This window comes from Limanda limanda, chromosome 6 (assembly GCF_963576545.1).
Source record: "Limanda limanda chromosome 6, fLimLim1.1, whole genome shotgun sequence".
Classification (NCBI taxonomy): Eukaryota; Metazoa; Chordata; class Actinopteri; order Pleuronectiformes; family Pleuronectidae; genus Limanda; species Limanda limanda.
Window position 1 is genome coordinate 16873924 of NC_083641.1, and position 124159 is coordinate 16998082.

The window sequence follows — 124159 nt, forward strand, 5'->3', positions numbered from 1 at the left end:
CCCAGGGCTCCGTAATTTCTTAATAAATAAATCATTAGTGGCTGCAGCATGAGGATTAATCAGTGGCTGCCGCTGCTGCTTCTGCCTCTCTGTGGGAGTGTACAGTCACTCCCACCACATTCACATCAAGCCCCATCAGCAGCAACTAGCTGGGCTTTGTCGATTGGCAGCGCTTACGGTGGGGGATTAGAAGCGGCAGCCTGGAACCTCCACATAATGCTCATTTCAGCTACCTCTTTTTCTCCCTTTCTTTCACAGCGGGCCTCTCTCTCTGATTATTTCTGGCCTTCCAAAGGAGCGAGCGTAGCAGAACCTTGTGATATTAACAGTGTTTTCATATGTGACGACTTATCTATAATGAATATCTGGAATTATTGGACGATCTAAACTCTAAGGGAAACATGTTGATAGCCGTTTTAAAGAGCTACGTGTAATTGAGTCCCTCGGTTGAGGGGGTTGGTGGAATACGGAAGCAGAGGAGAGGACAGGTGAGAGAAGGCTGGTGAAGAATAGGTGCTCCCATGGTACCAAGTATGATAAGCCCAACTAATTGCTTACAAAACACTAAGGCCACTAAAAAAGCTGATCGTTTATTTAGGTTTTTAAGAAATAGTTTGAGCTAAATTTGTAGGATCTCATTTATATTTTTGTGATGAATCATTTGTAAGTAGATAGATGGAATAAAACATTTTATCCGTCCTACGCAGAGACAAAAACCACATTGTCTAGGGAGGTCAAAATAACAGGAATTTATCTGTACCAATACCATTCTCAATCCCAAATTCAATAACACGACACACACGCACACACAATATTTTGAAGGACCCAATTATGATATGAGCCATCAAAAAATGCAGAAAATTTAACTGATGATTCAATATCAGCACCAGTGGTTGAGTAACTATTCAAATTGTTGTAAGTGCTGCATAACATGTGTTGTTGTAAAAGAAGAAACTTGTTGTTCGTAGTTGAACGAATTATTATATTCATCATAGATTCATCTGCTGAGAAATGCCATCAAAAGTGCTCTTAGTTAAAATAGTTGGCAATTTAGTGTAGATGCACAAGAGTCACTCTGTCTACCTTTAACACATGCAAGCACACACACACACACACACTTCTGTCAGCCCCCCCGAGCTGTGAAACTTTGTGTGTGCTTCTGTATGCAGTCAGATTGAGGTCAGTGTGTGTCTGCAAGTCAGAGGCTACAGCGAGGACAGAAAAAAAATGTGTGTAGCCCGGGGGCAGGAAGTGGGAAATTATTTTGAGAGCACTGGTTATGATTACATTTAAACATTCATACGTCAGAAATTAAGGTAATAAACAGGACACACACTTTGTTTCCTCCTTTGGGCGCCGCTTAACATCCACATCTGTTGCAGACTGGATGGACAGCCATCCTCCAGGACAACCCCACATTAATATTTTAGGATATCCAAAATAATCTCAGGCTTCTGAGTTAAAGAATGTTCCTTATGGGATGGAGGTTGGTTACATCACTTCTCTATGCCATTCTTTCTGCAGCATATGTGAGTGTGGTGCTGACAAGTAAACAAAAAGAAGATGCGTGTAGGCACAAGGTGAGATTTTCTTTTTTAATACCGGTCTATTTCTGTAGGCTTGTAGCTTTTACAAGTGAACAGGAGGAACTCATTTTTGGGATATAAAAATATCCTGGCCTGTTTGACCTACACTCCTGGCATTCTAAATATAAAATTTTAAAAGACATTTGCTGGGGAAAAGAAGCTGAAGAGAGATAGTCTCTTCTGATGAAAAAAAAGAAACACACACACCAAATATTTTGCAAACAACTGCTGAATCCACGGCAGTGCCCTCATATTTATTCACAATGTTAAATATGCTGCGTCAAATGTTGTTCTGTCGACGACCCTGTTCAGACCTGGTGATAACCTCCTGATCCAATAACACAGCCGCAGTTCAAAGTAAAGGTGTCAATGTGCCATTCGATGCATCTTGAGATCCAACCACTCAAACCAATAACCTTCAATATTGGACCTTATAATAGGTCAACACCCCTAATCCTTGCCAATAGGTCCAGCATATAACTGAACCCAATGTGGTGAACTTCTACTGGCCCTGCAGTATTCTGGTTGGAAAAGAAACTCTCTTGAGATTATGACAGGGGCTGTACCCACAAACACAAGACAAATAAACACACACACACACACACACACACACACACACACACACACACACACACACACACACACACACACACACAAACACAGTCAGAATGCATAAACTGTGTTCTGATGCAAATTAATGCCAATGAGTACCTTTACTCCCGTCCTCCTGCTCCAATGTCTACTTTGGTGCAGCATGTTAACGAAGACAGGATTGATGACAAAATAGGGCATGTCACAGGAAGTGCAGCTGGAGAATGCCAGTGCAAAGAAGAAAGAGAAATATTTTGTTCTGTTAGTTTGATGTTAAAGCAGACTCCCTGCTGTTTTACAACTGAAGCCTCCAAGGAAAGACAACTAATTTTGACTGCTTTTCTGCCACAGGAGCGACTGAGTGAGAGTCATTGTGTGCAGCTGAAGTGAGAGGTTCACGTGTGTCTATATTTGGAAAGTTTGCACTGAAAAGTATTTAAAATCTACTGGTCTGAAAATGAGAAATCTCAGCAGGGTGTATTTTTTTCCCCTACGAGCTGTGAAGATATGAAAAACACTGTAATTTGTTATTTATCTTTACAAATTCAACATTATTAATGAGCTGCTAATTGACCATTCTTGATGCTGTGGAAAATGTTTGATCCCTTCTGAGTTGAAGACACTTGTTCTATCAAAGCTTATATTATCAAAGCAGGAAAAAGGCAGACAGATTTTGAATTTACTATGAGCCCCTTGAGCCATAAGCTGTGCTTTAGTTGTCTGTTTGCCAAACGTGATCCAGCAACACTTAAGGATAAGAATTATTCCAGTGTAGAAAGGCTTGAAGTTGGCGTTAAGTCTTGTTGACAAGAAAATGCACTGACAAGGACATGACATGCATCGGACTATATTTGATCATTGAATAAAGGATTTGACATGTGCATGCATATGTATGTACTCTATGTGTGTGTTTGCAGGAGATAAGCCCATAAATTGGTCTAAAAGAGGAACAGTCAATGTTTATGTGAACACAAACACATATATGTCACAACAAGGACACAATCTGCTTCTTCAGGGCTGTTAACGAATACGTACAAAGTTTGATTATAGAACAAGATTGTTTAAAAAATGAGAGATTTAACATTATTTTTCCCCAGCAGTCTGTGTCCCAAGTTTCCATCTGGGCCTTGGCCCCTGCACTGAGAGCACGCCATGACAGACACAACTCACACAACGCCAATTTCAATGATTGAAAAATGAAATGTAGGTCAACCTGAAATGAGCGAATAACTTAACAACTGTGTGGTAATGATGCAAAAGTTCACAACCCAACTCCGCCATAGAGACAGTGATTTGAATGCAAGCAATTTAAAAAAAGACCAATGTGGAAATACTTAGGATTTTGGTCAGACGGCAAAATCATATAACTTCAAAATGAAGTTTTATGAAACCCTGATTTCTAGCACTGGCAACCAGTCGAAAACACAGACCCAATTCAGCCTGGCCTGATGTCCAGAACTCCACCTTTACAACAACGTCTGGGGATATGAGATCAGGATATTTCTACTGCCTAAATGTCCTCTGTTATCCTCAGACCTGAACCATGTTCATGCTGGCCCAGGCGCTTACACTGCACCAGCTCGCAACCCTCTACGCTCTCGCCCAAGGACATCCACGATAGGAGTTTGCTGATGAAATTACCTTGTTTCAAGTCATATTTGAATCTCAGGGCTTGCTGACACTTGGGTGACACCACGGGAGCAGTATGGAGGCATCTTATCTTATTATTCTACAGTTTTTTTATTTTTGAAGAAGTGATCGCCATTTACTTCAATTGAATTGGATTTGGTTGCAACGTTGTTTACCCTTGAGACTCCAAAACAATTTTCTGGACCCAAACTCCGCCCCTCCATCAGCATAGAGGTGAGCAGATAATGAGTGAATTTAAATTTTTGGGTGAATCCTCCCCTTCATCTGTAATCTTCTCCCTTTCTACCAGTCGTTCCTTTTGTTTCTCTTCGTGCCCATGCAGATGTCAGAATGTCAAATGATAGGGGAGGAGAGGAGACAAAAACGATTGCCTCCATTTTGAGGAAAGAACAACGGTGAGAGAAAATCTAATTACTCTTACGAGCTCATGCCAGGCACCCCGTATGAATCCTAAACGCAGTTTCTCCAGCACCACTGGCACTCTGCGTCGAGACAGAAGCCAAACTAAATGGGGAATGGATAGGAGGCAAAGTGAAGAATAAAGAGAGCAACTCAGTCAGAGAGAGAAGGGGCAGCGGTCGGGGGAGCAAGTGATGGAGGAGGGGAACTAACTGATGGAGTTCTGAAGGAGTTAAAGATGAGGGGGGAAAAAGAGGAGAGGCACAAGCTTGGAGTGGGGAGAAGAGAAATTTCATTTACCATCAGCTAACACATCACTCCAAGTATGAACCAAAGTCACTGGGCTTGACTTGAATGAGAGAGCGACTCCAGCTCTCTCTGATCTTCTGATAGAGCACGTAGAGCAATCACTTGGATGTCACTCCAGTGGAGGACAGTGGCCCTGTGGTGTTTTTCTGTTGTCATCTCCGCACTTTTAAGTCACAGATAGTGTACAAATGGCTGCGTGTACAAACATGTACCAGCCACCACCTTATCTCCACCCCACCCACACCTGAACCCTGCTCGCATCAGCCGTTCCTCCCGTTTATTTTTGCACAATGGGTCTCAGTGGAACTCCGGCTAAATTGTCAATTCAATCAACGCTCCCACAAGGCCATGGCCCGGACTGATGAGCATCACCAGCCACAAAGAGGGCTCGGTGTGTCTGATACACACAGACACACACATGGGAAATGACTGAGGATATGCACTGCTTTACTTTTGCTTGAATTATTGTGCAGAACAATTTTGAAAGACTTTAACCCTTGTATTTAAATAAATACCACAAAACGCATTTGGACTCATGGATCGTTTTGAATAAGTCGCGGTAAAAACCCTGCTTAGCATCTTTTGTAGGACTCTTCAAATCTGGACCAAACAAGTGTGGTGTGGTTCAGTTCAGTGTCTTTTGTGATACTTATTGGAAACCAACTCAACATGGCGAGTCACACAGCTGTCATCTCCCACTGCAGCCATCTACCACCTGCAATAACAGCCTCATTTCTGAACGTAGCTACTTCAACATAAGCGAGTATACTTGCATTAATGTGTTAGCCTGCAGCTCTGGAACAGTTCCTAAAATGAACTTCATCAGGGAACTTTACTGACTGTCTTGCTAGTGAGGACAATATTGAATGTAAATGGCCTCTGATATTGGTTCAGGTATAAATAATTCCAACACTCTTTCATTTAAAATCACAATATAATTTCTTATCTGGAAACTGTAAAATGCTTAATGTTTTTATGAAGACAATTTCAGATCAATTACATTTTTGTAGTTCTATGTTGTTCTAGTGTGTCGAGGTAGTTTGTCTTTGTTACCTTTGAAAGTGAATGGCACAAGAGAGACAAGGTCAAAGAGCCTTCTGGACCAAATGCAGCTGGGCTGTTGTTCTTGAAGCCGGTTTAATTAAAACTTGCCCCCATCGTGGAACGGTGTAAAATTGGTAAGGTCATAATGGCTCTACATCAAAGTACTTTCATATGAAATTATTTGAAGTTTGAGCAGATTAAACAAAGAGAAAAAATGTTGGACTTTGAGGTTAACACATACAAACTGGGCATGAACAGCCGGAGCACTTCACTTTATTCTCTTCAATCAGTAATTCTTAAGGAAACCGTGAAATGCTCTTTAGTGACATGTCACAGAGCCCTGCAGCTCTTGAACTTAGACAACCTGATGTTACTCACCCACACATTAACTGGCATGATTCACTCCTCGTAGAAGTCATTAACTGTGTGTGTGTGTGTGTGTGTGTGTGTGTGTGTGTGTGTGTGTGTGTGTGTGTGTGTGTGTGTGTGTGCGTGCTTGCTTGCTTGCGTGTGCGTGTCCATGTCTATATGTGGATTTCTAGCTGGCTGGACACATTATCGTGGGCTGCTGCAGAAGAGATCCTCTCCTGCTCGGCTATTTCTTATTTCTCTTGAAAACGACCTGCATTCCCAACGTAGCCTTCACAGTGATATCTAGTGCTAGTTTTCAATTAAGAGCAGCAAGGACCTTTATTGTTCCAGAGAGACTGTTTTCATAAACTCACCTTAGAACCTTTCCTCCTGCTTCCTGCAGTGTTTGATAGCCAAGGCAGGCTGTTTTGGCAGAAACTATAGTTTGGGCTGCTGGATTAATATTTTGTTGCATATAATGAGTCTAGCTAAGTTTCAAATTTGAATATAGCAATTAGAAAACACTCCAATTCAGAAGAAGCACCGAACCTTCCATAAGTGCCGGCTGCCAGCCAGACAGCCAATGACTTGTTGAAGTCCAGCCAGCTGCTCATTTTTTTTGTAAATGTTGGATTGGTGACTCAATATGTCTGCATGTGCGGCATAAAATTATGTTTTAATAATACAATGTAATGGTACTTTTGATGATAAATATATAATCAAGTATAGGTTTTTTCACAACATACATTTTATCCATAGTTTATATTTTTGCTTATCCTGTCATTGAGTAGATATCTCCTGCCTGACATGCTATTCTCTAGTACATTTTTTCTCAAGTTCAGCTTATAATATTTTTTATGTATTCAATATAGTTTCAGCTATTGGCTATCATTTTCTTGTTCCTTGCATTACACATGACAACTGGAGGTACCAAAGTGCCTGTATGGGAGTATTTTGTTGAAAAACGCACATTGTGGAGTGTGCAATAAAGTTTTAAGTACGATATCATCACCAGCCAACACATAAAAGAACACCTAGTAGTAAAGTAAAGTCACCTTAAGCACCGCCAACCAGAGGGTAATTCTCACACCTTAAAAAATCTGGTAGTCACTTGACATATTCGTCAACGGGAAGAAGTGACATCTTCAGACAAGACAATTAAGGAGATGATCACTACAGAGAACCAACCATTCCCAGTGCTCTCAGGTATAGGTTTTCAGTGGAATAAGTGATTTGCTAAGCCCTATTACAAAATGAAGGATGAGACCTTAGACTGTATGCAGATGCTTGATGAAACTTATGAAACGGTTGTGTCTCTAATGGGACAAATTGCGTTTGCTATATAAATAACATGAGCCATGGGAAAATGACAACTGTATCTCATTGAAAATAGCAAAGACATTTGTGTTGTGTGGTCTTCTGCCGTTGCATCCTCTTACTGTTTTTAAAATATGCTGCGATGGGACGGTCCATCTTACACAGGCATCAAAACCTTGCAGAAAGCCATGGCTGACAGGTTGACAAGGCAATACTCCAATTCATCGTTGGCAACTGTCCTCGATCCCTGTTAAGAGGACAAGGCCTCCACTTCAACAGATTGAGAAAGCAAGCTGGAAAATGGCTGAAAGAAGATGCACAGGACATGGTAAAACAGTGGAAGAGACTTGTGAAGCTGAGGATCAGAGACTCAGATCGATCCCCTTAAATTCAACTATCTCTGTGGACAGACTGTATGCAAAACATCTGAGAGCAGCCGACACACAATTTGGAAACTGACCCGGACGGTTACCTGAAAGAGCCAGGGGGCTGTGAGGAGCACCCGACCTTTGGAGTGGTGGAAAGGAAATGAGGAGCGACTTCAAAGATTTGCTGCACTGGCCAGAAAATACCTGCTTCTGCCACGCTCCACTGTCCCGAGTAAGTGTGCAGCAAGGTCAGCACGCTATACGTCAAGTGGGGGAGCCATCTTTTCTTAGAGAATTCACAAGTTTAGATTGTTTACAGATACAGTGGGGCAAAAAAGTATTTAGTCAGCCACCAATTGTGCAAGTTCTCCCACTTAAAAAGATGAGAGAGGCCTGTAATTTTCATCATAGGTATACCTCAACTATGAGAGACAAAATGAGAAAAAAAATCCAGAAAATCACATTGTCTGATTTTAAAAGAATTTATTTGCAAATTATGGTGGAAAATAAGTAATTGGTCAATAACAAAAGTTCATCTCAATACTTTGTTATAAACCCTTTGTTGGCAATGACAGAGGTCAATACTTATTTTACCAAGGAATTTACCAATTAATTCATTAAAAGCCTACAATGTGATTTCCTGGATTCTTTCCCCCCATTCTGTCTCTCATAGTTGAAGTGTACCTACGATGAAAATTACAGGCATCTCTCATCTTTTTAAGTGGGAGAACTTGCACAATTGGTGGCTGACTAAATACTTTTTTGCCCCACTGTATATGTTGTGGGTGTTTATTCATTTGTGTTTGATTTGACAGTCATCCAGTTTGTATTAAAGTCAAAGGCTGTTGAGGTACAATAGCTGATAACTACTTATTAATCAGTTATTGGCTTTTTTCAGCTCCAAACTATTATTATTATACTGCAGCAGCAAACGGCCGACGCTGCTTCAGGATTGCAGCAGTCACACCCTGTGATACCTGGCCCGGTATCCTTGAACCGTCCCGTATCTGCCCCATGTCCTCCCACGTCACTCCCCCGCTGACCTGCACTCACATGTTACCAATAAACACTGACAGTTAATCAGAAGTTAGTAGGGCACAAACTGTCCTTGGAGTTTACTTTATGCTTGTTTGATTTGTTGAGTTTGAGACACGTATTTATACAGCAAAAGTCCAACATTTTGCACGCACACAGTTCACCTGCCACACACACACAACACACAGCGTGACGCACACAGCCAGGACATCAGGGTTTAAGTGCCCGGAACCATACGGATTTATGATCTGACACGATCGATTAATAACTAAATAGATGTGTTTGTGTGAACAGCGATAGAGACGAGACGCACACAGGCTGCTGAACATGAGAGAAGTGCTTCCGTATGCATCACTATTGACTATATTATGTGCATAGTTATCGATTGAGGGGGCCGCCTGCACATTATTGTACCTTTTGTTAAGCAGAATTAAAACGATGAGACACTAGAAAACATAACTCAACCCTAGAAAGGCACCTTTCCTGCAGCTAACACAGACTGTGTCTATTAGCCTGTGTTTGTCTCTCTCCTGGTTTTTCAGAAGAGGAGAGTCAGGTATCACTTCAGCAGAGACAATGTCAAAGTGTCAAACAGACAGAAATACCGAGCGTGCGTCTGTCAACAGCCAACACCAAGTGCTGGCTGTTGCCATCGTGCTGTTCAGATCTGAAGCACTGCAATCAAAATTAAAGGAGTATCCAAGACTAAAGATCTCAGAAATGAATTGAGACGTCATGTTTTTTCAAGCCAAAGGAGAAGGGGTGGAAATCTTTTTACTCCCGTTGTTAATGACAGGGCAATATGAGCAAAAACATGGTTCCATCCCCACGGAACCTGGAGCATTCATGTGAACGACCACCCTATTACAGGTGTGAAATGGGGCTAAATGGAGAAAAATGATGTCCAGTCAGGCGGACAGGACCCTGTCCCCGAGCAGTTGTTCAGCAGCTTGATCTACAGCATGGGTCACCTTGTCCTCCCACTTACAACACAGCTACAGCACGCCCAAACCCAATTCACAAAGCATCAGGGGCAGGAAAGATTAATCACCGGGTCAATATGATCAGGCGGCTTGGTCTCACCTCCGTGATGCATTCCTATAACACTTAACCTTCAACTCGGAAAAAAATGGCCTGAGAGATGCCATGGAGACACCAAGTCATGAGCCAAATGTTGTGTTCCCTCACCCTTGGGTCCTGCAACTGCATTATTCACAATTATCTTTGTATGCAAAGACTCTAGCTAATTAAAAGCATTCTTGTGTGTTTGGCTGAAAGCCTGCAGGAGTGTAAGAGAGTAAAAGAACAGCTTAAAGAAACACCACTGGGAGGAGAGCTATGAAACATAGATTGTAAAACTTGAAGCATAAGCTTTTATAGACAGTAACTTTATCAGCAGATCCATGTAGCTGGGTCAGCTACCTATGAAATGTCTCGATTTAAGTGTATGTAGGTATACGAGAGACTGTAGTAGAAACGTATCAATCAGCCTAGCCCAGATTAAGACCTATATTAGCTTATTGCATTGCTGTACATACAAGTTTGTCCCAAATCCAGTATCAGTTGGGCTATAAACATATAGCATATTATATACACTATCTTATAATAGTGTACTCTAAAAATCAACATGCTACATTTTCAGGTGCACCCACCAAGGACTCTGTCAGTGATTTTTGGCAACAAATGGGAAACTGATGCTTCAGGTGATGGCCTGCTGAACAACAAAATGGGTCAATTGAATTGATTCAGCAGCTGGCAGCTCACTACAGGGGGTTTGCAGATCAAAGTTGGCACCTTACTGGTCAATGTCGTTCACTGGCCAGGAGATGGAAAGGAATTTCCATCTTGCAGCTGGGTACTTCCTGCATGTTTGGAACCGAGGCTCTGACTGTGAAGAGGGTAGATGCTTTGGGCTAGAACTACCGGGGGTCTTCGAAAGTAGCATTGATCCTAAATGGAGGTGTGTCAACAGTCAGCTCAAACACACCAGGGGGCATTCTCCTCCATGAAGGAAATGAATATCTAGCTTCCAAGGTAGCTTATGGCACAGGACCATAAATGACCCTTCATGGATTTTAGAAATGTAGCAGTATTTTGTTTGGGGGCTTAACTGATGAGAAATGCATTTGACAACTGCTACTGTTTTTTCCGATCTTAACTGAGCTTTTGATCCTTCTTGCACTGCCAGTAAGATTAACCCCATGGTCATATCACGGCTCCTGATGAGTGCAGAAGGCAGCCAGGAGCGGCTCTTCCTTTCCATAGCCTCTAATGAGATGTCAGCAAAAGGAGGCAGAGTAAGATGCTTGGTGTACACTTGCCTAAATACCTGAAGCAAATTAAGAACTATCCAGATAAAGAGCTATACTTCATACAGACAACCTCATCCTTAATTAATTTAATTATTTTGTCAAAATGTACAGGTTTTTTATCGTATGCACTGAATAGAAATGTAAATAATTAACCAATTACATTACATTTCTCTTAGCTGATGCTTTAATCCAAAGTGACTTACAATAAGTGCATCAACCATGAGGGTACAAACCCAGAACAAAAATTGGCTGAGCCCATTGTCAGTAGTTTTTTTTTGGGGCACTTATTAATTTATTGTTGATATAATGGTGCTTCTATTCGAGAGTTCATTGTAGTGTATAAATTAACATTTGAACAGGCAGTGGTCTCGGTCTCTCTCTCTCGAATAAGCTGATCCGCTGAAGTTAAAATATTGATTTGTTTCTAACCACCGCCCTAATATCAACACTGATCACCATATAATGATCAATACTCTTAAATGAGTAAAATCTTTCTTCATAGCTGAGCACATTCACACTTTTGTTCAGCCCCTCCTGACTCCGCTTCCTCTCTTCCTCTCTCCCGCGCTGACACACAGACACACGCACTCACACACAATCACAATGTCATCGCTGTGTGTAAAAGTCCGACGGACTGTAGACAACATCATTTGGTCTTCATGAACACAAGTGACAGCCGTGTTTATTTGCTCACACAGAGCGGTGATGTGAGATACGATCATAAGTAGTCATAGCTCTTCCATAATTGCATTCGCTGGTACTGACGTGCACATGCATATGAATATATTGCCAATCTGCAGTTGATGGGCTGACATGGCCGTTTGGAAACATTTTACATACACCCCAACCCTTGTTGCCACAGTTAGACAAGAACAATCTTCAATTCTAAAAGTTTATTTTGAAATAAAAGGTTTACTGTGGGCAGAACATTTAAATTTTTTGGTATAAGGGTGTTAACAAATGCATTTGTATCTGAGTTCCAAAGGGAAAACCTAAAGGTCAATGTGTAAAGGGTCTTTGTCTCTGGGGAGCAATTGTCCAATGCACCTGACCCATAATGCACTCTTGCTTCATTAAGTGCGTTTCCTATTTTAGCCCTTCGTGGCCAGATGCCCTCTTAACAACACACTGCCTTCCCCAGAAGGCCCACAGGCAATCACACTCAAAAGTGATTAATTGTGGCATTGCTAATAAACCACTGTAGTGTGATGAAAAGCCAAGAATGGAAAATAGAGGCCTTATCCCATCAGAAGAGTTAGTAGCTGAGTCTTCAGGGTTTTCAGGCAACAGATGACAATATGTCTAATATCTAGTGATACAAAACATGATAGCTTATATTCAAATTTAATTGGATCACTGATCCAGGGACAGCTGTACAAATGACAATCTCAGATTGAAAAACGTTTTTTTTTTTAAATGTAAAATGGGGTCAGTCTCACATTACACGGACCAAACTTGGTATAAATCATTACAGATAGGCCATAGGCTCTCTGCTGATTCATTCACATCAATCAATTTTGCTTGCGAAAGCATTAATGCTTTCAGATTATGTTATAAGTCCAGGATTTGTCCACTCATTTTAAGTAACTTGCTTGATGTGGGCATAGATCATAGACTGTAAATAAAACAGACACATCTCCACTTCCTCTCACTGAATAAAATATAACCAACAAATCCCAGATGCAGCGTGTGTGAAGGTGTATTACTCTTATGATGCTTTTCATTTCTACTATTTTGGATAATTCGTTTCTAGCATGTTGTGCAAAAACCGTAGAAGGCTGGATTAATAGCAATTTCATTGCAATTGTAATGGAGAGGATAGAAAAGGTTTGTCTCCTTGTTGTCTAAGTGATGTTAGATTGCCATGAATCTGACCAATTTGTGTGACTTTACTGTCTGAGAAACACACACCCCTCTATCATGGGTACCTGGAGACAGTAATTCACAGCCGCAGCAGAGGGAAGAGGACAAGAGGAAGGACTGATGCTGACTGATGTCTGTGTTCTTCACCCTCCCTCTGCTTCACTCAGTAGTTTGATGTAGGGTATATCATTTATTGTGACAGCCAACTCGGGGGTTTTCCCTCGGACCCCAGGACACCCAGAGTTGGCTACATTTTCCTACTTGCTGGCTACTCTGTGTGAATGTGGAAAACTCTGATTGTCTATTTATAAAGGGTTTTTCAATTAGAAAAATTGCCAATGTGGAGTGTGAGTCTAGGTTGAAGCCTGGGGCGAGGCAGTGGCTGTGAGAAAGAAACTCAGTAAATGTTTGTGTCAACAACTTGCATGAAATTAGCTGCCACTTTGGTGCATGCATTGAAGTTAAAGTAAAGAGCTTTTTAATTCATTCCTGGTAATTTACAAAAACGCGTGACTGCTACCAGACATAGATAACGCCCGCATTTTCCTAGAAAAGCTATTTGGTCAAAATCTGTAGAGGTGGATGAATTGGCTCTTACACTGTCAGACAGGTTAAGAGCAATGTGGCCCACTGTCTGTATACAAGCAATAACATGGTATAGAAAGCACAACAGCAGCAGCTGCGAACATCCCGTGTGCAAAGACCATCAGTGTTTCCTAATCTCTGTCAGCAGCCTCCTTTTCTTCTTCCTCTGCTCCTCCAATCGATATCAGACTCCACAGCACATACCAGGTTCCAAGAGGCTGGTCCACTGATCCTAATCTACGCCCCTCAGCAGATAAGGCCAGTAGAGGAGGGACAGTACAATAATTGCCGGCAACAATCTCGTCAGCTTTCGACACTTTTTTCTCCAACCTCCACTCATTAGGCTAATTAAGATGGTAAAAGAGAGAAGAGAAGATCTAAGAAAGCCAGTGAAACTAGACCTAGCAGCCAGTGGAAGTCAAGTGAAACTCGACCCAGCAGCTATCCAGATAAAATTCCACTTGACACCAATTGTTCACAAGTATCTGTGACACACACCCTTCAGCATTCAATATACCACTGTGTTGTTTCTTTTATACCTCGGAAATCCTGTTGGGCCACCGCATAGACCCACATAGGTCCAGTCTGGATTTTAGGACCCATGTGTTTTGTGCCAAAGTAGCTCAGTTGGGAGAATGTGAGGCTGAAGATCCAATGATCCCTGGTTCATTAGATGATAAGCTGTCCTTACAGGATACGGTTGCAAATGTCCCTACAATGACACTACTAAATGGATTCTAGTGACGTTTTTACCCAAAATCAATTTCTAATTAGAAATGTCAGCAGTTCATACAAGACTGCTTCGTTCCTGTGTGCTCATCACAGAGCCCCAGTGGTTAGACTCAAGGTCATTGATGTTTTCTCCATTGGTATGTCTCAGGTGGGTATTATAATTGATGGTTTTACTTAACTAAATAAGTAATACCGGTGCTTTTGACTGTCATCATTCTCTTTGGGCAATCACAAATCACAGCAGACTGCACGCCTTGTAGCAGAAATACAGCATTTTCTTTTTCATGCCTGATGGTGGATGTGATTTGAGATGTACCTGTAAGCATGTTGGGTGTGTGTTCCATCCAGTACTTACTAGGTAAAGACTCCAACACTTCACCCACTCCTCCATCGGTAGAGTGGTCGGTAGAATGAGTAGAAGTCAATAATTAATTGAACTATCCCTTTAAGCCTTAGCTTTATTTTATAGCTGTAGTTATTGGTTGTTGGATTTGGTGGAAGGAAAGACTCCGGTGTATAGAGTATGACTGCACTGAAAGGAAAGGGAGGTGTGAACAAGGGGAGGTGGTGTCCCAGAGGAAAGGAGCAGGGACAGAGGACGCTCTGTCACTTTAACCCTGATGTCCTGGCTGTGTGCGCGTCTCGTGTTGTGTGCAGCAGATGAACTACGTGTTAAAATACAAGCCTCATAAACTCTAGAGCGAATCAACAAACACAAAGTAAATGTCAGCGCTGTTCAGGTCATATTAACTTCAGATTAATGTCTGTGTTAATTGTTAAGGGTAAAGCGAGCTCAGGTCAGCGGGAGAGTGGACAGAGGACACTCGGACAGGAGACTTTAACACTTACAGTAATATGTAAGCCATAATTTATAGTGCAATAATGTGTAATTTTGAAAATGTCTTTAAGTGAATTAGAGAACAATCAGCTCTTGAGTTAACAGGTATACAGTGCAGACTCCATTTCTCTATGAAACAATGATGAGTTAATGTAGGCGTTAGGGAAGAGTTTTCCATGCATTCCTGAATACCACGCTGGGAAAGGTCAGAACCGATGGCTCGGTAATGATAAAGGATCACGTGCATCAGAGGAGGAAATGTGTGTGCGTGAGTGTGTGTGCAAACTTAATGAAAAGCTTTAGGCTGCAAGACTTTTTTTCCGGTCTCCTTCCCTTGCAAGTCACAGCATTAACTTACAGGTAATTATAAGCAAGTGGCTCTGTACCTTATTATCTCTCCTCACATCTCTTCGGCTTATGAAAGTCATGCATGAAATAGAGAGCCGTACCAAACCAGAGAGTGAAGAGAGAAAGAGCAATTAGGGAAAAAATGTTTTAATAGAAGTGCATTCATAGATTCATCAATTATATATACAGTATATATATTTATGTAATACATGTATATGTTATATTTAAAAAGGTCTTGGCGACTGACTGACCACAGAGCTGTAGTTCAGTCAGTGAGCAAGCTACTTCTTCCTATGACTAAAACACTAGTCATTTCAGGGGTCTGCAACATTTCAGTCAAATGTATAATCTCAGACCTTGCTGCTATAACATAAATGATGAAACGTAGTTCATTATGCAAACGTGATATAAAAACCTGTGCTGCGTTTAGAAAAATAGATGCAGAGAAGCTCACACTTTTAAATAAATGAGCCAGTCAGCCATTGGACATCATTAAGCCCAGTGCTACTGACCGTTGCTTGATTTATTGGCTCTTCAGTCTCGTGAATCAGTGATTTCTTCAATTTAGTGTTCTGTCTCCTTAATCCTCAGCCCCTTATTCCTCCAGCAAAACAGACACTGGCCGACGACGCCACAGCAAAGCTAAACTTTGCAGCACCAGAGCTATTTTTTCTTTTCTTCTGAGACACAGCCCATTCTAATTTGTATTCTGAGCGTATGACCAGACTTTTTAATCTGATTCACAGTGGCATGAGAATGGTTGGCTGGCTTGTTTTGTTCCTCTCTTCATGTTGAGTCGAAATGCAGTCTACTATCTATTTATTTGCTGCCACAGACAGCACTCAGGATTCGTGCAGGCCTGTGGTTAGCCGACTGTCAGCGGTCGTCTCCGCAGTGTGTTTGTGTGCAACTGTTTCCAGTAGACACGAGGCGAACGGAGCCGATGCACCAGTCCAGCCCTGGTGTGTCAGAGCTCAAAAAACGAAACCCTTTGACAGGAAGTAGTTCAACTGCACCATTACAAGTTTTCTACATGTGACCAATAAGGTTGTGTACTAAGGTGAATTGTGTTCAAGCTGTGGTGGGAGAACCGACCCCAGATTCTACCTTTTTTAGCCGGGACCTTCTGCATGGCTTGACTTGAAAAATGGCTATGCTATTCTTGGGCCTTTTTGATCTCACTCTATTAAATACATTTTTTTTTACTGCAAATCTGATAGAAACTATCAGAGAGAGGCACAAAGTGACTTCTCTTCACACCTTTTTACACACGAGCACCGCATTGGCTCATATCTTTCCCATTCATATATTTGAAATGAAGTGAGCGCCGAGTGTTGAGGTCAGTCGAGCTCATCATATCTAAAATGCTATTAACACCCATACTGTCATCTGCTCTGCTCATCAGAATGGAATGAGTTCACAGATTACCCACAATCCTCGGGCCTGCGATTTGAGTTCCCTGACAGAGGGAGGCTCTCTTCTGTTGCAAATCTCTCCAGTAGCTCTGTTACCCCTGAGGAGGCTGCCATCTGAATACTGATGTATTCGTTCCCCCAGTCAGAACACAGTGAGGAGCCATAATCCCAAGGCCCCTGCACAAGGACGTCCTCCTTGAACCATAATCACCCTTACATCTCTTATCAGCCACCGGCCTGGAGAACATGATTAAAAGTGGCCAGGACATATTGCCACTGCACCTGGGATATGACTGGTCCCTGCTGCCACATGTCAATCAAGCTGAGGGGGGGCAGATGGGCACTGACTCGCGACCCCCACCAGCCAATTAGAATGACTGGAGATCCATATAGCATTAGCAGTGCATTAAAGGGTCTCAGCCCCAAAAGTGGGGTCTAACTGAACAACGAGTGCATGCTGATCAGGAGTAGAGAGAGAGAGAGAGAGAGAGGATTGAGGGATGACCACAAAAAAGACTAAATGGCAACTGGTCCCTGGCAGTCTGGGTCAAACAACAGAAAGTCAAATCTCCATAAAGAGAGACGGATTGGGAAGAAGAGAGGATTCAGGAAGAAGTGAAAGTAGCAGAAGCACACAGAGCTGTGAAGGGGCAAGGGAGTCTGCAATGGAAATGTATAAATCTAAGGCTGGGGACCTGGAATGTACTGTGTGTGTTACCCCTGAGAGACAAATGTGACTACAAGCACTGAAACAGATGCACAGTAAAAAATAAGTGGATACTAGTTGGTGGATACTTACTTTAGAAACTTAGAGAAAATAGAAAAGAGATAGTGGAGCATGGCAAAGAAAGAGCGTGCAGAAGAGCGGAAAGGAAAAGGGAAATGTGAGCTTTTACAAAAATATTTCTAAAACCGAATTGGCAAAAATATTTTGAAAAAGGTACTAAGGGAAAAGGAATGTGTCCAGTTAAGACCACCATGTTTAGCTCATACATCCTGGGAACTTCACCTCATGTCACTAAGACAAATCGCAGCACTTCTTAAAACCTACATGAGGAATGAGTGCAATTTTTTCCGCTGTGGATTACAGTCTGGGGGCTGAAGAATTCAATGTGCCACACAAGTCTCCCTCAGTCAGCATGAAGCATCCTAATCTATTGTGAACTGCTCCCAAGACAAGAATGAGAGGATGCTCCGGTCTCAGGCAACTCGGCTGCACTAACAAGCCACAATCCATAGGAATACAATGTCATCTCCACACAGATTGTCTTGCTGTGGCCCAGCGAAGGCAAGCAAAGTTCTAATTTTCATCTTCAAGCACTAGAGAGGGAATGAGAGGTGGTCTGCCAGTGAAATAGGAAAATATTGAGCAGCGGGCCCATTTCTTGCCTACAGCACGATAAAACGGCCGTGTGGATATGATTGAAAAGAGCCTATTGATGTTTGATAAAATTCACATTGACAAATCAAAGTGTAAGTGTAAGGCTGCCAGTTGAGCTGGCTGGCTTACAGGCCAGCAAGAGGGAGAACAGGGAGGTTCAGAGGCCTGCATGCTTTACAAGATGGGAGTTGTAGAAGTTATGTGCCGGGATCAATCCTAACAATGTTCACTTTCTGCATACACACATGGAAGAATAAGTCACAGTCGGATAGATTAATATGATCGTGTTTAGAGCTAAGATTGGGAGTGGATGGCTGAGTTTTAGCTGCATAAATATTCATAAGAACAGAATTTTTCCATTAGGGTAAATATATCTATAAACGCTTTCAGACATACACTGAAGTCTGAACATTCCTGAAATATTCTGTACATGAAAAACAAGCATTTTCAGGATAAAAAAGAGAACCCATGCATGTAGAAGAGGCAAACAAAGTTTAATGTTGGTTAAGGCCGACACTGGTGTTAATGTGCTGTAGGCAGAACATGTGTTTTACGCAGCAAAGTTTATACATCATGTCCTGACTCGTACACGCTCAACCCAGGCACAGCCCCTCGCCCGAATATTACAGATATTTACAGTTTTTTCTCTGAATCAGCTCATGCATAGAATCTTCTGCTGCGTTCTTCATATGTTAAGACAGATCTCTGTACCAAATTTTCCAGGCATATAACATAAATATATCCTGTAGGTGAACAGTGACTTTGTTATCGGTCCAGATAACTTTCATACATTCATTGGTGACAAATGAAAGGAAAAATCAAACATTAAACATTTGAGTAAGTCATTGGGCCATCAGCAGACTTCAGATCAGTTCCAGTTTCTCTTGGTCTAGTTTATTCAAGTGTGAGAAGCTCTACCAAAGAAATACTCTGTCATTTGCTGTTTACCTGAAGGTTGTGTGGGAGTGTTGTCTAACACTTTCATTTCAAATCTACACCAGGTGTTCAACTGGGTTGAGAGTGGATCACAAAGATCATTTGCATCATTAAACTACTCAGTGAAACCTTGTCCTGCATGGAAGCATTTGCATTTGTTATGTTTTCCTTTTTTTCCTATTAACGATCCTTTCCTCAATTTTTACATTTTGGCAACTGGAACGGAAGGATTAGTAGATTTAATAACTTCCAGGTCTCCTCCCAGAAATGTCCCCAAACTTGTTAAAAAACAGATTTATCTCGTACTTTGGCTCCACTTCTTGTTCGTGGCTGTTAAATCGGGAATAGAAATCTCTGAATGACGAGACTTGCGGCAGGTTGTTAAAAATGTGTGATTTCACAGTGGCTGACCGTACACAGCCTTTCCTGCTGCTGCTGCTCCTGAGTTTGTTTAGTTTATCTTGAAGCCACTGAAAATATAATAAGAACTTCGGCTTTCTATCGTCAACTGATTAAATTCACGGCTTCACATGTTACAGAAAATTATGCCTGAACTTGTTTGTGCGATTGCTCTTGTTTCCTCTGTCTTTCAGATATTAATTTCTTTATAAACAGTCTTTTTAAAGACTCACTCCTTCCTTAGTAATACCTTCCTGCACGTGCAGTAGGCCTATCCTATAATCTAAGGAGTAATTTGCTTTTTAGAAAGCTCGTAGCCCCAAGAGCTAGCCTTCTAGCTAGCTAACTTCTTCCAACTGCAGCTAGCCCTTTTCTCCTTAACACCTACCTTTACATCTTCAATCATCCACCGTGTTGCAACAAATAAAACACCAGCACTTGAATATTATTATGTGCTGTCCCTGTCTACATTGTGTAATGTTCCTTTTGTTAGGAACCATTGCCTAGCACAGCCTTATTTATTATTCGTGTGCAAGTCGCTCACAGCCACACATACAAACACACTCACAGGACCACGACGATGCAATTAGAACTTTATTTACTTCACACACACTGTATAGGCCTAACAATAACAATAGCCTAACCTTGACATGTCAGGCCTATCAATAACAATATGCTATTTATCTATCTCTCTATCTATAAATGGTGGTGTACTTGAGGGCGGCGGTGGCGGCCGGCGGGGGGATAGGGGGGCCCCAACTACCCCTAACCAGCTTCTGGGGGGCCCAGCTTGCAAAAGTTGAGAACCCCTGATGTAGACAAAGTGGTCATTTTTTTGTTGTAAGAGTATTTCTTCCCTTTTGCCTTATTTCTGTTCTAACCAAACAATAGGGACGGTCTGACAGCTTGAGAGGACCTAAGTGCACCGTGTTCCCATTTTGATGGAGGCATACATTAACTTGCATTTCACGGCTAAAATGACCAGAATGACAGAGAGTGGTGGGAAAGGACTGGCTGCTATAGCAACAAATGACATGCTGCAGGGATGGTGCTGGATAAAAGCAAACGTAAAGTTCTTCCCAGTGCTAACTGAATTACACTTCCATTGGACATTACAAAAAGTCGACAGAACTCAGAACAGACTGTGTTCCGTCTTGCAAGTGATATCGCACCGAATTAACCTAAAAAAACACGTCCCCTTGCATTTCAAACCGTCTGTGAAATTAGGTTCATCACGGATGATTACCTTAAAACAGTGAGCAAGCTCTGTCCCCTTGCATAACGTGTATCAGTTTACAAGTTAAATGCGTTATTGATTTGCAGTGGGGGAAATCTAACCCCCCCACCCCGTGTCGCATAATAATGAGGGTGAGGCAACAGCTGGGAGACCATTTATCTATGTCATCGCTGCCTTGCTTGTACGTTAGACTCTGGGCCATTTCAGAGTCCATTATATGGGCCATCTTTAAAATCCATTCGGATGTACAGTGACCCGAAGAGCTTTGTGAAACTGGAATGAACAGCCACCAATTGTCTAATTCAATCACCAGCTTTGGTTTATGTTTGAGGAGATCAATCGGCAAGTCCTCTAGATGAGGGGCAGGCTGAGAAGACAGTACATCAAACCAACTTGGTTTGACTTTACTTATTCACGTGTTTATTTATGATATATTGTGTCCTTGGGTGTCTGGACAGTCACTGTGAAATTAAATGTATCATTATTATAATCACTCTTATTAAAAGGGATAAGTAGGTATAATTTATGCAATGTATTATAATATATATAATTCAATATTAGTCAATTTGATTTGATTTCTAATATTTCAATTTAACTTCTATGCGGTGGTCCACATTCAAGCAAAGTTTGCAAGTTTTAAGCACAGAGCTGACACTTACTGGAATAATATATTACTTTAACAGGGCACTTATCAAAATGATACAGAGTGGTGCTTCTCTCTCGTCAAAATGATCTGTGATTGAGCATAACTAGTGCTGACACAGACGTGCTGAGAGCACATTAAGCACACGGCCAAGAATTTTCGATTTGTAGTTTGGCAAAGTCAGAGGAATTTCACATTCTTAGAAATGGTTACAACCGACTGAATCTACTGCAGACAGTTGAGTCATGAAATCAATGGTCAACAAACAAATGACACAGATTAAAATCTTGACTCTTCTTACTTGAAAAATCTTAAAAGAGGATTCAAAACTGCTTATATCACCCCAAAAATTACACAACCAGCTTTTTATGAGCCTATTATTATTATCTTCATTATACTGGGGGTCCGTGTCACCTCTTGGCAGTTCATACAGGGAACTAATGCTTGTGTCTATGTTCTGTCCATCCAGGTTTGTTTTTTCTTTCTCTTGTCCACAGGCAGGTCAGAATCCCAGCAGGTGCTTTATCTACGGCAGCCTGCCTTGCCCATATCCTCCTGCCCGTTTATCACTGTCCAAACAGTTGACATGCGGTGCAGTGAATATGGATCATCTTAGACAGTCAAATGAAGCGCTCCCAGAGGCCCACTGTACACACTGTACACACTGTACACACAAACAGGGGTACGCTCATAAGACAAAAGAGAAAAGAAACAAGCCAAGGAAGAATCACATACATATTGTAGGTCGGAGATTCTCAGCCACAGGCCACGACCTGGAGCTGATCTGTGCTGTGCTTGCTGCTGGGCCGATGTTATGTGACAACCTCAGCAAAACCTATAACGCTGTGTTCAGCTCTTATCTCCGGTGATCTATGATTTTAGAATGGGACCCCTGTAGTCCCTCGCTCTCCTTCTGTTACAATTACAAGTGCCATCTGAGAGAGGGCTTGTCTTGGCTGCACTCTCAGGTTGTCAAATCCCTCCTGAAGAACGCCAGCAACTGGGTAAATGACATGTTTCTGCCTTCATTGTCACCAGTTGCCATGTGCATGCTTCACAGGCTAAAGGATGGATGTGCAGGAGCTGGTTAACCTTCACAACTTTGGGGACTCGGGCCCCCTCCGTCCAATCCATCAATTGATCAGGAATGCAATGAGACCATGCATCTTACTTCACTTTTCTTGTCAGCAGATTGCAAATGGCCCCTCGCAGACGTGATATCATGTTTGCTCAGCCTGGCACTTACTCAACCTAGGAGCAGAGAACTCCCTTTTGGCTTTTCCACTTCTCGAACTTTTCCTCTTTTCAGTAAACTCGTAATGTTTATTTACTCTCAGGTTTGCTACTCCAGCGATCTTTTCCGTCGGATTGGTGCCGACAAACAGACCAACAGACAGACGGGCTCACTATTGATGACTCCTCACTCAATACTTTGGAATAAATGTGTGCTTAACATTGGTATTGCTCCCTGGCCAACTCTACAATCACATTGCTCTGCTACATATTTCAGCTTTCCAAAGTTTACTTCAGACATTTTTTGTTGTTAAAACTATCAGTTAGTAATAGTCTGCAGTCGAAACTGACTCCCATTGCAACCAGTCTACATACATTTTTATATACAGTCCATGGTTTTAATTCATCTTCTATCACTAGTTTCTTGCGCTATTGGCACTGCTTCTTCTTCATCCTCTCATATCGGGGAGACTGGACGCTACAATGGCTGACTGTTGTCAAAACTCTTGTTTAATCACATTGTGTTGATACATTTTGTTTATTTGTGAATGTTTTAAAACTGAAATACATATATACACAAGCTACGTATTGTGTTCGTTTTTTTGAGAATTTGTATAGAGCAGCCTTATCCAAGGACGGACAAAGAAAACAACACAATTGGGATTCTTTACGTCCAGGCACTCCTACCAGGAATAATAATAATAAAAAAAAATGATAATGGGGTCTTGGATGAGAAATCAAATTTTTGGTCAACTACCATGGTCATTTGTTTCGCAATAAAATCTCCCCAAACAGCAGGTAACCACATGTTGAGAGACACATAATTAAATCCTTCCTGCTTCTCCAGTTTGCTCGTCCGCTGCCTTCAAACAAAATACTGCAACACATGCTTGCAGAAGGTAACCCAGTATGAACTGACTTTAATCCCTGTACAGGTGCCTGCAAATTGGACTTCCCTGCAGCGTCTTTGCAGCAACATTTGTCTCTTGGCTTTCTTTTTTTGGGGGAAAAACAACACAGCTCCCGTTGTTACTGCTGCAGTGAACTTGATTTACTTCAAACCGAATGTGAATCAGTCTGACTCAACTTAAACCAATTTCAACTTCCTAGACTTAGTTTTTTTGTTAAATAAATCAATGCCGGCCCATGGGAGCCCGGTGTTAAGCTAAAATCAACTCAATCATCTCAGTCAAAATATTGCGAGCGCAAAATGCCAGAGGCAGAGGGAAATAACGTCTGTAACAATATGTTGCAGAGCGGAGAGCGGATTTGAAGGTCTGAGGTTGGTTATAAAAATAAGTTATATGGTAGGAAAGCTTGTTGTGCAGACACAGTGCCAAAGATAAAGGTTGTGGCAACGATCTTACACCACAGGTGGCCAAGCTGCAACACAGAACTATCAAAGGTAATGCTGCTCTCTTCACATAACGTTTTAAAGGCTTCTGAAATAACAAGACTTCCAGGTCAACTGTGTAACTGTACATTCTGTACCACGATTTACTAATAGAGATGTCTTCGTTCCACAGATATTTATAAAGCTTAGACACGCACAAAACAAACCAAGACTCCATAAATGGATTGCAGAGGTAATCTGAGGAAAAAGAGATCTGTTTTACATGAAATAATCTTTGCAGGATTAAGCTTCTATGGTTCCGCTCACTAGAATCACCCTGACACCTGACTGACTGATCAAACGAAACAAAATAACCATTTTGTCTCATTATCAGGCAAGATATAATACATTACAAATGATAAGGATGGATGGATGGATGGATGGATAAAGCAGCTAGGTAGAGTAAACAGTAACTGAGGGTTTTTTCCCAACCTCAGAAAACATCTGTTGAGCAACCATCAGCCAAAGCTTCACTGCAGCCCTCCAAGGACGTGGCCTCAACACTCAACCTTGAAAAACTGTCCGGGAATACACAGCACAACAGAAGAAATCACAAAGGCGAAGAGGCATACCTGAGCGTCATTAAGCCGGTGTGTTTATCACGAGAAGGGCACCGTTAGTGTAACCTTGAGCAAACAACTCCGCCGGCTGTATTAGCACAATGAGTATGCTCGACGGAAGCAAGGCAAGGATGAAACCGGCGTGCTGAACTCAGTCATGAGTGTCAGCACGCTGCAGCGACGGCTGGGCTAAATGAAGAAGGACAGATGCAGAGCGCCACAGCAGCTCCTGCTCACGGGAGAAGAGACTGTGTGTCGGGGCCCGTGTCCCTCACAGTGAGGCGGAGAGCGGCCGACGATAATTAACCTTCAACACAGTCAGCCAAGACCTCGGAAAGCAATGTCACACAAACCCTGGGAGTGGTGTCATATAGTCAGTCACGTAATTGGAGAAAATGTAATAGCGAGCTTTCATTTGGTAGTCATGTCAAATAAAATAAAAAGCAAAGATTAATTCCACTACATTTACAGGCTGCAATGAAACCAGTGGTGCTGCGGGGGAAAGGGAAACGTGCACTGGGTTGATATGGTCGGCAAACAGGTTCTGGGGTTAAGATGGTACTGACCTTGGGTTCTTAGTTTGCATACCTACCATACTGTTACCTCATTTTGTTTCATGAAGCTCATTCTGAAGCCCGCTTGGCGTGCACGCCAAATTGCCGTAATTATTTCAGTTCATCTGATCGAAATTACCTCGTTATTTTCTGCAACTGAGATATATATTTAGCTTTGTCAGGCTTGTAATGGATGTCTCAGGGAGGGCAGGAAAAACCCACTAACTGCTTTGCTTACTAAAGCAGGAGGTTTAGAGTGTCAGCTGAGGACAGCAGCAGTTTAATGGATTCAAACACTGTACATATTGACTCTGACTGACCACAGTGTGAAACGCTCGAGGGACGGAAACACACAACTTGGCAACGCACACACCACCACTTAAATTGATGCGAGAATTAAAAATCTCACATCAAATGTTATTTCTGCTTCAATTTTCTGACCTTTGGACTCGACCAATTCCTTGTGATTTCTCACAGGGCCGTTGTTCCGGATATGTGGATGTGTTTCCCTCCAATATAATGAACACTGGGATAAACAGCAGGCTCCTGTTTCAGCAAATTGAGAGTTCACGCCTCCCTTTTAACTCAACCTTAATTGTCATTGTTTTGCTAGTAATCATGGAGCATTCGACAAAGAGTAGTAGTAGACTCAAGGCCCTTGAGTTACCATTACCATAAATTAGAGATTTAAGAGCCAATCTTCTGGGACAGTATTGGCGCTGACTCAGGTCTGTGTGAGGTATAACACAAAGTAACATAGTATAACATAAAGTTATAAACTGTACAGCGTATAAAACTCTTACACTTCCAGTCATTTATTTATTCAAGAGTAGACGTTGGCAAGCAGCAGCTTGTGGCCCCGATCTGGACTGTGGCCTAGTTGTGAATGTATTTGCATCACAGACGCTACACATCTAAGCTGGATACTATATAGATTTATGAAAAACAACAAGCGAGCACACAAAAAGAATTTAGGTCTCTATCTCGGCTGTAACAGTGAAACAGCAATGGCACCGAACATGCTGTAAAACGGGCCCTTTGCTGAACCTAAGTTCCAAACACTGCTCCAGGTGCGCCAGCTGCCAGTGCCCCATTGTGCTCCGTTAAAACAGTTGAAGTGTCATAACACACCGCACTGCAAACGAGTGAACTCTGGAGTGCGCACACACTCACACACAACTCGATAGCAGCAGATGAGCAAAGTGAGCAGCATCCCTCTGCACATCTCTGAAACAAAGCCATGAAACAAAGCCATGAAACAAAGCCATGAAATTCTCAAACGGGCGCAGGACGGCACGAGAATTGAATTCGCACCGAGTGAAATTGGGTGATCCAGCAGAATTTGCACGTCCACCGAATGCGGCGCAAAAAAACAGAGCCATAAAGCTTAATTAGTGCCACTAAAAATAGACACCTGGTATTTTTATGATCATAAAAAAGTGGAATCCCCAATGGCCTGTACACCTGCCAGAGACCTAACCTGCTGTGGGCCACTCCAGTGAGCAGGGCCTCCCCCGTGCTGCTGGCTTGGAACCTGGACTACGTCTCCAGCTGAGATGAACTGATGCTCCTTCCTCTACTGCACTGAAAAGGCCAATCAGAAATTGGTGAAGGATCTGTTAAATGTAACGTCCACATGAGGCAGTTCAAGGGAAGTGAAGGCACCATCTGTCTTCAGGAGTTTATTTATAAAGCTCTTATTGAACTATAGCTAGAACTATAGTGTATCATGGTGTTATTATGTTGTAGGTCTCATCAGGGCCGTGTCTCTCTACCTCATTATTCTTTGCCTTTCGGCAGAATAGCATCACTGCAATACTAAACAAATGAATAATTCCAAGCAAACAACTGCTGGGAAATATATTACCGAGGATTTTTTTACATGTAAGAAAATGTTTGTCCCATGTAATACAAGTGAAACCGTCAATTTGATTAATAACTGATTCAATAATCTCCTTGTGCTGCTGTGGCGATTGTGAATTTCTTCTACAGAGGATCAATAAATATCCTACTTATCTTATCATAAAATAGATTCACATGTGGAGCATAAAGGTTCATTCTTGATGTTGGCAATAGCAGTTTGATAGAATTGTAGTTTTCAACCCCATTGCACAGACTTCATCAGCTGATGGAGTTCATCCAGCTGATGGAGTCCTAGTCTCAGCTGTCACCTCATGGAGCACGTTTCATGATTTAACAAACTGGCAGCACAAATCTGTAATTTATACCAATAATCACCCAAATGACTCCAAATTATTCTTAATTGTATTACCCCACAATGATTAATCCCCACTCCCTGGCTCTGTTTTGGAACAAAGCCTTTGATGGAGCTGGAATTGCAGGACAGAAAACTATTGCTGTTCACGATCGCACACATTATCACCATCCTCCAATTACTGCGCTGACAAACTTTAAGTGTTCCTTTAAGGCATCAGCTGTGGCACTTGGCATCAGAAACTGGGAGAAGTTGAACTGCCAAGCCTTAGATAAACTTATGAACACGAAATTGATTCTGTGGAGGGCATATCTGACTTATAACAAGAGGGCGCCAGCAAAGCAGTTTGTGTTTATGCATGCAGCATTTATTCGTTTTGGGATAAACACAAATGAGCTTGCAGAAATGTGAGCCTCAGCTGGCACCGGCCAGCCACTAACAGGTGGTTACTGTGCGGCTGCCAGTAAAGTTCCAAGTGACTGTAGAAAAAAAAGAGAGCGCTCATTGAGAGAGAGATCTTTTTTATCCATAAGAAAAAGCAGATTATTATCAAATCCTTTTTTGAAATGAACCACTCTTGGCCAGTGGTGCAAAGAAAACCAACCCCACATATAAAAACCAACCATTTAAATATGAATAACACTTCATTCCTCTCTTTGAGTCTCATTAGGTGACCATTTGTATTATGTGTCTTACTAGCAGGGATCCTCAGACCATGAAGCTGTGTGCAGACTCACTCTTCAATGGGCAGAAGCACTCTGTGAGTAGCTGCTGCTTTTAGCTGAAGTAGTTGTGATCGTTCAAGTATCAATTAGCTCACATTTCCATTTACCACTGAACACCACAATCATTATTTAAGATTGTAAAAAGAAAAAGGTGTTTGGACTGTTTGAATAGATTTTAAATAACAGCAAAGTCTGTGGATGCCACGACAGGTACCAAACTGAACCACAAGGGGGAACCAAAACGAGCTCATCCCCTCCCAACAGCATCACGTTCAATCATCCTTTTCTTTTTGTCCTTTTTAAGAGACAAATCAAGCAGGTGAAAGTCTGACTCTGAACTGAAGCTCTACGGGGAGTTTTAAATCAACAACTTAACCATGACAGCGATCGATCATCAACTTAATGAATGTACACTTGATCTGCATCTCCCTCTTAAAAGTGAATCCTTGATCACCGTGTGCCCTCCTGTCATCCGTCACGACCGAAGCCTCCTCGGCCTCTGCCTCGGATCAGTGCGCCCTCACGGAGACTCCGAGCCGAGCTGCTGCCACAAGGACACTTTGCCTCCAGCGCAACACAGCATGCAACAATTAGGCTGCGGCGAGAGTTTAACCCAACGCAGCTGCATGACGCATGGAGCAGGAGGGATGCATCCAGCTGATGGAGGTGCTTGGATGAAGCATCAGTCAGGTGAAAGCATCAGTTCATTACGGGTGTCTCAACTTCTGCTGCGTAAAGAAGCAACAAAACCATCAGAGGAGGTTGAGTCAAGCTGCTCGTCCTTTTTCCAATTTGGCACCTTTTACGCACGGCAACTGTTTTGCATATGCGGCTCTTCAATGCGTAATTCCACTTTAAAAACTATATTCCCTTACCTGGTTGTCCGTGCAGCCTCTTGTCCCGGGTTCAAAATAAAACCTCTGTTAGTTTGGCACTGGTTTTAGCGTGCGCGTACGTGTCCGCTGCCTGCAGGAAAACCTCGATCTTGCAAGAAAAGCGTAATTTCCTCCCCGTTTAGTTCTGTGGATCTCGTTCCGCGCCTCCCTCCTCCTCCTCCTTCTCTTCCTCCACCACCACCACGACTCTCAGGGCAGATGGATAAAAATGCGTAACAAATAAGATCAACAGCAGTCCGGTTAAATCTGATCTTCGGGTGCTCCTGTTTCAGTGGGCATTAGCGCGCACGGCAAATTAAAAAAACATCCACATCCAAAAATAGTTGGATAAAATATCCCTCCTCACTTTATCCCCCAAAGAAAAGCAGTCCCCTTCCTTCCTCGCCGGTGCAGAGTTGTGTGGTTTGTCTCTGTCCCTGTTCGTCTTCTCTCCTCAGTTCCTTTTTCAAATGTGATAGGCCTGCACTGGAAGTGTGAGCTCCATCTATTAGGCTTATTCTAACGAAGCCGGTGACGCTGCGGATCCCGCATCCCACTTACCAGCGAGGGAAGAGCGCAGTGGAGGAGACGGGGGTGGGAGGGAGGGAGAGAGAAAAGGGGAGAGAGGCAGTGAATTCGCTTTGTGCTGAGCTCCTCCAAAAAACGAGCTGGACCAGTGGAACCACGCTCCGTCCGAGTCCTGCTTGCACCCCCCCGTGCTGTGACCGGGTATAGTTCTGCTGTGTGTGGAGCAGGCGACTGGATCCACTGCGGTCCGGTGGAGAGATGCGGAGCAGACTGAGGTGCAGGAGAAGTCTGCTCCTCTTTCTCCTGCGCGCACACACAAACACACACACACACACACACACACACACACACACACACACACACACACACACACACACACACACACACACACACACACACACACACTCAACAGTCAGAGGATCTTTTTTTTTTTTTTCCTCTGGTCGCTTCTTCGCCCTGACGTGCACAGGGGAACACGCTCCGGACTCTTGATGCATTGAGAGGAAGGTTAAAAAGTCCAGAGCTGGTTTTCTTTCACAACATGTGTGCAACAGAAAAAACGCTCTTGGGATATTAAAGCAAACAGATATTTACACAAATAAAACCAATTTGTTAAATGTTGCTGCAGGGGATGAAAACAAGGAACTCACCAGAATAAAAACCCAATGTGCAAAAAAGGTTATTAACCTGTGTCTTTGCACAATTCAAAGCACATCACTTTAGTGCAACTTGTTGTGAATACATATAAACCAGTCCACATGGGACACAGACAGGGCATGCAGCAGCAGCAACAAGGTGCTCTCCCTCCTGATGGCGGTTGTGGCTGAGGGGTAGAGTGGTCGTCCTCCAACCTGAAGGTCGACAGTTCGATATCCAATCTTCCCCATCTGCATGCCGAAGTGTCATTGGGCAAGATGCTGAACCCTGAATTGCCCCCCATAGAACAACAAAGTGCTGCTTATAGATACACTCTATGAATGGGTGTGAATGGGTGAATGTAAAACTGTACTGTAAAGTGCTTTGAGTGGTCATCAAGAGTAGAAAAGCGTTATATAAATACAAAACCATTTACCATTTACCATGAGCCGGTGAAAAGTATAATGTCACCTCTGGAGACGGGTTCCCACCAAACAACAAACAGCCACTGCACTTTTACTTCTGTCCAGATGTGTACCGATTCAACGGGTGAACACTAAGGTCACACGGCAGCTCCGTCAACGCCCTTCCACCGGCTGGTTGTCGCCCATTTCCACAGCAGTTCATCACGCAGGTGGAGGAAATAGGAGCTGGAGAGCGATGTCCGGTCTGTAACACCGAGGATGAATCACAGGCTCGGCCGCGGTGGACTTCTGTTTAAACACCAAACACTCAAAGGTGAAGGTTGATGCTAAGTGCTAATGAGAGCTGTGAGGGGACAGCAGAGAATAATGTCCTGACATTTTCACAACCCCCCCGAGCCGCATCTCCCACCCTCCTGCACACCCGGCGGTCGTGCCAGATGCATGTTCATGAAGGGAACCACTTGATGGAGGAATGTGTCCGCGGGCATGTTTGGATTCAGCCTCAGGAATAACGTTGAGTGAATGAATTACCGCCGTGCTATGCACACACACGGCCGCAGATTTTCCATATCCTGAAGTGCATTATCACTAGAGAATTTGCATACCATCACGTCTGTGCCGAGTAATTTATGATCCATTATTGATAAAAAAATAAATCAGGATGCTTCGAGTGGGACCCAATGAAGTGATACCCATCATCCACATTTCATTATATGGGCCCAGAATGGAGATGTAATGGGATGTTTGTGTCTGGTAATGTAGGCCTAGAGTTGATATAAATTTTTCATAAGCCCCCTAGGACAAAACAGGAAGCTCTGCCGAATATGTATTCGGCTGTTTGCTTTTCTCTAAATCTATCGGATAGTTCACTGTTATTGTTGTGCCGAGCAGAAGTTTGGCCAACTGCAGCCGTAACAGGTTGATTGGTGGACGACAGGCTGTCACTCAAGGACAAGGAGGAGTCAGACCTTCAGACGGAACTCTGGATCTCCTGGTGACGATGTGGGAAGTTTTGGAAATGGTTAAGTCTTTACAACAACGCTGCTAGGCAACGGGATCACTGATGCTGATTCTATCATCACTCATATCAGTATATCAGTGTCCAGAAGCTACAGCTAACAATTAAGCAAGTTGACAGACATTTAACTTGATGCCGGGAAATGCAGAGGCGTATTGACAAAAGGAAAATGAGAACTTGCACATTCCACATACCACATTCACCATTTCAGAAATGTTAGTAAACAGGTCACAAACATGGACGACATGACAGCTCCCGGAAATTGAAGCCACGTCATATGGATCGCCCTCTGGTTGCATTGCTGCAGTACTGGTCATAAACCACACCTCCTCTATTTTAGTAGGTGAGACATGGACCACACTAAGAGAATAAAGTAGGCGGAAAGGTCAAACACATTTTTCTAAAAATAAAGTTGCCATCATTTTAGGTCCTTTAACCCGCCCCCCCTAAAGATTCCCAGTTGTACTGCTCCGTTTAGTCAGTTTCTTCCGTATCTGTAAGACTTTCAAAGGCACAAAATGAAATAAGAGTAAAATGCTCCTTCCATCACCTATAAGGATCTTACATTGAGAAGAAATGAGCCTTAAAGAAAGGCAGCAGGGGTAAATAAGAAGAGGTGAGATATCAGGCTCAATGGATGGTTTGAAATTTACTTGGATTATGTTTAACCACCACACATTGAAATATATTATTTCGTTGATTGGACAATCATCTTCATGCAGCAAATTGCTAATGGTTTGCTTTCCTCTGCAAAAGACGGAAGTTACTGTTTTGACCCCTGGTGCACAAACAAGTCCAATTTCTTATTGTTACTTTCACAAGAAAAGTAGAATTACACGTTTAAAGAAAACCCCCCTCAGTAAAAAAACTATAGAAAGAACTGTTCTCCTTTTATGATCCCCACTCCCCTAATGAATGTTTTTAAATAACACGTCATGATCAACAGTGTCTTTTACAGAACAAATGAAATGTTTTTGTTTTCGAATGTCAGGAATCAAATTAATGTGAAAAATGTGTGTAGACACAGCGGGAATCCAAACAATGATTTAATGTCTTAGAGAAGAAGTGTGCAGTGATATTTTTCAAGTAAAGGTTTTAATGACAGTGTTGGATTTCTTCTACCCTCAGTAATACATTAGCGACTGCTGGTTGGTTTTTACCCACACACACACACTCAGTGGTCTACCCCCCTTGAGCAGACCCCCCTCAGATCTTATGATCTTTAATAACTGATGGCTGATTTCAAAGCCGCCTATCTAATCAAAAGCTTCACGAAAAAAGAAAGTCGAAACTAACCATAACGTTTTGAGCAAAATTTCAATCAGATCATTCTCTTGCCGTCAGAAGTGATATTATTATTTTATTGATCAGTGGATCTGTCTGGTCTCATTAACATTTCATACCTCTAAACCTCAGGCTGTCATCTCCAAGGCTACATGTCCTCAGACTACACTGAGAACAGGAGGAGAACCAGGATGTGCGCAATCTCCTATCATTTTATTTTTTTTAAACTGGATTTGTTTGTCATAGTTTAAATATGTTCTATTAATTTCTGAAAACTATGCCTGACAAAAGCCTTGTAAATCAGATGTATTAGTAATAGTTAAGAGTTGTTGGTGGGTTTCAAATGCTGATGAAGTACCAGTGTAACTCGTATGCTGTTAGACTTAAATTGTACCAGCTGTTTTAGTCATTAATTCAGTAAACAGGACACAGAATGCAATAAGCATAAATGTACAAATTGATAGAAAACGCTACAATGGAGATAATGAACCCTCCTCTGATATGAATCAATGTTACCAAAAGTCTACACTTCTTTGCTTATTTTGTTGCCAAATTTCCATGTTTTTACAATCAAACCTACATTTATATAAACAATAAAAATGTTATAGTTTGATGTGAAATACTCAATTATAAACATATCAAGAAGGTCTGAATTAGTGTTGCTTGTTCAGGTAGTTTAAAGGTGACTGGGTAAAACACATGGATCCAAACAGACATAGACTGACTGAGGTCACAGAAGGTGGATGGATGGGAAACGGATCATGTTTAGTAGCATTATTAAACTAAATAAAATTAATGAAAAATTCATAAAGTTCCAACAAAGGATCTGGATGAAGATCAGGATGAAGTCTGTCTGGTACAAACTCTGCCAAATGTCAGGGGGACATTACAAACTAGTGAACGTGAAACATATACATTGACAATGAATTAGCATTAATCATCAATAATACAAATGAATGAATGACCTCAAATGACCCTAAACAGAAACAAAATTACTGGTGGCCGCATGGTCTCAAACAATTCTTCTTCTTCTTCCTCCTCTTTTTCTTCGTTATCTTCTTTGGGTTTTATTGGTGGTATGTAGTGTGGATCAAGATGTCTTATAATTGTATTCTATATATCTTTTCTATTGAGTTAAAAATAATAATAAATAAAACTTATATTCTCTCAATGATAAGGGATTTAGTTGGACACACCCTTGTATAAACCTCACCTTTAGAACTCCTCCCCTGTGCACAGACAGGTAAGCCCCTCCTCCACCATGACCTCACACACTGGGCCTCATTCTGTCTTTAGATTCTATCGCACTCTGTTTGTTCAATAACTAGATATCTTCAAAGACTTCAAATACCTGACATGTCATCACATTTTCCACTTCCCCACTCGAGCCTACGCACCCTGTGGACATTCCCTGTCACACACACACACACACACACACCTCCTATCAGCAGATATGGGACGAAACAGGACGGATCTCCTCTGCAGCGTCCAGTGCCTGGAACATGACCTAGCATATCTGATGTCCCATTTCCGACCCAGTCACACAAGTGTGCCTCTTCTGATGTGAAATAGCTTATTAATGAGGCATGGAAGGAATAAAACTTTAACTGTGGCTGAAAGCCTGACGAGTGGAAACTGGCACATTGACAGCTGCAGAGCTTTTGCTGAGGCACTGGAGAGTATATATATGTATATGTTACTGGGTTTCACTGGAAGTGTAGAACAAGCCACTGAAGCAGGATGTTAAATCCACTGCAAGAAAGTAGACGTTGCATCCAAGCAGAGAGTCTCTCCGCCATAAGTGCGAGTGAACTCTGAGCGCCTTGATTAGTGTCGGCGTGGCCACCTCTGACTGGAGACAAATCATATTTGAGCGAGAGCCATTTTGTAATTAGGCAGCCCACTGACATGGCAATAGGCTTTATTGGCAGAGTCTCCCATGTAAAATCCCTGATGAGCTCCAACGGCGTGTGGGCGGCGGGGGGGGACGTGAACGAGGCGGCCGATGCTGAAACGGCAGGACAAGGGTACAGTCACCTCGCCATGATGCTAAACAAGGCTGCGTGGTGCAGCTCACAATGGATGACACATTTTATGCTGAAGTCAGAGAGGGGGGGTGGTGCATCACCAGTGGTGTATTGATTGAAGGGAGCTGGCAAGGTACTCTAACAGGGAATACAATTCAGCCACAAATCAGAACATGGATTGTCAGCAATTTCCCTCATTACCATTCCAAGCATTATCCTATTGACAGCTGTTTTGGCATTGACTCCCACATTCTCTTGTCAACCTGAGAGGCTTCTTCTCTGACAGAGGACTGGTGTGAACTCTGCGGTGAACGTTGTAAACCAAAATCAAACATCTTTCATTACCGGGAGTAAATCTAGTTTCCTTTAAATCTGATAATCTGTGTGTGAGAGATAAAACCCTGAAATCTATTCTTTTCACGCAGCTTCTTAACATGAGCGACATCATATTCTTCTACAGATTGAACAGCTTTTCCATTTTGCTCTTCATGTGTTTAAAATTGAGGTGGAAAAGAACTGATGCTACGTGTCTGTGCACCAATCAGGATTTTGAAATCCATCCATTCACACTTTTAGCAACTCCTGCTGATCACACCAGCACGATCAAGTCATATGCCTGGTCCATAATGTCCATAAAACGAGAACATTTAAGAGAAAAGAAGAATAGAAATATCAATCCTCTTTCTGGCATACTAAATCTTCTTAAGGCAAAATTAAAAGCTTTCGAAAAAGGGCCAAAGTAGCCCAGGACTCCCAAGGGTTAAGGGTTGAGGAGAGGCCGGAGCAAATCCCAGTTTACATTGGGTGAGAGACTGGGAACAACCTCGACAGGTCGCCAGTCCATCATACGGCCAACATACAAGCAACCTTGGGAGGACATGGTTGTTGAAGACTGCCTCCTTTTGTTGGCAGCAACGAATCCTGGGATAAGTTTGGTCAGTAAGGAACCACTCGTTGGAGAATTTTTTTCTCGGGGATGGAAGGACGCATTTGTCGGTCGCACTTGTCAAAGAGCTTGAGGACAGCCGAGTCAAATGCAACCTCTGAAGGATGCAGCCCCTGAATTGAGATTCACACTCACATATGAATCAGAATGTGATGCAGTGGTTGGCTCCTGGTTTCAGGCCATAGTCATATTTTAACCAAATGTGATCAAACTGCACCTATTCAATCATGAAGAAGCAGAAGAGCAGAATTCTTTGACTGGCAAAGTAACCATGAATAACTAACAATGTTTTTCCCCCAAAAGACTTTTCAACTCTGACTGTTGCACATCTCATCATGCATATTTGATGTAGAACTCTGAAGAAAAGTCTGCTAAAGTTGTTGTTTTGTGTTGTTCATAAAGTTACTGGTGCAGATTATTCAGAAACACAATTATTCACATTGAAGGTCAAGGCAGACGTCTGGTCGTCGCTTGTGGAGGATAATGTCCCGACTGCGGGAGCGTGAAGAGGACCAGAATCAGACTGAAGCCGGTTTGACTCATCTGTCATGTTGTAATTTTAGTATATGAGCAAACGACAAGGTACCAAGCCAAACAGCATCACGCAGCCCAGATGGCCAGTGTTGATTTCACAGTCCTTGGGGATGAGCAGCTTTCAATCACACTGAGCCTTGTCAGAGTCCGCTGGGGATAAAAAAGACGGAGCGTGCGTTCCATGCCACATACATATGGACACACCCATAAATATATGTACATGAATGTAGAGCCCTCAATGTGCAACGATGCATGACCGTGTGTGTGTGGAGATTAAACCCTTCACCTTGGCAGCCCGCTTGTGTTATGAGATTGATTTACAACTTTCTGCCACCCCCCCACCGTGAGCCAGGGCATGGCCGCTTGGTAAATATTCATCAGCCATGAATCAGACCACTGGTGCACTGGCGTGTCGATGTGTCAGTTTTGCGTGGCGAGGTGTCAAGTCAGTGTGCACACACACGCTGCCTCCCTGCCTCAGCCGCATCACCTTCCATCCCCACAGGCCCCCCCCTCCAACACACACACACACACACACACACAGCATTGTGTCATTGTGCGATCCAAAAAAGAAAAAGAAAAAGAAAAAGGCTGCTGCTCATATTGCATCAGCTAACAGGATGGATCCCCATCCGCTCACAGACTGACAGCAGGCTAATGGCTCTGTCTTTCTTCCAGTGGCCAGAGAGTGATGGGAGGACATAACACGGGGAATGAGAGAAAAGGGGAGAAAGTAAGGTATAGAGTCGTTTAGAAGAGGAGAAGAACGTGAAACCCACAACTCCTTTTCCGCGTTAGAACCAAAGCCGGGGCGGACGCCAACATTATATTACATTACATTACATTACATTTCATTTAGCTGACGCTTTTATCCAAAGCGACTCACAATAAGTGCTTTCAACCCCGAGGGTACAAACCAAGAACAACAAGAATCAAGAAAGTACAATTTCTTAAGATAAAGCAAAAATACAAAATGCTATAAGTAAGTGCCATTTAAGTGCTACTAAATTGTTAGTTTCAAAAATTGTTAGTAATTTTTTAAATTTTTTTTATATTTATTCAAGGTATAGTCGGAAGATGTGTGTTTGTAGTTTGTGGCAGAAGATGTGTAAACTTTCTGTTGTCCGGATGTCGAGTGGGAGCTCATTCCACCATTTAGGAGCCAGGGAAGCAAACAGTCGTGATTTTGATGAGTGCTTAGCTCGCAGTGAAGGAGCAACGAGCCGATTGGCCGAAGCAGAGCGGAGTGAACGGGCTGGGGTGTAAAGTTTGACCATGTCCTGGATGTAGACTGGACTGGATCCTTTCACAGCACGGTATGCAAGTACCAATGTTTTGAAGCGGATGCGGGCAGCCACTGGTAACCAGTGAAGGGAGCGGAGGAGCGGAGTCGTGTGAGAGAATTTAGTTAAAAACCAGTCGAGCTGCTGCATTCTGACTGAGTTGCAAAGGTCTGATGGCACTAGAAGGTAGACCGGCCAGGAGGGAGTTACAGTGGTCTAGGCGTGAGATGACCAGGGCCTGGACCATTCAACAGTTTTGAAGGCAATCACACGATTAGATGACGTCTGGATCTGACTTGCGTGCGGATGTGAGTCTTCGAGGAGAAGCTGCTGCTGAACTCGGTGAATCCCTGATGGGAGAACCCGGGGTTACGTGCTTTGTTTGGACAATCTCTCCACTCCTGGCAAAACATTACCCAGACACAGCGAGGAGGTATATTGCACTCATCTAAGGAGAATGGGGCCGTTAAGTGTTTTTCGTATTCTCTGCAAGACAGGAGAAATGAGCGATGAGGACAGGTGTGAGCGCTTTAAGTGACTGTAATAGTTGGAGGAAGGCCTCAGATCAGCGCTCAGGAGGCGTCGGGCTGGCAGGTGGGAGGCTTTGTTTGAGATGGTTCACAAACACAGACTCGCAGGAAGTCGTTTCGTGTGCGATGGAGATCAAAATACTAATCTCCGGGAAAACAGTGCGGCTGCCGAAGCGTTGCACTATCCCGTTCACCTCCTGTCACTGAATCGAAAGCATCCATCGCCTTCGCTGGAATAAACAGTCATCAGTCGCGGAATGACTCAAGTAGATGCATCCTTTGACCCCAAATGAAGAAAGTCAGTTTGAATTGGGGAAGATTAACTCGCTGGGCGGGCCAACGCTCACAAGCACAACATCCTGCTCTTATCTTCATTTCCCTCGGCTCAGGAGTAATCTCGCTCAGGTGTCAATCACCGCTCCTGACTTTATTAGGGGTTAAACAGCCGAGGTCTCGATTTCCTCCCTCCGTCAGAAGTGCCTATAAGACGGTATAGTATATTCATCCAAGAGATCTTCTGAGCATGGTTATAAAATACAATGACAGTTTAACATCTTAGGCGTGTTGATTCTCAAATTCTCACACTCTTTGAACACTAAGACGCCTTGCATTACAAGATACTAAACTTGTCCTTATTTAGGTAAAAGGCCCGGTTTTGTGATGTCATGTTTAAGGTTGCAAAGGGGCAGAAAGTTTCCATGGGAAGTTAAGCTCGGGAATTTGGGGATATTACTGGGGAAATATATTAGCATGCTGATTGAGGATTGTTTATCTAGCCTATTTCCATTAATTTATCCATCAATTGCAAAATATTTTCACAGACGATTCCAATTGTTCAGCTAACTATTTATATCTCTGGCATTGCATTAGTGTTTTTTTACAAACTTTTTTCTCATCTTATTCTACAGAACAATGCCACCTGCATTATCTCATGTGTGGAGGCATTTCACCCCATCCAATGTAGAAGGAAAGGCTGTGTACATTTGCAAATCTGTGCAAAGACCTATGTTCAGAATGAGGCAGAAGCGTATAGTCAAGGGCCTAAAGTTTCCTCAGGGCTCAAATCAGCCTATAACAAGACAAAATGTTTATATTTATGTCTGTATATGACAAGGTGAATACAGTTTGTATAAATTATCCACAAAATGTCCAGTTTATTCCCGTTAATTCCCGTTAATTCCCGTATATTCCCGTATATTCCCGTAAATTCATGGAAGATTCCAACTTTGAATATTCCCGGAATTTTGCAACCCTAGTCATGTTATCTCTAGTGTTGGGGTCCCACCTCCCCATGGAGTGCTACCTCCACAAATAAAACTTGTTGTCTTGCAAGAGGCAAGGCAGATTTTCACTTATTCGCTGTGTGTTATCTCCGAGTTTTCTAGAAGCTCGTCCTGACCTGTAATACTCTTGTGTAATAAATATTATACTTGTAAGTACTGGGTCCACTGAGAATTCTTTCAACATCAACTTCGACAAGACTCTACTGCTGATAAGACACGATAACGGCAGCGTGTCTTTTTTTGAAATCAGGTGACGGCATCATAGCCGATGGCGCTCTGCAACGGTACATGACCTCTATACAAAGGGAGGGGACATGAAAAGACCCATTCCAGATCAGTTATTACCTGATGGAGATTCCTCTCAGGAACAGATGCTCTGACTCTGACAGAGGTTTGATTCCCGTGGGTCCAAACACCTCCAGTCCACACCCTGTAAAAGCTGTTTCAGGAGGTTAAAGCACCTTTTCATCCAGTTTGGCTAAGAAGACGATTACACAGGAGGAGTGAAGCCTCTCTGCGGGCCATCACTTAAAAGGTTGTCTTCCCTTACTGCCCCCCCGCCCCTCGGCCCTTGTGAATCAGTTTAGTGGGATTAGCGGGACCCTTGACTGGAGTCATTCTCCGCCGAACCCCACAGGTGAACTCTGGCTCCAGCAGGTCGGCGCAGACAGCTCACCTTCAGGAACTTACCGGGGGATTATTATCATGCGCTGGATTCGTGCCCTTTTAAAAAAAATAAAGGCAGCAGGAGGCTGTCAGAAGAGTCGGGGGGGGTGGGGGGGGGGACGAAGGGAGAGACGCTCCCCGATGTTTCAAATGACTAGTCCTGCCTGTGGAGACACGAGCAGCGGACGACCAAACAAAACGAGTCATTTGAAATTCCAGTCAGGCTTCGTTGTTATTCTCTCTCTCCGTCTTTCTTTTTTTTTCTCAAGTGGATTCCTTCCTGTTCCCGATGTTGACGTTAGCGTCGGAGCGTTATTGATCAGCACTCTGCCGGAGCATGTCAGGTAGATTAAATTACCTGACCCTCATCTTGGTCCCTCAGCATCCGTTCAGGACTTTGAGACTGACGAGCATTACCCCCCCCCCCTGCCAACACTGCACACCAGGCACAGCTCACATCAAACTATTATCGTCCATGGATTATTTTTGTTTAAGGAAAACGGTGTGAGTGTGTTAGAAATAAAGATTTTTATTTTATTTTGAAAAGATGCATTACATTCTGAGTGAGCGAGAGAGGGAATTGGTGGAGTTAGCAGTCAGAGATGAATCTCTCTGTGGATGCACACCATGTTTTAACAACCCCCCACCCCCCCCCTACCTGAATTAATTTACCCTCAGAGAATAGATCCCGGTTCCTGGAGCAGCTTCACTTTATACATGAAAGACACACATCTCTCCTCCTTTACCTCTCAAGATCAAATCCTCTTTTTTTCTTTTGAGATTCACTGTTTACAAATACTGTCAATGTAAAACAAACCCGTTCGGCTTCAAAGCTCATGTGAAATTCATGCTCATGCGTAAAACATAACGTGAGCGGCTCATAAGAAGACGGCGCGTCGTAATTATGGATTTGAGCTTTAAATACTGCAGGAGCCTGTTTGTACTGTACACACTCACCGAGAAGCAGCTCACAACCCGAGGAGTGTGCGTTCGCTCCACGCAGCCGAGGAGGACTCATGATTCCTGGATGACTCACACTCACTGACTCATGACTACAAGGTTGTAATAAGAGAAATTAAACAAATGGTGCAGGCCACTCGCTCCCTTTAACGTGAAACAGATTCATGCAACGATTATGTAATCCTTCATCAGGTGTTTTTCTCTTGGTGTGATCTGTTATACACCGGCAGCTCGTGTGGAGCTCTTCATGTTTCACAGGACGTGTTGCTCTTCTGTCCCTGCAGGAGAAACATCGATTCATGTGGTCTTTTTTTCATATTCACATTTATAAAGGAACACATTTCCACTTGTCAGATGAATTCAGCGTGCATTTATACAGGGGGTGTTTGGCAGATGTGGAAGGAGGCACTCAGGCAGCAGCTGATGTCTTACGCAGAGTTTAATGTCATGATGAATGGAGGAGGAGAGCAGGAGGTGAAACGATACAGCGACGGAGTATCATGAGCAGGTGTCACCCCCAAGTGTGAAGATGTCTCCCACAGCATCCCAGTATATCTCCTTCACCCTGCGTCAGCAATTCCAACAGCAAATTAATGACTGGCTAGAGCTGCTGTCACCCTGTATGTTACATGTAGGTGTTCACATCCTATTGGATCGTAAAGCCTATAGTATGTATAGCTAAATCACACTGGGTCCTTATGTGTAGCTACTGGCTGAAAGAAGGGAGCATGTGTAGAATGACACAGGCTCTGTTCTCATAGTGCTCTACAGATGTAATGTGTAAGGATGTGTACAACTCCTCAACATTACTACAGCCAGCGTTGCTGGAACAAACTACATTTACCTTGTTTATGTTAGCACATTTTTTGTTTGTATCTGTACTTCACTTGTGTAGTTTTGTTTTCCAGTACTTTTGATTTAACTCAAATCAGCAAATATATTTCTACTTCACTACATTTTTTGCAATAGACTTGGCTACATGCACATTTCAGTTTTTATATTTTAAGCTATCAATAACAGGAATGGGATGATCCACTGATCCAATCAGAGCAGGCAGAAAACACTAGACTCCGCCCCCTGACTTCTTATTGTTGACTTCTGCACACACTCATCAAGTACTTGTACCTCTAACATTTAAAGTAGAATTGACAGCAGGTACTTAATTACTTTTACTGTTTCATTTGTTATGCTGATTTGGTCACGTGAGAAACTTATTGAACCAGAATTTAGTTCGAAAAAGTTTGAAACCTTTTTAGGAGACTCTGTCTGGAAATACCTTTTTAATATAAGTCCTAGTGAAATGCTTCTCATATCATTTTTAAAGCTCTTTTCCAGCTCCATGTTTATACAAACACGTTGCTCTCCTGAATATCAAAATAAATACAGGATGAGTGATTGTAATAGCTAAAGCTGAAATGCCATTACATTTTCAAATATAAAGTTTTCACCAAAGTTACTTTGTGATGTCAATGGAACATCTGGAAAAATGGTCTTTGCTGAGTGACATGATTTATCATTATAGTCTAATTAACTTCACATCAATAATTCTTTACAGTGGTCTTGCTCGGACAAAGAACCAATGCAGTGGTTTATTGATGGGATCCAGGACACCAGATAGTGTGTTCAAATAAACACAACATGCATGGAATCATAATTTTTTGGCTAAATGTCAATTCAATTCATCGCAGAGCTACACACACACACACACACCAATGTTTGATCTTCAGGTGGAGCTGCTACATGTGAACCAGACACACACGACGCTGGGATCAATCCTCTAAATCTCAGGAGGAAAATTAATGTGTTCTCCTGTGTCGAGTTCTGCTTCGCATCACTTCTCTCTTTATGTGTCCCGACGCTGGCAGCCATACATTGAGGATGATAAATAACTAATCAATTCCTCCTTTCAACCAGGAGAAGCGAAGCAAGTCTCCGTTCATCGCTGTCACGTACTGTAACTGAGGTCCCATCACAGCGGCCCACTCCTGACAGATGTCAATAAACATCTCACTTTGTTTCTTCCAGTAATTCCTGATTTCATTTCATTTCACTCTCTGGTCTGTGTCTCTGGGCCTGGTGTTGGACTCACGGACTCGGCCCAACCAACCTGGCAGGACAGCGGCGGCAGCTGTGCACTTTGCCAGCGATGGTGAGCAGAAGCAGCAGAAGCATGTCTGCCAGCGTTGTGTCATGGATTCCTGAGGCTGAGGCTCTGAGGTGCACTGGGCCTGGATCTGCTCCCAGGTCACAGCTCAACAGCGGCGCCCCCCCTCAGCCCTTCTGGTTTCCCTTTTCACAGCAGACTGAGCTGGGGAGCCCGGTGCCAGGTGGTCCGCCGGAAGCCTCCTGCCCAGATTCTCCATCAAATTGAGGTGTGGTAATTAGACACGGGGATCGCCAAGCCACAGGTGCCTATTTATTATTGGGTGGGTGGATTCCAAAGTGTCCCACAGCCACTGATCAGGTTCAGGCATCCTCTTTCTTTGGCACTCATGACTCAACTCTTTCATTTATTTTTTTTGCATATTCCTTCCATTAGAAGCAGTCGGTCACTTTGTCTCTAGGCATCGACCTGACGCCCCACGTCCTGCACGACCTCATTGTCGTGCTCGGGACAGTGATTACTCGAGAGGCTATGGATTAATCAGACTTGGGAGCCCATTGATCTTCAGTCCAATCCATCTTCCATTGGCTTCTGCATGGATGGAGGGGGGAGAGGTGCGGCATGAAAATCAATCCCCTAAGGTCAGCGGTCCCAGTTTGGGAAACAGGTTATAATTGAGGTGGACTTTTTTACAAGGAAACGTCAAGTGTCCTTGATTGGGCTGGACGCCGTCTGATCATAACCACGCCCCTTGCAAAGCAATTTGCAAAAACGTGCCTACTCAGATTTAACCCTTTGATACACAAGCTATGCAAACCCCCTCTAAGGCACAACATGGGTCAAAAATGACCCGTATTGACTTACAATGTTATTTCATGCACGGCTGAGTGTTTCTTTACTATATTTTTGGAAATCTAATTATCTCATCATTTAATATTCGAAGTATTCATTAAACATCTTGTTTTTGATTACCACAAATCATTTTTTTCATTTTATCTTTCATAATTTATGAACTAAAATAGTTTTTGTATTTTGAAATCAAGTTTACACACATGGGTCAAAAATGACCCGATGGAGTTTAAATTGTAAATATCTTTGCTAAACATTTATTTCGTCATTCAGAATTTCAGGAATTCCTTAATAAACTTGTTTTTGATCATCACAAATTCTTATTTTCATTTGTCCTTTTCTACTTTTTCATGGGTCAAAAATGACCCGTATTCATTTCACATGTTATTTCATGCATGGCTGCGCTTCTTTTCTATATCTTTTAAAATCTATTTATTTAATCATTGAGTATTTCAAAGTATTCATTAAAATATCTTGTTTTTGATTACCAAAAATCATTACTTTCATTTTCTCTGTCTTAATTTTTGAACTAAAATAGTTTTGGTATTACTACATCACGTTTACACACATGGGTCAAAAATGACCCATGTATGCAAGTGTGAATTTGATAGGAACCTTTGATTTGTAAATGTTTGTAGTTAGGAACATGTTTACTGTGGACAACTTTTCTCATGCCACACTTGTCAAAACTACTTGTCAGAACTAAATCATGTTGACCTAGCTATCGTTAGCTAGAATTTACCTAGCTTACATAAGCTAACATTAGCTAGCTAAAAAGGGAATATGTTAACAGCTAGCTAATAATATTTGACATATTTATCTTTCCCACCAGTAGAAGAGTAATGTTCAAATGTTATGTGCAGTTATCTTTTCACAAGATACCAAATATTTTCTTAGGTAAAACAATTGTAAAATAAGACTTACATGAATCAGATGTGCAAAAGCAGCCCGTTTAGTTCTGACAAGTAGTTCTGACAAGTGTGGCATTTGAAAAGTTGTCCACAGTAAACATCTTCCTAACTACAAACATTTACAAATCAAAGGTTCCTATCAAATTCACACTTGCATACATGGGTCATTTTTGACCAATGTGTGTAAACTTGATGTAGTAATACAAAAAACATTTTAGTTCAAAAATTAAGACAGAGAAAATGAAAATAATGATTTGTGGTAATCAAAAACAAGATATTTTAATTAATACTTTGTAATATTAAATGATTAAATAAATAGATTTTAAAAGATATAGCAAAGAAGCACAGCCATGCATGAAATAACATGTGAAATGAATATGGGTCATTTTTGACCCATGTTGTGCCTTAGAGGGGTAGTGATACAAAAAATTTTATTACAAAAGTAAATAAGGACAAATAAAAATAAGAATGTGTAATGATCAAAAACAAGTTAATTGAGGAATTCCTGGAATTCTGAATGATGAAATACATTTATTGCAAAGATATTTACAATTAAAACTCCATCGGATCACTTTTGACCCATGTTGTGTATCAAAGGGTTAAGAAGGAAATGTCTTCACTGTAAAACTTTGCAATAAAAACGTGGATCCGACAAAGGGGAGCGGATATTTCTACTTTGACAAACCCTCTCCAGAGAAGAGAAACAGAGACTGTAGCCACCGCCATAAATCACCACGTGAACAGCTGATTTATGTGAATCCAACTTCCACGATTCTTTTTTTTTTTTTTTTTTTAGGGACACTTCACTTTATTCCCTCTTTTAGTTATAACCTCTGCAGTCTGAAATATAATAGTCTTTGATGAGAACCACACAACCAGACAGTGATTTATTACACGGGGAAACAAGCCCGCTGTGACTCTGCTGGCAACGCTAAGCAGACGTAAAGGCGGAATATAACCAATTATTTTATTGACTGATCTCAAGTTTCACCTCCCAACAACCTCACACGGGGCACTGGCCTTGTGCTGGGCCCTATAGTGGAGCGTTTATATATTGGGGCAGCAGCTCAGGATTCTGTGTGTGTGCTGGGCATCCTGCTGCAAACACACACAAGGATGAATATTGATGAAACGGCACACTCTGACCAAAAAAGGGATAAATGAGGCGCATTCTGTGCACGGTTCTCGGAGTGACAATCCTAAGTTTGGTTGTGGGTTGCGTGTGTGAATACGACGACAGCTGCAGCGACGGGTCCTGCAGCAACAATGCAGATTTAATCCAATTCTACTCAGAGACGCAGGACGGCTGCAGACGCACACCGGTGTATAGATTAAGACCTGGAAAGGATGCACTTGTAGGTGCATTAGCATATTGATGAGAAACTCTTTTCAGACTGAAACGTGCACGTGTGTGTGAATGGGTGAATGTGTGCGGTTCAGAGATGTGGGTGAAAACGACGAAATCTTGCATAAACATCTCTTTGTTTCTTTCCTTCCTTTGCCAAAGTTGTTTTATTTAGTCTGGGATCTTTGTCTTGGATTGCGGAAACAACCAGGATTGTTTCCGCAATGGTCGTACACACCAGCAGCAGGCAAACACATCGAATCCTCAACTTGATTTACTGGCTTCAAACGCGTCTCCAAAACAACATCTGAGAATGTGGGCGTTGTGTTTTGATTGTGTGTTTAAAGGACGACACGACTTCAAGAGCCTGGTGCTGTAGAAAACAAGAAAACAGGTCTTTGATTTTGGTTGTAGGATGAAGGATGGAGCTTCAGCCACAGCACTGTTGCATGCATACATACCTGAGGAGGAGGAGGAGGAGGAGGAGGAGGAGGAGGAGGAGGAGGAGGAGGAGGAGGAGGAGGAGGAGGAGGAGGAGGAGGAGGAGGAAGGCTGGTCTCAGCGGGGCTCGACATGTGACTGACACCTCTCTTTGTCTTTGCCACTACAATTAGCTCGGTGACGGGTGTGTGCAGGGAAACTAGACAATCAATTACGTCGCCTCTCTTCTCCCCACACGTCCCCCTCTTCATCTTCCACACGTCTTTGTTCACGCTCCTCACCTCTTCCTTTCTTTAATTTATGGTCTTTCCTCACCTTGACCATCCTCCACTGGTGTCCTCACCCCATCCTCTCTGCTCTCTGGGCTTCACCGCAGCAGTCAGGGTGACGGTGAGAGGAAAGGAGGGAACATGTCAGTGGGAACTGTGAGGCTTCCTCCTGCGTTATAGACACACACACACACACACACACACACACACACACACACACACACACACACACACACACACACACACACACACACACACACACACACACACACACACACACACACACACACACACACACACACACACACACACACACACACACACACACACACACACCTTGACCATCGTCTCATTGAGGAGGCAAAACAGACACATTGCTCGAGTCGCATATATGTGGAGAATCAGCAGGTTATTTAAAACACTGATGCCACTGCAGGTTTCAGGGTGGGTCTTCTTTCACCGCGCTGTTTAACGGTGGAAGTTTGCCACCTGCTGGAAACAATCATCACCTTCTGTGGTTGTCCTTGATCAAACCTCTCTGCTGGTTTCCCTTTTATGAAACGACTCTGCCCCTCTCTGACATTTAGCTCCGCTCAAACCTCCACAGGAAGCGTTGCTCTCCGTTAAGGTCAAAAGGGAAAATGCTTGACGCCTGACGACGAGGATCAAATTAAAATGATCCCAAAAAGTGTCTAACAAATATCCAACCTTGTTCTCAATTTTTGAAATGGCCTCAGGCGGAAGGTAAACCCCCCGGGTGCTGATCATCTCTCAGAAGCCCTGGAGCCGTGAACAACACACAGAGTCCTGCGGTACAAGAGGCGGTCGTATATTACATGCTGTCAAAGGGCCCCTGCACTATATTGGATAGCTACTGTAGTTCATTCACTTACACAGTAAAACCTCCGATTCAAAAAAAGAACACAGCCTTCTCTTTACCCTGTGTTCAATTTCAGCCTATTTCACTCAATAGAAATCAATCACTCACTCAAACGGAATCGAGAACAATGAGGTAAAGAAAATGCAGCTTCAGCACTTGTCAAGAGACTCAGATAAATCTTGTATGTGTGATACTGAGCCTCAGTACATTTACGAGCATTGACGTGTAAACGCTGGACTGATTTTGTAATTGCAGCTGAATTCTTATGAACATTAGGCATGAGACACACAACCCGTCCACTGGCTATAGCTGGGACGGAGGCAAACAAACAGTTCCATCATCCATCTCTGAAACTCTAATTAAAAAAAGGCTCAGTTTCATAATTAAATATTTGCCTGCAAAACGTCAAGGTAGCAAAAACGGGCGAGGTTTTCCTTTTTCATTGTGTCATGGCACCATTTATTTATTTATTAAAGTTATGCATAACCTTCCAACTTGATCATTGTACAGTATATGTTGAACTTCATGACATTGTTAGAATATCAGGCAGATCAGATCAGAACAGCCAATAGAAGCAGAGAGAAGCAGCATTTCTGTCAGAAGCTAATACAGAGAGAGCGTGGCCGCTCCTTGCAGAAGAGAGAGAGGGGAGGGGGGGGGGAGAGAACGGGGGCAAGATCCCCAAAGGGAAGATGAGAAAGCATGACATATAGAGTGCAGCAGGGGATAAAGAAACATGATTGCCAGGGGGCTGTGAGGAGAGAAAAAAGGAAGGATGACACCTGTAAGTGTTCAAAAGGAAGAAGAAGGAGAAGAGTCACACGCAAAGGAGGAGACAGGAGGAAAAATAGCCCTCACAGCGAGGAGGAGGAGGAGGAGGAGGAGGAGGAGGAGGAGGAGGAGGAGGAGGAGGAGGAGGAGGAGGAGGAGGAGGAGGAGGAGGAGGAGGCACAGAAATGCAACAGGACCAGATCAGAGCCTTGAGACTCTTCATTCTAGTTTAACACCACACCTAGAATTTGTCTAAAATTCTAGTCTTTTAACACAGTTCAAGAGTTTCAACACAATGGGATCTATCCATCACCCGTGCGACTCCGGCCTCTATCAGTCTGAATACACTCCCGCCACTTCACCAGGACTCCGCTCGGCCGGCGCTCGCGTGCACTCGTCACTCACACGCGGCCCGTGTGACTGGCGCGGGGAGGAGCCGTCCAAAAGGTAACACCATGGCCAAAAGCATGCAAGCAATGTGGAAACACTTTTTAAAAAAAAAAAAAAAAAAAAAAATGAAAATAAAAGAAAGAAAATAAATACATCTTGGGATAAAAAAAATCTTAATACATTATCTTAAAATTTTCCTTTTCTTGTTTTGTGTTTCATATATATATATTCTAAACACACATCTTTGTACATTTTGGTATAAGTTCTCTTTCTTGCAGGGAGTTCAGGGGGGGGAAATGGGTGTTAGATGGTCGAGGGGTGAGGTTCTGGGGCAATCCCACTTCCCTGATTGCCTTGTGCTGATGGAGGAGAAAAAGGGGGGGGTGGTGGGGGTGCGGCGTCGCTAAAGACATCCACGTTTCTGCTCACACTCTCAGTCTCTCATTCTCAGTGGCGGCCGCGGGCGGCGATGGAAAGGAAAATAGGGCGACTCAGCAGTGAGAGGACAAGCTTATAGGAGGTCCAGAAAGTCCAGGACACGAGAAGTAAGATCAGACGACGGGTCAGGACTTCCTCTTTGGGACCAGAGCCTGAAGCCGTGGGCGTGGTCTTCCACTATCTCTTATCTGAGGGTAAAGAAACGTTGAGATGAAGGATCAGACGATGGACAGACACAGGAAGTGATTCAAGAGTTGAGATGCAGTGATTCATGCTGACGATGAGATACCTTTGTTCCCGTCCATGTCTGCTGAGGACCTTTCAGGCCTTTGGCGTATTAGATTATTGTACTTGGCCTCAACGTCCTGCAGGGGGAAAAAAACAATCCACCGTAAGATCACGCAGTAAAAACGATCGCTTTGTGTTAATCACTCAGTTTGTTACATGTGATGAGGAGCTGAAAGGGGAAACATGTCAGGTACCTTCAGATAGCTCAGGTTGGACTGAAGGCTTCTGAGGTGAGACAGGACTTGTCTGCTGACAGAGGAGAGGCTGCCGGCCTGAGACGCCGAGGAAAACCTCAAGTTGATGCCGGAGTCCGTGGCGCAGCCTTGTGAGGATCTCAGCTGCTTCCCTGTGGCTGATGCCAAGATGTCGTCGTCTGTGCTGCTCTCCCCCGGGCCACCGTAGCCCTCCAGGACCAAGTATCCTGCTGAGAGAATGAAAAGAAGCCCTATTAGACAAATGTCATCAGAGGAGGGACACGGAGCATAGATCAAACCCGAGTGAAAGAAGTTCAAACTGTTTAAATCTACGGCCCCAGGCTCACCGTAATCGTCAGGAGAGTCGAAGAAGCCCGTGTCCCCGGAGCCGAGGTCCTGAGCCGGGTCCTCGGTCTGAGAGCTGTTCTTCTCCGAGCCGTTGTGGACCATCACTCGGGCGCGGCTGTCGATGGGGGTCCGCAGAGACGTGGTCCTGAGGAGACGAGCCCCTGTGGAGCGTTTGCTTTGCTCTGCAGCCTCCTGGGACATCAGCTGGGTCACCAACACCTGCTTTAAGGCTGCCACTAACGGACAGGGGACAGATCCGGGTTATTGATAAATATATTTTAAAAATTACATATACATCTACCAAATGGAGCAAATCACATATTCATTAAGGCTCCAAAAGTCTATCTTTACTAAACGATGGGGTCCTGTCTCTGCGTTATTAATACAATGAGGGTCACTAATTAATCTCGCTCCGGGCCTCTGGTTGAGCGGTTATCTGTCAACACTCCCTATTCACATACATTATAAACCATCCTCTCTGAAAAGCATATATAGCATATACAACATTCTGGAGTGGACAATAACTATTTATTTACCTCTGGTTTTATTTTCATTTGAATTGTTTTTTCTTTCCTCTTTTAATTTAATACATTAAGTATGTAATCAGCCATTTATTATTATTCTTATCCCCCCTCTTTTTCTCTTGGAGTGAGCACTGTTTGATGTTTGTTGTTCTTTTTATGCATTGTAAACTGTACTTGAATACCATGTATAACAATATTGTATACAGTTGAAAAATTGACAAAGAGAGTAACTGTCTGAAAATGCATATTGTTTTGTTAAAAACTAAATAAAAACTCAGTTAAAAAAAAAAAAAAAAAGACATATAAACTACGTGAGGTGTTGGAGATATCTGTTCCGAACGCTTACGTGTTTTCAGTGCTTCGTCTGCTCTGGAGGGATACACGTTAAACGAGTCTCCTTCCCTGACGTCCTCAGCCGCTGGGTAAGGAAGCTCCGGATCCACAAACCCTTCCTCCTCCTGCTCCTCCTCCTCACCCTTCCCCGTCTCGAATGGATTGTTACCAGGTAGAGAGCTGGGCAAGGCGCTTCTAGGGGCCGGACTGCTCTCTTTATCTAATGAGGAGCGATTACAGTTATCGGAGGAGTTCTAATTAGATGAGGATCGTCGACACAGTTGAAAAGCAGCGAATAATGAAGTAACAAGGAAAGAATAAGGGAAGTAATGTGTGAGATATTGGCACCTGTTGACTGGGTGCTGCCCGTGGACGTGCGGTCTGCGTCTCGGCTCAGCCTGGACACACCTGCGGTAATGATCTCCACGTCGTCTCTCTCCCCGCTGACACACAAGCAACATTTTTTTGTCAGTAACAAGCTCAAACCCTGAGAACCATCACATCCAATCGAATTACGAAAGATGACAAAGCAACATACTCGCTCTGAGGTAACGGGATGATGCTGTGAGGTTTGACTTTCATGGCCTCCGCTCGCTGGATGATTAGACGCTGCCACCTTTCGTGAAGGAAACAAAAGAAAGGTTGTTAGATCACTAAACAGGTGGAATGATACAAATGTAACAAAGCGATAAGAATATGTTTCTCACGTGATCTGATCTGCGACTGTGGGCGCCATCAGCTCGTAGATCTGGGCTCCGTTGTCGGACATGGACAGGACGAAAAAAGACTTGTTGTCTGGATGGGGAGAGAGTGGAGAGACGGTTTGAGGTGAGACTAAATCCGTTTTATTCTTCCATTTATGCTGTTTTCAGACCTGCACTGAACTCTGGACATTTGTACGTGCGAATGCAAATGTTCAGATCAGTTATTCTACACATTCTCCAGAACTTTTCCTGCCAGGCTGCTAGTCAAAAGTCTGGAAAATGAGCCCATGTGAGAATAAGGCAGGAAAATGTGGGTAGAATTCACAGCGAGGGAGTTGGTGTGTTGATGACATTTCTACATGATGGACGCAAAATGAATCAACTTAGGAGGACAAGCTTTTATAGCTTTTTCTGATGAGCTTGCCAGGCTCTCTGGAGTAGAATTCATTTGTCGTGTCCTGACGCCTGTGTGCTCTACTCGGGCGTCACGCCTCACCTCGCCTGAATGTTCTGGACATTTCCCTGTTATTGTCAATCTCCTGCTGTATTCTTTATTTGCGAAGAGCAAACTGTTCAGACTCAAATTTTCCAGACTTTTTTCTGAAATCATGTCCTAAACAACTGCAGAAACATAGATCATCTCATCATCGGGTTCTGTTTTAGCTAATTGAGAAAGCAAGAGCGGGATGATACTTTTCAAATGTGTCCTGTGAGAGATTGTTGTGTTGTGTTAACTGACCTGTGGCCACAGAGCGCACCAGCACAGTGTTGAGTTTGATGATGGGACTGAAGATATGTTTGGTATCTGCAGTGCCTGCCAGGTTTTTGCTGTGACACTTCAGGATCAGACGCTCGTCTTGTTTCTGTAGCAGAACCAGGATGTCCTCCAGGAGGAGCGTGTACAACTCTACAGAAGAGACAAGGAACACTGTTATTTCCCGTATTCACATACTCTACTCATCAATAACCAGTCGAATAAAGAATTGATTACAAACCAATAGTCTTGTCCTTGTTCACTTTCCATGACAGAGGTCCCTCGTGCACCATCGTTCTCTTGGTAAGATCCAGGTTCTGAAGAATGTGAACGATGAAATAAGTCAAACATCTTCTCACTGATTCGTACCGGTCTACTTTTTTTTTATCTGGCAGAGATTTCAAACTGCATGCGTGGGTTTAAAATGAGAGTGGGCGCCTTAAGTGAAACTAAAAGGGTCATGTAAACATCTCACCTTTAGCTCCAGGATCACAGGGTTATCTGTCTGCTTCAGAGAGGACAGGTCCAGTCGTCTCTGATAGTCCTCCAGCCTCTGGAGAGGAAGAGACAGAGGAAAAAAGGGATAAGTGAGTGCTTTTTTTTAAAGGAAGCCACCGCCTTGGGAGTGAAGAAGGTGGTGATAAAATAAACTTTGAGCCGAGCAGGAAAGACGAGGAGGACTTAGGATGAGACTGAAGGGGATGAAGAGAAAAGTCCTGAAATGGAAAGAAGGTTTCTTAAAGCACACACCTGCTTGTCCTCGGATTCCTTCACAGCCTGGTTGACGTGATTTAGGATCCTCCTGCAGCAGTCGGCCGCCTGCTTCACTTTGTCCTTCTCCACCGTGTTGTCTGAAAGATTTTATGATATCAAATAAGGCCTACTCACTTATCCAGGGAGGGGGTGTCTGGTAATTTCACATTTCCTCCCTCCATTAACAAACAATCATTCTCAATAATGATGATAAAGCAGGGGGGCATTATGATCCTATAATAGCCGGTTGTAATTTATCATTAGTGTGTTCTCTCTGTGTGAGACACGAACCCCCGGACTAAAATGATGGACCAAGTAATGGGCGATACATTTCCTAAAATGTGCACTAACGCTCCGGGACCATAAAAGTGATAATCTCTCCATTAGTCTGCGTAATTCTCTAATGGCTGTCTAGAAACCACACAAGACCACATAATACTTCATTTGGTTCATTTTTATCCACTTTTCTTCTTTCTCAAGAGAGTTCATTTTTTATCAATTTCTTTCATCACAATCGGGTTACAAAACCCAAACAAGCTATTATTCCTGTATTTAGCATCACCTTGGTTACCTGCAACAGGAGTAACAATTACTCTAAGGATCTCATCGATTTGAGGATCACAGGACAAAAAGGCTGGACTCGAGTTGAAGAGGTAATTTGTAGATTTCATTTTCTTGTCTAGACCATCAGACTAGATGTGAATTACAACCTTACTGCTGGAATAATCCATACAGCTATCAACACAGTGTGTGGCCCTGCGTACTGGCACCCTGATGTTGTTGCCTTATGAAACAACATTTAAAGTCACAAGATCCAGATTTCTCTTTGGATCTATTGAATTCCACACACTGATTGATATCTGTCCCATAAATATGTCAGATTTGGTTTTTCAACAACATCCATGCATTATTCTCTTCGAAATCTATATACTAAAAAATAAATAGAGAGAAGCCCAATCTCCCGTTATTAAAGTAAGTTGTAAAAATGTCTAGATCCATTACTTTGTTCAGATCCCCAAAACAGACAGGGGGTGAAAACACAACCTCCTTGGGAGGGGGGGTGTGACGGAGCGCACGGCGCCCGTCACGGCAGTAATGGCACTGCCCGGTTCACGTGTGTGTCGGTGCGCGCGGCGACCGTCACCGCAACAATAAACTGTCCTGTTGTCATGTGTTATCTGTATAAATGTTGTCTGTGTGTGTTACATGTCTGGGTCTGTATACAATCTGTTGTATTATTAGGAGGCTATGCCTTCATGGAACAGTTGTGTGTAAATATGTTGCCGGTTATGTTACCAGCCATATGGAGTTTTAGTGTTTAAGCTGATTAAAGCTAGGAAGCTGGCCTTACCTGGGACACCACTGTGTTTAATGGTATATTGGAATGTTCCAATTGTAAGGGGCGTGGTTAGTCCCATTTAAGCCGGGCTGTTCATTGAGTCAGGGAGGCCGGACATGGGAGGACGAGGGTCTAGGAGAGCTGCTGTTATAGGGAAGTAAGTCTGAGAGCTCTCCATTTTAAGTGCTAGCTTAAACAGTATATTGTTATTGTAAGTATTTATTTTGGCCACTGTGCCTATTTATTTTCTTATTTCGAAGTGTTTGTTTTTCGCTCTTTTGTTTTATTTTATATTTTTATTTACTTTCATAATTCTGCCTTGTCGGCCTTACTTTGTGGGAATAATAAAATCCCCTCTTCTACCTGAATCTCCAAGTACTCCTGAGAGTTATTTATACCGAGCTCAGCTGCTCATATACATACCTACCTTTAACAGGGGGTTATAATCTTGGTAAGGATCCCTAAAAACTTTGAGCAAAATTGAATTCTGGTGGCTATCATTGTGCTTCATGTTAATCTGTCACGTCTACAATGTTCAACCATTATTCAACATCTCTAATATTTATCAGCTGGAATTTTTACTTTATCCAAGCATCCTGTTTTTAAATTGTTAAAGACAACATGTGCGGTGAATATACAGAGTAATAAATGCATGGTGGTCTGCAGGGCGACAGCACACTACCTGTGTACTTGGAGATGTTCTCCAGTAGCAGCGGGTACTTGGTGAGTCGCTGCATCTCGACAGGAATGATGTCTTTAAGCTGCAGTCTGCGACACAGTCTGTTACTCTCTGCCTCCTGCAAAGCAATGAAGATTACAAGTTACACTTACACGGTCACCTGTGTAATCTTACAGATATAGAGAGTGAATGAGCTACATTTCAGTAAATTCTTTGAACAGGACAGATCAAAACTGTTTAAATTTCCTCAGTGACACATTTTGAGCATTTCATTCAGTCTAGTATCTGCCTGGAACCATTTTTCTTTAAACAATTAATTATTTTAATGTGAATTTTGTGTAATGTACAAGGAGAACGTCAGTACCTGGATGAACGAAGTGAACCTGGAGTCTTTCTTCTGCTTCGTCTTGATGATCTCCAGAGCGAAAGGCTGGTTACTGCAGAACGTCCCGACCGCCTGCTTGATCTTCTCCTCGCCGCCACTGAACTGTAACCACCACACCCAAGACGGGACAGAGTCGAGAAGGACAGAGCAGAGAAATCAGACACTCAGTCGCTCTAGGTCATGGGGTGTGTGGTTGCCATGGAAATGCCTAGTATTTAACCATTATAATGAGCGGTACCTCCCAGAAGGGGGCCAAGCTTAAGTCCTCGTAGAAGAGGCAGCTTAAGTTTAAACGTAGACGAGATGGACTTTGAGACCCCCAGGGAACCGTTTACCCTACTTATCCCCCATAGAGACATTTCAGACATCGAGGCCCACTGATACTGTCTGCAGCTACCTCATATCTTATGTATCTCACCCGATGCGGAGATGTGGAGATGTCAGACACATTAAGGGCATCGTCTGACGTAACATTTACTGAGGAGTGGGCTTCCATATAATTTACTAGCTTGGGCTTTGATACTTCTTGTTCCTGAGGAGGGCAAAGCAGTTCTGTGCCATCTTTAAGCTTTTGTCTTTTAGGATCTCAAGGTGGGATATAAGACTTTGATGTTGATTCTGACAACATTGCCAAAAACCTGTTCTCTATTACATAAAAGCTTGAAATAACCATTTTCTTGCTCATACGACACGTCAACAGACGTGAGGCCGAGGGAAGCAATCAATTGCCAAAGTCTGGTTTTTTTTTCCGCTTTGAAGCAATTTTGGGCAACAGATCAATTTCTTTGTGCACAATACATTTTTTCTCCTGCCACATCAGTCTTCTTGAAATGTATTCAATATAGGAAGATGTTTGAAAGGGGGGAAATACAATTTCAGCCTGAGAATTGTACTCACCCAGGAGAGCAAGTCGTCTCCTATCTGATCAATTACTGAGGACTCATTTCTCTTCCGCACGGCTGCCATTTGCTCCAGTATTGAAGCTGAAATTCCAAGAAGAGGCACCAACGAACAGTCAGTGTGTGCGACAACGTGTAAGGATGCTGTGTGTGTGCGCTTTACATTCTATATACTATCATCATGGTCACTTTAAACGTTAATCTAACTCTCGCTCGCAGAAGTTGTTTTCAGACATGAACGTGACTTTGTCTTTCACATATGAAGAATGCAGCAGGAGATCGTTCCGGTCAGACGTGATAGGAAATGACAATAGGAAAATGTTCAGAACATTCAGGTGAGGGTTGGTGTCAGGGTGGAGCATGCAGCATGCAGGAGGCAGGACATGACATTTACATTCCACTGTGAAATCACATGTTTTTTGTTTAAAGCACAGTGACACCGGTGTCCGCCCTTATCGCCAAGAGCTCTTAAATGTTGTTGTCTTTCCGAGTTGACATCTACATCTGCACGTACAACACTATTCTTCATCTTGAGATAATTCTGCTTTGTTTTCAGCTTTGCATTCATCACGTGTTAGAAATGTCCTCAACATGTTCCTGCTGTATTCTCAGATGGGATAAATCCTGCCTTTTACTGGGGAGCTGGCAGGAAAAGTTTGCATTCTCACATAGACTCCCCCTTTTGAGTTTTTTACTGCTTCGTATATTTCCTAACATAGGCAATACTGTTTGTTCAGGTTGTGTGTGTTTTTGTGCGCGTGTGTGTACCATGCAGCTGCAGAATCTCCTCCAGGTTGGTGAAGATGTTCTTGATGTCAGCGGGAGGCAGGATGCTCTCTTTGGAAAGCTTCTGGTAGAAAACGTGGTCTAAAACTCGCAGCATCCGCACATGTGCACGCTCCGTGTAAAACAGCTCTGCAGACAAAAGGCAAGATGCAAATTCAAGACGGCAGATCATCTGCACAGCTCAACATGATGTACGTCGTGACAGAGACTTGGGTCGGAGCCCAGCAAATTCTCTGAAGCATATCTCCCTCTACTCAATGGGTGATATATCACAACAGTTTTTCAAATCACGCAGAGTAGGACCGACTTCACAGACTTTTTGATAAATAGAAATGCAGCCTTCATATATTGTACAATGTTATGCTCTCACCATTGATAACTTCCTGCCTTTTGATTTCATGAGGCCGGAGACCCACTAGGACTTCTCTCCCCACCAGCTGCTGCCAGTTTGGGGGGTCGTGCTCGGAGTCTGTTCCCTGGTCGTCTTCACTCTGGACGTCTGCTGCACCCAGTCCCTCGAGCCTAGGGCGAGAGAAAAGTTAACTTTTCAACTGGCTAATAAAAATGATCCAGTAAGTATAACCCATCTCCTTTTGTAGATGGAGTTAAGTCGTATCCTTACCTTCGTATGGCCTTTGGTGTTCCCTCGTGAGCTCTACCGAAAATGATAACAGAAAACTCAATGTTATATAAATATTCTCTCTTAAAGGAAGCCAATGTGTCGCTGCACGTGACTGTAAATGCACCTGTCACTCTCTCTGTCGTCCTCTTGCAGTTGGTCCAGATTGTAAAGGTCAAAGTGCGAAGCAGGGTATGGCAGCCCGTCCAGAGGGTCGGTCTGAAGGCCGTCACTCAGCCTGTGGGGGCCTGAGGTCGGAGTTCCACCTGAGAGATGAGGAACAAGTTAGAAACGGTCACTGTGTCACTCTTCCCCTCATGTTCATCTGAGTTGATAAGTAGCTCACCCATGTCAGCGTCTCGGCTCGTGTCTGAGCTGTAGTTGGTGCTGTTTGGGGATGAGGTGTTGACAGACATGGAGTGTGTGAGCTCAGAGCCCTCACTTGATTGGCTGCTTCTTAAACGACCACTTTCCATGTGGTCGCTTGCCCCAAGTGAAGGCTGAGACAACTGTTTCTGAGGTCGTGGGCGACCATCCAAGGCTTTACCCACTACAAATATAGAGAGATGTGTAAACACATTTTTAAATGCTTTAGAAGTAGAGCCATCATTTTGGCGTATTTAAAAGTCTAAACTCACCAGATGCTGCTTCGATGCGGCTGGGCCGCCGCTGAGGACCAAGGATGCTGGGAAATCTGGGTTTCTTCACCACCTTTTCTTCTCCTCCTTCCTTTTCTGACTTTATGCTTTTCTGTATTTTATCAAAAATACAAGCGAACACAATGTGTCAGGCAGGTGACAAAGAAAGGAGAAGTCCCATAGCGCAGCAAACAATATTGAAATACCTTGATCTTGGGGAGAAAGTTGATCCGGACCCGTTTGGACTCCAGACTGCGAGGTTCCTTGACCCTCACACCAAGGTGCTTCATGTATGTATAGATGACATACTGCATGGTAGTGCTAAATGACAACAAAGTTTCTCAATTATAACCAACTAAACAACAGAGCGCTATCATTCGAAGTGAACAAGTGTCCATATTGTGGATTGTACCATATGTCATTCTCATACAATCTCTACACAAACCATCTGGAATGTGCTGCGACCATATGGCATTTCAAACTACACTGTTTGAATCAGTCCCACGTTTGAATTATTCAGTATAAACATACTGCATAAATTACATGTTTTCTTTGAGACACTGCCCGAATGCTTTATGTGTAAACTGTGGGGGATGTGGAAAAGGGACTTGGATGACACCAATATTTTGTTTTGTTTTCTTTGTCAAAACAGCAAAGACTGAAAACACTGACTGACTGAATTTAGGACAAACAATGATTTAAAAGAGCCAATAAGTGTAAAATAATATGTTGTGACAGAATGTGATGAACACTCTTGACGTACCTACATTGTGGCCATTTACAGATTTGCAATCTTAATTTGTGCGACCAACCGACATAGGTTTGCATTGTGTTATGTTCAAAATACACATTGGTTATCTAAAAACATACATTGTTAGAGTGCCACTTGTCACTATCTCTCTCAGTTTTAGCCCTCTCTTCTGCCAGGTCTGCTCTAATTGGTCAGCTGGCTCCCTCTTGAGATTGGTCAACATTTTACTCAGAGGCATCTTAATCAGATAGTAACACTGCTGTCGCCTTGGTAACAGTGGTATTAGTTCTGCCATATCAATTTGAGCCAAACTAGCCCCTCGGTGGGCATGTCTCATGGTGCAGTAAATGCTCTGTTCAGGAGCAGTGTTTTCTGTGGTGAAGAACGACTCACTTTGCCGTGGACTTTGACCTTTTTGATTCCAAAAAGCCTTTATGAGCGCATAAAAGCTATATGATGCACTAAAGGTACAAGGAAAGCCACACAAAGCATAATATGGGCACTATAATTATACTCGATGCACTTTAAGAGATGCTCTTTGTGTCAATCAATCAAATGCACCACAAAAATAGTTTACTCACCATTTCTCTTCTTCTGTGGTCTGAGTAGTTAAGCTAGAAACGACACAAAGAAGAAAAATTATTTTAGTGGCTGGTAATGGACAACAACATGTGATTGGGTAAGAGAGTATCTGTGCAAACAAACAAGCGGCACATGTCTTGATTCGTGCCATGCGTGTTACGTGACTGTGTGCATGTGCTACTTACAGGATATCCTCTATCTTGGTGATGATGCTTTCAGCATATGAGCGCTCTCTCTCCAGAGTGACCCTGTCTCTGACTCCCTCTTGGTCCAGTCTCGCCAATTCAGCTGCAGCCACTGTTAGACCCATACTGCGCTTCTGCCTACATGTTCCAACATAACAATGTCAATAATTTCTCAGCAAAATGTGGCTAACAATAGTGAGATACTACTTTTTGTGTAGTGAGAACGAACTAAATTCTCAAATTCATTACTTAATTGGAACATACACAGTTCAGTAACAAATTCTGTGTTCACACGTTTACCTGAAATCCTCAAGGTTCTTCTGAATGTCAGGGAGCAGAGAGTCCTGCAGTGATTGAACGTGTTGCCTGTTTATTTCCTCTGGGATCAGTTCTGTCCGCCGTCGATCTGCACACACGCACGCACGTACACACACTCAGATACACTGTACAAGTACCAACCGATTGTGACATGTGCACTCTAAATAGGTGATGATAAGACTAAGCAATAGTTTCCAAACCACCAGAGCATGGGATTAGTCAGGAATGTGCATGACTGAGTAAGTGATCACTTACAGGGACTGTATAATGAGGACGGACAAATGGTTTAATTGAGTTAACAGAAGCACAAAAGGTGAGCGTAAAAAAAAAAAAAAAATCGACACTGAGCAGAGGCAAACACACACATACAGCATGATATACTTACCAAGATCAGAAGAGATGGATTCAGGGACAGCAACTTTCAAATTCTGTAAGAAGAACAAAACTGATTTATACTTTGACAACAAATTTGAACACATGTTAATTTGATATGATGTTTTGTTTTTTTTAAATTTTTTTTTTTTACTTGTTTTTCCTATGGATGAATGTTTTTTTAATGTACTAGAAAGTGAAAATGAAGATCTCATATTGACATCATCATTATCACCATGTGTTCCCGAGCATTGGAGCCGGTCAGTGACACATTTATCCCCCTATTCTTACCTGTAAATTGTACAATTCTCTGGTCACTGTGCAAATGCAATATTTTTGGTATCTGATTAGTTTTTGTTCAGGATATACAAACAAAGACAATAACAAGCGATGTAGAGGCCTGTTGTTTTCTCCATAGCTCCCGCCGACAAACAGAAACTACTTACAGCTCCTCGGTCTATGAAGAAGGTGTGGAGGTCCATGAACACCCGTCTGGTCTCTTTGGAGTTGGTCTGCTTGTAGAGGTCAGCGTAGAGGTAGCAAAGCTGAGGACACAAGATTACGAAATATTAATAAACAGCGACCAGCAGTGTGTCAGGCTGCATGAAATGAATATGTACAACGGATTAAACAAGGTGTGAAGGGAACAGGTCTTACCACAGGAGCAGGGTCGAACTGAGAGATGACATGGTGAAGGAAGGCCGTGAGGTGGGCGGGGCGAGACTTGAGCTGCTCGATGCTGTTGAAGTTGTGACACTGGCCGTTTGTCTGAAACACAGTCAGGACAACAGTTGGCAATCTGACAAAGTAATCGTACTTTAATTGCAGCAACAACAATACTAAAGACGGCCAGGCCAGGTATTCAGTAATTGCCAGGTGTACTCAGAGATAATATGAGATAGATTATGTTGTGTTCCGCCGTGTGGTAAAATACCTGTTCCTGGTCCGAATCAAAATAGTCGTCCTCAGCTCCAATGATTTGTGAGACGAGGCGAGAAGAGGAGGGACTGCTGACTGTGGTTGGGGACAGAGAGTCCTGGGGACAAGACATATTGTTAACAACTGTTTCTTATAAAGGTTAGACAATTAGAAAATCTACTAATTTAGTGCATATTTTAAGGAGAATTGAACAAAGCCAAAAAGTACAGTTACCAGGTCAGTGGTGTCTGCTGCGTCAGGGGAGTGGCAGGAGTTGAAGCTGTTCCTGGGTGTGCTCTTTGGGCTGGAGCAGGATGTCTGTCTTTGAAATAAACTTTCTGGAGATCCAGGCCCAAATCTGTGGGATAACTGGAGGTAGGATGGAACAAAGCATTACATTATCATTCAGTCTGCATTTAGCAAAAGAAATAACTGAACAATTCCTTCTAAATAAATCTTTACTGTCAATATGTACAGTAACTGTGGCAACACTGGTGTCGTAAAGACTTTAAGAACCCATATCTAAGCAGGGCTAATCCAATAAATAATCCAATAACCTACCTGGGCTCCGACTTAAGGTTTAATGTGAAGCTCAGAGTGAAAATTCAAATGTGTTGTTGAGACGAAAAAACTTACAGGTGTGCTGCTCCAGGACATGTCTGTGTTGTTGTCTCCCTTTGAGGTGAGAGTGTGCTCCGACTCAAACATGCTACCATCATGTGCATCACCACCTGGAACCCCCTCCTAAAGGATTTATGTAAACACAACTTTTATTACCAATTGTGAACAATCTTATCACATAAAGAACAAAACATACAAAGTGGGAAATGAAATGAAAAGAATAAAATGTGTTTTAACATAACGGCAAGAGGCAAACTGATGCATTCCTAAATGTATCAGTATTTTAAGAGTGTACATTCACAAAATACCACTTTCTTTTTAAATTTCAGAGAGTAAAGTGTTGACGCACATAACAAAAGGCTCAGTGAGCAATGTATATAAAATAAGCTGTCACACAGACACAAAAGAGTGGCTTCCCACAGAGAAAGCCTAATCCTTTGATAAGATTAGGATTTATGTTCGTCTGAAACGGGCCCTAAATGCTCGACACAAAATTACACAAAGACTGCTTGGGATTTGCTGGTAGAGCCGTGTCCCCAGATACCCTCACTCCGTCGGCTAAATGTACGAGTTACTTAGATGGAGTGGAGGTATTTGCTTTACCTGTGTTGCCCCAGTGGCCTTGAAGAGCTGACCCTGCAGCTGAGGAATGTGTTTTTTAGCTTCCAGGATGTCTTTCAGTAGTTTGGGGGAGGGGTTCTTGCTGTACTCCTCCTTCATGGCCTAGACAGCAAGAGGGGTGAAATCAAAACAAGGAATCATACACATGTTTACTTTAGCACGGAGTATAGGGTTGTTAAAGGAAGGCCCCTGCAAAAATCATTTAGAAGGATGAGGAAAACGTAGATAAAACATAATCTCCAAGATGATGAGCAGAATGATGAAGAGGAAGGGATGTTTGTGGAACCGAGATACAGGAAGAGAGCAACAACTGATGCCATATAGTACCCATGGTGGTTGTGAAGAGAGGCGGTCCTGAGGACTGTAGGGGCGTTCTGATGCTGGGGAGTTTGGAGAGGAAATGCTAACACCCAGCATTTGAGACTCTGCTTCCGACAAAGGGATCTGGGCGAGCCCTGGGGGGCGCCCCAGCACTGTGAGGGCCACATAGGAGCCCGCTGAAAAAGGAGAAAATAAGGGATGTGTTTGAATTTAAGATTTATGTATTAAAATGGGGATTTTTATTAAACAGAAAGACAGACAAGAAGAACTTACATTTGATTAGCTTCACCACTTCAATGTGGTTTGAATGTGTTACAAGGGTCCCATTGACCTAGAAGACAGTAATGATACAATGATCAGAATCAAGACTGATACGGACAACAACCTTCCATTCCAGGCCCAGATTTCCACATTGATGTCTCACTCCAGCTTCACACACACACACAACAGAATGGAGTAGAGAGTGTAATTGACCAGAAGGTGGCAGCATACAGCCTCTGCATTGGCCTTGGACTAGAAAACAGTGAAGCTGACAGTTAAAAGAGGTAAATGAACACAATACCTTGATGATCCTATCTCCTGTCTGGACACCTGCCCGCATTGCAGCCCCATCTGGCAAACACAGAGGAAAAAGAGCATTATAAAAACACGGGAGTGCAGGAAAGAAACAAAAATAAATAGAAGATGGAAATGTATCGAAGGGAGAACTGAGAGAAAATACAGCTTTGTGGTGTAATTGTGGATTTTTCCCCACAACGAGTACACCATGTAGCCCTGACAGACCAGATGTTGCAGAGTGACTACTGAAGTGCTATTTTGAAAGACCATAACAGTGGTTATATTACGAGAAGGACCTGTTTCACAGCTCCACCCCAAACAAAGGGATTTAGGCATGAGACAGGTTATTATAAGATCCAGGTCTGGCTCTAGAGTCAGCAGCAAGGAGCTGAAGAAGAAAATAAATACAGTTTTAAGAAAGCAATGCTTGTGATGATCATTTTGGGTCTTAGCTTTAGCATTAATGTGAACATTTTAAACAGTGTCACCGAAATAAGGACATAATCTTATCCTATCAGTCTTTTTTTAGTTTCATACTAACCAGTTACTTGCTGCTCCGTTAACAGTGAAATGAAAAACAACTTTTATAAATTATTCAAATGAAACCAAGTAGATGGCTCCTGGTGGGGAGTGATTAACAAAGGCACAAATGGAGAGCCATACAGGAATAGGTGAACCCCGCCAAGCACTGATGACCGGGCAACTAAAGTCCTCCATCAGTTCCTTCCTCTTCTGTCTCTTTCCACTACTGTACACACAGTCATGTTTTCTGTGGCCTGATAACAGCCGACAGTTAGAGGCAGCAAGTATCCTGTCAAAGTCCCCTCGTTAAAAGACACCACGATAACTGCAGCTATTATGAAACTGCTGAGGAGGAAATATTCAGTGCATGACTTCACAGTTATCCCTCATATCTGTGAATGCAGAGCAGACTGCCGTGACAGTTTGATGTCAGTGCATGAAACGGGAGCCCACACTCTATTGCAAACGGCTTTACACCAAAGTAGAAAATCAGTCATTGCAACACCATGCTTTTCTTCTTCCCTTTAAGTTTGAGGCTTCTCCTTACCTTCTTTGACAAGCTGCACAAACACTGGGTTGTCACCACTGACAGTGAGCCCGAAGCCATTTTCATCTTTCTGGATGATTACACATCGCTGGACCAGACCTGCGAGTGAGACAGACAGGACAGACAAAACAAAACAGTGTCTTCAAAAGGACTAAAGTCATTAAGATAAATGTTCTTCACTTGCTTCAGTCAAGTGTCTAACACAGTATAAAAACTACACTCCATCCGTGTTTAACTCCAAATATTTTATAAATGGATTTGATTGTGTGACAATAATCACATTTTGCAGAGGAACATTACAAATAGTAACAATAATATTTATTTTACTTTCCCAAAATAGGTTATATTGTAATCCTAAGTTTATTTTAGAACAAGACGGACATCATTGTATGTACAGTAAAGTTATTACTGGTCCCTGCATATATTCCTCTTCCTCCATACTGACCATGAAGATTTGTTTTTTCCTCCACAGATTACACTGAAAATGCTTTTAAATATGATTTTTGTTACATCCAGTATGGACAACAGCAATAACCAAAAAGCTTCTACATTTGCCCATGTGGGTATTATCTTTAAAAAATGTGAACCTATCCTGTAACATGTAAGTAGATAACTCATCTCCAGTAGTCTAGACAGTGTTGTGAATAAAACAAGAGGAATGTAAAAAAATATTGTTGTGAGGTTGGACAGAAACATTAGAGCTTGAATTCTGCAGCACATTTTGAAATAATATAAAGAAAAAGCATTTAATTTGATTTCAATTCAATTCAATATTGTGCCACATTAGGACATACAGTATATTTTGAGAGTAAGGTCAAGTGCTGACAATGTTAATACATTGGTAAAGAAATAATAAGTCCTGCTTATATTAAAAATGGTCGCAGACGTGTCGTCTCACAGGTCAGGAGGAGGAACGTTACTGTTCAGGTTCTCTACAGTGTTTCATTAGTGTTGCATACTGAGATTAGAGCTTATCTTACGTCTGGCCGACTGACAGGGAAGTCGACAAAAAAGGAAACACAATGCAAAGAATGCAAAATGCTTAGACAGACAAACAACGTTGTCTCGTGTTATTAAACACAAGGAGTCGATTTTCCAAAATAAGCAAAACATTTCTATTATAAGAGACCCAGACAGAATGAGGTGACCCTTGAACTGGTCTTGGTGATGTGTCTGTGATTATTCTGATCGCTGCAGCGTCAACCAGGGAGGGGTGAGTCGATCGATAAGGACAGTGGTGTGGGGGTTGGAGAGTGGAAGGAGCAGGGGCTTAAACACAGTGAGTGGCTAAGAGGGGCCAAAAGCCCGAGGCTGGGGGGAAGGGAGTAAAGGGGGGGGGGTGAGGTTGAGCTACAGGAGCAGGGGGAAGGGAAACTGGGAGAGGGCAAGGGTGTCAAAAAAACAGATGAAGCCGTATGGGTTAAAGGGCTGGTGTGAATTTGCCTCTAGATGTTGATCTTTTGCCTTTTTCAACTCATAACAGTATTTTAGAGGCTCTGGTTGGTATTTATTAACCGTGAGGAAGAGGGAGGACTGATATGATCGCTGACCAGGTTAATCCATCTGAGCTAATGTATTATTCAGGGTTTTAACTGATCCATAGTCAGCAACCTTTGTTGAAACACAGATAAAAGTACTCAAGACAATAAACTGACCTTTAATGCTGACACTGAGTACCTTAAGCACCGCAGTCACCAAAAGTCATTAGAATACCACATACAAAAGGTCAGACTACTTTTCATAAATCTGAAAGTCGGAGTATTTAGAGCTTCAAATACGAACGTGGCTTTTCATCTATATAGCGATAACTGGTTCAAGGAGAAAGACCACAAATATGCTTTGTCCAATGTGACAGTGGAACCTTATCTTAATACAGTATGTCCAACACAGACGAGACTTTCATCAGCAGAATCTGGCATTTCTGACGGCCGCCTTAAGAATTTGTTTTGTCAATTCGCTGCTTGTGAGATCAGGCACCCGCTACAAGTCACTTGGTAGGAAATCTTCCATTATCTGACTATTTCTGTCTCTTTTTGTGTCCTTTTGGCCAACAGCAGTTGAAAGAAATGTGAAAAAGTGTCCCACATGATGTAAGAAGCACAAGAGAGCAGTTGAACCGGGTTATAATGACACCCTCACACCACAGGAGAGAAGAGGCTCCATAATGACCCTGCTAACATGGTGATCCTGAAAACAAGTCACTAAACCTATTGTTCTGTGGCCGCTCGGCTTTACCCTGAGCAAAAGTAAGTCCCTGTAAGCATGTATGTGTTATTCACTGCGTGAGCTCAATTTTCAATGAATCAACTGAAACTTTGCATAAATATTTGGATCTGACTCAAGTGGGGGTTTATGGATCAAAGTAAATAGTGAAACTGTATCCTGGTAATCCAAAATCAATCTTTTAAGTAGTGCTTAGCTCAGCTGCTGGGGTCTATGATGAATTCAGTTGAATAGTGAGAATTTTCCTATTAAAAACATTCATAGATTAAGTTGGAAGTTCTGTATTTAGCTGTATGTTGGCAAACAATATGACTTGAGTTTACTGAGCATGGATAAATATTGACCAGCAGAAAAGATGTGGTTTTAATAGTTTCTGACTCAGAATTTAAAAGCCAAATATTTTGCAGACCGGCAGTGTAAACACTGAGGAAGTTGTCCCTATCAGCAAGTACACAAAAAAAAAAATCTGCTGCTTAAGAACCCGACACATCATTTTGCAATGGCTTGAAAAACTGTAATCCTTTTTAGAGAATAGTGATACCAAACGTCAGTGGGCTATTTGCACTGCTCAAATAATCCCAATGCTCAATAATAATGAAACACATTATTATTTGAGCCATATAATTTCAAAGTAGATCTGAGGTCACTTGTAAATCTACATTTTCAAGCAAAAGATACCCAATTTTCCCGAGTCACATTTTCTCAATTGTTAGCATTTACTGCTTGTCTTGATAATGACATAATTAATAACAAACTTAACATATCTCAATTTAGTATGTTTGTGTTCAAAGTAAATTAGCAGATTAATCAATAATGAAAGTGTTAAGGCCAATTTATGCCTCTCCGTTTCTTCTATTACGGACAGATAAGACCGCCCTATCCGTCGTGAAACGCCCTCTCCGAATGCTTCGTACAGCTTTTCGTACACGTCTTCATGTTTGAGACCTGACGGACCGCTCTTTCCGTATTTCCGGACCTCAAACTTCCTGTTTACTTCCTGTTTACTTCCATGTAGCATCAAACCCAAACACAACTATGATTCTACGATTAATGTGACGTGTGTGTTAAGCCAGCGGAGTTGTCCGGCTGACGGTGGCTCGTTCGAGCACTGAGGGCATGTGTGCACGGTCACAGACGGTTATAACGAGCTTTCAAAACGGCGCTAGCAGGCTAGGCTAGCGGGCTAGGCTAGCCACCATGCTAACTGCGGTGGTAACAGTGCAAGAACCCGCCGTCACGACTTTAATTCCACTTCTATCATGACACTGTTTCTATAATACCGTCAGGTTAGAAGCAAACACTGGATAGTAGTAGTTAGTGTCGGGAGTCCCTGCTGACTGTGTGTGGAAGCTGGGGGGAGCTAGGTCCGTGTAGCTTCTAGCTACATGTAGCCTCAAGCAGATTCAAGCTGTGGAATCAGCAACACAGTTCGGAAACAAGACCGGGGAACCGCTGCGCTAAGAAACGATTACATCAGCATTTTGACCCGCTGGGTGTCACTTTATTTAGTTCTGTTAGTTGCCATGGTTCAGTGTGTGGGACGCAAGCTAACATGTCAACAGAGACACGTGGACTTCTTCTTCCCAAATGGGGTAGGCTTCTCTGAGCTCGTCTTCCGTTGCGCCACCTATGGGTTTGGCGGTGAATTTTTTCCGGACGTAGACTGACGGAGAAGTAAAAATCAAAAAGAGTCTTTGCCCCCTGCTGAGAACTCTCCGAGAAACGGACACGTAGTAGTATATAAGAGCCTTTAGTTGTGTTAAAGCACATCCTTGGTTCCACAGTTCCAGAGTTGAGTTGATCTCTTGACACTAATTAGCACTGAAATCAGACCTGTAACTGTGCAGCCTTATATTCCAATCATTACATTAATTAGATAAATAGAAAAAGTTATTGCTATCGCTCTGTTTTAAATCAGGGGCAATTTCACACCAGGGTCTGAAGCATGTACAGATGCTAGTTGTCACACCAGCCATTCCCGCAGGAGCATCTTACCACAGGACTCAGGCTTCCCCTCTGCTAGCAGACTGCTGCTGCCACTCTTCTGCACCACCAGAGCTTCTGCTCACAGCCCCCACCACGCAGACCACAGCACAGACAGCACAGCAGCAGACAGACACACATACACACACACATACATACACACAAGCACAAACAAAAACAAGAACAAACACAAGGAAAGGAAACACAAAACAGGAAAGAGAAAATCATGAAGAAGAAACAATCATGGGAGAAGAAAATTAAATGAACAAAAAGCTTGTTTAATAAAAACACAATGGTTGGGACAGGCAGGAGTGCAGTCACTAAAAATTAACTTGCTTAGTTTCCTTTCTTAAATACCCCCACTCCTATAGAGGTCACTCTACGTATTCATGGTGACTTAAAAACAAAAAGACCCAATTTTTTCCAAAACATCAAAATCCTGATTACAAGGGTTTTAAGTGCAGTTTAGACTAAATAATAATACAAATGCAGTGGAAAACAATTGATAATTGTTTGCTAATATCAACAGAACTGGACACTTAAAATGTGCCTTTGTATTATAATATAATTAGCAGTAGCTGGTGCCACTGCATTTTATTTTAAGTTGTGGTATACAAGATCATAAAAGTAAAAACAAAAGGTACACCTCATACGTGAGGAAGACCCATTATTCATCCAACTATGATAAAAGGTAATACAAATGTTAAGTATACTAAAACTTTCAAAAGCTACCAAATAGCTGCCCTTAATCCACTCATTCGGAAATGTTAATCTCGGTTTTAACATCCATTTCCAGAGTATCTGACTACTCCTGCCGTCCCCGTATGATCCCAGTCACTAAATTATGGTAGAAAAGGCAACCAGGAGAAAATCTAGGAAAAGATTCATGCAACTTGCAGATAACTAGAAAGAGACAAACAGAAATATTGATCATACAACATCATGCAGGCATGCAGAATGTCATGACATACATTTAAACATGAAACATATAATAATCTAGCATTTTACGGAATCGCCCTCTCCTTCTCTATTGCTATCGTGCTATTCGTTTAATCCCTGCCTCTTTCCAAACATTGTTAAAACCATCAGAGAAATACATGGAAAAGGGTTTTAGTGTGGTGCTACAAACAGGCCGTGCACGTCTTGTTGTGTAACCACTGAGAGACCACATCTTCTCTATGTTCCTGTTGCATCATACAGAGATAAGCCCCCATGTGGTGCAGGGATTTTCTTTTTTTGTTTTGAAAACAGAAGCCATATCTCAAATCATGCTGTCCTGATTTGTGGCAACTCAAACAGGGAGTGTCACTGCAACAAAATAGTCTGTTTCTGAACCCGACCTTCACTATTTCACCCTGCAATAAACCTGCAAGCTGGAGTGCATAACAGGCTTTGAGGCTGTTTGTGTACCAGTCAAGTATGTACTGAGACCACCCAACAATTTTAAGCAGTCAAAACCCACAATGCACAGATTTATGTAGGAACCATGTGGACAATAAACATGACACTGCAGGTTTTAAGTTCCTGTGATCAAACCTTTCAGTGCTCATCAGCTTAAAACATCATGTTATGTGTCATAGGATTCTGCCTCAGGGGTAGTTACCGTACCTCAGTACATTTTTCATGCATCTAATTTACCTTTGCATTAGACAATCGGCAATTACTTTTAATTAGTTTACCTAAAAGCAAGTACTTGGGTTAAATGGGTCAATGTGGTACTTTTATTTTACAGTACATTTTTGACAATTTAGCTGTCAAAAATGTACTTCAGTTGTGAATTGTATTGTGAATTGTAAGTAAAATGTGTGATTGAGTACTTCATCCACAACTGACTCTTCTGCAGTATAGTGCAGTTGTGACTCGGATGATACAGATTTGCTTATCATATTATAATGTCCAGAGGTGAGACAACTTTTAGAAAACAGATCAAAGAACAAAATAAATATTGTTAGGCTCCAGTGACAAAACCACACAAGTCAAATGCATCTATAACACAAAGCGTAGGGAAAGACACACACATCACCTTTCATCATCACAGCATGGCTTGTCCAAACCATCATGAGCACCTTTGTGTTATGAGACCGCTTGTGTGTGTGTGTTAGAAAGAGTGAGAAAGAGAGCTGGAAATAAATGAGTGAGAAGGAGACAGACAAAAACATATGAGGCAGTCAGATGAAGCGATGCAGAGAGAGATAGACGAAGAGGATGGAAAAAAAGAGACAGAGTGGGAAAAAAAAAAAACAGAATGTGAGTATGAGACTGAAAGGGAAGGCGGAAAGTTACCTGTAGGGTCAAACTCATTGGAGGGAAGTGAGGTTTTGTCACTTCTGGGCTTCTTGTCTGGGGGATGGTCTTTACTGAGAATGCTGCTGGTTCTAGAGAGAGAGAGAGAGAAACACTCATGAGAAAAGGTGAACCTACAAAACGGTGGCATTTGTCCTATATATACAGGGTTTCCCCCAGTGCTGTATAGGCCTGGCGGGCCGCCAGGCCTTACTCCCCCCCCCCGCCAGGCTAAGCGTCGCATGTTTTTTTTATTTAAAAAAAAAAAAAAAATCCGTCACTCGCGCACATCAACAACACTTCACTTCCTCATTGAGCCCCGATCACAGACATGGCCCCGATCCCCAAGCAACCATCCTATTGGTCCAAACAGTCACATGTCCCACCCAGACGCCTTCACTGACCCTCGGACAACAGAATGCTCCTTTAACACAGTGTTTTACTGAACATACGTCGCCTTCACTGATCCTCAGACATCAGAACGCTCCTTCAACACAGTGTTTTACTGAACATAAGTCAAAACCGAACATAAACATAAACCTAGTCCGTTACACGATTAGGCTGCAGCTATTTGGTTTTATTTATTTAAAAATAGGGTACTTCTTATTTCATACATTTTCCACAAATATGAGGAGGACTCAAATAGCCCTACAAAGTTCTGTGTTTAATTTATTTCAAATTAGGCCGACACTTGCCTGTGTATTTTGTTTGTTTGTTATTTTGTTGCTTGTCTGTTTGAGTAGCTGGCTGAAAGCAAAGAAGTAGTACGCTTATCTTTTATTGGTAACCAAACTGTTATGGTTCATTGTTTCTGAAATAAGAGGCCTGACTGCTATGTTCACAGCAAACTTGAATATTTTTTAATATTAAGTAGGGCTGCCACTAACGACTATTTTTCTATCGATTAATCTGACGACTATTTTATCGATTAGTCGATTAATCTAAACGATTAATTTTCCTCCCAAAAAATCAAATTGACCATTTCAATTCAGTTAATTTTATTTTGATAACAACAAACTGTATGTCACCATATAATGCAGCACAAAACAAAATGTAAACAAAGGCTCAAATATTAAAGTGCAAAACTGTAGGTTTAAACTAGCAACTCCAACGTGATAAAAATAAATAAAAAAGAGGTCTTATAAGTTAAGTCAGCAGTGCAACTCAAAAAGATATCAAAGTATCTATTTAACCCCTTATCAAAATAAAAAAGTTAGGTGTGCATATTAAACAAAGTGCAACATGTTTAGAGTATAAGAAACAATGGTGTCCAGCTCAAAATCCGACTCAACCCCCCCCCGCGGGTGCCTTCTAGCAGCCCTACCACCAGGCTTAGCAAGTTTTCTGGGGGAAACCCTGATATACTTTACTTTCCGTCATTCAGTCGTCATTTGTCCATAACATTTTTTGTACATTCATTGCAAAGTATGCATCTCCGCGTAATACTACCCGTTATATACACACACTGCAGGCAAGAGAAGATTCGTGTGGAATTACAGCGACGCACAGAACCAACAATTGTTCACTTTATCATCGAGAATAGTGAAGCAGCTCTGAGTGTATGAATCATGCCGAGTGTGTCTACTGTATAATGTGACAGCCAGAGAGGATGTGGAGCCGCTCTGCTGAGTGCCCCAGAGAGCAGGGCCAGAGAAAGGACACTCCTCAGAGGAGGTGCCACAAGGCCAGACTCCGGCTTGAACCTTGGGAGGCTGTGTATGGCTGTCTCTGCCTATACCGGCCCCAACTGTGAAAGGCCACTGTTCTGTTCACAGTGAAAGGCGGTGATGGGCCGCCCTTAGAAGAGGGACCCCTTTGTCAGTCACTGTGTGTGTGCGTGTGTGTGTGTGTGCACATGAGTGAGGGGGGTAGAGTGAGGGCTATGTTTGGTACAAACTCTGAAGACTTCTGTGTTGCAGCACACCAGGCCTAGTAAAAACCTGCCTCATTTCCCTCTTCTGGAACTCTGTGCATGTGTGTGTTGCCACAGGATTACATACTCATAAGCATGCATGTCCCCACGATAAAATATAAGAAAATAAAAAACGCTTACCTGTTTGCTTTCTTGGGAAACCTGCAACGTAGAAGAGAATGACCATCAGTATCTCACAGGAATTACATGTCACACTATTAATGGCTGTATTTGCCAATATGCAGGGTGGAAAACAAGATGCTGAGCTCACGGCTTCCCTCCGAGACCCACATAGTGGTAAACATGATAATCCTGCTCAAAAACCAGAGATCTTCCGCTGCAGATTAAAGCCTTTTCCAGGTCAAATGTCCTCAGATCTCAGCTGCGTGTGCCATGATTTAGTTACTGACAGACATCACAAATTGACTGTAATAATCATATCGTAATCACATCCGTGGCCTGTTTCCTTGGAGGCAGCCTGCCCTGAGACCGACTGCTGCCACTTAAGTAATGTAGGGATTTGGAAAATGTAGGATAATCATCGCCACATTTGGAAAAGGTATTGTTTTACGGGAAGTTTGAGATTTAAGGATTGACCTGCTGTGCAAAGCCACCATGAAGGAAAATTGTGGATTCAAGCCAACACTACAGTGTTAATTCCCACAGCAGGTGTTGGATTCCATCTTTCGGACGCAGCATTAAAGACTCAAAAGTAGCTCAGAGTGTTTTCATACACACAAAGTTCTAAAGAATTCTACGTCTAGGATTTCTGTGAGTCATTGAGAGACTTTAAGAAGACTGATAGAAATTATTATTTTATTTGTACAGAAAATCTCCTGAACACTGATGTAGTTATTTAGGCGGCACTCAGCTCAACTTTATTGCTGTTGGAGGTTTCTCTACAGTCAGAGGGAGCCATGTTATGCCATTCTTCTTCATGTTGTAATAAAAACCACTTCCATCGGGTCGAAAGTTATATTGTTACACAGTTAATTCTAAATTTAGACCCTGTTTTTTTATGATGTTTTATTGTGTAACATGGAAGAGATTGATGTCTCAGCCAGGAAATAATCCCATTAAAGTAAATTCATTTCCAGATTTTATTTCCATGCCCACATCTCTTTATTCAGGGCGTCTTTACTCTGTGTAACACTGATAATTTCAAGCTGTTTAACATTTAGAACTTATGAACATGATCTACTGTATGCTTTGTGAATGCAAAATAAGACAAATACAACAGGAAATGGGTGTAAACCGCACCAGCACTCTTTACAATTTTTAGACACAATGTATTATAATAGAGGAATACAGAAAGAATTGTTTAGCCATTTAGAACAGCAGTCTTCCTTCTCACGACTAACTAGCACACATTAACTCTCTTTCTCCTGGCGACAGTGTCCCATTCAGACCCTTGCAGGGGCAGCTGAATGGCCCGTTTATGAAAATGCCTCAGACTGTAATAAGTTCCAGAGGCTTCAGCAGAAAAAAAAAACCTAGCTTTAAGTAACCCACTCCCTAAGAAACCTCGGACTTGGAGAGATGGAAAAGTCAGCACATAAACACACATCTAACTGGGACGGCAAAACCGAGCACCCAGATGTTGTTCTTGGTGGATCATGGAGGAACAAATGAAAACATGACAGTCCAACCAAGTTCTATTGGGCTGGATGATGCATCACTCTGGATAACATCCAGAGTCCGCTTAACTAGAGTTGAGAGCCTTGCTTTCAGAAATAATGCTCTAATCCTATAGTAAGTTTTAATAGCAGCTGTGCACATTAACACCAAACATGATAGGACTTGCCTAAGACACGGGAGAGGGACAAAAGAAGTCATGATGAAAGATTAGAGCATGAAACAAGGACAGGGAGATTGAAAAGGCCTGAGTAGTGACAGATGAGGTGTAAGAGATACAGTAAGAGACTGAGACACAAGTTAGAAGAACACTGTGCACTAGTTAAAACAGGAGGAAAGTTTAGAAAGAGTGGCGTAGCAAAGGGAAAAGCCTGGATATTTTGGCAGTTTTACTAAAAAAGAGGTCATCAGAAGAAGAGGAAATCATTTTTCATAATAAGCTAAAGTGGCAGGGCTTGTTGTAGTCTCAAAGATATCAAACAGGGTTGGATTTTAACCATTATAATATACGATTTAGGAACTTTTCTGAAATTATAGGTAGTATTTCTAAATGGCTAACTAAAAATATCCCGCAGCAGCAGCACAGAAACTTGAAACTGTACACGTCGGCTGAATGTTGGTGAAACTTCACCAACATGCCACTCCAGCCCTCCACAGTTAAAGTCCCAGTTCCCTTGTTGCCCATGAACGAGATCTGGATTATTGTAAAGCCTGCTTTAAAAGGTCTGGGTGTGATTCTTCACGACCACTTTTCCAACGCTCATAATGCTGTTCTCTCGAACGACGACTTTCTGCCTCAGTGGATGACAGTGCCACTCTCAAATTGATTTTCACGCTAAACAAGCAATGTTGAGCACGGGGGGTAAAACCTGACAAACAAGTCATTTATCAGATATCCCCATATGCCCCCCTTATGCACATATACACACACACACACACACACCGTGAAGTCTTTACAGCATCGTCAGTTACACAAACATTATTAAAGTTATTTAATTTAAATCTCCTGGGGCAAAACATAGTCACTGCTGTGCTTTCTATGACCAACTACATTGAGTACCTGCTCAGTTACTGTGACAGAAATTACACAAGTGAAATCGATAAAGAGCATTACTATCATTCAAGTATTGCCTGACTGAAAATGAGGAATTTATAAAAAGGGCTAATTTAAAATATTGATTCTGATAATTACCACTAAATGCCCAACAAAATACTCTGTAGAACATAGCCTGTATGATGGCAACGCTGCTACAACTAAATCATTATGTCTGATTTATGTAGTGACTGTGCAGTTTGTCACGTTGGTTGTCAGGCTACTTGTAAGTGTTCACACATTTGACCCACGAACCAAACGATTCTTATAGAACACAAAGTAACAGCCATGACGGTGAAAATGCTGTAAATATGGACGATGCTGTGACAAAGAAATAGATTTTTAAATCGTATTAAAAAAGATATGGTGTTGAATAACTGTAACACATCAATAAATATAGCAATAAATAACTATACACTCAATACTAGAAAATACTAATACTTATTGTGTTGGAGTGGGACCCAGACTGTGTCATGGTGACAATAAAGGAAATGATTCAGGAAGTGCTGTGGTGTGTGTTCTTACATAATATCAATGTGTCCCTTTTTATATCATATCATGTCAATACCAGTGTATTGTGACACCGCCAATTTGCATGAATGTTTCTTTTATGGCCAGAAAAGTGTTTTCTTGGGTCACAGTCACCTTGAGCAAACCTAATGTCTCTGACCGTGGCTGCTGCAGGCTCACAGGTATTTAATGGTCTGATAAACACATACTTGCACTAGGCTGATCAAAGCTGACATCTTAACTCGTGCTGGTGGTTCAGACAGAATAGGACACAGTTACCACATCAGTTGCATTTCCTTGTTTAACTTGTTCTGCACTGACCTGCACTGATAGATTTAGTGTCAACCAGAGGGATTGGAAAGAGATTCGGTAAACTGCAAAGCTACAACACATTCATTAGTGCATTATACACACAGCGTATGCACAATTGGAGACATTTGCTACGCTAAACGTGAGGTTAACAATGTGGTGGATAAGGGTAAAAGTCAATATAAAAGAGACGCACGAACAAAAGTAATCTCCAGCTGAGGTCTGAGAGATGCAGCAAAGCAGCTTTACATGTAAAGATACTGAAACAACTTCTTTGTTAACATTATATTTATTCTAGTTCATCGTCTGTAGCCTAATAGTAATGACTGGTATTAGAGTTTGTGTACGGTGTGAGAACCGTACCGATTCATTTCTCGCTTTAAAACAATTCTGTATTATAATGTGCTTTAAACAGGTTATTTTCGTTTGTTATAGACCTTTGGCTCATTGCTTACGACAGCATGCATTCTTTGAAAGGTATTTCTGTTTTTGTTTTTTTAGATTAGAGGGAATGGGATGACATGCAGCCAGGGGCCTGGTCTGGATTAAAATTCAGGTTTGCTGTGGTGAGGACTCAGCCATGACATATGGTACAGGCTTCAACAGACGAGCAACCAGAAGGCCCTGTCAACATGCATTCTTAACAGTAGCCAAAGACTGACTGTCCAAAGTTAGTCATGGTCGTAGAAAAGATCAACAGACTGAATTGTGAGTATGTGCCTCTTCTCAGACTTTTCACTGTCGTATTCATGTTTCAAATCCAGAATATGGGCTATGGACTTAACCCGCAGTTTTGCTTTCACACATGCACAACACAACGGGAGGTTCTCTGCACAGAATGCATTCACAACAGCAACAAATCCTCCACGTTATTCAGGCGAGAGGTGGAGCAGACAGAGGCAGGAAGTGACGTATTAACCCTGCTGCGGAGATCACGTGATCATGTTCACAGCACCCTGACACGGTCGATGCTCTTATCACCACGAACTCTCTGGACCTCTGTGTCGATGTCTTCTACATCTATCTGACACAGCCATTGCTTATATAACTTCACAGTAAATTTCAAGTGAACTATCACAATGGTTAAACATCAGCAGGGACTCTCTTGTCCAGTAGGCAATAGTAGTTAATTGTTCTACTGTATACTTATGACACTTCTACTACAAGTAGTACTACATTACTACTTAAATGCTATTACCCTTATACAACACTATTATAAATACTAATGTGCAGCGTAAGATAACTGAGAACAGTGAAACATCCAAAACAATCATTGATATCACTCACTACAAAATTGGATTTGTATTCCTTAATTATTCAAGTTAGATCAATAGCCAATAGGAAAATTGATTTCTCTGCATTGCAATTTAAAAAAAAAAAAATATATATAACAATTTGGGATCGTGTCAATCTCTGTGATGCAGTTGTTTTACTAAATCAGTTCAAGTTTTAAAAACATTTTTGACTAGAAATTATAAGTAGATGTAACAGAAACTCTGCTAACGTTTCCCTTTGAGAACATACAGACACAACTTAAGAATCAATTTCCCTCAGTTCATATAATACTTCAGATCTCGCTGTACAAGTCTTTAAGTTTGAGTTAGGACTTCTTCCTGGACGGAGCCATTAAATACGCAGGGAGGGAGAAAGGGAGAGAAGGCAGAGTCAGAACAGGGTGGGATGAGAGGGAGGGGCAGCAGCGGTGGAGCGGGCCTGGGCTTGAATGCTCCATTGAGGTTTGGTGTTTTGATGGAAAACTGTGGCAGAGCTGGGCCAACTGCAGTAACAGTGGTAGAGAGAGAGGCCGGGACCAGACCAGACATGGAGAGAGAAAAAGTAGTGAAAGAGGGAGGGACGAACAGCCCCGAGGGAGCAGGAGTTCTGACACACAGCCATGACTGTGAAAGGGTCTCCCAAACTGAAGAGGAAAGAAAATAGTAAACAATAAGGACCTACACCAACTTGTGCAAAATTCAGGGGAACACTTTAGGTTATCCTTAGTTTTTCTTGGAATAAATCTAAGCAGGCACAGACAGATAACTCAAGTTTAATAGGTAAAAAACACAAAATAGACACCTCATACTGGTGTGTTAAACGTAGGATATCAATGGTTGCTGTTCCCCACTGAGCTCAACAGACTCAAAAGGCACCCGACTACACTACAGGGGAAAGTTGAGAAAGTCTCAACTTCATGCAAATCTCTGACGCAGAGCGGGTGACAACCAGGCTCTGACTATCACACGATCATGATCATCTTCAAATCCAGCAGACGCGCCGCACTGGAAGCACAGATTTACAAAACAGAGGAGTTTTACAGACAGAACAGGACCTAAGCATAGGTGGGATTGAACTGAGGATGCATTTGAGATCCAATGAATCAGACCACATTCAGAGGTGAGCTGGGATGCATAAGGTCACAAGTGGGAACATCCTTGAAAACACATTGATGGAACACCTACTCAGCTGCGATGGTTTCATTATGAAAAATATATTTACACATCTCAGTGTTTCCCGCAAACGCATTTATTTGTGGCCATCTCTGTAATAACAACTTGACCAACACATCGATTCTTTTCAAATGGGTAAAATCTTATTTTACTGTGAAGCTGCACGTAGCGCATTGATTCACTCAGGCCTTCCTGGCTTTGATCTCTTCCTCTCCCTTTCAAACACAAACACTCTGACAACAGACACATCTGTATCGTCAGACTGGCTAAAAACAACATTATTTGGTTTAAGCAAACCGAGGTTATGTACATGTTTCCTTGCATATACAGCAGGGAAGTGAAGAGACCTTCGTCAACCTGTCCAACTGTGATCGTGTCACTGGAGGCGGATGTTGGATAAAGAACAGGGCATTTAATTGGGTTGTCAACTACTTTTCATCCGTACTTGTGAAAGTGCCATTAGAGTTGGCAGGCTATGTCCAAGCTAAGAAAACGAGGAGTTGGATGCTTGATAAACTAACAAGACTTTTCCCTGTCGGACACTGCTACAACAACTTGTGCTGTAATACAGTCGCTGCAGTAATCTGGAGACTCCTGGCAGAGGCAGAGCTGCACAAATCACAGCACAGGTGTTGTTGGGCTGGGAGAGGTGGGGCCTTGTCTGAAACTGGGAGAGGTTTTGGGAGTTGCCTGCAGGCTGCAGAGATCAGACTGAGGTGTGTTCCATTCCAGGAGGTAATGTACAACACAGCCTTGCACACTGCAACACATTCTAGGATGTTATATTATACTGGAAATCCTTGCAGGTTTGGAGTGTAGCACGATGGTGACAGCACAAATGTCCTCAGCTGGTTTTTGTGCCGAGTCATGCCACTGGCCGGCCAAGTAGCTTATGGAACTGGCAATCATCTTTTCCACCAGGCAGCCATTCATGCCACCGCTTTAAAATTGGATCTGTGATTCTATCTCAATTGTGTCGTTACACAGCCTCTTCAACAGCCTGATTCACGTCTGCAGCCTGCCAACGGGAGAGGACACACTCCCACAGCTTGTTATCTAATCTACACACCTGAGTCACACAATGTGGGTGCACTCACACACACAGTCTGTATGGCGTCATTGCTTTCCACTCCCTGCCACTGGGAAAGAGTTTACACCCACACAGTGATACTCTCTAACAGCACTCTCTGTACTACTGTGCAGTCTACCAATAAGCACAATGAAGTCACCCTCAACATGTGACTTTGCAACCATGGAGCATGGTGTATACTGAGACTTGAGAAGAGTGTGAAGTGAGTGAATGAGAGAGAAAGCAAGAGACACTCAGACAGACAGAGGGAGGGAGGGAGAGGGAGAGAGAGAGGTGTGGTGCGTGTTAGAAAGACAAGAGCAATAGCTCTGGAGCTCAAGCTACAGCCTCAGGGGGAAAACGGTGCCCTTTCTGCCCCAATAAACCTCATCAGGATTCCTAACATGAGGGCCGGGGGATAGACATTTCTTCACGCTATGCTGTCTGCTGTCCTCCAGCACTGGGAAAGCAAAGGAAGGGCTTCAACATGCTACCATGTCCCCACTGCTGCTGGTTGTGGACCCTGCAACAAACGAGAGAACTTTCTTTCTCTTTTAATCAATGAATAACTTCTCTCAACTGAGAATACCCCTCAAGCCTACTTGTAATGCACCAATTCCCTCTTCAGTTCAGGTCGGGTTTTTTTGGGAGATTGGGACAATTTTAGGACTAAACTGTGAGGTATGTTTAAGTGTCTGCCATTGACACCTGAAATGACGCACTTCCAGATCCCTGCAGGATAACAAGTCATACACACAATGATGTATTAACAGCTTTTAGAGGCAGACCCATGATGAGATTTGAGCTGATGCAACCTGAAGTAAAAGCACTTTACTGACACTTCATTCTCCCCAAAGCTATCAAATTTTCCATCTATTACCCTATACTTAGCACAAAAAACTCTAGCTTGGTGAAAGCAGGATGATACTTAATATTCTGAGTGATTCATCACTAAGGGAAACAGTATGTCATGAATGTCCTCATGGGACAACATGAATACCCACACATAGGATTCTTGTAGCAAAGGTTTAATAATATAATCTCTCTTCCTCACATTCCTTTCACTGTTCTGCCTTTTGGCTATCTAAGGGATTTCACCTCATTCAGAAAGCAGTGTCTTCCACTCAGCTGAACTGGTGTCACGATACTGGTTCTTGTAGAGTATAAGTAGGGGTGTGTTATACTGTCTAGTCATCTCTGAATCAGCAGAAACACACAGCTCAAGATTAATCACAGTGCAGCAGCAAGTTGCGGATCTCTCCCTACAACGCAGCATCTCCTCCAGGGCTGACCTGAATGCCTCAAAGCTTTGACCGTTGCCATAGCAATCAAGGTCTACATCAGTATTCAAATGCTGCCCTAGCTTTGAATTATTATTATTACATGCATTACCACAGAAATGCAATCAGTAACCCAGCATGATTCATTATGCATCATCATGAATTATTATTACTTATTCTTAGACAAGCACAGCCCGCGTCACACATTACAATCACTGACACTGTGGCAGGGGCACAAGACGCTGGACTCACACGTATGAGGGGGGGGGGCATGCCTGATCCTTGGTGTTGGCTCTAATGTCACCATGATAGCAATCACTGTTAGATGCTCGGGACACACAACTGGCTTTCGTGATTGTTATCAATGCAATGCTAAAAAGAGGTACATATATTATAAAATCCACAATCAGACAAACACACAACAGGTTCATCAACTGCCTCGGTGTCTTCTATGGCAATTAGGTGATTGGATTGGCTGGTGCCTCGGCTGCAGCATGAAAGGTTGAGCAACACAACGCCACAGAGCCACGATGCAATACTGCAATGCATGATGGCACGCCATTCAAAGTGAATGTGCACCGTTTCTGTTGAAGCCTATACGCGTAAATGTGAGTCCTTCATTAAATCAAATTAGCAAAATGTTTAAAAATGCACATGGAGAGGGAGCCCTTCCTCACACACTGAGACAACATTTAATTTGTGCATCACCATTCTGTGTCCCAGACATCAACCATCATAGTCCTAATATATCTAGGACTCAGCAGACGTGTGTGCACTGAGAACTACAACAAATATGTATTGTTACATTTAAAGACTCAATGAGTAAAATTAAGAATGTACACAGGAATAAACCTGTGATAAACTGCCACCATCATATCTCATGGGGCGCTGCAGAACATCATTGTGTCTCAAGAGCCATAGTTGGCTTGGAGGCAGTAGCCTAGTTCATGGCCACAAAACCCTTAGATGGACATGTGAGAATGTGACACTAGGCCATGACAGCTCTCTTTCCTTGTCCCCTTTTTCTTTCATTGTTGTGATCCTGTCTTTTGTAGAGTGAAAGTAATGTTTGGGCCCCGGAGCTTTCTTGGTTAACAGGGTCGAATTGTAGAGAGTGTCCACAAGCATCAGCATCACAGAACTGGGTGACAGACCCCAACTCCCTGTGTACTGAGAGCCCCAGCCAATGTCCAGACTCCACCGTCCTCACAACAGCACTACCCCTGCGGCATCACACGTTTTCTCCTTTCTCCCATACCCCTCTCTTTCTCTTTATCCATCTCCATTTATGTTAGCCAGCCTTGACCAAGATAATAAAAGAATAATCAATATCCTTAAAAAACACACATAAAGACCCAGCCTGAACCACACAATGGGTTAACAATTTCCCTGCCCACTTTTTATTTGTGCTTGTTTGACTGATGAAGTGGATGATGAAATTTGATGCAATAGTAAATGCTCCCAATCTTGCGGGGCAATAAAAACGTGGTGACGATGGGGAAAAAGGGACTAATTGAAGCAAAGAACGGAATAAAAGATTGATGCGATTGAGAGAGTGTATGAAAAAGAGAGAAATGGTGAACAGAGTATGGTGAGAGTTGATGTGTGCCTGCCAAAGTGGCATCGGAGTGCGAGGCTTCTTACGGTCCCCATTTACATTCTATAAATAAACAAGGCTAAGAATCTGGTCAGTGATTCAATGCACAATTTCAGGTTTGAGATTTTTTGGTTTGAAAACAGACAATTAGGTATTTCTGTAAAGAGTTTGAAGCTTGAGCTGATATAACAGGGGCCTCTCTGCATTCAATTTACAAAGCATCCCACCTTATTCAGAATGTGAGAATGTGGATAATAACAAAGCATTGTGTTTGATGCATCACTGACAACTGATGTTTTACTGACAAGTGACAACCTACAGCTAGAATAAGAAAATTTTTACTGTAGTATTATAGTGACATTATTATAGTGACTACGCAAACCAGTCAGGTTGCGGTCTATATCGATGTCTATATAGACTCATATGTTGCAAAGGCAGAGGATAATTTATGAAGGGCGTGTAAGTGGATTTTTTTTTTTTTTTATAATTAGCATATGAACAGTTGAGTTATGGCCAACATCTTATTTTATGGAGGTATCTGTAACCTGAACCTTTGAGGACCCAATTCTAGTTATAGTTATAGGGATCTCGACCTCTGACCACAAAATCAAACCAGTTCATCTTTGAGTCGTTTGTATGGTTGAACCAAATGTGAAGAAATTCCCTCAAGGAAAATGGGAGATAAGAACAGACAGTGTGAAAACATGAGGCCTCCAGCCACAACAGCAACAACGATTTTAATGGAGAAGAAAGGCCCATAGGCTATCATAAATAGGTTTAAGGTATATAAATTATTCACATTTCATCTCTGCTCTTGACTGTAGCTCAAGGACCTTAAACCATCGCCACCATCTGGGGAAAAAAAATCACACTCTTTCTATGGCAATGGAGTAGGTTACTATTTCAAAAATACTAAATATGATTTCTGTTCAACCAATGGTTCAAACACAAATATTTTCAGTTCACTATAAGACTGCGTAAAGTCACAAGTCAATATATTAGAGTAGCTGTAAAGACAGGCTGAACAGCTGTTTTCTACTATTTGAAAAAGATTCATGGTTTCAGATGAAAGACACCTCTGTTTGCGGCTTCCAAAAGAAAAAACAGCTGGTGATTATATGAACTATTACATAATCAGAGTGCACAACAGAACATTCGGTTATGGATCTTGTTCTCAAATATGATTTATGATTTGACATTTGCCCTTTTTTTACAGTGGACAGCAAATCAGTCCAACAAGAATGCACATAACAGGCAGAGCTTCTGGATTCATGGACACAACTACTCGACTCAACAACACAGGCAATAGTCTCTGTTGTCTTTCAACAAAAATGAAAGCCTATTATAGCACAAAAGCCTAACTGCACCATAAGTGATAATTCATTATTTAAACATTACAGTGGAACAGGGTGGGTCCTGTGATAACAGCCTCCTGCACATTGTGTAATCGATATAATTGACTGATTTCGCAACAGTAAAAAGTGGAGGAGTTTTGGACAGGATGACTCTGTTGGGCTTCTCAGTTCTGCATCACTAGTTGCTGCTGCTTATAATGGACTGATATGAGCCTGAGAGGATGTCAGTGGGGTAATTATCCACATCCATCCCGAGTGAACTGATACAATACGGTGCTGTTCATTTCCTTCATGCAAGTCTTCTTTTGAAGACCCAGCTGCATTTTTGAAGAAACACCAAACATCCATATTCCATAAAATTTGTTTGAGACAGACTCAAAATTTATTTTCAGGTCGGGCACAAGTGGCTCAGTGGATAGGCCTGGACCCACAAGGACCATCCTGCATCCATCTTGCTGGAATTGTGGCCAAATCCCAACTACCACTGCCCCTATTAGTGCATGCTTCAAATTGCACGTCACCAATTCATTATTAGCTGAGTGGACTTGTCGAGGGGTTAGAACATTTAATAAGCAAAATAACATGACAAAAATCTCTACAACACCCTCAACCCTATAAACAGCTCAGAGCAGCTGACACAGCTTTCCAAGTATCAGTGCTGAGTAGATGGAGTAAAGGCGTACTGCATTATCAGGGAGGGATGCCAAACGCAGGAGACGCATACAAGCAGACTTGGCTGTCAGAAGTATTCATGAAACACTAATCATGAAGAAATAAATTCCTCTGCAGTAAGGCAAAACCACTTTTGATAATCATGTAACTGATTTATTATCGTGTCCTGTTCAAATGCCAAACATTTGCTGTTTGAAGAATGTCAGATTTGTTGATTTTCTCTGTTACATTTCATTGTTGATGATGGTGAAGAAAAATAATCTGAAGACATCACTTTGAGCTCTATTAAATTGTGATGGACATGTTGGCATTATAAGTGACAGTATAATGACTAAATGGGTAATTGCCGAATCCCTTACATCATCAAACGTGCATTACACATGATGATAAATTAATTAGGGCCAAACTAGTTGCAGACATATTATCAATAACTGGCCACAGAAACAACATTTTTCATCAAGCTGGTTAACACCGATGACAGCCCTAGATGTACCTGACCTACACCGGTGGACATGTAGATGAGCGCACAGCAGACAGCCAGATTGCCCCCACTGAAAGCCATTGTTTACCATTAGTGATGTCACCAGCACCACTTCCCGGGAGGGCCTCAGAGGAGGGGGGGTGGGAAAAAAACGTGGAGATCAGCAGAACTCCATGACAAAGAGCTAACAGCACACTAAACTGACCCATCGGCTGGCGGCCCAGCCCCAATGGATGATGGGTGCATACTCCCACCATAGTCAACCGAGTGAAAACAAAATGAACAACACATCGCACTGAGGGGGAAAGAGAGAGAAAGCACGGACAGGGAATTACAGACGCACACAAGAGAGGGGGGGGGGGGGGAGACATACAACACCACCAATCAATAAAGTGCATCTTAAACAGTGATTCTCATCACAGGCCAAATCGTTTTGGTGCAACAGAGATACAGGGATACTCCAACCAACCTCCCCCCCTAGATGTACCTGACCTACAATGACAGCCTGTTGTCACCCTGTTTGCACGATTTTGGTTTTCATTAACATAATGCAGTGAATCATGCTCTTCAATTAGGAGGAACGACAGTGGCTTTTAGGTCACAGCTTGTGAAACCCAAAAAAACTGATGGCCACCCAAAAAGATCCGCCCATATGTGACTTTAACAAAGGACGACTAGTCAAAATTTGTGCAGCACAGTCTGTCTCAAGCCCTCGAGTGCAGCAAGCAAATCTGGATATGAAACACACTGCACTTTCGAACAGCAAAAGCATGAGAGATTAGGTTCCTGGTGTCATCTGGAGTATGTCTGTGCTAACCATCTGCTGTTTAAAAGTACTAGTTGAGTTAATTCTCCTCGTAAAGGCAAGTACAGACACCATATCGACAGCGGTTTGGCTAATACTGCCACTCTCAGTGGTGTGGCCATATGATTTGAATAGTGAAAAGTGAACCAAACAAAACAATAAACAGCACCACAATAGCAGTGGGTGCCAGCTTCTGTTGCCATCATTGCAGTGGGGGAAGGGGGTCATGTAAAAAATGGGGTTGGGCTTTAGCCTCTATAGCTCAAGCCATGAGGATATTTCATTTCCCAACCTGTGCAATAAGCTTCCCCCTGTCAAAATCTACAGAGCACATTCCACTGTATCGCCCTTGAAGGTATGTTGGATCCAGGTAGGAAGACCTGATGTGGTGCAGCGGCATGTCTCTGCTTCACTGCCACTAGGAAACAGATTTATCCTCCAGGTACAAAATCAGGCGTTTCAGTGATGCAAATAATATTCATGTACAGTATATCGCAATGGATCAGGCTGCTGCAGACTGATCCCTCTGTATTACTTGGTGTGTTCTTCCAACCATGACACATCATCCAGCCTGTTGGTCTTAGCAACAGTGTCCAAACCTTTAAGTCTTTAAGTTGACAGATGCCTCAGATAAGGTGATTACTTGACGGGACTGAGGTCTTGTCTAAATCCAGAGATTGTTTTAATAGGTGTAGGAGAAGGTTCGCTTTAAAGGCTTAGTGGTAATAGGGATGTGGAAAGGTGTACAGGGATCACAGATGACTGTTCATCTGTGCACACCAACAGTGGCAGGCCTTCTGGACAAGTGGTACTTTACTGTCTGCAGAGAACTCCATTACCCATGCTGAGATCAGCAGAGGTTCCATTAAGATATGTCCTTCCCTTAGTAATTAGGTTGTATAACACAGTTATTACTGAGCACATCACCACAAAGCAAAAGCTTCACTCTAACCAAGCAAAAACCTATTTTTAAAAACACACAGCATCAGCATCATAAGCACATAAAAAAACTTTAACCAAATCTGACACTCTGAGGACTCCATTTGTGCATGTGAAGTGCAGACAGTGCATTAACAGGATATAAAGAGTCGTTGTGTGGTATACCTGTCAGTGAAGCTGGACTGTGTGTCACTCATTGGGCTTCCGGTTCTAGATTTGCAGCAAATTATATCCTTTTAACATTTTCCAGAGTGCGATGAGGCGATTTCCCTGGAGCGTCCTTCTCTGTGGCATTCGTCTGAAGTAGGCAGGGATTTTGAGGAAAATAAAAGACGGTGCTGATAATAAATAAATCTGAGGAGACTGTTTGGTGGCTGTTGTTGTTGTTGTTGTTGCAGGGCTCGTCCAAATACTGACACGACCTATACGGAATCTTTCGATCAATACTCCTGGGCAAAAAACAAAAATCGGGTAGCAGCGAGGAATCGACAGTGCAGAGCTTAAAACATGAATCGGGGCCTCTGTCGTATTAGCTTGTGCAGTCAGATGATATCACAACCCCGGCATCCAACTATAATTTAGCAACACCAATGAACACACACTGCTTCCGGCTGGCACAAGTTTGTCGTGCATGTAAGAACTCCTCGTGTGAATCCTTCAGCCTTCCACGTCTCTCGGAAAATGTCCTGCGTGTAAACAATCTGTATTCCCAGTGAAACAGACACCGTGTATCTGCGATGTAGTCCCGTCTGCCACCACCCCTGCTCGGGCTGCCTGGCCTCGGTGCCTAGAGGATCTCCGAAGATGCTGGGAATTCCTCCAGTCCCATCTGGTGTCCCCGGCTCCTGGAGGTCTGCTTTCGGCTGCAAGGGGACGAGTCTCCGGTGACCAGGAGAAACGCGGAGGAAAACTACCCGGTTTTTTTTTCAAATGAGAAAAAAAAAATGTAAGCACAATGAGCGAGACGCTGGAGTCAAAAAAACCCGAAACCGATTAAATTGTGTATTTAAACAAAAAAAAAAAAGGGAAATAAAAAGCCCACTCGCTTGTGTGGAGCTGGCCGCGGCGGAGTCTCGCCAGCTAGCAGCTAACAAAACAGATGAGCTCTTTCAGCAGAAAAACTTTGCTTCGTGTGCAAACTAAGCAAACTCCCCGTTCACAACAATGAACCGGCCGACCACCGAGACATACATGTACACGAGCCCGCATCGATGTTCGCCCGGCTTCTGACGTGTCCCCGTGGTTGTGTGTGTCCTCGACTAGGAGGGAGTCCGGGGGAAGTGGGTTAGCTCCGCGGCGCAGCGCTCCGTGACTCCATGTTTCCACAATTCACTCGTTTCTCGGCAGAATTCCCGTGGATGGGAAGCAAGGCTAGCTCCGTGGCCAGCTAACGGGACGGAAAGTCACAGCCGTTCCTCCGAGGACAACGACGGACAAACACCGCGAGGGAGGCTCACAACTCCGGGGGGAACGCCACACGCTGTTTTTCCGAACGCCGGGCGTTATTCGTACGAGGACACAACTTGATAAAAGGTTCCACAAATTCCACTTTCTGCCGCTAGCAACGCCCTAGCCTGCTAGCTGCTGGAGTCCTGTAGCGCGTCCACCAACCACTTCCGCCGGGAGATGAGAAAACTCAGCTCGTTCCAGCTGAACGTTACAATGTTACACACAACATGACAACACAATCACACTGGAGCACAGGGAACACAACAGCACTGTGAGACCGGTGGAAGACCACTTCCGCCACTGGGATGAAGGAAATACAAATCCTCTATCTCATTATTATGACTTAGTATCTCATGATAAGGACTTACTATCTCATAATTCTGAGATAGTGTCTCAGTATTATGACTTATTTTCTCATTATTATGACTAAGTATCCCATTATTATGACTTTGCATATCATTATTATGACTTAGTATCCCATTATTATGTCTTTGCATCTCATTATTGTGACTTAGTATGTCATTATTATGACTTAGTATCCCATTATTATGACTTAGTATCTCATCATTCTGAGATAGTATATCATTATTATGAGTTAGTTTCTCATTATTATGACTTAGTAGCTCATAATTCTGAGATAGTATATCATTATTATGACTTAGTATCCCATTATTATGACTTAATAGTATCCCATTATTATGACTTTGCATCTCATTATTGTGACTTAGTATGTCATTATTATGACTTAGTATCCCATCATTCTGAGATAGTATATCATTATTATGACTCAGGTTCTCATTATTATGACATAGTATCTAATAACTCTAAGATAGTATGTCATTATTATGACTGAGTATCCCATTATTATGACTTTGCATCTCATTATTGTGACTTAGTATCCCATTATTATGACTAAGTTTCTCTTTTTTATATTTTACCTACTATCTCATAATCATGACTTTGTATCTCATAATGATGAGATAGTGGCTGTGGGCGGGGCACAGCAGAGCAGGGAAGCCGTGGTCATGTCTCGCAGACGTGGGCGACTGTGCATCCATTCAGAGACATAACATAATCGATTCATGTTTCCTGCTCCGTTCATCGTCTGAGCGATGTGCTGCCGCTGCATGATTATATCCAGGATCAGAACAGACGCCCATTCAAGGTCCTGTCGTCCTGTATGTGTCAGAGTCTGTTTCCTTCACACTTCCCCTCTGACCTGCCCTCACTCTACACTTGTACAATAAACACCAGCACTGATCACAAGTTAAAAGGACAAGTACAAGACTGACATTTAGGCTTTGTCCTGTTGACAGAAGTACAAATTTTGAGTACTTCATAGTGTTTGTGGCAGTAGTCCAACTAGTAGTCCAAATATATCAGTTTCATGAAGAACTTGTGGTAAAAAAGCAGAAGAAGCTCATTCTTGTTTTGTGGAGGGGACTTTGACATAGGATAACTCAAAAACTACACAGTGTCAGTACTTTGAGGAAAAAAAGAGCTCCTCTAACCCTCAGAACCGCTTCACAACGATTAACTTAAATGTGCAATCAATTGCACAAGCGAGAAATAACAGTTGTCTGTTTGACAATACAACACGAGAGGCGGCTGGCTTGACCGCAGTCTCTCAACCATGACTTCCCTGTTCTGATGCGGTCAGAGTAACAGTCAGTAGAATCAGTCATAATTACAAGATACTAATTCATAAATATGTGTGTGTGTATATGGGTATATACATACATATATGTGTGTGTGTGTGTGTGTGTGTGTATGAAAAGATGTCAATAAAGTGACTGTACAACAATTTAAACCCAAACATTCTCAGTTGACTGGTATCGAAAAAAGAAAACCCACACACACACTTGTATATATATTTATAATATATCATATAAGTTGTGGCACTAGTATGCCCAGTTATGTATTATAACTGTTAAAGTCAACATGCTAACAGATTGATTGACTGTCCCACAACAACAACAAGTCTATATGAGATCAATAAAGAGTTAAGTGCAATTATCAGAGTTTAGACCATGAATCAAATGATTTTTTCAGGCAAGCAAAAATACATTATTGGTTCCAGCTTCTGAAAGGTGAAGAATTCCTGGTTTTATCTTGGTACAAACATCTTTTGGTTATAAACTGTTAGTAATCAACGACCCTCTTGTGTTCACTAGATTAATTGATAGTGAAAATGATTATTAGTCAGGGTTGTTTCCTTAGATATTGTTTAATTCTTTGCGTTACCAAGGTAGGAACACTCATTTCAAACAATCCACTAAGGAGACACTTTCTTTAATGAGGTAGATTAGCTTGTGTGTGTTGTTGTTGTTCTATGATTAGTCCTGCTCATGGCTCTCTTCCTGTCTGTGGTTGGTCTGGGACTGGATGAACAGTCATTATGTTCATTATTTACGGCTTACAGTCCAGACCTTTGTCCTCAATCCACAAGGAGACACTCCTATTCTAATGAAGCGTCCTGAGACAGCAGGGCAGACTTAGAAGAACAGAGGGAAGAACACACTGAAACAGCAGTGTGTGTTTGTGGGAGGCAGATCATTGAAAACACAAAATAAATATGTCTATCTGGAGACTTTCATTCAATTCGTAGAGTTTGTTTAGTTTTAAAAAATCATCTTCAAACTATTGCAGATTCGAAGTAGACGAGATTGCATGATGATGGTCCACATTTGAGATTATATTCAGACAACAGCATCACCAAATAAGTTATAATTCTAAATATAAAAGAACGCATTTGAAGTAACATAAGAACATGTTAAAATGACATTTAAAAGAAAAGGAAATTAAATTAATCCTGCACAGTTCGCTTCTGCTCAGGAGGTAAATATTTTTTTTGTTTTAATTAAATTTAAAAAATAAAATAACAAAAAGCCAATTAATTTGGCTGAAAAAGAAAATAAAAAAATAACCAGGATTGCTTAACCGTTGAAAGTACCAATCATAAAATACAATTTCTAAATTTTCTAGGACTGCAAAGCAGCACTGAACGGTCCCGAGCACATGCATTTTGAAGCGGTACAGGCTTTTGCCTGAAAAAAATAAATAATGACTGAGGAAATATTGACACATAGAGGAAATGTCCCAATGTCTGGAACTGCCTGTCATTGCTCGGGCCCTAATAATAATTGCATTATTATATACATAATAATAGGGGCGGTGTGGCCTAGGGGGTAGAGTGGGCGTTCTCATACAGGAAGGTTTCCGGTTCAATCCCGACTCTTCCCCATCTGCATGCCGAAATGTCCTTGGCAAGATATTAAACCCCTAAATGGCCCCTCAAAAATGTTGAGTGTACTAAATATGTAAGTCGCTTTAGACAAAAGCGTCAGCTAAATGACATGTAATGTAATAATTAACACGCTTACATTCACTTTAGGGGAGAGTTACCTAATTTCATTGTTGTGAAAGTATTATTTTGATAATATATTGCACTCACTGGTGACATTGCTAGAAATGCTGAGGTAAACTACACTTTGCATAATGGACCTGAGACTTTATTATACTCTGATATGGGACATTTAATGATTTTGTTAGTTATTAATGTTTATCTTAATTGTGTTGCCTTTTTTTGGAAAACATTAGAAAACGTTTAGTTTTCCAGATACAACATTTTGTTTTTTTACATGTTGATATAATATATAAACAAATAGTTTAAAAGCGCTGACAACATTCAAGTGTTACAATTTATTGTCACCTGATGGAGTAGAAAGAACAAGACATATTGTTGAAGTATTTGACAAGAAATCTAATCATTTGGTCGACTTACTTGCACTTGAAAGCAACTACAATGAAATTCTAGCTTATATATTATGATAGAATTTTGTGTTTACGAAGATTAGGTAAATTTAAAAAACAGAGAATGCAAAAATTATAATACAAGAATGGGCTGACAACACAAGACAAGAAACCACTGCTGTAGAGCAGGAACCACTAGAGGTCAGCATAAACATGTTGTGCTTGGATTATTCTTTAACTGATCTGTTATTATTAAATAGATCAATTACAGATATCTCACATACTCCTGGTGTTATCATCAGTAAAATATTATGCTGTAATTGCTGCCGTTATACTGATGTTAAATTATTGGATCTATGAGACTATTATTGCTTAAATAAAGCAGTTACAGTGCTACGCCTCGTCTTTTCTCTACTTTCAGCTAAACTGAGTTGAGTTAAACGTCCACTCTTCTTCTCTGTTAGGAGGACTTTCTTTCCCTCACCACTTTGTGAAGGTCATTGAGACAATGTATATTGTGATGAGGTCCTCAAATTAATTATAATTGAATGGAAGAGTCTTTTCAGTGAGATGGTTGCTACAGAGCTTAACCGCATCCTGCCACCTATTGAACCAGATGTATTAAGTATTACACGATAACCTTATCACTGCAGCGTACATTGCAGTCCTGAAGTACATATAGTTTCATACATCATTTATAAAACTTCCCCCTAAAATGTTCCCGAATGCATTAAAATTAATAAAAATTTCCAAATATTGTGTTGGATTAATTCTAAAAAGGACAATACAATCCGAACAGACCAGTTTTGTTTTACTAGAAGTATAATGTAGCATTAATTACAGTTGCCAATGCTGTAAGATCATTGTTTTCTTAATATTTATCTTTGTTTCAGCAATGCCAAATGACTGTCTGTTTCCTCACTGATCATTAATACCCTACATAGACGATTTGACACCCTCATGTGGACAACATGGGAAATATCAGTACAGTGTGAGCTTATCCTGGAGTTTTAGTTGGAAATTTGTTGCCAACTGCCAAGGAGGTTATGTTTTAACCTCTGTCCATTTATCTGTAGATTTATTTGTTAGCAGGATTACGCAAAAACTCCAAATCTGATTACATCCAATTTTTTGTGGAGAGATGGAGCCTGGGTCTGCGAGGAACCCATGGATCCAGTATTTTGTTTCTCTTTCTTAAGGAGAAATAAATTGTGAAGGTTACCACGCTCTACTCTCTAGTATGCACTCAACTCCTTAGTTCTATATGTATTCACAAGCATATAAACAATATATCAGAGATTTATTTCATTTGTCATAAGGAGAGAAATTACAAAAATGCAAATCATGAATCCCTAAACTGAAAATGGTTACACAAACAAACACTCTCATTCAGAAATAGGTAAATACATTCACATTACTAAGGCACACACCAGTTAGATTTTTTACTGTCATGGATACAATGTTGATGCTAGTATGATAATAGCAGCCAAGTAAAGAGTCATTATAAGACATCATATTTCAATCCAACATATATGTGAAAATAAATGGGTGACACGTTTTGAGCACTCTAAAAAAACGTGCACTAAAATAACAAAGAAGATAAAGTCACAATAATAAGAAAACATGTACAAAGTGTGGGCACAGAGATAATGGAATTAGCCTTGCAGGGAACAAATGCAGTCTTACAGTGGGCCTAGTCATGATATTATCTCAAGTCAACAAGTAACATCTTCACACAATGAGGCATTTGTGTATTGTATCCGATGAATATGGTGGAACTCCATTTTAAAACATTGAATATAATATTTTTCAATTAATTAATACCATAATATGGAAAACAATTTATACAAATTACACATTAAATACTCAAACCAATGTTCACTTAGATAAAACTCTTCACACATTTTATTGAAGTATGTTTGTTATTGTTAAATTGGACAATAGTTTTTTGCAAAACAATAACCTGATATTATTATATCATCTCAATGTGGCTTTAGTGAAAGTCAAACAATGATGACTATTGGACAGCCCTGGTTGTATGTGTGTGTGTGTGTGTGTATCTTGTGTTAAGAATAAATCTATGAATCCAACATTTCAGGGGCTGTTAAGGATGCTCCTGTTTGCGTGACTGCAGGCAGTGGAGTGTTAACCACGTACATTGATGTTCACAGGTGCTGGCCCGAACAGAACTGGAGCAAAAGTTGCAGAAAAGATCAGCTCAATGTACAGATCACAATAAATTCAACTGAACTGTCAAGTCCTCTGTCAAACTGAAAGATGAATCTGTTGAATAAATATGAATAAGGGTCTTTCAGTGCTTTTCAGCGTGAAACCTGAAATCAGACACTTCACTGTGTAAACTTAGAATGATGAAAACAATTCATAGATCCAAATGGAATGCAAAATAAATATATTAGCAGTGCAGAACTATGTATCAGAGAGTGATGTCTCTCGATGTATCCACGTACATAAGTGAAGTAAAATAAGTGGAAATACTTTGAGCAGGCTCTGGAATAGGAGTTCAGACAGCAGGCATTACTATAAATTATGATGAACAAAGTAATGAAGCTCATCAAACACATTTCTCTGCAATTCACTTGTCTGAACTTTCCAGTCGGACTTCATCTCCCTGAGTACACCTTTACCATCTGCTCAAAGTTTAAAAAGAAAACCCCACAAGAATCCAAGGAACCAATCCTTACGTTTTCTATGTGCTTTAAAAATCTTTCACAAGGATCATAGATAGTACATGTAAACTGTTTCTTTACTAATAGTGAACTTCCCACGACCACATACGACAAGGCAACAGTTCACTTCAACTGAAAGCAACATCTGCTTGTGTGATTATAGAAAGTGCTTTGGTTTTCTATAACGTAAACTACATCTGTGTTGTTTCTGTACGAGTAGGATTCTTTTTACATCATAAATCTAACACGTGTTCAGCAGCAATCACAACAAATCACACAGGGTATTTCCTAGCATAGAAAATTAGGATTTTAAAATATCCCGTTTTAAAAAAAAAAAAAAAACTCAATCAAACATAAAAAAGTTGATCTTTGTCCTTTCCCTTGCAGCTCCAAAACTAAATGTAAAGGGAAATTTCCTGTATAAAGAAATGTTCAATCAGTCCATCTTCCCTTCATGCCCATTAGCTGCGACTGTCTCCGGCTGCTCTCTCTGCTGCTGGTGCCAGCTCTTGCTTTTTCTTCTGGCGAATCGAACAATGTCCACCATGAACACCCAGGAGAGAGCGTACATGGCCACTCCCCCGCACTTGATGAAGAATCTGGGTCTCGGGGAGATCAGCTCACAGTACAGCATTGTGCCTCCCACGAAGATGCGCATCACCACAAAGAGCAGCACGAACAGGACGTCCACGGCGTTCCCCAGCTGCGACCTGTAATGTCCCGTCTGTTTGAGGAACCAGCGTGCCTGCAGGAGTGGGTTCGTGATTTCACTGCCGAAGAGGACCGCACACGACTCGATGCCAGACTCCCCCAGCCACAGGGTCAGCAGGATTCCCAGGATGCTCATGGTGTGGTGGGCCAGCATAACGGGTCCCTCTGTGCGGAAGTACACACACCAGGCCATGTCGAAGATAAAGTAGCCCAGGCTCACCACCATGGCACTTATCTGCAGAGGGGTGTTCTTGGTACCTGGCAGTCACAGAACAGAACAGAAACAAGCTTGAGGTGGGGTATTTACAGATACAAGAAAAAACAACCTGCTGAATGTGAAGTTTAGTTATCAAATAAAAAACATTGACAAATTATGTCGGCAATAGAACAAACTGAATATCTAGACAAAATCATATTCAATAACATTATTAGCAGATTGGCAGTTATACTCCATATTCATTTAATTTATATATCCATAGATTCTGAGTGGCCAATGGCGATATTAGGGAGACCAACCATAAACTTTATTATAAATAAATATAAATAAAGAGAAAGCAGAGGTTCATCCAAATATATCTCTAGAATTAAGATTTCAAAGAATGTAAAGCTTTATAAACACCTTTTCTGCATAGTTTATGTTGTAAAATAAACATAAATACTGAAACTAAAAAAGCTTCCAGAGCGAATCTGAGGAATCAATATGTGAAACATTGTTTGTATTTGTGAAATGTTTATTGAATACATAACTTGGGCTCTAATCGATATCAATATCATTATGACAGCCCTTCCTGTTAGTGATTATCTTTACAGTACAAATGAACGTGATTTAAAAAAAACAATTGCAATGAAATAAAATAAAATGTTAGAGATTCATTATATGAATCCAAAGAAGGTGAGCGTGGTACCTGGATAGGTGAAAGGCCAGGGTCCATCCACATAGCCTATATATCCTGTGATGCAGACTGCAAGGATGCCATGTACCAGGGTGACGAGGCGGCAGTTCCACTCATAGCTCCTGGAGCCGTTGACATAACACACGATAAAGTAGAAGCAGGCCCAGCAGGAAAGGCACAGGAGTGAGTAAACCACGAGCAGTGCCATCTTCTCTTCTGAAGACAAAACAAACAGGGAAAAGCTGTTAAAACAAACTCACAGCTTCTCTCAGAAAGCTTGCCAGTCAGCGATCGTCCGGCCAACTTTGAATCACATCACACAGGGAGAGAAAAGAGCCTGGAGGCACATCTTGCTCAGTAATATCGCTTACAGTAGAAAGACAGAGCATTAGCCTCCGAAGACACGGACTGTGCAGCCCTTTGTGAGTAGCCAAACAAATAGCCTTTGCTTGAACTATAATAGCACTATAGTTGGCCGGGCCGAGGGTCTGGTGGGGTGAGGGGGACGTCTCTTCATCTGCTGTGACGTTTGTACAAGGAGGTAAGACCATGGCGATTGACAGGCCTACCCTCACAGGACTGGGACCCACTCTTTACTCTCAAAGACTTTGAGATAGATTCAAAATAGATGCGAGGTTAGTGGGTGCTGAGCCACAGAATGCTCCCACTGGACATGTGAACTTTAAAAACAAAACAAATCAGTCTAGAACAGTATTGTTGTTGCCTTGGTTGCTATGTGCAGCTCAATTAACACACAAGTGTCAGGGTGTCATGCAGAGGTCAAGCAGTGATATTGCATGTAGCAGAATAACTCAGTTTCGAAGCATTAAAGTAACACAGTTATCTAAAACACTTGTTAAAGTATTACAAATTGAGTTGTAGAAAAATGTAAGACACTTGATTTATATGAATTAAAAAAAAATTGCTCTCATGTGTATCTATAGTTATTATTTGGATTATGCTTTGGTTGAGGCTGAGTGTTATGTGTGATAAGGGGGACCCTAACCTTTTACTGTCAATTCATTTATTTATTTGTTATTGTTGGAGGCACAAACATATGCCAAAAATAAATTAACATAAAGATATGCCAAAACAATTCTATCTATCTATAAAAGAAGAAAGAAAAAAGAGGAGATGGACATGCACAGACAAACAGACTTACATCAAATCATAAATAATAAATACAGCAATAGATAGATTTGTTTTCTTTTAACTGAAAAGGATTTAACTGTGTCAGTGCTGCGTATTTTATATTTCTGTATTTAATATATATATCTACATGCCACTCCATAAATTTGTATATCTATAAATCTATATTTCTCTATCTATCTATCTATCTATCTATCTATCTATCTATCTATCTATCTATCTATCTATCTATCTATCTATCTATCTATCTATCTATCTATGGAACAGTTTTATTGAGGCGCAAAAGAGATACAACAAATAGGTTGTAGTTCATTTTAGCATATTTACTTGTTTACTTATTATTCCTGTATGTTTTATAACCTCTGTGCTCTAGGGGGCAGCCATGTCTAAGATACTTATTTGACATTTCCCTTAATTAAAGTTAACAGAATGATACATAAGGACAATTTCAGTATTTCACAATGAGTTATGTGGAAGGAGATATTAAGGATTTTGGTATTTTAGGTTACACAAACAACTAATTGAGAACATTGTTTAGGCTTTAATTGCGTTCCCATGGAAACCCCCAGAGCAGTGATTCAGAGGGGAAGTAGCTGAGCTGAGGATGTGTTTAATTCCTCGTCTAATCCAGGGAATAGACGGCCCCAGCAGCTGATGTCAGTGAACTGGAAGTGGCAGCGGGACCTCGGCTCATCCCTGGTTTCCATCCGGCCACTCAGTTAGCTGGATCAGGGCAGTTAGCATAACCACAGAGAGGCTAACAAAGCGCTAAGCTAAGTGATGGAGAGGGGGAACATCAATTACCTTAAAGGAAAACATGGGGCAGCTTCTTCACTCGGGTCCTGGGTGGGTTGTGTATCTGGAGGAGGCTTTCACACACACAAAGACACACATAGACACACACACTCCTCCAGCTGCTGCTTGTCCTCCTTCATCGCTGATTCCGACGGTGGCAACAACAGCAGCTTCCCTCAGCATCCCTGGATCCGTCCTGCACCTCGTCAGCCACCGTACATGCACATGGAGCAACTAGTTATACTAACAAGCGGTAGGCCCTAGTGGTTTTATCTTATACTGCACTGTAGTTTTAATATTAAGCCAGGATTATCTAATGTTCAATAGAAAATACATATTTCCCATTCTCCTCCATTTCTTCCCCAAACACTTGAAGCTGTCTCCTCTCTTAAATGTGGTAAAAGCGACAGCTAGCGGTCACCGACGCAAATTACACGCAGCATTTCCAGCACCAGTTGCACAAAATGGAAGAAATTCGTTGTATTAATATAACAAACGCTGCAGAATAGTTTAATGGTTGCAGAGAACTTGCTACCGGCTTGAACTGGGTTCCTACACTAGTGACACAGCCTGCCAAAGTGTCCATAAGCAAGGCATTCAGTCCCATTGTTCCAGCTGGACCCCTGTTTGACCTCATGGTTTGAGTCAGTAAATGGTTATTTGAACATGAGCACATTGAAGTAGGAAGTTAATGTTAAATTATTACATATATAATCCAGTAGTCGATAGGTTTAATATGCTTATTATGTGTTCAGATAGTAACCTAACCAGACTGGCACCCAGTATAGAGATGTAATTCCACTAGATCCAGATATTTATTTGGATCTACTCCAAATTGCCCACACTCAAATATCAGTCCCCTAAATGTGTTTTTCGTCAAGATCCAATCATTATTTCCCAAAAATCTAGAAAATTGTTAAATAGTTCCCTTTCTCACAATGTCTGTAAAATTGAATGGGTTCTTCCCTGACCCATACCGCATCCATCAAGAGATCTGTCAAGTAGATTTTGTGTCATCTCGCTTACAAACAAATGGACTCGGGTGAAAACACAAGTACATAACCTCCTTCGCAAAGGTAATAAAGTCATAATAATAAACATGCATAAGCACAGTATTAGTATGCAGTGCAAGGAAGGACTTTATTGAAACAATTCATGTAAAACAACTCAGAAATGGAACACCACCTAACTGCTTCATTTTCTCCTTATGGCAACTTTTACAGCATATTCAGAACTCTTTCATAGAAAAAGAAATATATTTCACAACTTAAACTACATAATTACATAGCAAAGATATCAGTGGAAATGTTAAGGCACTTGATCACCAGAAAAGGCCACGATTAGAAATGCTTCACTCGTTTGGTTCTTTAGTTAGCAGGACATACATAACAACAAAAAAAGGAACGTTTGATATGGCAGTAAAGATTTAAATGAAGATGGAGATGAGAGTAACTCCCCAAAAAATACTTCCAAACTATTGCTCAAAGGAACAGACAGAGAGAACAATGACATTTGGTCCAACAAGTTTAAGAAGTGCTCCTTAAATTACGTCTGTAAATAATCAGGGATATGAGATGTATAAATTATTAACATTTAGGAGACACGAAACCGTTAACTCAAGAAACACTGTATGACCAGTAGATGGCAGTATAGATTACAGGAAAACATCATACTGAAGAGTCTGTTTCTAAAAAAGTAAACTTTGCCCCCTTTGACAGTATTTACTTGTGACTTTGGTTTACTGGAAACAGACGTGGGATGTGAGTGGCGGGTGAAGCTGAACTAAAACTGAAATAAAATGATAAACCAGGCGTGGAAGTAACGCGACATCTGGATTTTAACCAGGAGGTTAAAAATGTTTCTGAAATGTGTTTGAATGCGTCCTGCTACTGAGGACCTGTGGTTTGGATATATAAGATTAAGAGCTAGTTTAATTGAAAAGAAAGAGGAGGAGAAAAGGATGAGGTTATTTAAAAAAAATATATACAAAAATAGTCCTCCATAATTTCACTTTGCAACTAAAATAAATAAAGCCAGCATTGAAGAAACATTTTCTTTGTCAGCCAGCTTACATTGTTATAAACAGGCATTTAGCCGGATATACAAAGGTTTTTCACAGAGCTTTAGAAGAGGGAGAAATCCGCCATCCGAATATTCCTTCATCAGGATGGAAGAGTAACGCACTGTCCAGCTTTGTGCATACAGTAGCTTCTCTTCTTTGAGAGGTTATTGTTGTTGGTCTCCGTCAACTGCTCCAGTCATTTCCCCCTCAAAAAAAGCAAGGCACAAAAGAGTTGTTTGGCAAGGACACATTGTAGTTGGTGATATGTCATTTCCCCAGAAAGTTGAACAAGTCTTTTCGAACAACGTGCTCCATCTGTCCCTCCGTGAAGGTTTTGGTCTCCTTTGCAAACCTGAATTTGTTTCTGTTTCAGCTGGAATGTCTGGATCTCCCTACTCCCCATCTGAGACAGCCTCACTCGTCCTCCCATAAACTGAGGTCCAGTGTTTCTGTGTTTACTTTGAACAGCATGGGAGGGGGAAGCATCTCTTTTCTCCCCCCTCCCGGTCCAGAAACAAACGCTAGGTCTCCTCGTCCCATAGACACAGCTGCTTCTGGGGAACGTAGTAGGTGAAATGGTAGCCCTTGCTGCAGCTCTTGATGCCACACTTGTAGGTGCTGCCTCTGCCCGTGGTGTCCCGGCTGCGGCAGTACTTCAGCAGACACGGGTACCACTCCAGGCGCAGGCTGTACGTGCAGACACAGGGCTGCCACAAGTCTTTAGTGGAGTGACAGGCCTGGAAGCTGGGCGCCTCCGTGGTCACGGGCAGGACCTCGAATATGGAGGCATCCACGCCTACGACACAGACAGGAGCAGGGGTGTTATTATCAGAGGGTTCAGCGTTATACACAAAAAGCATGCTATCATACAGCTGAGTGAATCATTCCCTCTCACTGAACTGAAGAGGGTAAACAAAGTGGCCAAAAGGAGGGAGACGGTGCCGTGATTTGGAAGCTTTGTTATGCAAAGGAGACGCGACTGTGATTCTCTTTGCAGATACCAGTGCACGGCGTGTTTAATGCAAAAGAGAGCTTTGTGAGCCATGACCATCAACATTGTTCCCTGCAACAGTGCTGTCAGCGGACAATGGTGCTGTCGTATGGATTCTCCTCAGCTCAGACAATTTGGACTTCATTGCCATTAAGATGCAGGATCTCACTGGATTCCACTATAAGGCCTCGGCTAGATAAGACTTTATTACTGTGTTTTAAATTCAGGGAAGCGGGAATGTGGACAGACAGTTTGGAGGAATGAACGAAATGTACCTACTCAGGTTTTCTAAAGTAAAGCTTAAGCTGCTGTCAGACACGCACTGAAGTCCACACATTTTCCTGAAATTTTATGTAGGGGCTGCATGAGAGGACGCCAAATGTCAGCTGCTCCGAACTCTCTCGGGAACTTTTCCTGGCAACAAGTGTGCAGCGAGTGGGCGTGTTGACGGATTTTAAAATATGCGATAGACGAAACACAAAAAAGTGAAAACAAGACGAATATCTTTACACTTGAGATGCACAGATCGGCTCTGACAACATCTGAATCCACACGTATGCTCGACTCATCTGCCCATCACCCACCCAAAGGAATTATTTTAGCAGATTATTTAGAGACCCACACCCACATAAACATTCCATCTCCACGGGTGATAATATGGTTACATATAACCGCAATCCCTGCATCTATACACTATATACTATACACATATTGGACGCTTTCAAAGATGTCAATGAGATTCAAGAGCTTTTGGTAATAAGGTCTAATACCGGTGTGGATATAAAAAAAAGTCACTTCCTGCCTCCTTCACACTCTTCCCGGGCCCTCCCCTAAATGTTCTGGACATATCCTTGTTATTGTGAACATGTCTGACCAGCACAATCTCCTGCTGTGTTCTTCTTATGGGAATTTTCCAGAGTTCATGTGATGTAGCCATAGCACTTAAAAAAAACCGAGATAAACTGTGGAGTCATATCACTGACATGAGGAAAGAGGTGTTGAGGAGATACGGATGACAGGGACAGTGTGTGTGTGTGTGGGGGGGGGGATAAAGACAGTCAGTAGAGATAAGGGGTGGTAGAGAAGAGATAAACTAACAGACTTAAGGCTCCATTATCCTACTCCGAATCCGTTACCGAACGGACGGACACTTTTTAATTTATAGTTCTCCGTGCTGAAAACAATTCACCGCCAGAACAGTAGGTGGCGCAACGGAAGACAAGCTTGGAGAAGCCTACCTCATGAGTAATCAGAAGAAGTCCACGCTGTTTATTTACTTACTCCCCACTTTCCTCACACACAGTGTAGGCTATGATGGCAACTAAATAAAATAAAGTGACACCCAGCAGGTCAAAATGCTGATGTAATCGTTTCTTAGCGCAGCGGTTCCCCGGTCTTGTTTCCGAACTGTGTTGCTAATCCCACAGCTTGAAGCAGGGACTCCCGACAATAACTACTACCCAGTGTTTGCTTCGAACCTGACGGTATTGTAGAAACAGTGTCATGATAGAAGTGGAATTAAAGTCGTGACAGCGGGTTTTTGCACTGTTACTCGTGCAGTTAGCATGGTGGCTAGCCCGCTAGCGCCGTTATGGGAACTCGTTATAACTGTATGTGACCGTGCACACATGCCGTCAGTGCTCTCAACAACCACCGTCAGCCGGACAACTCCGCTGGCTTAACACACACGTCACATTAATTGTAGAATCGTAGGTGTGTTTGGTTTTGTTGTGATACAGGGAAAGAAGCAGGAAGTTTGAGGTCCGGAAATGACGTCGTACGGAAATGATGTCGTTAGCGGACCAATCACAGCCAAGGGCTGTCCCTAGGCTTTCCGAAATAAACACGGACAGCTAGAAAAATCAGAGATGCACGAAAAGCTCTCTGAGGCGCTCGGAGAGGGCGTTCCCCGGCAGAGACGGCGGTCCTATCTGTCCGTGTCCGTCAAAACGGAGTAGCATAAAGGAGCCTTAACACGTTGCTCAATCCACCTACAAAAGATTTCAATAATAAAACAGCTGCACGATGACCACTGACCTTTATCCAGCCAGTGTTTGATATCTGACTCCCGGGTGTAGACGGCCTCCCGGGCCTCGCTGCACATGTTGTGGATGTGGGAGCTGAGCTGATGCGCCCGGCTGAGGTTGACGGCCACGCTCATGGTCAGCTGCTCCAGGCCTCTCCGCTCCTCCGCCAGGCGAATGGCATGAGGATTTTTCTGAGCAGACAGAGCAGGAGGATAATGAGCGATTCAAAGTGATCATTCAACTGAGGAGAATAACCCGGGTGAAAATGTCGCCCCCAGTGTCGTACCTGTCTGAGCCGGGCCATGGACTCGCTGGGGATGATCTCATTGCGGTTGAGGCGAGAGATGAAGCACAGCGCCTGGTACTGGTTCTGCCCTCTTTCCAGCTCGCCGAGGATCAGCGCCCGGAATATCTTCACATCCTGCAAGACACGGCGAGATCAGAGATGTCTGGCCGGCTGAGCGGATACACAGACAGTTCCCACACGACATTGAAGTGGTGCGAGAGGCTTGGGTTGTCATAACTCACTGTTTATATGCGCAGGCTCATACAGTTTAGAACAAATAGTCTTTCCATTCTGGTACTTGATGCAGCAATTTTCCAGACACACAGAGTAATTCAATATGGGGGGAGTTCAAAGATGCTCAAACAACCGTCTGCTCAGAGCAAAAGGGGAGTTTATGTTTCTCTCCAGCCATAGAGTTTCATCTGACAGTTTGTTGATACTTTTTATTGTCTGTACGCCTGTGAGACGTCGCTCCAGTCATGCTCTGGTTACTTTTGCTGTCAAATTAAGGCTCATGGGCCCGTTTCATGGCACACTCATCCGAGTACTGCATGCCGTATAAAGTTTTTTGACCGCTCTGTTTTATGTGGAGCCGTAGAAATAGGAAAACGGTGATAGCGGAGACCTCGGGCGCACACACGCACACAAAAACCTTGCTGCTGCTGGCAAACGTGACAGAGATCTGGCGCCGAACCAAAGGCCATAAAGAGTTCCGTAAGAGCAAAGCATGATGGGAAGCTCCAGCTGTGGGGAGAGCAGAGCAGAGCAGCAGACCTGTCTCCCTTCTCATCAGACACCCCCCCTCCTTGGCTTCAGCTTCCAAAACAGGCACACACAGTCCCAAACACCCCTCCTCCGCTTTTCACACACCCGTCCGAAGCAAACAGGTTTCGGAGGAGGAGGAGGAGGAGGAGGAGAGGTACCGAGGCCGTCACTCCCCAAGCAGGAGGAACCCTGCCGATAACATGGGAGCAAAGATAACTCCATCGAGTCCTCCTCCGAGCTCGATGGTCCCACCGCCTCCCTGCAAGAATGTACGCACTGGCAGGAGAGCAATGTAACCTGCCGAAAACGTGTTTACGCTCTGCTTTGTGTGATCGCCGGTGCCCCCCCCCCTCCCGAGCGCCACTTCTATCTGTGAAAAGAGTTTTCTGGCAGGCGTACAACACAAGCACGGCTATTACACAAGACAATCGTGCGATGCTATTTGACCTTTGGAAAGCAAATCACTGAGCAAATATTGATTCACAGGCTTTGCGAGATATTAACCTCGGATCACCACCAACACCCCCCCCCCCCTCTTTCCTCCTCCCTCCAACAGATCTCCGTGAGCCGCTTCATGAAAAAACTCATAGACTCAAAGAAACCCAGAAAGTTGAAATGAAATAGCCATGCTGTGATAATAACCCAGGACTCGTGTTGTTGTTTTTTAAACAGAGAGAACAAAGTCTGACTGATTAAAGAGAATGTCAGGACCAGAGGAGGCACCGATATATCATCGTGAACAGAGACGGTCGAGAGTGCCATTTCCCCTCAAGTGAAGGGAGACGCGGAGGCCACGGCTTCCAGACCTCCCATATTGCAGACACATGGCGCTACACTGGGACGCTGTGTGTGTAGGCAGCGAGAGAGAGAGAGAGAGAGAGGGAGAGAGAGAGAGTAGGGGGAAGGCATTCGTCTCAGCCACATGGATCTGCCCCAGGGCTCTCTGGGTAATTACAGAGAGGCAGGGTAGAACCCCACTGACTCCGCTTCTTTGGAACTTTGCTTGATACTAAAGTGTGGATGCCGAGATCTCCTCCTCCTCCTCTGGTGTCATTATGTGTCCAGATTAATGATTGTCTACTGCTGCTGCCACGCAATTGGATTTAGGCCAAAAAGGCGAGGGGAGGGCACCGGTGCAAACTGTGGCGACAACATTTTCTGATGCAACTTAACCCGACACCATCTGTACACAATGGGACAATTTACGGGGATAGTTGTTTTTTAGGCTTTTCATGCAGCGTAAGATGAGACAATCAACACCACTCTTTTGTTTTTATGCTAAATGTGAGGCTACAGTCGGCAGACGATTGCTCAAATGGCTAAAAAACAAAAACCAGCGTTGGTATCCCGGCAGTTGAGGTGCAGCTGAGATAATAATCAGCGCGGCTTCTGCCAGCCAATAGAGTAATAACAATGACATCATCTGCCACATCTCTGTTCCAGACAGAAGCTGCTGGATTCAACCGTTTGTTTGGACAAGACCAGACTCACTGCCTGAAAACCAGCACTGGCCCATGCACACGCTGACGGGCTGGTGAAGACACACACACACACACACACACTCAGAGTGTGATGAAAAGAAGAAGGTGGTAAAACGAGTGAAATGTACACTGCTGTTTGGATGACAGGCGGCATCCGAACAAGTCGGAGCTTAATACAAAGTGTTGATGAGGAGAGACTGATATCAATGCCACCATCTTGCACAGGGGGTGGAGCCCTGGCGGCGAGGTCCCACCGGCCGACCAATCACGAGTCAGTCTCAGCTGTCAAATAACTAATCTCAACCAAACTGACTGCAAAGATGAGCACTTGAACAAACATCACTGTGATAAGAACTGCAAATAACAGAAACAGGCTATTAAAAAAGAAATTGATGTGTACTTTGACTGTTTGGTTCATGTCCCGTCCACTAACATGCGATTGAGATGCTTTGGCTTCACTTTGTCATCTGTCTTTCTATCAGTCCATGGGAAGAGCAGAAGTGGTTAACATACTGTTTCCTGTCGTGGCAGAACCTTTGCTCTCTATATAAAGATTCAGTCAAATGTTGCTTGTATAAAAAACATGCAGATTAGTTTAATGCTGGCGATGCATCTAAATAGAAAAACAAAACTGCAACTTAACAGTCAACTCAACCTGCCAGAGCTCGAAACTGAAGGGTAAGTCAAATTAGATTCAAAACTACTGCTTATGGAAGTGGTTGTTCCTATATCAGGGAAGTGAGTCACCACCTAAAAGTGCATTTCCTCAGACCTACATCAAATGAAAGGTTTGCAGACCAGCATTTAGAGAAAATCATCAGGTACGGACATTAAGAATTAAAAGTGACATTTCCCTCTTCTTGAAAGAGACGGGCAATACCATAATCAAAGGGCAGTGTTGCCTTGAGTTTTTTTCCCCACCAGAGCCGCGTAAATGTCAGCCCGGCTATAAATAATCCACATAAGTACAGATTCCTCGGCATTGCTCCTTGACACCGGGGACTTAGTGCATTTGTAGACAAACTAGCGCTGGCCAACAGCCAAACACAAGTCTGTATTCATGCAACCTGACATTTGGGTCATACTAAGACCTGTTAAACAGGAGATAGGTGGGGGCCTGTTGCGTTTGTGGCTACCTTTGGTGGGCCAGATTATTTAATGAGGTGCACAAAAGCCCATTCAGACACTCAAAGGGTGCCATTTACTGAGAACATTCTCCGGCACTGAAGTTGTAACCCACCTGGCCCAAGTGCAGTCTCTTTACGGAGCATGTACCTGGTTTACTGGCTCTTAGAATCAGATCTGTGTGAAGCTCATATACTGGTATAAAAATAACCCCATTTTTCTACCAGGCTTCTGTGGCTGAGAGCAGTTTAAATGTCACAGTGAAATACTACAAGACATAAAACGTTAACTTTGGATTTTTCATACAAACTGTGCCACCTCACACTTACATGCATGGATGGACTTTTGAACTCACAGAAAGGCATGCACACACACTGGGACAGACCCCCTTCCACCGACCCACCCCCACAACACACACACCCACACACACAGTGTACCAGTAGCTATCCCCCTGTGCAGCGAGTTCTTCCTGTTTTCCAATCCCCTCTAAGACCCTGTCTGTTGATAAGGCTGATGGCTAGCTGCTGGTCAACCATGAGTCATTTGAAATCATAGTGGGTCTCTCTGGGTATGTGCAATGGTCGGAAATTACCTTTTAAAGTAATTGTTTAGAGCTGAAATCATAGAGATGGATTCATAAAAATAAAAAATAAAAATGTAATCTATTGTTTTTCCTTTTTTAAAGTCCCTTTCCTAGTCAGGGGTTACTGAGCCTGCAAAAGCCATTTTCAGACATGAACTGGAAAATGTCCAGAAAATAGGGTATTGATATTTTCTGGAAGTTTTTTTTCACGCAGCAGAAGATTGTCCTGTTGGGGAAAATGTCTGGAACTTTCAGGTGACGGGTGGCGTCTGGGTTGAGCACGCAGGAGGCAGGACATGTCATCGAAATTCTGCTGTGGAAATCACGTGTTTTTGTTTACAGTACATTGACACTGGCATTGGCGCTTATCACCAAAAAACCTTGAATTTCATTCTGTCCCCAAATAACTTCTTGTCTTGTAGGACACCTCTTCTCCATCCTATGTTATCATCAAGCCGACCCTGCACACTAAATTTTCCGGACATTTTCCTGATGTATTCTCACATGGGCTCACTCGAACATTTTACTCTGGGGGGCCTGGCAGGAAAAGTTCCAGAACAGAATTCTGCATTCTCACGTACAGATGCTTTGGAAAATGGAACTCAAACATAAAAGCTCATAGAATCCAGTTGATCCAATAATCTTGTATTTGTAGTAAGATACCAGATGAAACCTCGTATTGACTTTTCAGACCACCCAACCTCACTAAATGGTTCTGACTTCGTTCTAAAAACAACATGGATTTACCATATTTTGGGATGGGGAAGATATTTGCCGGGGTGCATGAGCGTAGCGCGGTGGGAAAGCACAGGTGTAGGCAGGGATTAAGGAACACGTTGGGGGAGAGAGAGAGAGGGGTGGAGAGGGGGAGACAGACAAAAGGAGCGGGAGAAAAGCTGCTGCGCGAAGAAATGCTTGAGTTGAAGCTAATTACAGAGGCTCCGAAGGCAGGAATGTGGAGTCACATCTTGGGGCTGGTCACACCTGGCTGTCCAAAGAGTGAACCAATTAGTAAACAGTGGCAGTGAATGGACAATGCAAACACGGGAGGCCACACAAAGAAATTAGTTCGCCCTGGCTATTTCTTTGGCAACATCGGGAGGTAACTTACTTTGCCTACTGCTGGAGTTTTAATACTCGAGTGTTAAACATGAACTCAGGAGTCGAAACATAAAAACCGCACCAGCAGCTTTCAATAAATCTTCCAAATGCTTCAACCCTGTGTAAAATATGTGCAGGCCACACTGAGGGAACCATTTCTTCACACAGAATCTGGATACAATTATCCAGACACCCAAACTGTTTATGGAGACTTTTGCATTCAGGAAATTAGAGACAAACAGCGAGTGCTAACAGGGAAGGAAATGAGACAGAAAGATAAGGGAAAAAAACAATAGAGACAGCTACTCTCCCATTCTGCCTCTAACCATTGAACTGCAGCTCTCATATCCTGCGGCTGGACAAACACCAACAGCTGTTTTAAGGCAAAGGAATATAAAAACTAATGCTTTAATTCAAACTATTTATAAGAAAAACTTTTTGGGAAAGGCAGATATATGAATAATGCTATATTTTCAAAGCCTAGTATGCAAATATGATATATAAATAAATTCATATATGCATACTGTGTGTTTTAGACACCGAACATTTTTGCTTCTAGCAATAATATTATTAAAAATGGGGAAAATGTGAATATTAAATGTTTCTTTGAGAAAAAAAAAATTCTACTTTCTAAAGTGTTCTTTAAAAGTACTATAAACTTTCTTGCTTTGCTCTTTTTCTTAACATTTACTGTAGGAGTTCTATTTCATGGCTGGAAAAGTGACACAAGAGCAGTTTATTTGACAAAGAAACAAGGGTGGTGTAATACTGTCACTGACTTTAAACTTTAGCCATAGAACTGAACTGTCACCAGAGTTGCAGAGTCTAGTTAAACACAGTACCTTTGTGTAAAGTAGCCAAAAAGGACAGAGCCAGGGACAGATTTGACTAAAGTGCACTTCAGGACACTGTGCAGGGATCAAAACGGGAGATCTGGCAGAGCAAACCCTTTGTTAGCTTTCCGTTGCCAACTGTGATCTTCAAACCTCTGAGTGATCGCAGCTATGCACAGTGCAAGCCACAACTGCCGTCTGCTTATCCATCAAAGGAAGCGAGAGCAGCTCGGTGCACTCAACTGTCGCTGATCACTGGAGTAGAAATAAAAAGGATCTGAACGTGTGAATGATAGCTGTTCCTGTCTCCCCCTGCGTCACTGTGGGAAGGGGAAGCCCTTTTCTTTATCAGCAGCGTTACATACGAACATCTGGCCTGTACGGTGGGGGGAGGACCACGGATAAAGACATCAACCGAGGCCACCAGAGGCCAAAGGGGCCCATGTGGGGCCTTGAAGGGCCACAACAAGGCCACAGAAGAGGCTTTTTTTTCCACTGGGATTCAGAGTCAACCAGAACAAAGGGGGGTTAGGAGAAAGATATAAGAGATCTTTGGAAAGGTAAACGCTGGCCTGCACATATTGGAATGACAATGCAACATAACTTAATTAATATGAACCCAAAATCTGCAATAATTTAATATATAAACTAAAAGGGAACAGTGTATTTATTAAAGCAATGGTCCGACAGTCCTCTGATGAAATTTAAAGTCACTAGATTCAGATTTTATTGATTTATTTTCGTTAAGACTTATGAAATATTCTCTGAGAAATCCATGGAAATGTAGAAAAACGCTAGCTCTCGCAATATTCCTGGATCCACACCAAAACTGAACAGGGGCTCACTCAAACCTATGTAATAATATTAAATGTTTATTTATCTAATTCTAGGTAATGAGGGACTATTTTTCTTGAAAAGCGAGAGCAGGGCAGTTTGTCTGAATCCCACATGCTGTTTTATCATTAACTTATTTGCGGAGTTCTCTCTCTCCCACACAGAAAAGAGGCATCATCATGACAAGGGAGGCTGAGCAGGAAGGAGAAGTCTTCCGAGTGACCGCTCAACACAAATAACAGCTCGAATATCTGAACGTTCATTGTGCTGACGGAGGAAGAAGTGAAACGCAATGTTAAGAGTTTCATTTTCAAATCACTCTGAGGCCGAATTTATAACACGGATGAGTTCACTGACCGATTGTGACTCGCAGATGACTCACTGTAACCTTTCCCAAAAGTCATCGTCTGTCCCCACAGTGTGTTACAACAACATTTCCGGGAACAGGTCACACGTACCTGTAAAAAAAAACAAGTCTTTACAAGTTTGTGCAAGTGACAAAGTGGGATGGTGTTTCAGTATTGAGTGAGAGGCGAGGTGTGGCAGCCCCGAGGTGACTGCACCGACTTGTACCTGATGTCATGAGCCAGCAGGCAGGAACAAATACAATTAACAGTGGTTTCATTTCCCAGAAAACAGAAAATAACTAAATGAATTGCCAAAAGGTCGCCCCCACACAGGACAGTTTGCATAATGGCTACAGTTCAAGTTCCACTATCTATTAATTCCACAAATCTCTGTCAGTTGGTTTGTCTGTATGCGGGCTCACGCATCTTGAGAATCGTTCATCTCATTGGCTTCACACTTGGGATGTATATTGATAAGGGCCCAAAGGATGAGCAGTGTCCAATTAGGTGTGATTTGGAAAAGCAATACTCATGAACACAGCAATAAGAAGTTGAGCTTCACTAAACAGGTGAACAGCCCTTTGTGCAGCGGCGGTGACTCAGCTTCGTGGTTCTGTGGAGTGCAGCAGTCGGCCTTTACTCGCCACAGCTCACTTTTACAGTTTCAGAAATAAAGCTGTATCCATAGTCAAGGCAACCAGGCATGTTTGGAATGGCCACTGCACTAGATACTGCAATTCTGATGAGCGATGATGTAAGTGAAGGCCGTGACAGACCTAAGAATGGTCACCTGCCAAATTGGGTCACAGATATTGTGTATCCAAAAGAGAGAGAGAGGCCTCCCACCTCCCATTCTGCTTTTAACATAGCACATGAGGGTGTGTGAAGAATCTTCAGCTCATTCTTACAGCGAGCTCATTGTTGAGCGAATGACATAAAGCCGCTGTACTTTGAAGACAGTATACACATCAGGATATACAGTACAGCGTGAGCTGATCGCTCGGCCCCAGGCCGCAACTCAATCCGCTTCATAAAGACTGAATTAACACAAGCGGCAGACGTGCTCTTTCACATCGTGGCGCCATTGTTTACAAAATCGAGAACCATTTAACGTGATCGTGTGAGATGGTCGAGTGACTTCCTGACATCTGTTAGTCACTTGACCCAGCACAGCAAGAGGTCGCTCATGCAGTGTCAACACTGACATAGACACAGTTACAACTTTCATGCCGAGAACAAACTCTCCAAAACAAATTGTTGTTGTATATTATTTTATTGTTTTTGTATTATTTATAATAATACTGAAGCTTTTTCAAAACTGATGTCATTTTTTATGTGATCAGTCCGCACCCCATTTTCCAGATATTTTCCAGAGCAGATTGTCTCTCGTCAGATGCGTTCACAACTACAGGAACCTTTTGGGAGCATATGGGCGATAGCTGGTGTCTGGGTGATGCAGAAGGCATGACAGAACTTACACATTTAGATTCGCAGGGGAAATCTCTCACGTCGAAGATGGTGGGAGGAGATACTGACACATTTATTTTTGTGGTGACAAGAAAATCTACGAAGAAATTGAAGTTTTGCAAGTGTCGCACGTTCGAAACGCCATCAACACGCCCTTTAACTTGCTATGAATTTTCCTGCGGTATTCCCACATGGACTCACTCTGACATTTTCATGATTTTCCTCAAAATGCCTCGATCATTTGTCCTCTCACATACAGCCCCATGTTGTCTGAAACTTCAACTTCAAATGACAGCAGACTGTTTGAGCATGATCTGACAACACCAGTGTATATAGAAAGCTTGAATAGCCTTTTCAAATCCTTCTGCACTATTGGGACCAAAGGGTTACTTGTATATTTCCAAAAGACACAAAACTGTTCCAACAGTGCTCTCAGATGTTCTAATATATACTGTAGCCAAGGTGCATGAAGGATGTGCACCATTTCCTCCAAGAAATGAGACCTTCTTCAAGTGTGAACTCAGCCGAGAAAGAGCCTGTGTGAAGTCACTCGCATTCCTGCATTGATCAAACCCACTAGTTGGACATGAAAGTCAGACACACGGAGAACAAACTGATTAACTTCTGACAAAGGCCCTACATCTGGAGAGACCCAAAACAGCCTCTCCAAAAATGCGAGACATTTCCCTGGGATTAATCTCCGAGACATGGTTTATGTTCAGCTCAAGGTCTGTGACTGTGTAGGACCATAAATTGTTGCAGTGGTTGCCGAACAAAAAAAAACAGATCAGCAAATAACAAATAACTGTCAGTAGGAGGTTACAACAGTGCATCTGCATTCACATGTGTTGTGTGTTGCACAATTGTACATTTGCCACAGCTTGTTATCACACAGATTGATGCAATTTCACATAATTGAGAGAAGATTCAGCTGTAAATACTCGACTGTGACACCGGATAGGAGGAGAGTTAAATTACTCAAATGAATGTGCAGGATGCAATGTTGATAGCTAGCGCTCTCTCAATCAAAACAATGACAAAATTCCTTGTTTGAGGACATTGTGAAGCAGCGTGGGATCATGGGAGTTGTGGTCTTCACCACCATTGCTGGGGGAAATCGACCCTATGGTCAAATCACGTTCACGGATGAGGTCATGTGTTAAAGTTTTATTCACATTACAGTGCAAATAGTAATGAATAATCCGGATCCGGTAAGAGTGACTAATAAAAACAGTAGAAGGAGAAAACAGCAGATTGGCTAACTGGTAAAAACTGGATTTTACCTTCGTCATGCATCTTTGCCCCAAAAGTTAAAAGCAGAGATGGACAAATAAAAGGTAAAGTAGATATGATGCAAATTAAAAGACGTCAAAAATGAAATGTCCTGTTACCTCAAATCAAATTGTGGATTTCCCCCGGTACTAACATGGTTGGAAATATGTTTGTAACCTGCAAATGCTCTTGGACAATAATCAAAAATGATAATGTGACAGTTCTTCAGTGGTTTGAAAGTAATTCTCATGTGTTACGTACATGTGGATTTTTACTCAGCATGACACCGAAGTGTCGAGCGTAAGCTGAACCACATTATCTTTTCCATATGTCTACATGCCATCGCAGCAAACGTAACCGTCCTGGAATCACAGTGCGGCTGATTCTCACAGTGATTCATTGCTTGGATAAGGTTGACTAAACTTCCTTCTCACATCCAGCAGAGCACTCCACCGGTCTCTAATGGCTCGAACATTTAACCATCACATCTCTGCCACGTATTCACAAAGCACCGAGGAGCGAGAGGCTGGCTGTCTGATTTCCTTTCTTTGGAAATGATACTGATAAAGATGGTAGACTTTAAAGAATAAAAGACACATGTGGAAATGCTTGTTGATCAGTTACATTCACTTATCTATCCCGAGTAACGAAAGAAGATTTGTACCAGAAGGCTACAGAATCCACCGTTGGCTGTGAAGTTCATTATAATCTCTCCAGTGTTCAACATCCCTGTTAAAACGCTCTGTTCTTCCCACATGCGTTCATCTGGACTGTATATTCATGGCAGCTGGAAGTGACAGCTCATCCAACTTTCCATAAATTCTGGAGATACTGCACAAGAGCTGAATAAAAACCACATGCAGGAGAACTGAGGGGAGAGCGGTGAGGAGCAAGCAGGAGACGCGGAGGGGGACAGGGGGAGAAAGAGAGGGAGGGGGCAAGGAGGGCGACCTACAACTGGAGCAGATAAATCAAGCAACGGAAAAGTAAAGTGATCTAAGAGGTTTTCGTTGGCTTTATTCAAGTAAACAAAACCATATGTGCGCCTGTGTGAGTGTGTGTGTTTGTGTGTGTGTGTGTGCAAGCATCAAGGGACGCAGCAACGCCGGTCGCCTGCTCACAGATCAGTGTACATCTCTTTATATCGGTGTGTCACCAATGATTGGGGGCGACGGCCTCTTCTCTTTCAACTTTAAATTAGCTGTTTTGGTTGGTGAACCAGACGTGCGGATCAAAAAGGTCAGACATGCCCACTTAATCCTGGTAAATCTCCCCCTTCACATCTCGCCAGCCTGTCAGCTTCTGTGTGACAGCAACCATCACAGACACATGCCTTTGCTCTGTGAGCCCCCCCACCCCCCCACCCCTCCCCTCGTGCTCAGCAGTTGTACTTTTCCCTCCAGCTCTGACATTTATGTGACAGAGTCGGGATGGTCAAAAGTGAAACAGTGTCATCTTCCCTAAAAAAAAAAAAAAAAAAACACACTCAAATGCAGTGCCGAGACAGGGAGGGACGCTTGATCAGCTCGTCTACTTTTAGAAGAATTCTAAATATGGCTGCTGCTGCTGCTGGTGCTCCGCTCCGGGCCGGTCCCACGAGCGGCGGGCGTTCTAGGGCCGCTGGGGTCTGTGGGCAACCACATCTGAGGAGCAGCAGCTGTCCTGACCTCTGCCAGACGCATGCTGGGATGGAAAACCATGAATGAAACCAAAGCCCTACTTGGGTTACACCATCTACTCCAGGACGTTTGGGGGGGTTTTCACATCGGTGACCCTGCATCCTTTGCAACAATTAAGAAGGAACCACAAGGCAAGTGCGGTAATTTGATTAAAGCTTTGATGGATTATAAATCTGATCTCATGTTGTAATCACAAATAAAAAGTGTAGGAAAAATACCTCAAGAAAAAGGAGAACAACTAGTAAACAAGTGGACCCATAACTCCTATTTGCCACAACTGAGTTTTTGGATTGTCAACCTTACATCTTGGTACACAACTTGGATTAACAGAGGTTTGGAGATTACACACAAACTCCTGTCTGATCCGGTTTGGTCCTGGGACCAATCAAGTGAAAGGGAAGGTTGGGGCTCGGTGCTCCCTGAAATCTCTCCCAGGTTTCTCAAGTGAAACAGGGACCTGGGTAATTTTGGATCGTGCCTAATTCTAACAGTGACTAAATTGTGTGTTGTTGCTACTCGGGTTTGCAAGCTGTGACTTGATGAACCCTTAGTGGGTCACCTGGTTGAGGGGAATAGATGTTGACCCCTTCCTCATGACCCCCAGGAACATCACTGATGATGGAGCCTAAGCACATTCTACAGATGTATCTTGCAGCCTGGAAAAGCTGAGTCTTTATCTACAGGATTAACTTCTTGTTTTATCTGAGGACCTCGTGGACCCCCTGTTATTTTGGGGAACCTGGAGTGGACTCAGATGCAACAAGTTCTGATTGAGACTGTCTAAGAGCAACTTTAAAATATCATAGTCATCATATAATGTCAGGAAAACGCAGGGGGGGGGACATGGTCTGTGCGTAAAAGTGTGTAAATTTGAGTTGTCGCCACCTCTCACCTGTTTAAAGTCCGCCATGAAAGTGATGAGTGTCCCATCGCCCTGCTTGAACTCCACCGAGATCAGGTCTCTCTCGCTGTCCGCCTCCAGCACCTCCTCGGTCACCAGTCCGTCCACCAGCCGGACTCGAACCCGCAGCTCGGACCCGAGTCCCAGCGCGACCACCAGCACCAGGGCGCACAGACGCGTCAGGATCCGAACTGAAGCCGCAGACACGCAGCTGGCACACATCCCCAAAGACGCACAGCCCGAGCCGACAGAAGGGGAGAAACGCGAGGTGAAGTGTCCCAGGTCTGCGTTCATGTCCCCGCAACTAGTCTCTGGGATTGGTCGTAAAAAGTCTTTCGGGGGCTGTAGTTCGCAGGTCGCACCTCCATATGGCCTCCTCCTCCTCCTCCTGAGCGCAAGCACTTTCCAGAATTACATGGAAATCAGCACGACAATCCCCCTCTCTGAAATCTCTGCTTCTTCACTTGCAGGAGCTGAGTTCACCTCCATTGAAAGTGTGTGTGTGTCCGGTGAGAGGATCGTGCGCAATCCGCTTTCCCCCTCGCACGCTGCTCCTCATTCTGCTTTCTGTGGATATTCACGTCTTCTTTTTATTCCTCCCTCGACACTTCATGCTCCCCCGTCACTTCCTACCCGTCGGTATCCCACCGCTTCCAAACTTTCTGTTGTGTGTGTGTGTGTGTGTAGGGATGGTAGTAAACTCTTAAAGCTATACCACCCCCTGAAAAGTCTGCCCATCCCCCTAAAGGCCTCATGTGATCGCTCTGCAACCAGCAGCAGGCTGCACTGATTATATCAAAGTATTATAACAAAGGTGAAGTTAGGAGTTGTTGCAACACTGTGGTGGGCCCTGAAGGGCAGAACACAACAACACACAACAAAACATAACAACAGAGGAGAACATAAATCAAAAAACACAGCAACATAATCAAAAAACACAAAAAAATCAAAACATTGAACACAACAACAAATAACAAAACACAACAGATAAAATTAAAAGAATAAAAACACAACAATTAAAAAAACTGATGAAAAAGTTGCTTAAAAAAACCAACAGCAAATCACACAAAAAAACTAAGAAAAAATCCAGTATGAGTTAAACATTTAATTACAGAACATAAACACAACAGCAAATCACATTGCACTACAACAAATCCGAAAACACAACAAATCACTAAACTAGACGGCAAATTACAAAACACAACAAATAAGAAAAACAACATAACAAATCAAAACACTTGAGGCTTCTTATGATATCAAGATAGATACGATAAATTACATTTTTAAATGTAATTCCGTAACTTTGTTCATACGTGTATGAAAATAGCATTGCATGAATTCTTCTAACTCGTCTTTTTTGGGGCATATCAAATATTATTGTTGTATATTTGGATTCCACAAGTGTGAATAAACAACATCCTAATGAGGAAAACTTCAGTGTAAGATGTTCTAGTATTTTCCCTGTTATCTCTCTCACTAGTTTAATGAACAAAGTTGTGTAAAAACAAAGAAGAATCCCCCCTGTTGTTTCTCAGGTGTTTATCTAATGGATCAATCTAATCCCTGACACTCTTTGTTTATGAGTTCAGTTGTGATAGCGGCCCTCTGAAATAAATCTGTCAGGTAATTATTACCTTTGAAGACGTTGGGTGATTCACAGGTTTCAACTGAAGTTAAAAAAGAATTGTAGTCTCTCTTTTACTCTTTGGCACATGTTATTAAATTTTATGACGTCCTCAGGGGAAGAGCCTGATGAGCCCTAGGTGAGAGCTGCCAAACAAAGAGAAGCTGCCTATCTGATGTCGGGCCTCATCCAATGTTTGATTACCATTGTGTGTGTGTGTGTGTGTGCGTGTGTGTGTGTGTGTGTGCGTGTGTGTGTGTGTGTGTGTGTGTGTGCGCGTGTGTGTGTGTGTGGGTGGGTGTGTGTGTGTGTGTGAGTTACATCCTTGCAGCACCTACAACCACCTGAGCAGCAGCGGTGTGTTATCTCTGCGTGGCTTGATGCACTGCATTCTGGGTGGGCCTCCCCCCCCGGGGCCGGTGACCCCCCACCCTCACCCCCACCCCCACCCAACCTCCCCCCAATTGTGGCCGCACTCGAGTGCTGCTGAGACCAAGAGGTGGACGCTTCAGTGAAGGGGAAAACAAACAGAGAAGAGGCCATAAAGCCGAGCAAACATGGTTAGCCGGGGCCTGGCAAACCAAACCCGGGCCCTGGATCCCGTTAGAGTGCAGGAGAGAAGGTCAGGCAAACACAGCTCTTTGTCAGGCCGCGGGTATTCTGCGGCTACATCTCAGTTAGAGCGGTTTAAGTAGCCTCAGGGCCAAACTTGGACCCATAGAACAGGACACGGGACACATGTCAAATCTGACAGTTCACTAAACCTCGTGAAAGACAACCCACTGCCAACCAACATGCAGCGTCTCCCTCTCTCTGATAATCAGGAGTAATTTTGATCCCGTGCTTGCTGGCTGCACTTGTCATGTTGTATTCGTACAGGCAGAAGTCCAAAGTGCAGTGGCTCTGGGAGGCTGTTTGCCAGTAGCGATAAAGACAGGCAGTGCAAAGCTACAGTTAGTGAAGGGAAGTTGTCCTGTAGTAATTACAGACCCAATGAGGAGGGCTGGGTGAACCAGGTCAGGGCTTCACCTCGGTGGTCCGGTATGAAACAATGGGCCCGAGAAGAGAACAAGCAAATGTGAAAATCATACAAACACCCTGAATATGTTTTCTTACTGGCATGTGATCTGCTTTACACTCACACTCATGTGTCCACACTGATGTTGATACATGCAAAATTTTCAACCAATAAGAAACTTTCCAAAAGTTTCCAAAAACTATTATTTATACCGATAACAAAGCTTTTTTAAAACTCATGTGATTCGTCATTGGATCAGTGATAAAAGCTATTGGCTTTTTTTTATGTGTGACCTCTAGAAAATGTCCGGGATATTGGGTTTGGCCATTTTCTGGAGTCTGTGTTTCGCATATGAAGAACACATCAGGAGATTGTCCAGGTCAGTAGCGTTCACAACAACAGGAAAATGTCTGGAACAATCAGGTGGGAGGTGGTGCCTGGGTAGAGCCCGGAGGAGGATCACGTCACAAGAGTCACAATGACCTTTTTGGGAACCCTGAAAACCTTTCCATTGTCGTTTTCGCAAGTTGCCACACGTTTCTGTATTTGGATGTGTTGTGACCTTTTGCAACACATGTGTCTTCAAAATTGATGCAATTGTTTCCTTAATTTGCGCATGTTTCTTTTCATTTGGATGTGTTTGATTTAATTTGTAGTGCGTTCAGCTCTCTCTGTCACTGCACAATACCCCTCACTTCATCCTCTCATTTCAATCATGAAAGAGAACCTTTGGTAGCCCACTCCCGATGTAAGTGTATTGTTTATATAAATATTTAAATATAAAGGGCCCATTCTAAGATAAAGAAAACAAAATGTTTTTACAATTTAGATCTGTCTGCCAATAGATCCTTTTCACCTTTAAGACAACATCTAAGAACTTCAAAGTTCCTTATTCTGTCATGAAAGCAGCTCAGCTGATGGCCTCATGTGTTTATATAATGAAATTCACTATGAATGTACTTGTTTGATTTCACTTTTGCTTTCGCTGTTTCCCGAACTACCGACTTTATCTTTGTTGTGAAAAGCTCAGATGTGCTTGGATATTCTCCTGATGGTTCCAGCTGAAATGGAGTGAAGGTATTTGCATTCCTGAAGGCAGGAACCTGTGAAATAGACACCATCGCCTTCGGTCTGTCTCCTCTCGTCTCTCTATGTGATCCCTTTTTCATCCAAGACACACAGCTGGAAAAGTTTCCTAACCTAAACACATGAACTCTTGGCTTCCTCCTATAGTTTGCAAAATAAAAAAAGCAATATAAATCTCTTTGTTCAACCAGATGCATTCACTCTTGAGCAATGATGTGATCATATAGATAAAGAATTACGAGCTTTATGTTTATATTTCGACATCTTACTAACTATTTAGTAGCTCTTGGGAATTCTTATTCACAGTGAATCGCAGCTGAAATGAATGGTCAAGATGCTATTGGAGTTTTAATATTCAAGAAGCCAAATTCAAAAGCAGCAGGAAATTAGATTTTTTTTGTGGGGGGGACAATATGGGATTTAATGTGGGTGACATAGCTGTGAAATAATCCTTAACTGCTACAAACACACTCACACGTCCACTTCCATTTGGCTTTGGCCACAGCCGAGGTGCTAAATCTGCATTCCACTCCTGTGTGTGTGCACATATGCATGGATTTACACATAGTAAGTTTAAAGCGGTTTTGCGTATGAGAAGGGATTTGTGCCACCCAGATAGAACCTTTCGCCAAAACAGCAATCTTTATTTTCTTTTTGATAGCGAACTGAACAAAAGCAATTGGGGCCCTCTGGTTTGTCATCTCCTAAATGCAGTAGCGTGGATTAGGAGCATGTTCCCACAACTGGAGCACTTTGCTTTCATAGCAGGGCGTGAAAACTCCCGATAGAGAAAGACAATATTTGCATTGTGAGTTGATCGCCATCACATGCGGCCTCACAGTAACACCGCTAATACTCCCTGCATGGCCGTGATATTTTGCTCCATAATGGTTTGCTTGAACAGACTAATCAGAAAGCAATGAGCTGATGGGGTTTCACTGCAGAGACGAGAGCCGAGGTCCTGGGATTGATCTGTCGTTGATCTCTCCTCCAGGCAGATGCCAAAGGTGTTTGTGTAAGTGTGTGAGTGTTTGTGTAACTGTGTGTGTGTGTGTGTGCTGCTCTTTGAGAATGTGAAACTCATTTATACAAGGATTGCGGGAGCTGAAATCTGGCTGCTCTCTGCTCCTCCCCTGATATTCTCTGATATTGTCGTTTTACACCCCTCCTTTTATTCCCTCGGTTGAACTGCTTTGCCGACAGTGTGTCGGGGCAGCAGCCAGTCGTTCGGTGAGCTCCCTGCATGTCGGCTGCCTGGAGGTATCCTCTTACATGTGTGGGGCTCCGGGGCCACTGGAACTCTTGTGGAACACAGGCTCACATGGAGGAAAATAGGGAGGATGAAGGCTGGAGGACGGTGGGGGAGACAATTAAGAAACCAGAGGGAAGTGAAGGGGAGCTACTGAAAATTCATGGTACTTAAAAGAGAAGTAGAGAGAAGAAGAAGGAAAATATTGGTAGCAATTTTGACAGTATGTGGATAACCAAAGGATGTCTTACACATTATTTAAAAGGAAACAAAATGGATGGTTTTAAAAGAAATAAGAGACTTTGTCAAAGTACCAAAATCGAATAAGTACATTTACTCAAGTACCGTACTTGTGAAAGTACACATTATAAGGCATTTTTTACTTTACTGAAGTACTTCTCTTTCATGCTATGTCATACATCTCATGTTTTTACAAACGTTGGTTACTAGTTAAACTGACTGAATGAAATTGTTCAATTTAGCTTGATCATTTAAAGAAACTTCGTTGGATCGATCACTTTGACCCAAACTCTTGTAGGTTTATTATTTTGCAGAATATCTTGTTTTGACTCATGTTTCAGTATATTAAAGTCAACTTTATTGTGAAAACCCAAATTACTCAACCTTCAGACAGGAAAGCTTGAAGGAGGGTTTTATATGAACATACTTCCAGTGTCACTGCAGGTGATCCAACGTAACCATCACAGAGTCAATACTCCATTAAGGCCGGCGCATGCTTCTGCGTCGTCAGGGGCCCGCAGGCACGCAGCTGTAACGCAGGACTTGTTGTCATTCATGGTTCTCCAACCGTTGCGCGTGTTGCCATGCAATTCCCCGCCAGAACACTAGGCGGAGTAATGTTTTTGTCGAAGTCGGCTCTTCTTCGTGTGTTGCACGAAGAAGAGCGATTTATTTACATCGCCACGGCGGCTCCGCAGAGCCTTTTTCTGGCGGAAAAATCCGCCGGTTAGTGACGGGTTATACTAGTTGACATAGTGTCGGATCTCTTCTGCCGAGTGCTCTTCTATCTGGTCCATATTCGTTCTTCTAAATCTTCCGTGGTTTCCGGGCATGAACCGGAAATGCGACTCCGGAAATGATGTAGTCAGCAGACCAATCACAGCCCTCGCGGCCGGGTGACGCTTGCGGGGCTTTGCCGCCTAGTTAGAAAAATTGGCCGACGCACGTAAGGACGTAGGAAGGGCCGTGAGGGGCCCGGAAGGGCTCTTGCGTCTCCGTTCCCGTGAAAACGCAGAAGCATGCGCCGGCCCTCTGCACTTTATCCTTTAGATCACTTTTCTCGGTCTCACCATGCTTTCCACAGAACGTTTTTGCTCATATGCATGCATTTTAGTAATATAAATGTATTATACCACATTAAAGCCTCAACAGAAACACAATTTAACACAGTCCACATTCAAACATACATTATCCCACACATAACATGTCATAATAAAAGGTTTTACCTGCCAAAACGTGCATTTAAGTGGCTTTTGCATTTGTTCTTCATTAGCAAATCAGCGTAAATAATCTGATAATAGTCTTAATAGTATAAGATTCACTTTCAATAGTTTTTTGCCTTACTCCTGATACTTTAACAGACTTTATACGAACAGTGAAGTGTTACTTTTTTCTACCTTTACTTAAATAAAGGATTTGAACACTGTCTCTATCTAGCATTCTTCAGATCGTCCTTTTTAAACATCCTTGATCTAAAAAATCCCAAACACTTAGAGAACAGGTCTTAGATTGCATATTGATTCGGCCAGACCTTATCATTTTATCTACAAATGTTTGAATAAGGTTTAATGATTCAACATTATTAAGAAGGAGGCAGTGGAACAGGTCAACAAAGTGATCACTCAACCTCTGTCTTTCCAAGAAAAAACCTCACACCCCTAAAACAGATTCTGCTCGTCACCCAGTAACCTGCATGACAAAATAGTTCCATGGAAATTCCCATAAAGTTAATGACAGAGAGATCAGGAGAATGGAAGAAAGAGTGGGAGAGATGCAGAAAGGGGGGGGGGGGGGTAGGGAGAGGCTCTTGTGAATTGTGAAAATAAATAAACATGTTTGGGCTCATAGCTCGGAGCATTAAACCCCACAGTGAGAATGTTTCCTGGCAGCGTCCCAGCAGGAGATGAAAGACAATCCCACTTTAAACACAGTTGTAGGAATATATCATTTATCTTTCCTCCATTAAAGTCAGAGCTGTAATAACCTAATAGCTGAGGTAGAGTCACCTCCCTCTTTCTTTCTAGACAGTACAAATACAAATACCTGTAACATCTACTGTATAACACTGCGGGTAATTACAGAGGATAAGAAGTACGCCCCATGCTACCTGTGTGTACACATCGGGTAAACCTCCACCAAACCCCTTTACAAACATAAATACATCCATTTTCCAGTGCTCTTACTGAA

The 124159-nt window shown here is 42.5% G+C and overlaps 3 protein-coding genes across 3 annotated transcripts; all 3 read right to left on the minus strand.

Annotated features, from left to right (window-relative positions):
* Positions 1–48735: 48735 nt before the first annotated feature.
* On the minus strand, positions 48736–89133 carry arhgef12a (Rho guanine nucleotide exchange factor (GEF) 12a). Its single transcript, XM_061073548.1, has 39 exons — positions 87730–89133; positions 73514–73534; positions 71461–71552; positions 64972–65070; positions 63907–63956; positions 63618–63675; positions 63351–63520; positions 63006–63125; positions 62418–62525; positions 62016–62150; positions 61798–61899; positions 61521–61631; positions 61310–61408; positions 60877–60919; positions 60474–60579; positions 60174–60311; positions 59988–60020; positions 58862–58976; positions 58656–58767; positions 58364–58567; positions 58145–58283; positions 58021–58053; positions 57769–57920; positions 57381–57527; positions 56611–56696; positions 55693–55815; positions 55332–55446; positions 53308–53408; positions 53033–53110; positions 52799–52874; positions 52543–52710; positions 51807–51894; positions 51638–51715; positions 51448–51542; positions 51113–51319; positions 50242–50478; positions 49895–50124; positions 49702–49777; positions 48736–49600 (listed from the first exon to the last, which is right to left on the minus strand). The coding sequence occupies exons 1-39, from the start codon at positions 87759–87761 to the stop codon at positions 49590–49592; spliced, it is 4188 nt and encodes a 1395-aa protein (XP_060929531.1). The 5' UTR covers positions 87762–89133; the 3' UTR covers positions 48736–49589.
* A 6756-nt stretch (positions 89134–95889) lies between these two features.
* Positions 95890–97265, minus strand: tlcd5a (TLC domain containing 5a). The gene is made up of 2 exons (XM_061073753.1): positions 97070–97265; positions 95890–96422 (listed from the first exon to the last, which is right to left on the minus strand). The coding sequence occupies exons 1-2, from the start codon at positions 97263–97265 to the stop codon at positions 95890–95892; spliced, it is 729 nt and encodes a 242-aa protein (XP_060929736.1).
* Positions 97266–100116: 2851 nt separating this feature from the next.
* On the minus strand, positions 100117–117431 carry oafa (OAF homolog a (Drosophila)). Its single transcript, XM_061072870.1, has 4 exons — positions 116747–117431; positions 104368–104502; positions 104092–104272; positions 100117–101859 (listed from the first exon to the last, which is right to left on the minus strand). Exons 1-4 carry the CDS (start codon positions 117047–117049, stop codon positions 101585–101587), a joined length of 894 nt encoding a protein of 297 aa, XP_060928853.1. The 5' UTR covers positions 117050–117431; the 3' UTR covers positions 100117–101584.
* Between the last annotated feature and the right edge of the window lie 6728 nt (positions 117432–124159).

Bases quoted from the DNA above. Each gene is read 5' to 3' on its own strand.
- tlcd5a (XM_061073753.1), bottom strand. From the start codon at position 97,265: ATGGCACTGCTCGTGGTTTACTCACTCCTGTGCCTTTCCTGCTGGGCC. The intron at 96,423-97,069 runs GTACCACGCTCA...TGTGACTGCCAG, and splicing joins CTGGCCTTTCACCTATCCAG to GTACCAAGAACACCCCTCTG.
- arhgef12a (XM_061073548.1), bottom strand. From the start codon at position 87,761: ATGAGTGACACACAGTCCAGCTTCACTGACAG. The intron at 62,526-63,005 runs GTAAAGCAAATA...TAAATCCTTTAG, and splicing joins AGGCCACTGGGGCAACACAG to GAGGGGGTTCCAGGTGGTGA. The intron at 56,697-57,380 runs GTACACACACGC...TTGGAATTTCAG, and splicing joins GGAGATTCTGCAGCTGCATG to CTTCAATACTGGAGCAAATG.
- oafa (XM_061072870.1), bottom strand. From the start codon at position 117,049: ATGAACGCAGACCTGGGACACTTCACCTCGCGTTTCTCCCCTTCTGTC. The intron at 104,503-116,746 runs GTGAGAGGTGGC...CGTGTCTTGCAG, and splicing joins TCATGGCGGACTTTAAACAG to GATGTGAAGATATTCCGGGC. The intron at 101,860-104,091 runs GTCAGTGGTCAT...TCTGTGTCGTAG, and splicing joins CAAACACTGGCTGGATAAAG to GCGTGGATGCCTCCATATTC.